The sequence below is a fragment of the Acomys russatus genome, chromosome 17, assembly GCF_903995435.1.
Source record: "Acomys russatus chromosome 17, mAcoRus1.1, whole genome shotgun sequence".
In the NCBI taxonomy this organism is placed as follows: Eukaryota; Metazoa; Chordata; class Mammalia; order Rodentia; family Muridae; genus Acomys; species Acomys russatus.
This window is the reverse complement of record NC_067153.1, coordinates 1,440,127-1,565,081: the sequence shown is the minus strand read 5'-3', so window position 1 is coordinate 1,565,081 and position 124,955 is coordinate 1,440,127. Positions and strand designations below refer to the sequence as shown.

The 124,955-nt window shown below is 45.9% G+C and overlaps 1 protein-coding gene across 1 annotated transcript; it reads right to left on the bottom strand.

Moving 5' to 3' along the window:
- Positions 1-28,382: 28,382 nt before the first annotated feature.
- On the bottom strand, positions 28,383-79,857 carry Laptm4b (lysosomal protein transmembrane 4 beta). Its single transcript, XM_051159458.1, has 7 exons — positions 79,652-79,857; positions 57,798-57,909; positions 44,993-45,066; positions 44,403-44,525; positions 42,484-42,582; positions 40,269-40,364; positions 28,383-29,417 (listed from the first exon to the last, which is right to left on the bottom strand). The coding sequence occupies exons 1-7, from the start codon at positions 79,748-79,750 to the stop codon at positions 29,337-29,339; spliced, it is 684 nt and encodes a 227-aa protein (XP_051015415.1). The 5' UTR covers positions 79,751-79,857; the 3' UTR covers positions 28,383-29,336.
- Positions 79,858-124,955: the final 45,098 nt, after the last annotated feature.

The following is a 124,955-nucleotide window of genomic DNA, read 5'->3' as shown; positions in this document are numbered from 1 at the left end:
AGGCTTTGAAAATACTGTGATTGAATTCTTACAGTAAATGCAAACAAGTACTTTGCCTAAAGTCATGTGGCTCATCAGGGATTCTTTCATTATAGATAACTCTCGTCCTATTTTTTCCCCATTTAAATAGTTTACAGTCCTCTAGTTGGACTGGCCGCATCTTATAGCTTTAGCTCCCAGATTCCTTCCAAGGAGAAAAAGGAAGAGAACTTAGACTATCTTACCTTTTTCTTTTCTTTCTTAAAAATTATTTTATTGTATGTTCATGGGTGGCTTGCCACCCTCAGTCCCACAGTGGTAGTGTATGCTTTTAATCCCAGCACTCAGGAGACAGAGGCAGGCAGGTCTCTGTGAGTTCGAGGCTAGCCTGGTCTACACAGTGAGTTCAAGATAGCCAAGGCTACACAAAGAAACCCTGTCTCAAAAAAACAAAAACTAAAAGCCAAAAGAAAGAAAAAAAAAAGAGAGAGAGAAGAAAAAAGATCTCAAAACACACACACACACAAAAATCATAAACACAGTCACAGACAGAATTGAATTTTTATGATTATCTTGTACGTACGTACGTATGTATGTATGTACGTATGTATGTATGTTATATGTATGTATGTATGTATGTACGTATGTACGTATGTATGTATGTATGTTATATGTATGTATGTTACGTATGTATGTATGTACGTACGTATGTATGTATGTATGTTATATGTGTGTATGTATGTACGTATGTATGTATGTTATATGTATGTATGTATGTTATATGTATGTATGTATGTTATATGTGTGTATGTATGTTATATGTATGTATGTTATATGTATGTACGTATGTATGTTATATGTATGTGTGTATGTTATATGTATTTATGGGGTAGTATAATAACAATCTGATACATAATCTACAACAAAATTAGCATACTAGGGATTTGTATCTCCTTAAACTATTTTATAATAACTTGTTATAATTTCATCATTCCCGCTCCCCTTTCCTCTCTCCAATCTTCTCCTATGAACTGCCTTTGCTCTCGGTCAAATTCATGGCCTCTTTTCTTTAATTGAAATACAACTCACCCAGTCTGTATGTTACCTGTATGTACATGATCTTGAGGCTGACCACTTGATATTGGTGTGTGTGTGTGTGTGTGTGTGTGTGTGTGTGTGTGTGTGTGTGTGTTACAAGTGCTGCACTCATTTGTGCTCAATCCGGATCTCTCACTGAATCTGAAGGGGGTTGTTAAGGCTGCAGTACCCTCCTGTCTCTGCCTCCCAGTGCTGAGATTGCAGACGCTCGTTGCTAGGGCTGGCTTTACTCATATTCTGAAGATCTGAGCTCAGGTCTTCAAGCTTGCTCAGCAGACACATGACCCTCTAAGACATCGCCCTGTCTCCTGACTTACTATATGTATATACATATATATGTAAATTATATATATAATAGCATCTTATCCTTATTTCCACACTGAAAAAAGCTTTCTTACTTCAGAATTATCCGTTGTGTTCTGAATGCTGCCTAACATGTCTGCACTTATGCACTTTTTTTAAAAAAAGTTTTTGTTCGTTCTTTGTGAACTTCACATCATGTACCCCAATCCCACTCATCTCTCTCCCCTCAAACCCACCCCACACCCCTGCAATCTCAACACCCCACCATCTTGTTGAGAAAGCAAGCGAGTCCCACGGTACACTCTTTTGTCCATACTTCCTTGCTTACAAATGTTCATTGCAGTGACTTGTTGGTCTGGTACAGGCCTCTGGTGTTGTTTTAAAAGAATGAAAAGTCCCAGTCATTCAATATTACTAATAAGACTCAGGAGCCAGGTGCTGCAGTGAAAACCTGCTAGCTCAGATAGGCAGAGAAAGCACCCAGCTGACCTTCCTACTCAGCTCATGTCTGAAAGAAAAAAGCCCAAAAAGCTCACTAGCTCAGCTGACAGCCCAGAAGGAAAAGGCCAAAAAACCAAAAAACAAAATAACAATAACAAAAACAACAACCCAAGGCAAAGGCTTGCTAGCTCAAAGCTTTAAAAGGCCCCCTTTTTTTTTCTTCATGCTACCTTAAATTTCCTTCAACTCAAAATCCTTCCTACTCTTTAATCCCTGTCAGCCAGCTTCTTGCTCTGCCTCTTGACCTAGGGTTAACTTTATTAAATCCTGTGTACAGAAAGTTCTTGGATTAAAGGTGTGTGTTAGGGCTCAAGCACACCAAAAGACAGGTCTTTACAGTTTACAGTCTCAGAGTTCACAACGAGATCAAATACCCTACCACACTCTGGCTCCTGCTACACTGTCAACACTGGAACCTCACTGGGACTTCTCTCAGAGATCCTGCTTTTGCCCTGTGTCATGGAGATCCTGCAGTTTTGGATCCATAGGACCAGGCCCTTCATGTGTCCAAGTAGTTCATCGATGGGGTACATGTTGGTGTGGGCCAATTCAAAGCCCTGGATCTGGGCATGAGAGGTATCTGCTCAGCCCACCAGCTCTCCCGCTGTCTTACCCTAGGGGCTGGCACCAGCAAAACCCACAACCAGTGCCATCTCTACCCCAATTCCTAGACCAGGTACAGAGCCTCCAGTGTGCCACAGCAGGTGAGGGGCAGGACAGCTCTCCTGCTCTCATGACCAACCCAGGCCAGTTCTGGCACCTGTGGTAGATGGCAGGGAGGAAGGGTGGTGAAGGGCATCTCTCCCTAGACCACGGTGGTGAAGAGCAGACAAGTTTAGGGCCAGCTCTCTCATGCTCACAACCTAGGAGCCGGCTTATCTGGGCCCCACGATCAGGGTTAGCTCTACTGTGTTGCCCAGGTGAGGGTGCTTAAAGAGTGCTTAAAGAGTGTTTTCATTTTCAAGCCACTATCACCAAGCAAAAGGTGCTGAAGAGGAGGAAAGGATAGAAAGTTAACTGGGTAGGTTACTTGCCTCTCTTTGCCTCAGCCTCCTCATCTTTAAATTGAGATAACAATAGACACTGATGTATAAACTAAACCAGTTTGCACACATATGTGTACTCTCTCTCACACACACACACACACACACACACACACACACACACACACACACATGGATCAGGCACATGGTACATAATAAGTACTGAGTAAGTGCTAGCTATTTTTTGTTCCTTTTTTTTTTTTTTTTTTTTTTACTTTATTTATTTATTGGGGGGAGACACATGCACATGCCACAGTATGCACATGCAACTCAGTTCTCTCCTTCCACAATGTGGAGTCTAGGTGTCAGATTCAAGGACAAGTACCTCTACTGGGCCATCTCGCCAGCCCTATTTGGTTTTTGTTTTGTTTTGTTTTGTTTTGTTTTTTGCTTATCATTCTGCACTCAAGCCAATCAATAGAAACTATACCTTAAGTTTGTCATGGTGAGCCATTTCAATAGCATGAACCCAGCTCATACGTTTACTTACAAAACTGTACAGAAGTTCGTAATTTGTAAAAGTCTTTCTACATTATTTATTGTATGTATTGTATGTATTGTATGTGTGTGTATGCACATACGTGATACACTTGTACTACAGCGTGCACATGAAACTCAGAGGGCAACTTGCAAAACTTGGTTCTCTCCGTCTACCATGCAGATTGTAGGGATCAAACTCAGGTTGTCCCGCTTGGCAAGAGGCAACATTACCCACTGAGCTATCTCACCAGCCCCAAATCCACAATTTTCAAATATATGTATCTGGAAGTATTTGAAGTTTCCTTATTTCAAAAGGAAATGGCATGGTAAGCCACAAACTTGTAGAAAATATTTATAAATATGTATGATAAATTATTTGTATAGTTAATATAAAGGATGTATGTCCTTTTCTTTGGGGGGAGGGTTTCAAGACAGGGTCTCTCTGTGTAGCTTTAACTGTCCTGGACTTGCTGTGTAGACCAGGCTGGCCTGGAACTCACAGAGATCCACCTGCCTCTGCCTCTCAAGTGCTAAGCTGAAAGGTGTGTGCCACCACTGCCCAGTGAACAACTACTTTAAAATGTGCAAAGGTTTGAAAGCCACACCATCAAGGATGATAACTGGAGGACAAACATGAAAAGATGTCCAACACGCTTAATCATTAGGGAAAGACAGATGAAGGCACCACGAGGTACCACAGCAAACCCACTGGGACAGCCCAACGGAGTAGAGCTGAGGAGATGCGAGGAAATTGGAACTCTCATGCTTTGTTGGTAAGGATGCAGTGGTGTGTCACTTTGAAACACAATCGCCAGATTCTCATGAAGTTATACCTCACCAAATAACACAGCACAAGATGACCCACGGTCTCCATTTACCCATGATTTTAGCACCAAAAGTTCCATCCATACCCTAAGAAACCCTTTGACCCTAAGAAAATAAAATGAATTGTCCAGATCCTCGATGCTTACTAAGAGGCCAAGAACATACATCCACATGATAACTATTTCTCAGATGCTTATGGAAGCTGTATTTTTAAAAATTTTTTATTATTAATTTATTTTTGTTACATCTCAATGGTAATGTGAAATGTATGTCCTACATATATTATCTTTTTTTTTCTTTTTTTTAAATTTATTTGACTTTATTTTATGTGCATTGGTATGGGGGCAAGGGTGTCAGATCCTTTGGAACTGGAATTACAGACAGTTGTGAGCTGCCATGTGGGTGCTGGGAATTGAACCGAGGTCCTCTGGAAGAGCAGACAGTGCTCTTAACCACTGAGCCATCTCTCCAGCCCCGGAAGCTGTATTTTTAAAAGCTGAACACCGCAAACAATCCAGTGATTATCAGCTGATGACTGGGAAATGCATTATGGTACATCCACACAATGGACTCCTACTGATCTGCTAGGTGAATCTCAGAACAACAGCAGATGAAAGCAACAGACACGAGAAGATTATGTTCTGAATTCTCTGGTTGTCCAATAAAGGGCAAAACCCACATGGCAAAAGCAGAAAGCATATCCATGGTTCTAGGGGCTTGTGGGAAATTAATGGATTCTATTGCACGTTAAACTTTAAAAAGCTATTAAATTTTCTTTTTAATGGCAACAAAGTTGAGCTGGAGGAAGAAAGGGAATGTTGTGGAACACTGTCTCCTGGGCATGGCATGGCCATAGCATGTGTGAGCTCTCAGCAGCCGTGGCTCCATGCTGCTGGGTGGGCCTGCTAGTATTTCCCCACAGCAGGGACACAAGCTCCCAGACATGTCCCTCCCTGGGGAGGGAGCTAAGGTTTGCTAGGAGAGGGAGAGACATATTCTTGAGTGGTGTAGCCATTGTAAGCCGCCCACATTCCTGTAAACAACATTGGAACACATACACGTGGGGGGCGGTGCATCACACAAAGACATGCAAGCCAGTGAGTGGATCAGGAGATATGAGTGTTTGCTTCTCAAACCTGGGGGTCTGTTTGGAAAGAACTGCCTCTGCAAGGTTGTCCTCCATCTCCATGTGAACCACATTATGAAAGTGGAAGAGGGATGAGTCGGGAAGAGGAAGGGGTTAAGTAGGAGCAGAAGAACAAGAAAGGGTAAAGGGGACAAATATGGTCCAAATGCATTGGGTATGCATCTGGAAAGCCATAATGAAACCCACTACTATACATAACTAATACATGCCCATTAAAATAGAAAAGATACTATATAAATGCATAATAATGGTAATATTAATACCCAACAGTATGAACTTTTTACATACCAATAAGCTGATGCGTGTCCTCAGGTCAATGGTGCCTTCTTGGTTTGGCATTTACAGCTGTTGGTTGGCATCTGAGTGGAAAATGAGGCAGCTTTTGAGGGCAGCCCTTTCCACCCTGGGCAAATGAGGAGAACTTTTGTTTGAGAAGTAGAGGTTCATTCATTCTGAGCAGCCTCCAGTAAAGCATCGGGGGGGGGGGGCACAGAAAGAATATTTTGAAATAATCCAAGCACTTTGACTTTTGTTTTAGCCGTTTTTTCTCCTTTCCATGAGACAACGAGTTCTTTCATGTAGCTTTACCAAGGGGCTGGGGCAGAGAAAGGACACTGCCCGAACAGCTAGGCTTCTTCTCTCTCTCTCTCTCTCTCTCTCTCTCTCTCCCCCTCTCAGATTTATTTATTATTTATACAGTATTCTACCCACATATGTGCCTGCCCACCACAAGAAGGTACCAGATCTCATTACAGGTGGTTGTGAGCCAGCACGTGGTTGCTGGGAATCGAACTCGGGACCTTTGGAAGAACAGATGGTGCTCTTAACCTCTGAGCCATCTCTCCAGCCCAAGCTAGGCTTCTTCTAAGCATTGTCCTTCTGACTCACCAAGTGAGCAGGACCACTCCAGAGACTGGTGTGCTGTGGGTCTTGAGCTGAGAGATCATGTGACTTCAACTGTGTGTCATAACTCCCTGGGCTTTAATTAACCATCAGCAAGAGGCATGGTGTGAAAAGTGCCAAAGGTTTGTAGAACCCTGCTACCCTGAAAAGGTCTACAAGCAATATTAGCCCCATTCACATAAGAAAAAAAAGTGGAGGGTTGGAGAGATGGCTCAGGGGGTGAAGGCATTTTCTGCCAAAACTGATAGTCTGAGTTCTATCCCTAAGACCCACCTAGTAGAAGGGGAACAACTTCCACAAGTTGTCCTCTGACCTCCACATGTGTACTAACATACATTCGTATACACAAATACATGTTATATATTTTTAACATAATTAAGAAATAAGTGGGCTGGGCGTGTGCCTGTAATCCAGCACTGAGGAGACAGAAGCAGGTGGATCTTTCTGTGAATTCGAGGCCAGCCTGATCCACAAAGCAAGTCCAGGACAGCCAGGGCTGTTACACAGAGAAACCCTGCCTCAAAAAAACCAAAGAAGAGGAAGAAGAAGAAGAGGAGGAGGAAGAGGAGGAGAACGAGGAGGAAGAGGAGGAGGAGGAAGAGGAGGAGGAGGAGGAGAAGGAGAGGAGGAAGGAGGAGGAGGAAGGAGGAAAAAAGTTGGAAGGGCATTGGTGTTGATTTAGTGTCTATATCAGGCCAGGCAGAGAACCAAGTATTTTGCAAACTGTCTCATTTGATCCCCACCATCAGCCTACAAAGCAGGTAAGATGTTACTTTTGTGGGTGGAACCCTCCAAGGCCCCAGAGCCAGTTAGCTGGCAAAATCATGAAGACTCTACCCCTGCCACCTCTCGGGCAGTCAGAGAGAGACAGAGGGACATCAGGTCAGCAGCTGTGTCTGTCACAGACATCTGTCAGCATATATCAATACTTGCCTCTGTGCATACACAGATAAGTAGACCACGCTGAGAATGAACCTCAGAGGCAGGCCCCTCCCATCCTTCCACTTATTGTCAGAACTGCCATCTCCTGCATGGCCAGCAAATGGGATGCCAACGTGTGCTAGGACATAAAGACACCAGCGGTACTTTAGACTCTGGCTATTATTGAGTTGACATGACATGACTGTTTGTGACTTCTAACCAGAGGTGAAGATTTGCTGCCAACTCAGCTTGTCCAGACAGGAGCCCATCTTCTCCCACTCAAGCCCTTTCATGGTCAAGATGACCCCTTGGCTTAGCTGTCCACACCTAGACCTAAACTGCAAACCAGTTTCCACCTGTCCTCTGCATCCTGACTGCATTCAGGAACACACAGACTTCACTTTCTTCTCTCGGCTTCCCTCCTGGTTCTAGTTGCTTCCACGGCTGTAGCCAGTTTTGCAGCGCAGGCCTTTCACAGCCAGGCTCTCCCAGGTGTTGCTGAAGTGCCCTCTCTACAGCTCCTTCAGCTGTGTGAAGTTTGTCACTGGCGTCACTGAACAGATGTTACACTCAGGCCCCTCCGTGAGTGACCACTGGCCATCCCTCCAGTGTGGATGTCCCCACATTTATCTAAGGCCCCCGACTGGAGCCTGGAAAGCTCAAATTGTTTCACAGTGGGTGCTCTTGCCCACGCTGGCCTATGGCCTCCAACGTCTACATTCTATAGTAATCAAGATGGTATTCAACCCTCCGTGTTTGACTCATATGTCACCCAGACAGTAAATTCTTATAATAAAGTGTCAGTTGTCACAGATCCATATTGAAAACATTTTAAATTGTAAAACATTGTATGAATTTAGAAATAATGCTTCTTGATAAAAAAAAAATGTTCTGCAAAACAAAGTTCTCTGTTGCTTCATGAAATGATGTTTTTGAATGTTACTTGCCTCTCTCACACAGACCATGTATTAACACTGAAGATGCCTTCTGAGGCTTTTGGCATCTTCACTTCTAGGTTGTTTGAGACACGGCCAGTTTTGAATCCATATACTATACGCCACTAGAATTGGGGCGGGGGGTTGGTTTTGTTGTTGTTTTCAAGACAGGGTATCTCTGTGTAGCTTTGGCTGTCCTGGACTTGCTTTGTACACCAGGTTGGCCTTGAACTCACAGAGATCTGCCTGCCCCTGGCTCCCTGAGTACTGGATTACAGGCATGAGCCACCTGTGCCTGGCACCTGTAGGTGCTATTTTTTAACCTCTATTTTATTCGGGGTTCCTTAAGCCTCTACCTCCCTTCCAACTCCCCAGCCCTAACTAGGAGAGAAGGAAGGTTAAAGAGGACCTTTTTAGACCTAGTTCCAGCTGGTTAGGGTCCTTGAGTTCTTCTCAGTTTACCTGTCAGAATATCTAGCAGTCCAGCAACGGCAAACAGCAAACACAGAAGGACGAACAAGCAGCTTTCTTTCTCCTCCATCCATCTCCTTAAAGCCCCTTCCTTGCTCTGGTTCTAATATTTATACTGACCCAGAGTCCTCAGAATCCCACTAACTCCAGCTAGCATAGACCACGCCCCACACAAGGCTGTCACCCGCTGTGGATAAACTAAGGCAGCCCCACATCCCACATTTGGGATTAAACCAAAAACATGTTTGCATAACAGAATTTTTAAAGAAACCAAAACTTGCCAGGTGGGGTGACACACGCCTTTAATTCCAGCAGCACTTGCAGAGGCAGGTAGATCACTGTTGAGTTCAAGGCCAGCCTGGTCTACAAATTGAGTCCAGGACACCCAAGGCTACACAGAGAAGCCCAGTCTCGGAAAAAAAAAGAAAAGAAACCAAAACTTCCACTGGAAATTTTATCCCAGGCCAACAGTCCCAATTTATAGACCACATGGACAGTCAGATTGTCACTACGTTCTGACAGTATGAGTGAAAGCATACATTCATGCTCTACGCCACGTGGCTATGCATTGTGTTGCTCTTTTAAAATTTCCCTTAAGGGGCCAACAGATAGCTCAGAAGCTAAGAGCACTTGTTTGCTTTTCCAGAGGACCAAAGCTTAGTTCCCAGAACTTATTTTTTTGTTTGTTTGTTTGTTTATTATGTATACAGTACTCTGTCTGCATGTATACCTGCGGGCCAGAAGAAGGAATTAGATCACATTATAGATGGTTGCTGGGAATTGAACTCAGGACCTCCCTCCCTCCCCCCTCCTTCTCTCCCTCCCTCCCCCTTTCTCTCCAGCATTGACCCGCCATTGCAGACCCATTACATCCACAGAGTGTCTTCAGCTGTGCTTGATGGAGCTATGACAAGTGAGTTATTGGGTAGGCTATCACCCTTTCAAAATAAGTGTGAACACAACTTAAACAGCCCTTAACAGGTGAGCAGATAAACTGCAACACAGTGAGATAGTCTGTGGCAGTAGGAACAAATCACTGCTTTGTAAACAGCATGATACATAACAGGAATGATAAATTATCAGCATAATAATGAAAAATATAAGATACAAAAATTAATCTACAAGCATAGAAATCAGTATGGTGGCTACATGAGAGGACTGACACACAAAATGGGTGTGAAAGGGGATTTAGGTGCTGGGATTAGTCTGTTGATGAATCGGATTGTTGCTTATACACATGTCCACACCCAGCGGCTTCCTTGATTTGTGCAGTCTCCTATATGTTAGCATCATAAAAAGTTTAATCCTACACACTGACCTTTGTTGACAGAGGTACCTTCAGAAGCTGGGTAATGATCCACTTGAACTCAAGAAAGAGCTCCTGGGGTACAGCCCCGGCAGGTGGTTACACTGTTCACTATGCGCAGCTCTGCAACCCAAGCCGTGTCTATCTTTTTATACACCTATTTATCCATTTACTTATCTTGCAGTGCTCGGGATCAAAGCTGTGGATTCAGCTCAGCTGGCAAAGCACCAGCGTGTTGTGAGGCCCGGAGTCCAACCCCTAGCATCACAATAAATAAGAAAATGCTGGGAACTGAACCCTGGTCCTTGCACACACTAGGCAAGCATTCCCCTGTAAGCTACAGCCCCAGGTAAGCATTCGGTGCTGAGCACTGAACAGAGCCGCCAAAATTGAAACCAAAATTTGGAGAATGAGTCACAGGGTCCTCTGCCCTTGAGCATCTTCTAGAAGGAAATGGTTAGTGAGAACAAGGCTGCACACACTACTGGCCACCCCCCAGAGCACCTTCTCAAGCCCCATGTAGGGAGAGTAATAGCTTCCTAAAGGTGTCCCCGTCCTCAAGGAGACTAAGGACGGGAATTAAGATAACCTTTAAAAAAATTTAAAACAGAGAGATGGCAGATGTGGTGGAAAACACTCCAAGAATGTCTGCACTCCGGAGGCTGCATTAGGAGAATAATGAGCTCAGAGCCAGCTTTCGATACACAGCGAGACCCTGTTTCAATAACAAAATGATGATGATGATGATGATGATGATGATGATGATGAAGGCTCACTGGTATGAGCTCTTGCTGAGGATCCAGGCTCAGTTCCCAGCACCCACACAGAAGTTCACAGCACCTGTCACTCCAGTCCCAGGGGATTTGATGTGATCTTCTGGCCTGTGAGGACACCATGTATGAACTATACTTACATAGCCGCAGGCAAACATTTGTACACATTAAATAACAATAAATAAATGCTGAGAAAATATGGGGAAGGGGTTGGAGAGATGGCTCAGTGGTTAAGAAAACTGGCTGCTTTTCCAAAGGACCTGGGTTCAAATCTCAGAATCCACATGCCAGCTCACAACTGTCTGTAATTCCAGTACCACAGGATTTGACACCTTCACACAGATGTACATGGAGGCAGAACACCAATGTAAATAAAAAAGTTTAAAAAATGAAAACAAAGTCTGAAGACAACCCTGACTATCCAGGTAACCCCTACATAACCACAAGGGTCCTCAACAATAGAAGCAGAAGAGAGAAGGCAGCAGGTGGGGGAGGGAAATGTCCTCCAGTCCTGAGCACAGTGGATTTCACCCAGTGAGAGTCATTCAGAACTCAGAGCTCCGTGACGGAAAGCGAGTACATTTGAGTTGGTTTGAGCTATTACATTTACAGTGAGTTGTTATGTGGGACACTCATACAGACACATCTGGGAGCCTTGGGAAAGTTGAAGACCACTTGCTGAGCATTTTCTTAACAGAAGCCTTGCCCTGTATGAGGATGCGTGTCTTCTATTTCACTAGACATGGAGGAGGACCAGGTGCTGGAAATTTCTAGACTGAAACAGTCACTTAATGCTGCTGTTGGGGAAACAGCCTGTCTTAATGGCCCAGAATCAAAAGCTGTGGTTGGTTTAAAAAAAAAAAAAAAAAATACAAAGCCAGGCGGTGGTGGCGCATGCCTTTAATCCCAGCACTCGGGAGGCAGAGGCAGGCGGATTGCTCTAAGTTTGAGGCCAGCCTGGTCTACAAAGTTAGTCCAGGACGGCCAAGGCTACACGAAGAAACCAAAAAAAATACAAGAACAGATGTAGCAACTTCTGGTCTGAGTTTGCAAAAGCCCAAAAGGTCCTTAACTGGTATGGGCGGTTCACGGTTTTGAGATGGTGGAATGAGCCTCCATTTTCCTCATGGACTCAAGGTAACTACAAGGATCTGAGTGACAGATGGAGGGTGGTGAAATGGGAGGGGTAGATGAAAAGAGGAGGGGAGAGACCGACTGGGGAGGAGAGAGACTGAGTCAGAGAGGTTGGAAGGTGCTGATCCTGGCTTTGAAGGTACCAGGAGTCAAAAAATGCAGTCAGTTTTAGAAGTCAGAAAACAGGAGGAGCCATTTTCCCTGGAGCCAACAGAAAGAATGTGGCCTGCTAACACCTTCATTTAGCCCCTGCTGAGCTCCAGGGCTGCAGGCTCACACGCTGGAGTAAAACCATAACATGTGTGGTGATTTGCAGCAGCAGCCACGGGGCTCTCACAGTGGCCTTACATGGCAGTGGTATTCCAGTGGGCATACCCACAGCTAGACAGCGGCTTCTCTGCCAGTGCTCTTAGAACTTTGAACCTGCTCAATCACTGGTTTTTATGTGTAGCTATTGTGGGAAAAATTTTGTTTCAACCTAGAGTACTAGACAGAGCTACAGTAACTACATTTGATGCTCAGTCCTATGACAGTATCCCTCCTGTTTGATGAATGATCTAACCAGGGCCACGGCACTGATAGGTATAGACAGTGAGCACCGAGAATGTGCTCAAAGCTAGGCCCAACATTGAGCATTCTACGCATACAAACTAGGTCAGTTCCGCCAGCAATCCTGCTCCTTATTTACAAATGAGGAGACTGAGGCGCAAGTCACTTTTTTTGTTTGTTTGTTCTTTGTTTTGTTTTTCGAGATAGTAGCCTTGCCTGTCCTGGACTCACTCTGTAGACCAGGCTGGCCTTGAACTCACAACAATCCGCCTGCCTCCACCTCTGAGTGCTGGGATTAAAGGCGTGTGCCACCACGGCCTGGTCCAAGTCTCAAAGTCCCTTCAGATGTCAAGAACTGTGCTTTGAGTTGTACACTTGCTTTCCCTCATGTGTCCAGGTCACCGTCATTGTCACTACTGACAATAGCTGAGGGCCCAGCCTTGTCACTGAGCCCTGCCTTCACCGTGGCCACTGTCTGCCTGCTGAGCTGTGTTGCAGAACTCAAAGGTGACCTAATGGGCTGGAGCTCCAAGGGCTCATCCGCTCTTGCAAGAGCACACAGCACTGTTTCCTAGCAACACTATGTGCACCGCTCTCCGGGGTGGCAGGCATTCCCAGTGCCTTGTGCGTCATCCCCATGTTCACATTAGACAAGGAAGGGAATCCCGCTTACTTTCCCCCAGAGAGCTGTGTCTCCCAGGAAAGGAGGCTGGTGCACTGTACAGAGCCAACAAACAAGCAAATGCCAGGGGAACTCCTGGAGAGGCCCCTGCTGGCCTGGCTGGTCTCACCTCTCTGTGGAGTGCTACCAGTCCCAGCACCTCCCTGCTCACTGCTCACTCAGCTTTCCCTGAGACCAGGCTCTCTCCCTCTCTCCTTCCCATGCCCAAATCTCTGTGCCTACTTTTACTTACCAATAAGAGTTGCTTCTAGGCAATTTTTCTTTTCAGACTCTCCAGTGGCTCATATTCCTTCCTTGCCTTTCAAGGAGCAACGTCGCTTTGCTTTCTCTAAAATCCTGAGCCTCGTTTCAAATGTCTTTTCTTCCCTTCCTTTATTATTTATTTATTTATTTATTTATTTTGTGAGAAAGGGTCTCGTGTAGTCTGGGTTGGCTTTGGACTTCTATAATCAAGGATGGCCTTGAACTTGTGATCCTCATGCCTCTCTACATTTCAAGTGCTAGGATTATAGGCATGTACCACCATGCCCAGCTTTCTTAGCTAATCAGAGTTTGGGTCCTGCCAATTGTCCAAGGTGTCTCAGATCTCAATTATGCCATGATAGCTCCAGCAATGAACCTCAGACCTGGTGGCTCCTGGTCATCTGGGTCTGAACTCCTGAAGCCAGGGTCTCCAGAGCCTGGGTTTATAGAAAAGAGCAGCCTGCTGGCTTTGGAGCCTGAATTCTATCAACTAGAGCAAACATGGGAACAGAAGGAAAGTCGAATGTGAAAACCTGAAGGAATTTGCCTTCTTCAGTCGGCTTCCTAAGAGAACAAAGCTCAGAGGCTTAGAGGAAACCTTCCCAGCGCAAACCCACCTTGGTGTCTTGACTGGCTTTGTGAAACTATCCCTTCGAAAGCAGGCAGGGAGAACGGTGCCAGCATGGACTTTGGCCCAAAAGCTCCATTACCACATATAAATACCTGCCATCTAAGCGCACCCCCTCAAGAGGCTTTTCCCTAGAATTTGGCGAGGGTGGATTTAGTACCCACGTAGATTCCTTCCTTTTTCTGGAAAGGTGGGTGGTAGGGCTCACTAGCTGTAGGAGACTTCTAGAACTACGCTCTGGACTTCTGTCAAATCTCATTTAACCTGTGAGCATTGTAATTCCTGCCAGATGGATGAGGAAACTGAGGCACAGAGTTGTTGGTTACCTTCAAGTACTCCAGCATGTAAACTTGGCAGCTGGAGTTTGAATGGGGCCAGCTGATTACCAACCTCTATCCCTACCCCAGCCTTGATGCCTCTTCATTGTCCATACCTCAAATGCACTCTGCAGATGCACTGTGGGGATGCCACAGTTATAACTGTGGGTTTTTTAGGGTGATGGAAGTATATCCCTGAGGAGAGTCTCTCCCAGGACACCTACCCTTGGAGACCTTAACCACATATTTTTCTGTCCTCTCTCCAAACTGTCCTCCAGGTTTCCAGCAACTAACACAAAATGCCCTCTTCCGCAATACAAGGAATTCGGGGCTGTTAAAGAGAACGCAAAGGAAATCGAGAGGACGCCGGATACCAGTCTACAAGGGGATTCTGAGTTATTTTTCTACCTGGTAGATAGGCCTGTCACTGCAAACCAGCTCAACAAGTCCCCATCCCCTGGTCATTGTGGAGCGGGTCTGAGTGTCCCTGCGGCGCAGCACAGCGCCCCCGCGGGGCACTCAGGGACTGTTGCCATGCCGTACCCTGCGTCCCGCGCCTGGCCCAGCGTGGCGGGACTTCTCCCGGCCGAGGGGACTCGGCTGCGGCGCCTCCCTCTCCCAGTCTCCCTGGGGAGACAGCGGCTCCCTTAGAGCGGAGCTGAGTGTGAGTCTGTCGGTCAGTGGGTTGCCTGTCTGCGCCCGGGGCAGCGCGCCGCGCTCACCTGCAGGCACCGCCACCGGCGCTGGGGAATCGAGGCAAAGGCGCAGCCGCGGAGGTCGGTGTCCGTCGTCTGGCGCGTCGCCCCGCCGAGGACCGCGGAGTTCCTTGGGCACCGCTCCCGGGGCGCGACGAAGAAGCCCGTGCTAACGCCGTGTCCTGAGCCGCTGCCCTCAAGTCCCATCCCAGAGCGCTCCTCGCGCTCGCTGGCTGCCTGCGAGGCTCCGGGCAAGGGCGGCGCGGGGAGGCGGTACCGCGCGAGGGTGGGGAGCAGGCGGGCGGAAGGAGGGGTGTCCTCTTTGGGGATGGGAAAGGCGGGGAGAGAAGGAGGACAGAGCTGCCCCACCCTTCAGGTCCCCAGCTCGGGACCCTAGCCACGCTCTCTGCCTGCTGCCAATCTCTCCCTGTACATCCCCAGACCGGGTGGGATTGGATGGGTCCTCCAGAGGTAGGAACAACTGGAAGCTTTAGTTGGTTGTCGGCCCTAGAAGTGGGTGAGATGCAGTGAGGGTTTCCTGTTAACAGGAGACATAGCAGGAGTCCTATAACCTGAATTAGGGATCGTTTTCTGAAGGAGGCATCTATTGACCACGAAGATGAAAAAAGAAAGAAGTGAGAATTGAGATGACTGATGGTAAGAGCCAGGGGCTGTCTTGGCAGTCTAGGACTGCCCTACTAGTGCCAATTCGTATTAACAGTATCCACTGGCCCTGGACCAGCCCCCAGGGTGAGGAAGGAGATTAGGATGCCAACATGAAGAGGCAAGATTCCTCCCCTGAAAGAGTAGCGTCTAGTTCAGACAAGACTTAAGAAATTATGAGCAAGACATCTGTAACTTTGTTAAGTGAGGAAAACCTTACCTGAGAGAATGGCCCTGCTTGGAGAGACAGAGAAAGCAAGCCTGCTCAGTAGCAGGAACAGAGCCGACTCTAACTACATCTGGGATGACAGGAATCCACAGGTCAGAACATGTCCCAATAAAAACCCTAATTCTGGGGTTGGAGAGATAGCTCAGCAGTTAAGAGCACTGGCTGTTCTTCCTGAGGACCCAGGTTCAACTCCCAGCACCCACATGACATCTCACAGCTGTCTGTAACTCCAGTTCCAGGAGATCCAACACCCTCACCCAAAAAGAAAAAACAGACATGCAGGGAAAACACCAATTCACATAAAAAAGAGTAAGTAAATAATTAAAAAAGAATGAAAAATAAACAAACCCTAATTCTCTTGCCCAGCTACTAAGCCAATACACCTCATCCATGTTTTAACAGACCATCAAGGAGAATCAGAGCTAACTAGTTTCAAACCCTAGAATACACTCATGTGCAAGACTTATTACTCCAAAAACCTCCAGGGTTAATTAAAACCTCAGCCCTGGCCATTGGTGCACACCTTTAGTCCCAGCACCCAGAAGATAAAGGCAAATGTGTCTCTGTGCGTTTGAGGGCAGTCTGGTCTACATGGTGAGTTCCAGGCCAGCTAGGGTGACATAGTGAGGCAGTCAAAACCAAAAAATAAACAAACCCATAAAAGAAGGGGTTAACACATTCTGGCCTCACTGACAAGACATAGCCAGGGCCCCATAACTAGTCCTTACCTGAACTCTGGACCACAGGATGCTGCTGGCTGCCTGCACTGCTCAGAATCTTTTTCCTTTGGATGGGGGTCATAAAACAGAGCAAAGTCTTCAGGAAACGTTAAGTCTTGAATCTAGCCCAAGGTACAGCCAGTGAAAATCCCATGGAGTTGGGAAAGCCAAGTTACAAGCTATGGAAACTTATACTTAACATTTGCATCTCTATTCCAAGACACCCATAGGATCCAGTAATTTACCAGGAAAACACTAGCTATCTGGGAGTCCTTCCAATTTTTTTTTTAAAAGAAGGCTGTGATTTAATACTGATCTCCATTATCCAGTTAGTGCCGGCTAAGATGGGTGTCCCCCAAGGGGTCCAGTGGGGATTTTACAGAACAGGAAATCTTGGGGTGGGGGTTAAGAAACAAGGCTGAGGACAAGGCAAATGGTCAAATGAGTTAATCTACCTTGTGGGGTGCTCTTCAGGCCTGCCCCCCAAAAGTGAGCCAAATGCAAGTCCAGTATCCTGATATACAAAGTTAGAACAAGGATTTACCTCTCTGGGGCTGTAGCAAGAATTGTGGTGTCTTTAAATCCCAGATATTTTATGTGAATATATTTTTGTTATGATCCCTGGTGTGGAATATGGGGCTGCTTCGGATTGTCCACAGTAGCAAACTACAATGTGTCTTGTGCTCTGGCAGGGGTGTGATTTTTGCCAGCTGCACATAGTGTCATCCTGAGAATTCTTGAGAGGGTATAAATGGGAGAATGTAAGAGGGCTTGTGGAGACTGTCCCCACCTTCCCAAGCCACTGCTGCCCCTCCGCTGCTGCCCCCTCCGCTGCTGCCCCTTCCCCTGATGTCCCCTCCGCTGCTGCCCTCTCCATTGCTGCCCCTCTGCTGCTGCCCCCTGCTATTGTGTTTCCTATTGCTGGATTGCTAGTTTGCTATTGCTGGATTGCTGGATATTCTGATGAAGAAGATTGGACTTTCCCCTAGGACCCTGATCAGCAGGAAGTAGTCTAAAGAGTTCTACACCTCCTTTCCCCTCTAATCTCCTTTCTCACCTACCTAGTGTTGGGGGACTGGAAGGGGATTGGGGTGGAGAAGGGTGGTAAAGTAGCCCAAAAATGTATGTCTATGTGGTACCTTGTGTATAGAGGATAAATGCAAATTGATGACAAGGGCTGTTGGAGGAAACAGGGCTGAAGTCAGCCTGGTCTACAGAGTGAGTTCCAGGACAACCGAGGTTACACAGAGAAACCCTGTCTCGAAAAAACAATAAGAAAAAAGAAGCCACGGAAAAATCATTTCTGCCTAGTCTCTGCTTCAATTCCTGCCTCCAGGTTCCTGTCTCGGCTTCCCTCAATGGACTGGGATCCTGGTTATGTAAGTAAATAACCCTTTCCTCCTGAAGTTCCTTTTGATTAGTGTTTTATTGCAGCAATATAAAGCAAGCTGGCATAAGGTCTATTTGGGATTGGCAGTGTGTGTGTGTGTGTGTGTGTGTGTGTGTGTGTGTAGTTTCACAAAGACCTCAAACTTATGAAGGACCTCAAATGTGGACTGTTTTCAAGATTTTTTTATGTGTATATTTTGTTTTGTTTTGAAGGATTGCATTTTAATTTTTCATTATGTCTGTATGTACACGTGTGAGCATGCGTTTGTGCAGTACATTGGATCCCTGAAGCTGAGGCTATGGACACATGCAACCTCCCCAGCATCGGCATTAGAAACCAAACTCTGGTCCTCTGCGAGAGCAGCATGAAATCTTGAGCTATGAGCCATCATCTCTCCAGCTCCCATGGAGTCAGCTGTTTTTATGTGGTCCCGGGGATGAAAGCAAGCCTTTTCTTCCTTACAAGACTTGCTCTGTGCCGTGCTTGGAAGGGACTTGTCAGCTTTACCCTGGAGATTAGAGCTTGTGGTGTTTGTGGAAACAGTCAGCTGAGACAAGAGGGAGCAGAGGGGTCTTTAAGCACTGGACTTGGCGTGTGTGGAAGCATCTCTTGGTGTGTGTGGAAGCATCTCTTGGAAACAGATTGCTGTATTTTCACTCAAACTTACAAGGAACTGTCATGAAGTGGTCTATGACAAGAAGCCAGCAATCTAGTCTCTGTGACACTCAGTCACCTATCTTTTCTCACAGACATTACCGAGTCTCTGTCTGCTCTGGCTGTCTGGTGTTAAATCAGGCTGTGAGCTACTCGAGCAGTGAGTCTGTCCATCTGTCCTGTAAGGTCTCTAGCACTGGCAGAGCCCAAGTAGCAGCTGTGAGGACTTTTCCACTTCTTCCTTTGCCCACGAAAGCAACTGTAACATGGTTAGTGCCAGACTCCAACAGAAGAAGAAACACTACAAATAGTTAATGGAAAGAATGCGATAGCCTGCTGAGAGCCACACTACATTGGAAGATGGAGAAAAACATCTCATGTGCAATAAAGCAAACAATTTCATTGACAGTGAAGTCTCCAAGAAGCAATAGAAGATGCAATGACCACATTTTTGAAGAGTTTAAAAGAGTTTTGGGTTTTTAAAAAGATTTATTTAGGGGCTGAAGAGATGGCTCAGAGGTTAAGAACACTGCCTGTTCTTCCAAAGGTCCTGAGTTCAGTTCCCACAACCATCTATAATGAGATCTGGTGCCTTCTTCTGGTGTGCAGGTGTACATGTAGGCACAACATTGTATACATAATAAGTACATATTTACACATACACACACACACACACACACACCACAGACCACAGAAGAGGGTTTTGGATCTCCTGGAGTGACAGAGAGTCATGAGCCACCATGTGGATGCTGGTAACAGAACTGCAGTCTTCTGCAAGAGCAGCCAGTGCTCACACCTGCTGAACTCTCTCTCATGCTCCAGCTGAAAGAGTTTTTCTATTTGTGTTTAGTTGTTTTTTCTTAGGGCAAAGCTTCGACAAGAGCACAGTCTTCTGATCAGGCTTAACGAGGAGATACCAAGCAGTAGTCCACCACAGGGGAGAAAACTTGTCAGGACAATGTTTAAATATGATGCGACCCATCAACAGGCTGAAGGACAAAGGCCACACAACTTCCTCCACAGAAGCAGAAAACACACCCAAGGGGGGAAAACACCCCACAAGTGAGAAACAGAGAGGGACTTCCTTGATGTAATAAAGGTTATCCACAAAATGCTGTGACCAACATGGTGCTTGACAGTGGGAGACTGGAAGCGTTCAAGGACTGGGAGCAAGATACTTCCACTCAGGGAAGAAAAAGAGCAAAGCCATTTCCATTGCAGAGGCAGACCACTAAGTAGAAATGCTAAGGCACAGACTACAGAGCCATCAGGATGAACGCGAATTTACCAAGGCTTCAGATACAAGATCAGTGATCTCAAACGGTGCTAGGTATTGAACTCAGGGCCCTGCGAACGCAGCAATGCTCCAGCCCTGAGCTGTAAGCCCAGACCATCTGTGGGTGCAGATGTCTGTTCAAGAACACAGGTGACCCCACACGTGGGACTTCACTTGAGTCTGGAGTGCCAGGAAGTGTGTACACAGGCAGTTGAGCTGCGTGTTCTGTTGAGAATGGCCCCTGAACACCTAAGGTCCCAGGGTTTAGATTTAGTTACTGCTTTCATGTTCCAGTGACAGGGAAAGGGAGATGGCCCTGGAGAGGCTTGCTTAGAAGTTTCCTATTCGGACAGGCACAAATTAAGTTCACATGAAAGGGACATGATCACAAGAATAGTAAGAGCTGGTTGGCTTTTTTGGTGGGGTTTTCCCCCTCAAATTTAAGCAGAGTATTAGCTAGGCTCTCATCTCAGCAGCCCTTTCATCTTTCTTCACAGATCAATCCCTTTCTTACTAGGTTAATGTTCTTTCCCTATAAACTTTATGCTTCTCTTCTGAAGGGCAACACATGCACACGCACGCACGCACGCACAGGCACACACACACACACTGCAAACATTCTTCCAGTTCTGACTTGGTGGGTCTGTCTGAGGGACCCTTCCCTTAGAATGCTTCCTAGGAATGCATTTCCTGTGAAGTGGGCTCCTCTTCGAGAATTTCCCTCTGCAATTCTACCTCCACTGAGTTGTGAAGGATCTGTGGTGATCACTGGGAGTGGGACTACAGCTGGCTTTAATTTTTCTCATGTGCTGGTAAATACTTTTTCAGGTCCTTCTAATTTGCTAGATGTGTGCCTGGCATTGACAAAAAACAAACAAACAAAAAAACAACAACAAAAACAAAACAGCAACCAAGGCAACAAGGCATACTCAGCTAGGGATCACAGACAAGATAGGGATCCTGGAAGTGTTAATGAGGATCTTTTTTAAAAAATGCCTCCCACATCAGTACTCATAAAACTTTTTTTCTTTTTTCTGAGACAGTTTTTCTGTGTAGCCTTGGCTGTCTTGGAAGTCACTTTGTAGACCAGGCTGGCCTCAAACTCACAGAGATCCACCTGCGTCTGCGTCTCAAGTGCTTGGGATTAAAGGCATGTGTCACTCACTATGCCTAGCCCTACAAACTCATTTTCTTTCTTTGTTTCTGTCTTTTTTTTTTTTTTTTTTTTTTTTTAGTGTGTGTGTGTGTGTGTGTGTGTGCAGCATTCTAAATAAAAAGAAGTCACTTACTTTTCTTTCTTCCCTTCTTTCTTTTCATTTTTTTATTCTTGCCTCATATATTAATTACATAGCAACCTAACTTTCCCCTCCCTCTACTCTTTCCAGTTCCCTCCCCCCTTCCCAGATCCATTCTTCTCCCATTCCCCTAAAACAAACAAAGGTCTCCAAAGGATAACAACCAGACATGGCATAACAAGTTACACTAAGTCTAGGTACAAACCCTCATATCAAGGCTGGATGAGGCAACCCAGTGTGAGGAAAAGGGTCCCAAGAGCAGGCAAAAGAATCAGAGACAGGCATCACTCCGTTAGGAAGCCCACAACATCAAGCTACACAACCCTAACATATATGCAGATGACCTAGCTCAGACTTATGTAGGGTCCATGATTGTCACTTCAGTCTCTGTAGTGCCCTATGAGCCCTGCTTAATTGATTCTGTGGGCCATGTTCTCACGGCTTCCTCTTCTGGGGCGGGGGGTCCCCTGCTGCTGCTTAATGTCTGTCTGTGGCTCTCTGCATCTGCTCTCATCAGATGCTGGATGCTTCTCTGATGACAATTGGGCTAAGCTGTATAGCAGTGTATCATCAGTAAATGTCTCATTGATTTTTTTTTTTTCAGTCACATTTGGTTCTATCCCAGGTCTCTGGGCTGTCTAGCCTTAGGTTCCTTTTCCTGTAGGCAGTGACAGGGGTAGGCTCCCTCTTGTGGTATGGGCCTCAAGTTGGACCAGTCACTGGTTGGCCTCTCCCACAAGTTCTATACCATTACCCCAGCATGCCTTGCCGACAGAAGAGATTGTAGGTGGAAGTTTTTGTGGCTGGTGTCCCAGACCTACTGCTGGAAACCTTGTCTGGTTACAGAAGATGGCTGGCTCAGGCTCCATATGCCCAATTATTAGTCTGCACTAGCAACCTCATAGATTCCAAGGAGTTTCCACCACCTTAGGTTTCTACCTTTCCCAAAAAATGCCCAATTCCAGTCTCTCCTAATACTCTCTCCCTCCACCACCTGTTACCATCCCCGACCTGACCCCATCCACCCTTGACCATTCACCCTTTATTTCCCCTTTCCAGGGCCAGAGCCATGTGTCCCCACCTTGTTACTTAGTCTCCCTTGGGTCTGTGGACTGTACCATGATTATCCTTTACTTAACAGCTAGTGTCCACTTACAAAGCGAGTACATAACTGTGGGAAGGATTAAGCTTTGTCACAGGTGGGAGCAGTCTTGGCAGGCTTTACCCTTGGGGCACCCCATCAATACCTTGTGACAGACTGAGTGGAGCCATCCTGGGTCTGGAATTCAGGAAGCAGACCTGGGAACCCCACCTGGACTATTGTCTTTCTAATGGACCCTCACCAGGAGAAGGAGCCGGTCCTTCCCACGTGACTGAAGGAGTTGGGGAAGAGAGAATAACAAAGTCGACTGCAGGGAGAGCGTGCAGGGGCAGTGGACGAGCTGGACCAGCACGCAGGCCAGAGAGACCCCGAAGGACCTGTCCCGAGGAACGGCTACCGGAAGGTTCACTCTTTTGTCCCTTTAACCTTTTTCCTTCTTGTATAAGCTAGTTGGGTTGCATAATAAAGTTTAATTGCTAAGAAACAGAGTCAACACATAACATATTTGTCTTTCTGGATCTGGGTTACCTCACTCAGGATGATTTTTTTCTAGTCCCATCCACTCGCTTGCAAATTTCACAGTGCCATTTTAACAGCTAAGTAATATTTCATTGTGTAGATGTACCATATTTTCTTTATCCAATCTTCGGTTGAGGGACATCTAGGTTGTTTCCAGTTTCTGGCTATTATGAATAAAGCTACTATGAACAACTGAGCAAGTGTCCATGCAGTAGGATGAGAGTCCTTTGGGTATTTATACCCGAGTGTTATAGCTGGGTCTTGAGGTAGAGCTAGATCAATTCCCAATATTCTGAGGAACCACCACATTGGTTTCCATAGTGGCTGTACTAGTTTGCATTCCACATCCTTGCCAGCATGTGCTGTCAGCTGCTTTTTATCTTAGCCATTGTGACAGCTGTAAAATGGGATCTCAAGAGTTTTGATTTGCATTCCCCGATGGCTAAGGATTTTCAACATTTCTTAAGTGTTCTCAGTCACTTGAGATTAAAGGAAGCCACTTTCAAGGTGGGACCCAACAAATGAGTTATTGGTTGTATTTCTATTTAATTTTATTAAAATCCAGGGCTGGGGCTGGAGAGATGGCTCAGAGGTCAAGAGCACTGGCTGATTTTACAAAGGTCTTGAGCTCAATTCCCAGCAACCACATGATGGCTCACAAACATCCATAATGAGATCTAGTGCCCTCTTCTGGCCTGCAGGAGTTACATGCAGGTAGAACACTGTATACGTAAAAATAAATAAATATATAAAAATAAAATCCAGAGCCACCTAAATAGCTCAGTAGGTATAGATGTTTACCATCAATACTGATACCCCAAGTCCAACCCCCTAGCTCCATATGGTCAAAAGAATTGACTTCCAAAAATAGTCCTCTGACCTCCACTCATGCACTGCAGCAGGCATGCATGTGCTAAAGATTTAATGTAGATACCTGCACGATAATTTAAGTGTCTAAAGAGGCCATGCAGGATCTCCTGGAGCTGGAGTTACAGGCAACATGGGTGCTTGTCGGCTTCCCTGCTGGGATGGAAAAGTACATCCCACCCAGGAACCACACAGCTCTGACGTGGGACAGTGTCCCAATGGAAGGGTAGCCTGGATCTTGGAAGCCTAGAAACTAAACAGCTCTGAGAGGAGGCCTCCTCAGCAGAGGTGCTGCAGCTCCCAGGGGAGGGTGTCCCAGCCTAGCTCAGGAGTTCAGAAGCCTCAGCTCAGCTCCACTTTTTCTTTTTAAATTTTTTTAAACTTTTAATTTGTCTACTTTATCTCGATTATAGCCCCATGCCTCACCAATCCCACCCTCCCTCCCCACCCCCTCCCCGATACCCTCCCCCTCCCTCCCCCTCCCTCCCCCTCCCTCCCCTAGTCCTCAGGAAAGGGAACCCTCCTCCCTTAACATCTCCACTTTAGTTTCTTCATTGCCTTTTGGCTTCTTCTGATGACTGTAGAAAGAATATTCCTTCTATAATATTTAACTCAGTTAATTATTGTGTCAGCAGTTTTCTTTAACCAGCTAGTTCCCCAATGATTGACACAGAGATGCTATGGTTTATTAAAGCTGTAGGTATTACATGGAAAGCCAATCGGTGGCTTCTGCTCCATCAGTCTCTTCCCGGCCACACACGCTCATAGTCCATCTCCTTCCCCTCCTCCTGCCACCTCTTCTGCTCCCTCCCCTCCCTTCCCCTCCTCCTGCCACCTCTTCTGCTCCCTCCCCTCCCCTCCCCTCCTCCTGCCACCTCTTCTGCTCCCTCCCCTCCCTTCCCCTCCTCCTGCCACCTCTTCTGCTGCCTCCCCTCCCCTCCCAGTCTTTGGCCCTTGTGTCTACCCCAAGCCCAGGAACCTAAAACTACCTCTCTTCTGCCCTTACTAACCAATCAGGGATAACTGGGGAACACTTCTTATTATCACATGGTGACAGGAGATAGTTCAGTATTCATAACAACGCCCATGGCAGGGAGGCAACCAGATCTCGAGGCACCGAAATCAGCATGTGAAAATAGTGCACAAGACTCTCCTCCAAGAGATGAGTCACACCAGGCAGCAAACCTCATAGAAGAGACTTATAGGAAGGGGCCAGTGTGTGGAGCGATGAACCCAGGTTGGCTGCTCCTGCTCCGGGAAGACAGCAGGGAACTGAGTAGACACAGGCTTTGTATAGGATTTCTTAGGGGGTGGAGCTTTCCAGGGCAGAGCTTTCCAGGGTTATTAGTGGGATTTCAGGTCCTGAGTTTGGGGAGTTTAGAGATCTGTGGGTTTCTGTGGAAAGATGAAGGATCCTATTGAGGGGCTGGACATGACCTTTGTGAGTTACAGAGGCTGGAGACAGTAAAAGGTCTAGGAGAGGGGGCCTGGCCACTTTTCTGCCTTGAGGGTTTACAAAGTTTACAAAGGGAGTCCTCTTCAGGGAAGCCTTTCCCTGCTGCTTGAGTCTGCATGAATGGCTGAAGGAGTCTGGAGAGGAGACGGCGACATGCCACGGTGGACAGCTCATGGCGGCAGGTTAAAGTGTGTGTGCGCGCACACACGCGCACATGAGTGCGCACCTTGTAAAGAAGGCAGCACACTGAGGCAGGAAAAAAGGTGAAGACAGTGGACAGCTCATGTGGTAGCATTTCCCAGTGGACACTGACTGTCATTTTGACTGCTCCTGTGGCATCGGGAGAGGTGCACCACTTAGGGGCTATATGCAGTGCTAGTTTGAACTCTGATCTTCTGCAAGATCAGTTCAGGTTTTTAACCTGAGTCACATCTCCAGGTAGACACACAATACAGTTTTCAAACGTAACAAAACCCATGAATACACCATGTTTCCTGATGCTCCAAACACTTGATTTTTAAGAATTAATATTGAAGATGACAAACTGTAGGTGGAGCCCAGCTGGAGGTCTTTGGGTTACAATGAGGCTTTTACCTCTTTATTCTGCTATGCCGGAGTGTTGCTTTGCCACAGGCCCAAATGATCCTATACCACCAAATCATGAGCCAGGGCAAACCTTGTAGCAGTTGATCTCCGTCTTTGTTAACGCTGAATGAACGCCGGTTCCTACGCTAATGACTTTCCTATAAAACATGCAGAAGCGCACACTATGTGGCACAGAGCCCACTGCGCTGTCAAAGCCAAAACCCTCTCCCTGAGCAGCAGCTGCTCTTGCTAACTGGGGTCCTCTAATGGGTCTAGAGGGCTCAAGTGACAGTCCCTCTACTGTGCTGGTTCTCTCATCTGCAGAAGGCAGGCAAGGGCTGCTGGGGAGACGGGTGGGGACCTTGGCTGGCTGCCACGCACCATGAGCCATTTAGCAGAGAACTTGGCCATTGTGCAGAACCACTTTAAGTGAATTCCATGGGTGTGGAGACATCCCTGCAATGCCTTTTTCCTTCCCTTGTAGAACACTTACGTATGAGCTGCCAAGACCCATTTCGCACAGCCAGAGGCACTATTTTTGGTTGTTGTTAGGGCTGGAGGCAGGGAGCCCTGAAATGGCTTTGCCTAGCTGTCAGTTCCCCAGGGGCTGCCCTTTCAGGACCTTGGCAAAGATACCTGCCTTCTCTACTCCGAAGCCTAGGCCTGCTTATGGGCCTGCAGCATGACAATGCAGTATTAAGCTAGCTTCCACAATGGCTACAAAAAGTAACACATCTTAAGAAAAAAAAAAAAAGTAAATAGATGTTTCTCATAGTCTCTATTTTGAAGCTTGGTCTGCACAGCAGGATTTTCCCCCCTTCAAATGGTGAATTTTTCAAATGCAGTAGCTCTCTATGGAGAAAATCACTTTATGGCAACAGCCATGAAGATGGTCTACGAACATTATTACTAAGAACTATTGTTATTAAGGGTGGAGAGACAAATTATATGGGATGTGGTTTGGTCAGGTAGTCAAACTAAACAAATATTGGAGAAAAGAGCATTTCTTTAAAAAAAAAAAAAAGGTGGGTGTGTTTTGACTTGAGGACTGCGGACGGGTGGACATGGACAGACTCTGGGAGGCGCTGCAGTGTCGGGGGTAATAGCAGAAGGTGGTGTGCATTAAGCCTCTCCTGGCTTGTCCTCCTAGGAAGAGCTGGTTCTAAGGAAAACTGTTTCTGAAGTGGACAAACCACAGCTTACCTTCCCTGTAACCTGGAATTCCTGTCTCTCAGGCTGCACAAGCCCAGTCCCATTTGTGAACATCAAGGGGTTGAATTAGAAGTTGAGAACTTGAAGACTTGAGGGTGAAGAAGAAAAACCTGAAGGATTTCCACGCAGTAGTCACAGTACAGGAAGCATCCAAGTAAGGGCTCTTCCTGTTCCGGGATATCAGGAAGCGGCATCAGTAAGTAACCCACATCCCTTTCCAACAGCCTCCAAGCGTGCATCTCCATTTGACTATGTGCCATTTGCAAAAATTATTATGCAAAGAGATGAAAGATCTTGGAGGGGAGCAAACACACAGCTGTGCCTGCTTTGTGTGACCTCCATGGAGATCAAACTACTTGATACAGGTCCTTTCTACTCCAAAGAAGGTGTAATGTGTCTGACTTGGTGTGGATCTTACAGACACAAAGCTTCAAGGGACAGAATTTCTCAGGGTGAATTCAGAGTTCTGATGAAAACAAAAGACTCAGCAGCTAAGGATGATTCTCACGGACAGAACACTGCCCCTCATCTTCCATGTTACCTTCCCTGCATCTTACGCTTCTTCGGTTACTGTGACAAAATACCCACAAAAGCAATGTCAGGAAGGCGTTATACTCACTCCCATCTTAGCAGGAAAGGTGAGGCAGCAGGAAGCTGAGGAAACTGTCCAACTATGCTCACCACTCACAACACAGAAGCAACGCTCAGTGTTCAACTAGCGTGCATTCTCCACTGGGCACAGACAGGGCTTGCTGCCCAGAGAATGGTCCTTCCCACTTGGATTACCTAGAGGCCCCCTGCCCAGGTGAGTCGAAGTCCAGTCGAGCTGACTGCTCCAGCGTCACATCTTAGGGCACAGGAATATCTTAGCTGCTCATTGAAAGTGCTTGGCACTCAGGAGGCTGAGGCAGGCGGATCTCCGAGTTGGAGGTCAGCCTGGTCTATACAGTGAACTTAAGGACAGGCAGGGGTACAGAGAAACCCAGTCTCGAAAAAAACAAATACGCGCGCGCGCGCGCGCGCGCACACACACACGCACACACACACACACACACACACACACACACTGGGATTTAGCTCGGTGGTAGAGCACTTGCCTAGCAAGCACAAAGCCCTGGGTTTGGTCCTCAGCTCTGGTAAAAAAAAAAAAAAAAAATGCCACAAGTGTTGGTGACCAAGTGTGGTGAAACATGCCTACATCCTCTGCGTTAGGAGCTAAAGCCAAAAGATCATGAAAACCCTGAGCTGGAGCCCACCTACATGGGCCACATAGCAAGCCCCCTGCCAAGCGTTTAGAAAGCAAAACCTCATCTCACAAACAAGTGGGTTTGGGTACTACAGACAGAGCGGTCACGTACACACCACCGCTGAAGAGCCAGTGACTTGGACACAGCGTGCTGTTGGTCCATCACACCTCTGACGTATTAGAAACATCCGTGTGGCCCTATGAGGACAGTCAGCACACAGTCACCAGGGCCAAGGTTTTCTTGGATGCAGACAAACTTTAATTGCAAAGCCTCTGTGTACAGCACATTCAGCAATGAACAAACAGGAGAGCTGCTCACTTCAGAGATATGAACATCAACATCTTTTTCAATTCAGACATATAGAGCATTCCACGGGGGACTGATCCTCACCTTTCTCAAGACCGCTTGACATTTTAATAAATGATTAGGCATACTTAGACTCTCAAAGCAGGATGTACCTGGCAAGGAAAATGGGTGAACACCTTTCCCGATACTTCTAGGCAAACACACCTGAGTGGTTCTACTTGACAAAGTAAGAGATTTGCTGGGGCAAGACACTAAGCAAACCAGGCCCCCCTAAGACGCGGGGAGACCTATCACCCCACAGCCCAAAACACCCACCCTGAGCAGCAGGTTCCTGCCCTCACTGTTCCCTATTACCTCATGGTCTTTATTTAGCACAAAGAAATTCCTTGGCAAGCAAATTCACAATATCACTGAATTTGGGGATAGTCGGAAAATTTTTATATCATGTATGTAAGGGCTCCTAAAGACCTAATTAGAACAATTAACATTATTGCATTAGGGTTTGTCCTATATACTGGCACGGTTTAAAGATAATCTAATTTTGATTCTATACTTCAAAACAGACAGTGGGAATGGAGAAAAAAAAAGTATGACTGTCTACGCTTTGGGACCAGGCAAGTACAAACCAGACTTGGGAACTCCTTCTATAGTTTTGAGAGAGGCTAGAAGAATGCATTACACTCCACCCCTACCAAATAATCCCACAGCCTCACTACTGCTCTGGTGCGCTAGCTACAGGGAATAGTTCAAACAACAGGCTTCAACCTAACACCTAAATTGTAAGATGTGGTATTTAAACAACAAACAGGCTCAAAGAGCTCATCTTGGAAGGGAACAATCACAGAAGGATCATTTAGGCAGCTGCAGGCTCACACGGCTACTCTCAGGCAGACACATAGGGTGGCGGGGGCTCCTTGGCAGTGCCAGTCACAGCAGTGGCGTCATCATACGGAGGCAAGAGCACCTGGAAAAGAGAGCACAGAGTCAGCATTTTAAAAGCAGGCACCGCAAGCCGGGCCTGGTGGCGCACAGCTTTAATCTCAACACTTGGGAGCAGAGGCAGGTGGATCTGTGTGAGTTCAAGGCCAGCCTAGTCTACAAAGGGAGTCCAGGACAGCCAAGGCTACACAGAGAAACCTTGTCTCGAAAAACAAAAACAAAAAAGCAGGCATCACGCACCTGAAATCCCAGCACTCTAGGAGGCAGAGAGCCAGGAGGATCTCTGTGGGTTCAAGGCCAGGCTGGTCTACAAAGCACAGCAAAACCATCTCAAAAAAAAAAACCAAAACAATAAAAAAAAAAAAAAAAGAAAAGCAGGATCCACTCCCTGGTGCTGAGGCTGAGCTTCAAACTAAACACTCCCGCAGTTAAACTCTTCCACAACCGTTATGCAGTCCCACTTCTACATTTAACTACAGGCTTTGAAACCTTAAAGAAGCAGCTGTTGCCTGACTTCTGCAGCCTCTGCTACCCCTGCCCTTCCTACATGTGCCTGCACAGCCTGGGGGTGAAGTGGTCTCCCAGGTGTGTGTAGGCATGAGCGCAGGTACTAGGTCAACTCTAGAAACCACACCCTGCTATGGTGAGTACTGTAACCAATCAAGCTTGGCTGAGCTCACATTTTTATCGCCATATCCTTGGGCAAATTATGTAGTCTTGGCTTTTACATCTGTAAAACCTGAAGACCATAGGCCTAGAAAGTACCTAATCCTCTGCTCAGCATGACTCAGAGAAGGTTACAAATGGCTGGAGAGGAACAAACAAGACAGACTCTGCTTACATTCAAGCATAAACCAGGACTGCCTGTGGTCATTTGCTGCATGGAAAGAGAAATAGCGGATGCAGTCATACTGTGTGTTTTCTATTCTAGTGAAGTGTGCCTGTCCCACACACTCCTGGAAGAACGCTGAAAGCTCCATTTTCTGTCACACCCCATTCTCCTTACCTCACACACAGCACTCCCAACCCCTCTCTAACTTAACATTTCTCTTTTCCACTTGTAACTCCCATAGGCTGCAGCTATTACCTCACCCAAGAGTGGGGCCTAGTATCCACTTGACGCTGTCTCCTAAGTTCCCCCGGTGAGGAAGTCAAGTAAGGCAGATGCCGTGTGGGTTGTTTTGACTCAGCAGAAGTCAGAAGCCACAGTAATGGGAATAGAGAAGGTTGAATGAATTATTTATGAGGGAGTGGCACAATGAGGGCTTGATTCAGAAGGTGTGGCTGGACTGCGTGGTGGGCAGCAAGTTTCTCTGGTGGAACAGGGAGGGGCTCATCTGTGAGCTCTAGAATGGCAAAGCTGTCCTGCCCAGATGCTTCTCCAGTCTATCCAAGAAACAGACACCTTCAGGGAAAGCCTGACACTGCCAGGTGCTGCTGCTACTGCTGCTGTCCCTACTTACTACTCAGACTCGGGGACCCTGCCACAAGATCTACGCATGCTGCACACACTTTCTTTCCTATGGTGAGCTCACAGGCAAGCAAGGCCTGGCAAGACCAGCTACAATCAAATTAACTAGCAACGTGGAGCTACAATGTAGCGAGGCGCCTGACACCACATCCCACAAGCAGCTGCTCCTGTCAGCTCTGTGCTGTTTCCTCAAGGGTCAGTTAATGTTGTCCCTGTGTCCTAAAGACTCTACAAATCACTCAAGGGACAGGAGCGCCTGAGATGCACTTGGGTCCAGAAGATTTCTCCAAGGCCCGGAGGCATCTGCAGGGCCCTCCCACAAAGGAAACAGCCACTCCTCTTTCTAGCTGACAAACCCACGCCGAGCACCACATCACTCACATCAGCAACACAAACCCCAGAGCACACTGTGCTGTCTGTTGAGGAGCATGCGGCTTAGGAGGCAGGCAAAACATGAAGACCAAGGACAAGGGACAAAGCCAGTGCAGACAGGACACCAAGAAAAGCCTCCCCCAAAGCAGGAAAGCAATGACTAGACATTAGAGAGAACACTTCTCATGAAAAGATGAGTATACACTTGGGGTAAGGTGAAAGGAGGCAGGGCCGTGGAGCCATTTCTGGGAAGTGCAAGGGGCTGGCCACTGTCTATGGCAGGACACAGTTGGGAAGACTGGCAAGGTTCTGTACATGTGGCTGTGGCGTGCGTGAGTGTGTATGTGTGTGTGTGTGTGTGCGTGCTCGTGTGCACGTCAACAAGGGTCAGCAGTGAAGGCATGTGGTTCCAGGAACACTAGCTGTGGAGAAATCTTAGAACACAGTGGGGCTGCCAAAGAAACAGAAGCAGCCGGCACATCCAGCTCTGTTTCTTTCCTTTCTCAAGTTGAATTTCTCCACAATGTTCACAACCTGAGCACAAAATTTTCTTTCAGGGGAGGCCCAGGTTCTGTCAGAATAAGACTTTCACACTTTGGTATTCTCAATATTCATTAAACCAGCCTGCACTGCAGTTTCACTGTGAATCGGCATCTCAACACTTTTCTCTTAAATACTCTGCTGACTTCCCCTTGTAATCTGAAGTCTGGAGGCCTGAAGACTCTCTTCCTCCACTGAGCTGGTGACACCCTGCTTTGCTGTTCAATGCTAGCTGTGAAATACTCTTGACATGACAGCTCTTGTTATCAGAATACTTTCGAAAGCTCTCCAGATGGAATTAGTTTAAATTCTCAAACATTCAGCGTCATCTTCTTATCTAAATGATGCTGAACCTGGTCCTGACTGGAGACAGGATGGTGATGTAACAACCACCATTCTGTTCCTCGTAAGTTCTGTTATCACTGAGGATGCAGCCATGTTCCTTTCGTCTGAAGTACTTGGACATTAAGAGAAATGACTCTCACGTGATTAACACAAAATTTGCCAGATAGGACGTCATGGCATAGTAGATGAAAATTAGTCTATTTTGACATTTTTTATTACTCAGCATTTAGTTACTTTTTAAAAATTAACCATTCACAATGAATGACCAAAACAAAGAACATGCCCTACTTCAATGTAAAGATGCCTTTACCACACAGAAGTTACTGGCTGAGTGCCAGAATGTGCAAGCACACACACAACTGTGGGCTGTTCTCCATGTGGCCCAACACACTCTACACACATGCAGACACCCATTTTCCTCCATGCAGCCGCCCCGGGGAAAGCGGGCTCAGTTAGTGTAAAGTGCTTGCCCATGGTGGGTGGGCAGAGAAGACACCAAATGCCAGCCTTTGGCCTCTACATACACACATGTGTACACACACAAACACCATACAGATAACAAACTCGCAGCAGTGAGGCAATTTCACCTCACGAGAACATCGTGGATGTTACTTACATAACAACATGGCTACATCATCACCCAAGCAATAGAGTTATGTGGCCACCGTGGAATATGCATTTTGTAGTAGACTGAAACACCGTTGTCCAGTACCTACCTATATACTGGTAAAACTACACAATTGTTTAGACACTAGGGTTGAACTTGAACTATAGTATTTAAACTCAGTCAGTAAAGGCTTATCTGGAACTCTGCCATTGCAGGGCATTGTGTATAAGCTACACATGATTTCAGATTCTCCGAAAAGTATCACAACATGTTAAAATACATGTTAATTATCAACAGACACAACCTAGCTACCTAAGAGCCAATTGGCCAGATGATAGCGGCCTACAGGCATGTGGGGGGGGGGCACCATCTTAATCTGGGGTACTTTCCTTTCCTAGGTAAGATGTCCAAACTTTGACCCGGTAAGTGGGGCACTTGCCTGAGTCTCCGACTGAAGAACAAGCCTCAGCTGACAGAGAAGCGACCTTCAGCATGAGGATGAACAATGGGGACTGAGCATGGGCAGTCTAGACACTGAGCAAAGCAACTGGGAAGGGACACACACACACACACACACACACACACACACACACACACACACACGCACACACTGAGGACATTCCCTTCTGGGCTGTATGCAGCCCAATGGCTGGCCCCTTGGCACAGCGACTCAGCAAGCCGCCGAGGACAGGTACACAAGGCTGTACCTCAATGCCCGCCTCTAAGCACCCCCAGAGGAGAAAAACTGAGCTCTTTTGGGGAATGTATTCACAACAGAATTCAAATTGATTTCAAAAGTTCCCACTAGTAAAATGCAAAGGCTAGAAACATTAAAATAACATAGCAACTTGAACTGAAAATAAAAATGGATCTCAGGCATTTAAAACATTCCTTTTAAATACAGAGAAACCAGGAGGGCACGTGAGCTAATACCATAGTAACCACGTGGGAGGCAGCTCAGCCACTTCCTCCCCAGCCTGAATGTGCTACGCCACCTACTGTAAACATCTCTTCCAATCTTGCCTGGGCCACAGTGTCACGCAGGAAATGAGAGCTGCCCACATTATTTGTCCCCAGCTTCCTTATCATGCCCTAATGGGAAGGGAGAAATACCTCTAGGAACGCCACCAATCCCCACCAAAAAAAGAAAAACCAGTGGTTACAACTCAGCTCGTGTCTATGAGCTTTGCTTCCTTCCTCACACCCACAGCACACATTTCTGTATTGAACTTTGAAATATCATAAACCTTTCTTGTTATTATACTGCATATGACAATTTTAATGATAATAAAGGTATTTTGCCCTTGTGGATACACCCTCATTGAACCAAACCTTTCACAATGGAGCTGGAAGCCTTGTTATTAAAAGCAATGCTGCAGAAAATGTCACAATGAAACCCATTACTTATGAACATCCACAAATAAATAAGCAAATTCTAGTAACAGAAAAGTGACAAATGTGGACCTCCTTTTACAACTGCTGTAAGGCTGAGTTAATCTGTAGTCCCCAAGCAGCAAGCACTGTCAAAGCTGCGCCCCTACTTCCTTCCCCCCAACCTGCACTGGTAAGACAAGGCTGCAGGAGCTGTCAAAGCAGTGACCCCTCCTAAGTGAGAGACCATCACAGGAGTTGTCCAGGATGGTGGTCTCCCCCAGCAAAGGCACCTTAGCCAAGGCCGCATGCACCTGGGGAGGCCCTCCCATCCTAACCCATGGTCTGATCCAGGGAAAAGGGGGTGGAAAATGCCACCAATCCCTGAGCTCCAAGCTCAGGACTTGAAACCCCATTAATCCTCACTCTAGAAACATCTGTCCTGTAAAGTTCAGACCCCCTAAAAAATCCTGTAAGCCCTGCCCTGTGAGCAGGAGCAGCCAACCGGAATTCGCCCCTCAACACCCTGGACCCGCCCAATAAATTTATTTCATGAGATTTGTTTTTTCATAGGAAAAAGCCAAGAAGCAATGAAGAGAAGCAGCGAAGAAGTGGGGTGGGGCTGAGGCTCCTGAGCTCCTCAGCTCGGCTGGGGGTGCCCTCCCCTGGGAGCTGCAAGGCCTCTGCTGAGGAGGCCTCCTCTCAGAGCTGCACAGCTCCTGGGCCTCATGTCTCAGGCTACCCTTGCATTAGGGAACCCTTCTCCCCCAGAGCTTCTACACCCTAGAATATTCTTTCATCTGAGCAAGGCCAACACAATCTATATAGAGAGCACATTTGGCACACAGCCTGGCAGACTGCAACCCCTACATGTGGCATCTGGTGACATAATTGCAGAACAAGGTTGTGTGACACATAGGAGACGCACACCCTTGACAGCTGGTCACACTTACTTACATGGCAGAGAACATCCAGTACCAAGGGCGCTGAATCAGGAGACTTTGCGCAGTTGTCTTATGTTTTCAGTAAGTGACTTAAGCATCCGTAAGTATCCTGTCCCTATCTCCCATCACCACCAACTCTCATTTCCCTTCCTACAGCTCTCTGAATCCTTCCCCCTCTCCCTCTCCCTGCTATTTTCCTCCCCCTCTTGAACTTCTGTTTGGGAATTAGCCTCCCAGATGCACCCTTAGCTCAGCTCAGTCTCTGGTCTATACCAACCTCTCACAGTGCTGAGGGGTGGGGATGGGGACCAAACAGTTCACACAAGCTACTTAGTGAGGAGTCACTTAAAATGTGCTCCAGAATTAATATCTCCTTTTACAGTACAGTACTTTGTAGACCTGAAGCTTCAAAACTAGCAAATGACAGGGCATGGTTCTTGGACCACACCTGAAGACGCTCACTGCTTCCCAGACCCTTGGTTCTTGAATCTGGCTAAAACATCTGAAGCTTACTCCAACTGCCCTGGAAGGAAGGGCTTCCTCAAAATTGTCCAGCAAGTTAGTTTTGACTTTCCTGCCAGACCTGCAGGATGAAGATTTGGTTGTGTTTTGTTTATGTGGCTGACTGCCTAGTTCCTTTGGGAACCTCAAGACCCAACTAAAGATGTTTCTTGAAAAAGATTGGGGGTGGGGGGTGGGAGTAAACCATCAGGAACTGCGCAGTTACTGAAAGTCACTGAGACTACTGTAAATGTCACTGCAACTGCTAAGTTCTTCGGAGCATTCTGATGGCCAAAGGTCAACTACCTTCAGTATGTCAGGTAATCTACTGGGAAATGGCTACCAGGGAGATGGCTTGACCCTCGGCTGAAGCGGTTGTTGTTTTGGTTTGTTTGCTTTTGTTTTTCTGAGACAGCATTTTCCTGTGTAACAGAGCTCTGGCTGTCCTAGACTCATTTTGTAACCCAGGTTGGCCTTGAACTCACAGTGACTGCCTGCCTCTGCCTCCCCGGGGCTGGGATTAAAGGTGTGTGCCACCACATTGAGCTCCTTTTTGTTTTGTTCTGCTTTTTTGCTTTTTGTTTTTTTGGGGGTCTTTTTGGTTCTTGTTGTTGTTGTTGTTGTTGTTTTTTCTTTTTGTTTTTAAGACAGGGTTTCTTTGTAGGCTTGGCTGTCCTGGGCTCATTTTGTAGACCAGGCTGGACGCGAACTCAGAGATCCAACTGCTTCTGCCTCCCAAGTGCTGGAATAACATGTGCGCCATTGCACCCAGCTTAACTGTATTTTTAAAGCAGATTCAAAAGAAAGCCTTATATAGAAAAACAGTTTTGGGAGTCAAAGCAATAAACTTTGATTTGAATTAGCATGTACAACATGGAATAGCATAAGAGAGTACATGAAGTTTACATTTTCCCTTTAAATTGTTAAGAACTTTCCACTCCTATCATAACCAAGACCATAATGCTTTGATCTGGAATCAGAATTTCATATACCATTTTAGCTAAGTATTAATCTCACTGATTAAAGAGCTCTAATCCCACAGTAATTGGGTTTCATACTTTGCGTTTGGCAAAATGCTAGGACCAGTGTTTTGGGATTATTAGTCAAACAAAGCTGCACAGATTAAGTTTCCAAAAACTTCCATTTGCTAGTGTTCACTATGAAACACATACTTTATAATGTACATATTTATCATTTTAATGTGTTTTTCCCCTCCAGTGAGCACAACTTCATGGCATTAGAAAGCAAATGTGATGTTACATAATGTATCGGCCATGTGAATTTTCCACCAGGGGCTCTGAGAGAGAGAGAGTGTGTGTATCTCCCTCGGGCACCAACAGTGCTGGGGCCAGGCAGCTGCAGTGACGCAAAGGGGCACCTTGGGATATTTTAAACTCAAGGGAAACAGAACCACCCTTCCTACACACTGCGCAGGCTGCTGCCAAGCTATGCATACATGACTATGTCATGCAGTGAAGAGCTGGGTATCTATTCTCATGGCCCTAGTGAGTCACTCAGCCCTCAAGGCATTGTGTTTGGGACACTCTGCCTCAGGCATTGCCATCATGGCCTGGCTAGGAATGCCCTGGGAGCGACATCCAGGACATCTTCCCCCTGAGCAGAATTTGTAAAAGCATGAATCTGTGTACTGTCCTAGAAAAGGAAAGGAGGCATGTTTACTTTCTAACAAGAGCCCCAGTATCTTTCCATAAAGGTCAACATGAATTTACTTAGCCTGGGAGAAGAGCCATCTGGCCCAGTCCTTAATAGGAAGTGAAAACCAGGCATGACATGTTATTATGTTGATGTGGATGCCGAACACTGATATGGGCAAAGGAGAGACTTATGTTGTTATGTGCCATGAAAAACTAGATCACTCCAACCTTCTAGAAAGTCTCTAAGGCCTTTTTTTTTTTTTTTTTTTTTTAAGATTTCTTATGTATGCAGTGTTTTGTCTGCATGTACACCTGCAGGCCAGAAGAGGGCACTGGGTCTCATAGATGGTTGTGAGCCACCATGTGGTTGCTGGGAATTGAACTTAGGACCTTTGGAAGAGAGGCAATGCTCTTAACCTCTGAGCCATCTCTTCAGCCGACATTTGGCTTCTAAATTACAACGCTGACATTAACCTCCTAGCTCCTGCCAAAACAATCTTACTTAGAGTACTCCTATTCTCAAGGTCCACATTATGGTCTCCAGATTATCATTTCTCCACCAAAAAAGCCCCTGGCTCTTTGAAGAAATGGCAGATCACGTATCTGGCGTAGAAAAGATAGGTGCCTATGTTATGGTAGAGAATAAGAACATCCAAGAGGTGCTGACGAGGCTCCAACTGAGCCAAGCTAGGAGAAGCCACGGTGCAGCCTCTGAGAGCAGCGAATGGCACGCCTCAGGGCAAGACCGCTTGGAGAATCCTGCCCACTTGGCCCTGTGGAGGCCTGCTGTGTTCATCCTGCAGAGGCAGGAGTTCAAGCCCTTCTAGCTTTCACTATGTTTACTCTATGGTAATCCTTAGTTTTGCTGTTTCTCAGCTGTGACTGCAACTGAGGTTACTGGAAACAAATGCCACTCGGGTGAATCTTTGATATTTTTCTACAGTTTCTATAAGGAACAGTCCATCACAGAAAACGCTCCTCCGGTTGCCCCTGAATAAGTCATTCTGAATAAGCAGGAGGGGCTAAGGCTAATGGTTCTTTCTTACTTAACTGTGATAAAAAAAAGGAGATAACTTTAGCTCAACAATTTAGGAGATAGTTTCCTAAAAGATGACATTAGAAACTTACAGAACATATAAGGAAGAAATAAAGGGCATAAAAAGTCAGACATCTCTCCAAAGTCAAATAACCAACAAAGGAATCTAAGTTTCCCTATCCCCTCAGAGGCACAAGTACAAGAAGAAGCTGTCAGTAAGCACAGGAACTTGGCCCCAACAGTTAGCCATTAGGTGCTAAGCATCACTATTCTGAGAATGTGTAAAGAACAAGATTACAGACACTGTTCACATAAAAGTGATATGTAAATCATGAAACTACACCTCAAAAATATCATCCTACCTAGGCTATCGGCTGACTACCAAAATATAAAAACAACATAATGGGTGTTTTGTTTTCACTTTTTTCTTCTTCAGTTTTTCAAGACAGCATTTCTCTGTGTAGCCCTGGCTGTTCTGGACTCACTTTGTAGACCAGGCTGGCCTTGAACTCACAGCGATCCTCCTGCCTCTGCCTCCTGAGTGCTGGGATCACAGGTGTGTGCCACTGCACCTGACTACAACATACTGTTAAAAGACTAATCACGGAGCTTAAGTATCTTTCATTTCTGGAACCGCATGTCTGCTGCCTGCCAGAGCATATACAAGGAAGATGTGCCTGGCTAGATATAATCATTTGGTTTACAATATAAAACTTATGCGTAGATATGAAGTGAACGCTAATTCATACTTAAGATACCACAAAAAGGATAAATGTCAATGATTCCTGGGAAATGATTAAAGAGAAAAGAATTGAAATTGCTCATGCTTGAATGCATTAGAGGGTGTACAAATAAACACGGCCCGAGCTATGTGGGGCCATTTGTTTGAAAGGCGCCGTCAGTAGTCAGACTCCTCACTTCCTTGACTCCACGCATCTGCCCTACAGCCCAGAACTCAACTGGAGCTGGACTGAGGAAGCATCAGTCCTATGAACTGTGTGTGATGTCTTAGTTTAGAGAAAGCATCTGTTTTCCCTTTCTAAAGATACAGAATAGAAGTTTTATTTAGGATTATTTAAACAATTTATTAAAATGCATGTAATTTCAGCAGGATCTCCCCAGTTCTTTGCTGTGTGCTGTTTGGATGTTTTGTATGTATGTGCACTGATGCTTTGGCTGCCGCATGGCTGGTGCCTATGGAGAGCACGAAGTCAGATCAACTGGGACTGTAGTCACAGGTGGTTGTGAGGCACCATGTGGTGCTGGGAACTGAGGCTAGGTCCTCTGGAATAGCAGCTCTCAACTGCTGTGCTGTTGTTTGGTTTAGTTCTTAGGTCCAGTTAGTCTCTATGTCGTGGTTTGGCTGTGACATGACCTAGGACCCACCCCCACCATCAAGCCTGGTCCCCACATAATGGGTCAATCACTGAAACAACTGACCCATGGATGAAGCTACTGATGAGTTAATAATCTGATGGCATTAGTGAGGTTTGCTTACAGGGAAGTGGGGCACTGGGGCGGCCCTTGGGGATCTTCTCCACTGTGCTCTTTGCTTCTTCAGAGCAGAGTCTTCAACTACTGGGTCAGCAGCCATGACACTCTATCTCACCACAAGCCCATGGTAATGGAACAAGTCTAGTCACATGACACAAATGTCCAAAAGTTGCCCACTTCCCTCTCCTTCTAAGTAATTTCTTTTAGGTATCTGTCACACTGACTCAAAAACCCCAACCCTACACAACCTGGTATACTCTGTAGACCAAACCTGTCTAGGCTGGGTTGTGGGCGCACACCTTTAATACCAGCACTCGGGAGGCAGAGGCAGGTGGTCCTCTGTGAATGAGGCTAGCCTGGTCTACAGAGGAAGTTCTAGGACAGCCAGGGCTACAGCGAGGAACTTTATCTCAAAAAGCAAAAACAAAACAAAACAAAGCATGTGTCTCAGACACAGCAGGAGGCAGCAAACACTGAAAGAACATTGGGTACCATCACACAGTGGCGGGAAGGTCTCACCTTTGGCGACATCACACTTACCGTGGTATCATTGCTGGTAACATAAACCAGAACATCAGAGGAGTTCCTGCCATTGATGTATCGGTAGCAGCTCCAGACACAGCTGATCAAGTAGCCCTGTAAGTAACAGTCATTGGACTTTTCCAATTTTCAAAGGCGTGAAACAATACAAAGTCATCATACATATGTTAATGTTACTGAACCTAAGGAATTTAAAGTTGCAAGAGTTGGGTATAGTAGCTTTCTGGCATGGGATGCACTAGCCCAGCCTTGTTCTATCACAGTACACCAGAGGCCGGTACTGATACTGGGGTGGTGGTGGGGTTAGAGATGGGAAAGGATCACCCCAGATATAGGCAGTTAAAAAAACAATGGCTACAAACATTGGTCAAGTTTATTAAACTATTTATTAATGTACTACTTATTCTTCGGCAAGACGTAAGCCAAACTTGCTGTGTAGCCCAGAGGTTTTTGGTCTTTGTTTTTTTTGGGCCAGGATTTCTCTGTGTCACTCTACCTGTCCTAGACTCACTCTGTAGACCAGGCTGGCCTCGAACTCACAGTGATCCACCTGCCTCTGCCTCCCCATTGCTGGCATTAAAGGCGTGCGCCACCACGCCTGGCTTTAATCCCAGCAGAATTTAAGCCTTTAAACACTTTTAAACGTTTTAGACAATGTAGTATGTGCAGCCCTGGAGTGTTGTGTAAGTTCTGGATTATATGTAAACATGTTTCTGTCTGATTGCTAGGTGTGGAATATGGAGGCTGCCTCCTGAGAGGGCAAGTGATCCCTGTCATCTGGGAACTGCCTCGTGTGGGAATTTGCCAGTGAGAATAAATGCCAGACCCAGAGAGAGAGAGAGAGATTGGAGGCTCTGAGAAGGAAGAAGGCTGCTGGTGCTTCCCCCTGCTGCTCCTGGTTGCTGTTGATGCAGTTTGAGATCTCCTGAAACGAAGATTGGACTTGCCTCAAGGAACCCAACAACCCTGAACAGCAGGAAGCAGCTAAGGAAAACTAGGCACCCCGTCCCCCTAACCTTCTTTCTCTCCTACCTGGAGTTGAGCTGTTGGAAGGGATCTGGGTGGAAAAGGGAGAGAGAGATATAAGGAACCCAAAATAAAAACAGATTTTAAAAGGTGGGTGCAGTGGTGCATGCCTATAATCCCAGCACTTGGGAGGTAGAGGCAGAAGAATCGATGTGAATTCAAGGCCAGCCAGGTCTACAAAGCCAGTCCAGGACAGCCAAGGCTACTACACAGAGAGACCTTGTCTCAAAAACAAACAAACAAAAACCCACACAAACAAAACAATAATTAATTTTAAAGTGCACCAACACTAGAACTACACCTCTGTAAGTACACTAAAAACACTAACATGCATTTCCTTTAACATTTACTTATTTAGTGTGTACGTGTATATGTGCATATGACACTGTACACGTGAACAGAGGACAACTTTTGAGAGCCAGTATGCTCATTCCACTACGTGGGTTCTGGTACCTGAGCTCAGATCAGTTCACCAGCCTTGGTGGTAAGGACCTTTACCCACTAAGTCACCTTATCAGGCCATACATTAAATGATTGAATTCTGTGACATGGGTTGTATCTAAATTGAAACTGCGTATTTGTTATGTTTATTCAAATATTTGCGCTGGGCATGGTGCTGTACGCCTTTAATTCCAGCACTCGGGAGGCAGAGGCAGGCGGATCACTGTGAGTTCGAGGCCAGCCTGGTCTACAAAATGAGTCCAGCATAGTCCAGGCTACACAGAGAAACCCTGTCTTTAAAAAAAAAAAATCAAATACTTGCATCTATCTTGTGATACTAACTTTTAAAGTATACAGAACATGGTAATGCATGTTGCAACACACACAAAATGAAATCTATAACCTTTATTTGTTCCCAAATAAATTTTGTTGTTTTTGTATGTTATGTGTATGGATATTCTGCCTGTCTGTATATCCATCCATGCATATGTGCCACAGACATCAGAAGAAGAGTGTCAGATCCCCTGGAATTGGAGTTATGGATGATTGTGAGCCACTATGTGGACGCTGGCAAATACTCATAACCCCTGAGTCACCTCTCCTTGAATGGCCTGTAGAATTCAGGTTAGTATTTCTCTCTCACGCAGACAGACTATACTACTGTTAGGAAACCAAGAGGTAATGAACTAATTATTTTGTTTATCTATGAATTTAATATTTAGTCCATAAGGAGAATATCCGTGCTTACCTTAAGTGTCAAAATAATGCTGATAAACAGAAGAATGATAAGGACCAAACACGTAGGATTCACCGACATTATATCATCTCTGTAGGGAAAGCTGGGAGGCTGTGAGGGAAAGGGGCCTCATTAGCAAACTGCATCCACCTTTCAAGCTGTATCCCACAGAGGCGCACGTGAGAGCAGGTGGTGGTATGTAGGACAGACACACAGCACTCCTGCCTAAACCCAGGGACAGCAGCAGACAGTGGTCCCTCCACCGCACCCTGGGAGTCCGCCATCAGTGTGTGGTCTTTGTACAGTTCTGGAGTTTTGGTTGGGCAATGTTTTCTTGATTTTCTTCAAGTTCTGGATACTCTAAAGGACGAGGAGGAGAACCAACCGAAATGGCTGCTGGCGGCACATCTTTCTAGACAGGGGATTCTTGTACACGTCTGTTGTAGTTTGTAAACAATGATATGGATTATCAGGGTTTACTTTTGTTTTTTCAATTCACACATCTACAGAAAGACATGCACACTATTTTAACTGTGTTTTACAGGACTCTAGCTTAGACTCACCTGCAGCCTTCTCACTTCTCTCACCCACTGCACTTCCATTTGTCAGCAGTAGCCATCAGAGGAATGCCAACATTCCTTTCATTGATGATAATGTACAGGATTTGCTACTACAGCTCAGATGGATCTGGTTTGCCCCAGCTGACTGCGGACTCCTCCTTCTCCCTCACCTTTCTAGGTGCTGGGACTATAGGCGTGTGCCACCTTGTCCAGCTCAGAATGACCATTAAACAGCTTCTGTGCTGGGACTAGTGACAGGTCAGAGCATTGTGGTCACCAAGACAACAAGCTTCTCTCTTCTCAACTCCTCCCTCCCTCCCTTGTCGGCTATCCTTCCCACTAGACCATCAGTTCTGAAGGTCACATCCTCACCTCTCATCCTAGAAGAACCCTGGTCCTTACCCTGAGACCAGAGACCACTACAAAGGCTCCACAAAGTGAGCACATTTCGTAGAGGCTTTATTCCAAGAGAGCAGGGCACAGGCTGAGGTAGGAGGCCAAGCTGGGCAGTAAGACCAGGTCTCAAAATGAAACTCTAAAATAAGAGAAGGCTGTAGCTCAGTAGTGAAGTGCTTGTCTAGCATGTGGTAGGCCCTGGGTTTAATCCCTAATAGCACATTTTTTTAAAGTAATAATAAAATTATAGAGAACCTTCAAGAGTGAACATCTTAGGGGGATGATGGGGTCACATGCCTTTAATCTCAGCACAGGAAGCAGATCTCTGAGTTCAAGGCCAACCTGGTCTACAGAATGAGTTCCAGGTCAGTCAGGGCTACACAGTAAAACCTTGTCTCAACACGCACGCACGCACGCACGCACACACGCACGCACACACGCACACATCTTGCCATTTAAACAATTTGAATGAATTTGCATTTTCAGACACAATCACAATTTTAAAAACCAAAGGTTAAAAAATATTCCACTTGATGCTGTTAGAAGTTCCTTAACACCCAGCCACCAACACTTACTCACATGTTCATAAAGGACTTCAGAGGAATCTAGGGAAGTCAGTCTGAAAACTACTCCACAGTAGCATTTCCTGTCTCCCACAAGCCACCAGAGGCACGATAGCATCCCCTGCTGATACCTGAGCAAACTCTCCCAGGGGTTCTTGGTAGACACAGGAAATGCCCTTGATTGCCCTCTGTGTCTTATCTCCTGTGGGTTCCAGGAGGTTATGATGGTTACAGCGTCCCAAAAGCACCCTAAGTAAATCAGAGCCCCTACCTCTCAGAGAACACCCAACCATCTCACCAGATACTCGGGTGCAAGTTTAAGATGTCCTCAGTGTGTGTGCCCTTTGTTAATGCTGTCCTTTCCTCAGTCAGGTCCCCCGGGGCAAGAGGCAGAGAGCGGAGGTCCACCTACCAGCCGCTGGACGTACTCCTGAATGGAGTTTGGATAGACCAGCACAGTGATCGCAACCAAAGTATTCAGGGCAAAGTCAAAGATCTGGTAGCAGAAGAAGGGGATGATCCAGGCAGCACGTTGCTGAGCACAGAAAGGAGAATGTTAATGTAACAAAACACGAGTCCAGTATGAAGGGACCTGGGGAGCCAGCAGTCACTGACGAGGCCATGATGGTAACTGCTGTGCCAAGCTGAAACAGTCAACAAAACTATCAAGGGTTCATGATAATGCTAGTTGTAATGGTTTTCCTGGCACCGTGAGGTATTAGCGAGAGTTCTGAAGACTCTTGCAGAAGACTGTGAGTATGCTTATACAGTGGCTCTCACTGTGGAGGCAGAACACCACTTTCACAGGGGTCGCCTAAGACCATGGGAAAGACAGCAATTTACACTACGATTCATAACAGTAGCAAAATCGCAGTTATCAAGCAGCAACGAGAATTATTTGATGGCTGAGGGTCACCACAACATGAACTGTATTAAAGGGCGCAGCATTAGGAGGGTCGGGAAGCACTCTTCTAGTGGAAGGGCCTCACTGCAGCCACTCACCTTGTATGCTCCGTAAGTAGCCATGGCACATATCAAGATCATGAGGAGAGAGACTGAAATAGCGATGCACACATCTGGCAAAAGATGGGGGAGGGGGTGCACAATTAGATCCACTATTGAACATGCCGAATTTCTCTTCATCTTGTTCATAAACCAGTTATAGGAGAAAACTCTATGCCCCATCAACCAGAGCTAACAAGTGCCCAGACGATGTTCTCACTAGATTCTAAATGACTCCATGATTGCCAAAGGGCAGAGACACTGCTTACAGACACCAAACCTGGCTTCCTGGTGCACTAACAATAATCATCCTATAGACACAGGGGTCTATTCTAAAGCTCTTCATCACTCCGCTGTCTATCTCCCCCAGCCAGTATCACACAGCATTGACTGTGTCTGCAGCTTCCGCCATTTTTCATATGATCAAAATTCCCACTTTAATGACAGGTCTCAGGCAAAAGCCACCTCTAAGGAAAGCTTTCCCGAGCATCCCCACTTATGTAACCCCCATCCTCCCAGTGACCACACCCATCCTCATGTGGAATGATTTTTATAGCATGCATCAGTATTAATCTTATTCTGAGTGTTACTGGTGATGGCTGGTTTCTCTCCAGGTGAAAAGACACTGTACTCTTGGCTCCCAGCACCATGTAGGTGAGGAATGCCCCTCTAGCAGCAACGCATGAACACTGGCACCTAGAGGGAGAAATTCTGTAGGATGAACACATGCTCCAGTCTTCCAGACTCAGTCCAGAGAGTATGAAAATATCTCATTAATGACATTCATACTGATTACAATAATTACAATTAATGTTGCTTTGTTGTTGTTGTTGTTGCTTTTCATAACATGGCCACTAGAAAATGACACATTCACATACTCTGATGGATCTGGAGTGAAGCCTGTGTCATAAGGTACTAGCTGAGCACTTAGGAAGCCGTGTCCTTAGCTGCTGATGCCTGCTGCTGACAGGGCACTGAAGCAGTGTCTGCACTCGGCCGTTTCAGAAGTGTTTTGCTCTTCCTGGCTGAGAGAGGTGTTCTTCTTACTGAACAGAATATAAGCAAAATGAGAGCTTGGGCTTGCAGGACATTCTAACAGCAAAAGGCTGGGCTGTGGTTAATTCTATCGCAGTAGTTAGTCTTGATCACCAATTTGACTGGATGGAGAAGGGTATAGATTAGTCAAACACATTTCTGTGGTGTCCATGAGAGTGTTTCTGGAATGCTAAATAAGAGGGAAGGCCCCACATAGGCTGAGGTCCCCAAAAGAAAAACAGGAGAAAGGCCCTTTAAAGCACGTACTTGGTCTCCACCCCTTCTGAGTTGCCCATAATGGACTAAATGCCTTGAACTGTGAGGATGGGGGAAAGGAAGGGAGGGAGAGAAATTTTCTATATATTTAATAGGGAAAAAATAATTTTATGAAAACCAGGCCATTATAGGATTCTCTGTGACTATTTCAAAGATCTTCAGAGAGATAGGTAATAAATATACAAATAAATGTTATTCAATACGTGAAAATATTAATATGTCCACACAAAGAACTTTAAAGACTGTGTGTCTCCCTATGGGGAAGTACACTCCAGAACAGACCTTGACAAGAGTCACAGTTTCAAACTTCCTGATTTATATCTTTACCAAAGAACATAAACCATCCCCAAATCTAAAAGGTATAAATAAAAGCCATGAAATGAGTATACTATCGTCACTCATAAAAAGTGAGAGGTGAGGACATTTTGGAAGTCCTAGTTCCATTCATGGCTCTACCAGCTATTCTAAACAAACAGGCCACATTCCAAATACACAAAGATAGAAATGAGTACTACCTCTAGTCACCCAGGCATCGCCAAACCACAGAAGTAATGCAGTACACATGGTAAGCAGAGGTTACTCTGCGGAATTAAAGGACCTTCCTTCCTAGGACTCAGAGGACAGCTCAGGGGTGGAGGGGGGCGGTGGAGCCCTGGGTTCAGTCCCTAGCACAGTAAGTCAACAGCTAGTTGACACTAGTAGCGGGATTTTAGGACGCCATGACTATAACCTCTCTACCACCCACCGCGGCCTCAGAGCACCATGGCATCACCACGCATCCTGGACTAAATTCCTGCTTCAATACCCAGCTCCACTTTGAAAAGGGCCCTAAGGGCTACAGCACAGATCCAAGAGACACAATTAGGAAATATTCCCTGAACTCAGTCGCTCGCTGACCAGACAGGCACAGGAAAGCTGCTTGCAATGCGCGTGTCAGACCAGCTAGTTCGGCTCCCCTCACCTGAGGCTGCCAGCTCACTTGGTCAACCTAACTGATTCATTGTTCAGTCAGGCCCATTTACAGCTCCATCTTCCCGGGCTTCTGGCAACATCGCCCGCACCACAGCACATGAAAACCAACAGCATCCATCATCACCAAGCGCAGGAAACTACTTCCAGTTGAGCTCCCAGAACAAAACGCAGAGCCCTCAACCCCCCCCCCCCACCTCACCCCCCCCCCCCCCGTGAAGAACAGAAAAGCCTGGCCCTGAAGACTCAGGAAGCACAAGCAGTAAGATAACTAATTTTATTTCCCTAAGATCAAGAGCCAAAGGCTCAGAATCTGTTGATTTTCATAATTTCTCAGTGAAAGATAAATTTCACCCCAACAAGGGCTTTTGTAACTTCTGGCTTTAGGCTTAAATCCAATGATTATTTAACAAATACTGGTGAGTTTAACCTAGTTCATGAGAAGCTGCAAAAACTAACCAGATGTTATCTTTGCTCTGAAGCCGATAATTAGCTATTATGAATGTTAAAAGAGAGGAATTCTGGGAAAAATAAGGGCAACCCAGAGGAAAGGATTATTAAAGAGCTTAAAACGCTAACATTGGGTTCTTCTCATAATTTTAAAATGATGTAACTCGGCCCCATAAAGCCCACTCTTCCACTAGCATGTGAGAGCTAACGGCCCTAGCATGTTCATAAAGCTACGCAACCATTTCCACCCTTCCCCAAACACTCTCCAGTACCCACCAGCACTCGTGCCCCACTCCACTCATCCACCTTCCATCCCTCGGGACCCAACTTACTACTCTGCTTCACACATGTGGACTGTGGGGGCCACCCTTAGTGGCTCTTGGCTTAAAACATAGGCAATCCCACCTTGCCTGTAGGCTCCATTTTCTACACCTCCGCTTGGCACGAAGCAAGCTGAGGGTCAGCCCCTGAGGGTCAGCCTGAGGCCACACCACCTGGTCCTGGGAAGCCGCTTGTTTGCCTTATCTCTGCAGCTGCACTCCTCAGAACTCACCTCCCTGTCCTTGAAGTTTCTACTACTGAGATAGATAGCAGAACATCTTCAATAGGTCCTAGGAACCCGCTTGCTTATCACCTCTGCAGCTACATTCTCTCAGAACTTCCTTCCTTATCTTGAAGTTTTTACTACCTGGCTAGAGAGCAGAATAGCTGCCATTAGGTTTCCATAGCAACCTTGCCCTTGCCCCTCTGAGACTCTATAAAAAACCCTGTGAAATTTTTCAACAAACAAGGTTTGATCAGAATCCAGACTTGCCTCCCGTTTCTTGTGTGTCTCCTGTCCTATCCACTCACACCCTCTTCCCAGGTTCTGTCTGAAAACCCCGCAGGCCGGGGCAGTGAACCCCAGAGTCCACAGGCAGGAGCCCAGGCACTTGTATGCAAGGTCTTACTATTTAGTCCCAGTTGGCCTGAAACTCACGCTCCTGCTACCTCAACCTCCCCAAGTATGGGATTACAGGCCTGTATCACATGCCCGGCTCTGCATTCCCTCTGTTTGTCTGTCCAGACAGGGTTTCTCTATGTTAGCCTTGGCTGTCCTAGACTCGCTTTGTAGACAAGGTTGGCCTCGAACTCACAGCGATCTGCCTGCCTCTGCCTCCTCAGTACTGGGATTATTAAAGGCATGAACCACCACACCGGGCTCTGCATTCCCTCTTAACCCTCAACAAGTATCTGGATAATTTTCTTTGATATAGAAAACTTGAAAAAGCAAATCTATGCCATAAATATACTGTATCATGAATAGAACTCCTTCAAAATTAAACAACAGGCAGATTAGAGCCATGTGTATGTGTAGCAAACCTGCAAAGAAAGTAAACTAATGATAAAGCCTAAGGGGGGAGGCTCACCGGGAGGCTCACTAAAGCTCCAGGTCAGCCTGGGCACAAGAGTGGGAACCCACTCAAAAACAGAGCAAGAAGCAAGCCAAGACAGGAGACACTCCACACAGCGTTACCAAGTGCACACTCGATAGTCTGATAGGTCTGGGGGAACGTGGACCTGGCACCGCACCTGGGTATGCACTCCCTGCTATTCTGGAGGCTCACACAGGAGGCTGTCTGCCAATGTTGAGACCTGCCTGGGTCACTTACCAGCAACAACCTGATTCCCCACAAAACAAGCAAAAACAAAGGGGCTGGGGCTAGACAGTGCTGTGATAGCGTTTTCCTAGTATGTGCCGCCCGGTGCTGGCCCTGGGGTCAACCTCCACCCCGTCATCGAAATAAATGCATAGACAGACAGACAGACAGACAGACAGACAGACAATGGATGATGATGGATGCATGGGGAAAATAACAAAAGCAAAAACCCTACCTTACACTGAGTCTGCAAACGTTTTACAAAGTAACATTCAAACCTCAAAAACGTTACATTGCAATCAGCAACAACATCAAAATATGTCAACAAGGCCTCGGTGCCACTAATGTGGAACCATGTTAGAGACCCTAGCTACTCTAGTTCCCAAGCAGATGTTGGCAAACCTGAGAGTACAAAGCCCTCAAGGATTCTACAGGTTCCACGCATGGCAAGAGTTCAATCAACGCACACCAAGGGCTGGTGGGGGCAACACACCTTTAATCCCAGCACTCAGGAGGCAGAAGCAAGCGAGCCTCTGAGTCTGAGGCCAACCTGGTCCACAGAGCGAGCTGCACAATGGGTAGGATTACACAGAAAAACCCTGTCTCAGAAACAAGTAAAAAAAGTTCAAGACATGCGTCAGAAGTTCACAAAGGCACATACAGCCATACCTGGCTTTTCAGTATCTCTTAGTATTCTTGTGAGCAAAGTAGAGAGGTGGGCTCCAGTCCAGGTGTGGAGTTGGTGACACATGGACACAGCTGTTCCTGCAGGAGCTCCACAGCCACAATCCACCCTCCCCTGCTGCTCTCAGCCCATGCAGACCTGTGTGTCCCGGATGCCTTTCTGTTGCTGTGATGGGATGCCGTGACCAAAAGCAGGTGCGGAGAAGGCTCGGTTTTGGCTTATACTTACATCTAGGCCACAGTTCATTAGCAAAGCAAGTCAGGGCAGGAACTTAAACTGGAAACTTACAACCACACTTAACTAGCTTTTTCTTATACAGCCCAAGACCAGCATCCAAGAAACAATGCCACGCACAGTGGTCCGGACCCTCCTACACCAATTAATAACCAAGACAATGGGGCTGGAGGTTAAGAACACCATGTGTTCTTCCTAAAGGTCCTGAGTTCAAATCCCAGCAACCACATGGTGGCTCACAACCACCTATAGTGAGATTTGGTACCCTCTTCTGGCCTACAGCATACATGTAGGCAGAATGCTATATAAATAATAAATAAATCTTTAAAAAAAAAAAAACCAACCAAGACAATCTCCTACGTGTGTGCGTGCCCACAGGCCAGCCTGAGCTGGGCAATCCCTCAGGTCAGACTCCCTTCTCAAGTGACTACTGTGTCAAGCTGACGAAAAGCTGACACTTGCTAATAGGGCTCCTCCGCCTTGTTCCCTTGGCCAAGCAGCAAAGACCACACTGCCCCTTACAGGGGTGAAGACACTAGGCCAAAGTTACTCGTCTGTCAGTCAAGGAATGGTTAACTTCAGTCCAGAAAATACCAGGCTCTCTTCAGCCTAAGGCAGCAAGGTTATTCTGTCTCAAGTCACAAGGTATCCAGTAACCCCATGTCTATCTACAGCCATTTATTTGGGTAGGGGGTTAATGGTTCCTAGAAAATAAACATCTACCCATTTATCTTTCAAAACCAAAAGAAGACGTATGCCTTTAGTCTCAGCACTGGGGTGGGGAGTGGAAGAGGGGAGAAAGAAGGAAGAAGCAGGAGGGTCTGAGTTCCAGACAACCAAGGCTAAGCAGAGAAGCCTCACCTCAAATAACAACAGCAACAACAACAAAACCAAAAGGAATTAATCAAAGGGCTGGAGAGATGACTCAGCGGCTAAGAGCATTGGCTGCTCTTCTAGAGGTCATGAGTTCAATTCCCAGCAACCACATGGTGGTTCACAACCATCTATGATGTGATCTGATGCCCTCTTCTGGCCTGCAGGTGTGCGTGCAGGCAGAGCACTGTATACATAATAAGTATATCACTCCCCCCTTTTTAATATTTATGTATTTATTATGTATACAGCACCCTGCCTGCAGGCCAGAAGAGGGCAGCAGATGTCATTATGGATGGTTGTGAGCCACTATGTGGTTGCTGGGAATTTAACTCAGGGCCTTTGGAAGAGCAGTCAGCAGAAGCTGCTTTTAACCTCTGATCCATCTCTCCAGCCCCCTAAATAAACCCTTTAAAAAAAAAGTTACCCAAAACTTAGTCAGGATGCGGAGCATGCCAACTACTGAACAATGTGACTTAAAAGGTGCATAGATAAGTGGATTCAGGCTGAGATTCCAATCCATTCATTTCCTCGCTGCCAGCTTTTTAATATGAAAAATTTACAAATTGAAAATATCTGATTAATATTTCTTTAATAGAAATATCTAAAGGCTAGATATTTTTATTTTGTTTTATTTATTTATGTATTTATTTATTTATTTATTTATTTATTTATTTATTTTGAGATATGGTTTCTCTGTGTATCCTTTGTCCTAGACTTGCTTTGTAGACCAGGCTGGCCTCAAACTCATAGAGATCCGCCTGCCTCTGCCTCCCAGAGTGCTGGGATTACAGCAGTGTGCCCCTGCGCCTAGCTTAAAAGCTGAATATTAAAGTGAGGAAAATTCCTTTATTTTCTTTGTCCCAGTGGATTCCCCAATAAAGAGTAATTCCCCTGTTTTGATCATCATCTACCAGATCATCTGAGAAAAATTAGTACACGGCAAAGAGATAATCCATGCTCGGTCAGTCGAGCCAAAATCTGCAGTAACATAGTTACCTGCACTCAGAGACAGCAACACGAGTAGGGTTACACCTCAGAGGGCTTGATTTCCACAACTGCCTAAAGCCATGCGTGGTGGTGCATACCTGCAGCAGGAGAATCAGGCATTCAAGTTTATCCTAGGCTACACAGAGAACTCAAGGTCACTGTTGGCTACAGAAGATGCCACCCCATAGATTGCGTGTATGTGTCTGTGTGTATATGCAAAGATTCTTTCTTAAAAAGGATTTGTGTGTGTTGGTGTTTTGTGTGCATGTAAGGTATGAGTACCACATGTGGACAGAGGCCACATGTGCCCACAGAGGCCAGGAAAGGGCATCAAATCCTCTGGAACTAGAGTTACGTATGGTTATAAGCCGCCACGTATGAGCCGGGAGCCAAACCCAGATGCTCTGTAAGAGCAACAAGTACTTTTAACCTAGGCCATCTCTCCAGTGCCAAAACAGCTCTATTAACTCACAGAATTTCTTTTCTTCTTTCTTTCTTTCTTTCTTTATTGTTTTGTTTTTTGAGACAGGGTTTCTCTGTGTAGCCTTGGCTTTCCTGGACTCACTTTGTAGACCAGGCTGGCCCAGAACCCACAATGACCTGCCTGCCTCTGCCTCCCTGAGTGCTGGGAACTCAGAATTTTCCATCATAATTATGCAACTGACTGAACCAAATCTATTTAATTTTATCTATACATAGGTTAAATAATTAAAAGTCTCTGACCTACATATTTATTGTCCCACCCTACCTTTGTAGTACTGAGGGCCAAACCAGAGTCTCATGCATACCCAGGCAAGTACTGTGCCAGTGAGCTTTGTTCTCAGCCAGGCTCTGATGCGCCAATCTTGCTGCCTCAGCCTTCTGAGTAGCGATGACTACAGATCTGAAGCCACAGGCCCAGCTGACCTACCAGCTTATTTTAAAAAGGAGATCAAAACATACTGAAAATAAACATTAAGAGGAAACAAGTTTGTAAAAAAGATTCAAATGAATACCTACTCTCCTATTCCTTTTTATCCATGTAATAATAAATCATTAATCTATCTATCTAGGTTCTACCACCACCACCAGGCTGCTGCCATCACTGCCACTCTCACCAGTTCAGACAGCGTTTCTCTGTGTAGCCCTGGCTGTCCTGAAACGCACTCTATAGACCATGCTGACTCAGAAATCTGCCTGCCTCTGTCTCCCGAGTGTCCCAGATGTGCCACTTTTGCCTGGCTTAAATAATTCTTTCAAGTTTGTGCTGTGGAACACGTAAAAAACCTCAAACTCAGGACTTCACAAAATAATTACCAGGCAGTGATGGTGCACGCCTTTAATCCCAGCACTTGGGAGGCAGAGGCAGGAGGATCACTGTGAGTTCCAGGCCAGCCTGGTCTACAAAGCAAGTCGAGGACACAGAGAAACCCTGTCTCAAAGAAACAAAAACAAATTATTATTTCAGTCTTAAGTACTAGCAAGTCTGTCAGGCTTGTCAGACAGTGTTTGCCCAGCGTGGCGCTGACAAGTGGAAGGTGTATAGAGTTACCATGCACCCAAGGGAACCACAATGCTGTCACTTAAAATTTCCTACCCTCAAGTACCTTAGAGACTCCTACAACGAAAAGCAGTGAGAAGAAATCTATCTTTAGAGGTCAGATCCTGTCAGGCTGGGCATGGAGACATACACGTTATGCTCTGGAAGCAGAAAGAGGCAGGCAGATCTCTGTGAGCTCCAGGCCAGCCAGAGCTACAGTGAGACCATTTCAAAACAAAACTAAACTTACAAACCAACAAAAAGGAACTGTAAAAAAATTCGACTTGAGACCGGTGCAGTGGCGCATGCCTGTGATTCCAGCACTCAGGAGGAGGAAGCAGGCGGGGTTGTGTCCCTGACTTCATCATCAGCTTGTCGCCCTCTGGCTTCTGCTTCTGACCTCTTAAGATTCTGAGCCCTTGGTTGATCAATGGAATCGAATTGAAGACCCAGAAATAAATCCATACACATATGGATACTTGATTTTTGACAAAGAAGCCAAATCTATTCAATGGAAAAAGGATAGCATCTTCAACAAATGATGCTGGTTTAGCTGGATGTCTACATGTAGAAAAACGCAATTAGACTGTTATTACCATGCACAAAACTCAAGTCTAAGTGGATTAAAGACCTCAACATAAAACCAGATCCACTAAATCTGTTGGAAGAAAAAGTGGGAAAGAGCCTGGAACTTATGAGCACAGGAGACAACTTCCTGAACAGAACACCAACAGCCCAGGCTCTAAGGTCAACAATTAATAAATGGGACCTCATGACACTGAAAAGCTTCTGTAAGGCAAAGGACACTGTCAACAGAACAAAGTGACAGCCTATAGACTGGGAAAAGATCTTCACCAAGCCTACATCTGACAAAGGTCTAATACCCAAAATATATAAAGAACTCAAGAAATTAAACACCACCAAACCAAATAATCCAATTAAGAAATGGGGCTCAGGGCCAGGCATGGTGGTGCACGCCTTTAATCTCAGCACTTGGGAGGCAGAGGCAAGCTGATTGCTGTGAGTTTGAAGCCAGCCTGGTCTACAAAGTGAGTTCAGGATAGCCAAGGCCACACAGAGAAACCCTGTCTCGAAAAACCAGAAAGAAAGAAAGAAAGAAAGAAAGAAAGAAAGAAAGAAAGAAAGAAAGAAAGAGGGCTCAGAATTAGTGAATTCTCAACAGAGAAATATCGAGTGGCTGAGAAACATTTAAAAGAAATGCTCAACGTCTTTAGTCATCAGAGAAATGCAAATCAAAACAACTCTGAGATTCCATCTTACCCCAATTGAATGGCTAAGATCAAAAACTCAAGTGACACCACATGCTGGTGAGAATGTGGAGAAAGAGGAACACTCCTTCATTGCTGGTGGGAGCTCAAACTTGTACAACCACTGTGGAAATCAATCTGTCACTTTCTCAGAAAACTGGAACTAGGGCTACCTCAAGACCCAGCTATTCCACTCCTTGCAATATACCCAAAAGATGCTCCACCACACAACAAGGACATAATACTCAACCATGTTCATAGCAGCCTTATTCATAATAGCCAGAATCTGGAAACAACCTAAATGTCCCTCAGTCGAAGAATGGATAAAGAAACTGTGGTACATTTACACTATGGGATACTACTCGGCTATTAAAAACAAGGAAAATTTGAAATTTGCAGGCAAATGGATAGAACTAGAAATGATCATCCCGAGTGAGATAACCCAGACCCAGAAAGATACACATGGTATATACTCACTTATAACTGGATATTAACCTAACACGGATGTCCTCTGAATCTTCACTCAGCGGTGATTGGGACAGATGCTGGGACTCGCTATTGGACTCCAAGTGAGAGTGGTATAAAAGAATGAAGAGATAGAAGGACCCAGAGGGTCCTAGAAACCCACAAGAAGAACATCATGACGGGCGGATCTGGACCCAGGGGTTCTGCTCAAACTACTGTACCAACCAAGAACAACATAGGCAGTAAACATTGAACCCCTACTCAGATCTAGCCAATGGACAGGACATTCTCCACAACTGTGTGGTGAGCGGGGACTGACTCTGACATGAACTCTGGTGCTCCATACTTGACCACTTCCCCTTGGTGGGGAGACCTGGTGGCACTCAGAGAAAGAATAGGAAGGCTACCAAGATGAGAATTGATAGGCTGTGACCATATGGTGGGGGAGGAGGTCCCCTTCTGTCACAGACCTAGGGGAGGGGAGTAGGGTGAAAGAGAGAGGGAGGAATGGGAAGATACAAGTGAGGGGATAACAATCAGGATGTATTCTGAATAAAATAAATAAATAAATAAATAAATAAATAAATAAATAAATAAATAAATAAAAGACCAGGAAAAAGAAGTCTGAGCCCTTTAGAGCTCTATTCTCAGACTACTTCCTCCTCCCCCTCCCCCAAACAGGTAACTCTCATTCTCCACTCAATAGCCAAGGGCTCTTTCCTTGCAACATGCAGCAGCCATATGTTTACTTAAACACTCATTTTTTAAATGTATTTATTATTATGTATACAGTGCTCTGCCTGCATATACACCCACAGGCCAGAGGAGGGCATCAGATCACATTATAGATGGTTGTGAGCCACCATGTGATTGCTGGGAATTGAACTCTGGACCTCTGGAAGAGCAGTGAGTGCCCTTAACTGCTGAGCCATCTCTCCACCCCCTACTTAAACACTCTTAACTTGTTTCACTGTGCAGACAAAATTCACACAACTTGGGGCTGGGGACATGGCTCAGCAGTTAAGAAGAGCATCTTCCAAATGATCTAGGCCTGATTCCAAGAACTCACAACAGTTCCAGGGAATCTGATTTCCTCCTCTGGCCTCCATGCACTTGTGGTCCACAGATACACATGCTCGCAGAACAACTATACATTAATGATAATAATAGTAGTAGTAGTAGCAGCAGCAGTAACCCACAACACTCACCACTCCTTTAATCCCTTGTTTCTCAAACCAGAATCCTTGCAGCTTGAGCCAATTTCCCCTATCATTTTGCCTTCCAGCCAAACTTTCTTTTATTTTTTTTAAAGATTTTATTTATTTATTTATTTATTTTTATGTATATGAGAGCTCTATTTGCATGTACACTTGTGTGCCAGAAGGGGGCATCAAATCACGTTATAGATGGTTGTGAACCACCATGTGGTTGGCTAGGAGTTGGACTCAGGACCTCTGGAAGAGCAGACAGTGCTCTTAAGCACTGAGCCATCTTTCCAGCCCCTCAGCCATGCTTTCTTAAACTCATATAAAGTTCTACAGCAATTGACAGTAAATCAATTTACACAGCCTGCTGTTTGAGGTCATGCATTGCACTGCCTCTCACTCAGCCAAGACCCAATAGGAATAAGTGTATAAGGTCTGTGCAGCAGGCACGGAGCTGGCTGTTCATCCCCACCCACCCCAGGCCTGATTCATTTCTGGGGGAAGGCTCCAATCTTACCAACCACCAGCAACAACCATCTCCCGGAAGGAAGACAACTCCTGGAGGTGCCAGGATAGCCAGAGAGATACATATTCCTTTTTTTGTATATTTTCTCGATCTCTCTCGCGTGCATGCGCACTCTGTCTCTCTCTCTCTCTTTTTTTTTTTTTTTTATTTTGAGACAGGGTTTCTTTATGCACCCTTGGCTGTCCTGGAATCGCTTTGTAGACCAGGCTGGACGCGAACTCAGTGATCCGCCTGCCTCTGCCTCCTGAGTGCTGGGATTAAAGGCATGCACCACTACAACAGGCTCCAACGTGGCATAGTAGGACACTCGTCAACTCAGCACTTGGGAAGGCATGAAGGTCAGGAGGCTCAAGGTCCCCATTGGACAAACCTGAACCATATGTAATACACTAATACATGAGACTCTGCCTCATAAAAATGGGGAGAAAGGGCAGCATATAAGACGTGGGAATTGAGGGTCTGATGCTCATTAGGAACAGAGGCAGAGCATGCACAGCATTTGAAGTATTTGATGATTTGATTTGCAGTGATGGAAAGAAAGAAAATAAAGTTAAAATAGCAGCTCAAATAGGCCCTTGAATCAATATTTGTAATTTAACAGAAGACAGTCAGACTCCTTGTCCCGAGAAATCCCAAAATATCACCAGCTGCTGTTATCTGACATACTTACTGGCATCATCCATGACCTCAAATTCCCCTCCTAGTTCAGAGTCTGAAAAGTGATACTGATTGAGATCTGCCAGGGCACTCAGCAGGATCAGCAGGACCACAGCGTTGATGATCTGCAGGAAGAAGAAAGGGACGTATGACACCCAGGCCACGGCACTTCACATCTGCAGCTGGGGGAGTGTGCAAGGTGAGGTGGCTCAGTGGATAAAAGCATTCATCAAACCTGATGATATCAATCCCCAAAAACCACATGGTGATTCAACTCTCCCAAGTTCTACTCTGGCCTTCATATGTACACACACACACACACACACACACACACACACACACACACACGCATGTAAACACACAAACGAGTAATTTCATTTTTTGGAGGGCAGTGTTGTGTGCCTATAATGGCAGTACTGGGGAGCAAAAATGGAGAGTGGGGGATGGGGTAGGCAGGTCCATGATACTTACTGGCGGGCCAATCTAGCCAAATTAGTGCGTTTCAGGTTCAGTTTTTGGATTTGGTTTTGGTTTTGAGACAGGGTTTCTCTGTGTAGCCTTGGCTGTCCTGGACTTGAGCTCACAGCGATCCACCTGCCTCTGCCTCCCGAGTGCTGGGATTAAAGGCGTGTGCCACCACCGCCTGGCTCAGTGACAGGTTTCATCTCACAAAAGAAGGTAAAGAATAAGCAAGGTAAGACACTCAGTGTCAACTTTAACCCCCACATATGTGTACATGCACACTGGGTAAATATCCTAACACACATCACAGACAGATACACACACACACATATGCCAGGAACAGAGAAAAGCACTAATACCTTACCCCAGTCAGACTTCTGCTGAGGACAGTGCCCACCAAACCCAACACATCCACGTGGAAATGCCCTTAACCAACGTCTCCCACTTCTACTCATCCTTTCCTGTATCTTAAAAGTACCATGTATTGTGAGTTAAGGGGACAACATTCAGATGCAGTGTCAGCATCAAGCACTTTATATGTGGGTTCCAAGCCCTACAAAATCTCTCAAGTTAGAGCAATGCAAACAACCCCCGTTGTAAGAAAACTGAGATGCAAAGTTAAAACACTGGCCAGACAAGGTAGCATGTATCTTTAATCCCAGCACTCGGGAGGCAGAGGCAGGCGGATCGCTGTGAGTTCGAGGCCAGCCTGGTCTACAAAATGAGTCCAGGATGGCCAAGGCTACACAGAGAAACCCTGTCTCGAAAAACCAAAAAAAAAAAAAAGAGTCAAGGCAGTTCACAAGACACCTAACAGTATGGTAACTGCAAACATGAACAATTGAAGTGATCCATGAGGTAGTTAGAGACAACCACAAGTAGGGGGGGGGAAGGGGAGGGGGTGGCACATGACTTTAATCCCAGCAGGGAGGCCGAGGATGCAGATCCACATATAGAACTACAGAAAGGAGTTCCAGGACAGCCAGAGCTACACAGCGAAACCTTGTCTCCAACACACACACACACACACATACACACACACACACACACACACACTAAAATATAATCACCAGACCAAGATTAGGCCAAAATTTATTAATTTATTGCATATAGTATTCTTGCTGCATACATGCCTACACGCCAGAAAAGGGCACCAGATCTCATTATAAATGGTTATGAGCCACTATGTAGTTGCTGGGAATTGAACTCAGGACCTCTAAAAGAGCAGCCAGTGCTCTTAGCTGCTGAGCCATCTCTCTAGCCTCCCCTTTTAAATTGATTTACTTTTGTTATGTGCATTGGTATTTTGTTTGCAACTATATCTGCTTGAGGGTGTCAGATCTTGGAGTTACAGATAGTTGTGAGCTGCCATGTTGGTGCTGGGAACTGAACCTGGGTCCTTTGGAAGAACAGCCAGTATACTTAACCCCTGAACCATCTCCCCATCCCCAGGTACAGCATTTTTTAAAAGACAAAAACCACAGATACATCAATGTTGAAGGGGGTTGGAGTAAGCTTGCAACATTGTCTCTTTGCAGAGCTTAGCAGTATTTTCCAGACACCACATAAGTATTTCTGGTTTACACTTCCTCTAGTTATTTTGGTTTTGTTTTAGCTTGCGCACAACATGAATTGAGCTCTGTCCAGGCAGACACCAGGGTGAGTGACTGAACATGGCGGACTGTTTGCTAGATGGTAGAGAGTCCTGAAGGCCAGGACAGGATCCAGGGCTTTCTTCTAAAGTGTTCATTCGTAAGACAGGGTGTGACATGGTCACAGCCGCTCATTTAGGAGACCCTCCCTGGAGCCTTTCACTCAGAGTAGGTTTAGCGGCCTTAAGTCTCACATCTCTGTGAGACTGCCACCCCCGAGTTATCTGCATTATCTGCTGTGGTCTTGGGTGCTAGGTGTGGCAGAGGTAGGGTGAATGCCACAGTCCCAGAATCCTTAGAGACGAGACGTAAAGATAAAGGCAAAGAAAGCCAGGAGGCCTGACTCCAAGCCTTGGTGAGGTGATCCAGCTGATACAAGTCCCTGCATGAGGTCATGTCAGGTGCTCCTGCTGCCAGCTGCCCCACCCGGCATCTAACCCTCCCCTAATTCAGCTCTGGCATTTCTGTGCTCCGCCCTTGGCCTCTAACTCGTGTTTTCACGGCAGCTCTTTGGTTTGGTGTGTCCTCCCATCTCCCCAGTATGCTTTACTGCTTTTACAATTACATTTATCCCAAACCTTGACCCCTGAGGCCTTCTCTGTCCCAGGCTCAGTCCAGGCAATGCAGCCTCCTCCAAGAGGCCTGTACTTGGTGCAGTAATTCAGATCCGATCATGGTTGGGGTTGGTGAGGTGGCTCAGCAGGTAGAGAGGTACTTGTATCAGAAACTGATGACATGAATTGGTCCCTGGCAGGAAACAACTGACATCTGAGTTGTCCTTTGACAGGTATACTTACATACATACCCCCACAAATTTTGGGGGGCGGAGATAAGGTCTTACTGTGCAGCCCAGGCTGGCCTGGAACTCACAAAAATCCACTAGCCTCCTTAGTATTATTCTTAAAGTGGTAAGCTTCTTGCACATCTAAATGACTGTTGGCAATACCAACAAAAAAGAAAGTCACACACAACTCTCACCTCAAAGGGCTAAGGTAAAGTTTATTCTGGAGTCAAATATGAATGACTATGACCTGAAAACACAGACTTGAGTTACTCCAAAGTCCATCTTCCAGCACACACACACGCTCCCCCCACACACACTCCCGCCACACACACACAGAGTCAATCAAGACACTTCCACATACATTGTGAAAAATCAGGTAGGTGGACACAGAACACTGGGGAGGATCAGAAACAAGCCTAGGATGCTGTCAACATTCTCAGCCTTTGGCTGGTGGGAGCCTGGGGTGTGTTTGTACACTGCAAAGTACTACCTACTAGTCAGAGATGCCAGGTCACACACAGAGGCTGGTAATAAGCAGCTATGGAGGAGCCCAAGTCGGCTCTGGACCTACAACATTCCAGCCACCCCACATCCCCGAGGTCGTAGGCAGTCAGTCAGCCAGGCTCCGCAGGTCGTGGGAGGTGCAGTTCTTTCCAGCTCTCCTTCACACGACTCACCCTGAGTGGTGAGATCTTCCTAACACTCTGATTTGCCTTTTCTATATTACTACAAAATCCTCAACAGCTGGATGGGAATTAGGTACGAAAAGGAGTGTCCTCGAGGACTTGGGTCAGTACAAAGAGGTGGGGTTACACCTCATCATGCCCACTGCTAAATACGGTCAGACGGAAGACGTCAAATACAAGCTCAAGCACTGCGCACACTGGATAAGACTTTCCTGAAAGAGAAGACAGAAGACAGAGAAGGAGCACTCTCCATAGCAGCACAAAGATACGCCAGGCGCAGGCTACATAATGACCACAGCTCATCTCAATCAAAAGGCCGAGCAGGCACACCCAGGCTCTTTCAGTCAGCCTGCTTGCATTCGGCCGTATCTATTTCAGTGAGGTGGGAACCAAATGTTCCTGTGCTGTCAACACTTTTTTTTCTTGTTCTTAATGAATATTTCCACATGCAAGTAAATTAAACTCATGTCCAATTACTTAAGTGGTGTGTTACTTTCTCCAGAGAAGCAAAGTGCTTTCAGCCTTAAATCATGTGTCAGATCGCCAACAAACGGGCAGGAGCTCCCAGAACTGTCCGCAGCTTTTCATCTACTGTCTTTTGGGCCTCCTGGCTGCTGAACTTAGTTCCCTTCTCCCCTTTCCTTTCCCTTCCCCCATCTCCTCCCGCAGCTCAGGGGCATGCCCACTCTGCACTCTCCCAGATGTCCCTGCCTCTCTCTGACTATGCCTCCCTTTTATCCACAACACACTTTCTCTTCCACCACTAAAAAACTGCCAGGCCTCTCAGCGGCACTCAGTGAAGCTGAGTGCGGTGCTGCCATGGCCTATGACCCCAGCTCTGTGGAGGTAGAAGCAGGTGGATTTCTCTGTATGTACTCTCTACAGAGTGAGCTCCAGGCCAGCGAGCTACATAGTGAGACTCAGACTTGTCTTGGGAGAAAGGGGACAAGAACCTCAATAAAGAACCCTAAGAGAGAGCCGGGCAGTGGTGGTGCACGCCTTTAATCCCAGCATTCGGGAGGCAGAGGCAGGTGGATTGATGCCAGCCTGGTCTACAAAGTGAGTCCAGGACAGCCAAGGCTACACAGAGAAACCCTGTCTCAGAAAACCTAAAAAAAAAGAAAGAAAGAAAGAAAAGTAAGACATAAGACCCTCCAAGCCTAGAAAGATAGCATCAACAAGTCTGAAATTCAGAGACTTGAGTCTAAAGAGAGCCAATATTGACATCTACAATAAGGAAATTTTGAAAAAGAATGGATATTCATATTCAATAACACAAAAAGTACAATAAAATGCTAACAACAAGAAACAGCAATGCCTGGTGACACACACCTGTATTCCAGCATTTGGGAGGCAGAAGCAGGTGGATCTCTGAGTTCGAGGCTGGCCTGGTCTACAGTGTTCCAGGACAACCAGAGCTGCATAGACCTGATCTCAGAAAAGCAAGGAGAGAGAAGGCAAATGAACACGGTACAATCTTAAATAAAAGCTGCAATATAAAATGCTAAATGATTTTTAAATGTTTTTACATGTATTATTTAATTTAGGGGGCACACAACACAGCATGCATGATGTAGCAGAACTAGGACAATTTTGGGGACCTGCTACTCTCGGTCTACTATGTGTGTTCTGTGGCTCAAACTCAGGGTTAGGGTGGAGAAGGGCGGAAGAAGGTAGAACCCACAAAGCCGCAAACGCTGGCTAGAGGCTAGAGAGACGGCTCAGCAATTAAGAGCATCTGCTAATCTTGTAGAGTACCTGAATTTGGTTCCCACATCTACACAGCAGCTCATGATCATCTGTAATATTCCAGGAAACCCAAAGCCCTCTTCTAGACACTAGGGAGGGAGGGAGGGAGGGAGGGAGGGAGGGAAGGAGGGAGAGAGGGAGGGAGGGAAAAGAAATGTAACACAAATACGCTTTAAAAAATAATTTATTTACTTTTATGTGCATTAGTGTGAAGGTGTCAGATTCCTTGGAATTGGAGTTACAGACAGGTATGAGCTGCCATATGGGTACTGGGAATTGAACCTGGGTCCTTTGGAAGAGCAGACAAGTGCTCTCTTAACCACTGAGCCATCTCTCCAGCCCCACAAATACACTTTTTAAATTAACATCCTCACATGGTCTTTGTTACGTTGAAATAAGTTTCTGATATTTGTGACTTCAATTCAAACAACTATACTTTAGTTTATGGATAAAACTTAGATTTACAAAACCCGGTTCATTTTACTGTGTTTTTCTGCTGCCAACTGAGTGCTATGACAACTGAGACGTGATTGTTGCCCCTACGGCTGCTCACTCCAGTGGAGAACACAAATGACCAGCCAAATAAAACAGAATAAGTGTGCATTGTAACATTCAATAACGCACCGTTCAACTGCACAGACATTCTCGGCAGTGCATGTATGCCGGAAAATCAGCAAGTATCTCATGTCCAGCTGGATGTTCCATTCAGAGTGAAAGTGAATTAAGCGCTCAGCAGCAAGGGACACATGTCACTCAAGGACTTCCCAGGTAGAGATGACACACTAGCACGGTAAGGAACAAGCAGCCTTGGAAATCCTGACAGTATCAGACTACCGGACGAAAGAACTGGTGGTAGTGGTGGTGTCTTTAATCCCAGCACTCGGGAAGCAGAGTCAGGCAAATCTCTAACTTTGCGGCCAGCCAGGTCGACAGAAGGGGTTCCCGGGACAACAGGAGGGGGGATGGGGGGACCAGGGGGAGGAGTAGATGACCACAGATAGACTGATTCCCAGAACACAAATACAACCGAGGCTCGCTGGTGTTTCTGTGAATTGGATAATAAGAGGAGGTAAAGTTTAAGTTTCTGAAGCTATAAATCAAAGGACATACCTGACCAGAGTTATGAATGAGGATGAGTTAAATTAACCCACTATCCAGCTGCGAGAACATGGATGGGTCAGGTTAAGATGGGGAAACCATCCCGTGGTAGACTGTACTGGAAACATAGCAGCCAAAAGGCAACAGAATTACATGTTCAAAAGCTAGAAGGAAGGAGAGGAGGTAGATGTCTACCTTTAAGGTTTCTTACTTAGAGTTGTGGTTTCTGCAGGCTGGGCTGGCCTTGAACCCATTCATGTACCTGAAGATGACCTTAAGCTCTTGATGCTCTGTGGTCCACCCAAGTGCTAGGCCACAGCGTACACCACTGTACCTAGCTGAGAATGCCACCGCTAGTCTCCTTTCTCCCTCTCCTGCCCCCCCCCATAAAATTGAAACACTGAATGAATTTGCCACTAAAATCCTGTAGACAAAAACTCATAAACTAAGCACATACTGTAACCATAAAGCTACATATGGTCTCCACTGAGAATCTTTGGCCTTTTGATCACAGAGAAGCCACCACGCCTTGTTCCCCATACCTCATCCAGTTCTGTATGAGGTAGCAGGCTCAGAGTGCTTTCCTGGGGAGTGTGCCAGCCAGCCACTAGCCACTGTCAGTCAGTGCAAAACCCAAGCCAGCCTGCCGAAGCAGCGGAAGCAACCCCAACCAATTTCTTTGAATGGACCTGGTTGAGCTCTGGTCATCATTCAAAATGCAGGATCAACGGGATATGATAGTACATACCTTTAAAAGAAAAAGAGAGGCCGGGCATGGTGCACACCTTTAATCTCAAACAGATTTCTGCAAATTAGAGGCTAGCCTGGTCTACAAAGAACAGCCAGGGCTGTTACACAGAGCAACCAACAGAACTAAATATGAGTTGGGGGAGGAGTGACTGCACGGTCCTGACTATGGGTAGCACGGCATGCAACTGAGGCTGAGCGGCCTGAGAGGGGAGCATTGGTGGAGGAGATTCTGACAGCGTCCTTTGTGCTATGGGTAGTGAGACAGGCAACAAAGGTGGAACTATCAGGATTAGAAGTGTGTGAGAGGAATCCTGGATGACAGTCTTCATCTGCGTGCCATGCCTGATGAGTGGGGTCTGTCCATGAATAATACAGAGATGTCCTGTAAAAGTTCAGAGCTAGGGCCCAATGGTCACGTCTCTTGCCAGGCAGTGGCCTGGACGCAGCTTTGTGTGGTTAGAAATGCCCAAGGCTGAGGTGGTGGCCAAGCGGGAACTTGTTTGTGTAGAGGGGCAGTTGCAACAAGAAAGGGAGACGCTGCTAGCATCCTCCATGCTAACTTCTGATATGACAAGTAACTCAGACAAGCAGCGAACCAGCCTGTCTCACCCTGGCTTGTGAGGCTGCGAGACATGGGAGCCCATGGGGTCAGCCTGACTGCTGTGGAGGCAGAAGAGCTAATGGAACTTCCGATCCCAACGCTGGGGGTGGGGCAGAGGAAGAAAGATCTCTAGAGTTCAAAGCTGGTCTACTACATAGCCAGTTCTAAGTCAGCTAAGGTAATTTATTGCCTAAAAAAAAAAAGTGACGGAAGGAAAGGGAAAAAAAAATTTTTTTTTTTTGTTTTTGGGGTTTGTTTGTTTTGAAACAGGGTTTTTCTGGGTAACAAGCCCTGGCTGTCCTGGACTCGCTTTGTACACCAGGCTGGCCTTGATCTCAGAGATCTGCCTGCCTCTGCCTCCCAACATGCTGGGATTAAAGGTTTGCGCCACCACCAGTGAGGTATGATGGCACATGTCTGTAATCCCAATACTTGGGAAGTGGAGACAGGAGGATCAGGAATCCAAGGGTGCATAGCAAGTCTGAAAACCACCTGGGCTATCTTAAAATAAGTAATTTCCAGAAAGCACAGGCTAGTAACTGAAAAGCCCAAGTGGTGGGAACAGGCTCCCTTGCTGCAGGTTCTCAGTAAGAGCACTCCTGGGGTTTCTAATTATCACGCCTGCTGGTTGCTCACCCAACTAGGTGCTAAGACTAAAAATGCCACCTGCCTTGGTCATGGGAGAGAAATCACATAGAAACTAGACTGGATGAAGCCATGAAGGCTCCTGGGATAGGACTGTCATCAATGGTCTCACTCAGGTGTGGACCCTGATGCAGTAGAGGTAGAAACTTCCTGTGTCTGGAGGGTCATAGGGCCTCACACAGAAGCCCCGGACACTGTCCTAATTGAACATGATGCCCATCAGCTATTTTTAAATAACTTATTATGCACAAAGATCAGGGCTGCTTTCAGCCTTGGTCAGAAGCTTCTTTTTGCAGTGGTCTTCTGCATCATCTTCCCAAAGCCCCAAGGAGAGGAAAGAACATAAAAGCCAGAGGAAGACGGGAGCAGTGTAGTCCAGGAGAGATGCCTAATGCACACTCTTTTAAAAATACTGCCTTTTTTATTTTTAAATCGTTATGTATGTAGATCTGGTGCTGTGGAGGCCAGAGGCATTGGGTTCCCCAGCGCTGGAGTTACAGGTCGTTGTGAGCTGGGCACTGAACTAGGGTCCTCTGTAAAAGCAGCATCCCCACTTACTCTTTCCATCTCTCCAGCCCAGCTATTGCAAGTCGGGGCCTGTCAACACCCTGTGGTGAAGGGAAGTGTTCATGAGACCCTACCCCTTCCTGAAGAGTTACAGGCAGCTTATGGTAGATGGGAAAGAAGAACATTTTGTTTAGTGGTATAGCTACTGGGAAGGTGTCTATTTTCCTGTAAAGAAACTATATTCCTGGAAACAACCTTATGAAACTCATGATGGGTGTCCCTGTGCCCCCCCCACACACATACACCCTTCACTAATTTTTTTGTCTCTTTAGCTCTTTGGGCTTTCCCCCTGGGTTTACTAGCCCACTCCTATCCCCATAGTGCTTTTCCTACATTAACTATTTTTGAGACAGGGTCTCACTATGTTGCCTTGGCTGTCCTGGAACTCAGTATATAGTTCAGGCTGGCTCAGCTCAGAGATCCTGTCTCTGCCTCCTGAGAGCTGGGAATAAAGGCTTGTAGGACCTTTCCCTTTTTAAAATCAACTGCCTCTACCTCCGTTACTAAACATTTGTCCTTGGTGCAATCCTGCCTTGGCATACAAGAGTCTGGGAGCAAATGCCCTCTGAGCTCAGACCCAAAGCCAGCAAAACTGAGTGTCTTTTTTCTTTCCCTCTCTTTTCTGAATATCAGCCAAGTCTCAGCATGCTTACCCTGACACTCAGGGCTTTCTCAGCTCTCTGACCTTCCTCCTGACAACTGTGCTGTTTGTTATCTTTATCTCAAAGCTAACAGCCCTACTGTGTGAGCACATCACAAATGTGTGGAGATCAGAGACTGGAGCTGGGGATCTTCCTCAGTGCTCTCCATCTTGTTTCCTAGGATTTCTCTTTTAAGTATGTGTATGTGTGCATTTAGGTATGTGCACATGGGTCCGAAGGTACCAGAAAATGCCAGAAGGCATAGCATCCCTGGATCTGGAGTTCCCTGGCTATGTTCAACATGGTGCTGAGACATAAACTCAACTCCCCTTCCTAAAACTGCTGAACCAACTCTCCAGCTCCCGCTTTAAACTGGGGGTGGGGGACAGCAAGGTGGCTCATGGATGAAGTGCCTGCAGCCAGGCCTGACAACCCAGGCTCTAACCCCAGAACCCACAGGGTCGTAGAACCAACCTCTGCCGGTTCTCCAAAGTAAGCACACAATAATAAAACCTGCCACTCTCCCTAGTGGCTTGGTCATAGTTCAGTTTGACTATTAAGATGCAAATCAGAAGTGTGAAGAGAATGTGGTCTTGCCTTGGTCTGGACCCAGGGTGAAGGCAGACTCTGCATGCTATCCGACTGAGGCTTTGTTTGTCTCTACAGACCGATAAACATCTGTGATAAGACTCAGAGGAGCCACTTCGGCACAGGATTAAGACAGTGGCCAGCAACTGCGGCTGGGCTACTGCATTGCAATATGACCATCGATGGGAGGAGGGAACCAACAGGAAGATGGGAGGATTCAGTGCTCGTGGTTCAGTGCTCAGGTGGTGCGGCTACTTCTGTCAGAAAGACAGATCTGCAAGACTCCTGATAATTACGCTAGCGGAATTGCCCCATGGAACTCATATCCAGAGGGCAGAAGGTTTCCTTCTCTTTCTCCTCCTTTCCTCCTATTTAGGGTAGTCGGGTTTAAAGGGAGGTACTTTCCTTAAATAAATTCATAATAAAGTAGAATTGTTAAGGAATCAAAGCCAACACAGAAGGCTAGCTGGCTAGCAGGAACCTCCACATGGTCCTAAAACACTGGAGTTGCTGTCCTCCAGGTCAGTGATAAGGCAGCAGCACCACACCTCTGTCTGAGGAGCTCCTTGAGTTTAAGGGACCTTGTCAGGCCAAACTAGGATTCGTGACAGACAGACAGACAAATATATATATATATATATATATATATATATATATATATATATATATATATATATATTTTTATTTTTATTATTTTTTTTTTTTTTAAAGACAAGTTTTCTCTGTGTGGCCTTGGCTGTTCTGGACTCTTTGATCCGCCTGTGTCTGCCTCCCAAGTACTGGGATTAGCACCACCGCCCGGCTAAAGATATTTTAATATAAATTAAAGCTCAAGGGTTAAGAAAGATGCTCAAGAAGACAAGACCTGAGAATATGAGCGGGCTTCTCAAAGGAAACATAGGGTGCTCCCAACTGGGCTAAGGCATTAATCATCTTACTATTCATCGCCTTGTGTGGCTCTCAGGTTACATCTCAAAATGTTGCTTGGAAACCTCTCTTCTCCCCTTTTCTCTTTGATAAGTGGGGATGTCCTGGATGTAATTACAGTCTGATAAAGGCTTAAACTAGGAGCCTTTGTACAAGGAGATGCATATACAGCACGTTCTTATCAAATGAGCTTCTCCAAGACTAGAGAACTGTAGGTTTGGTACTGAAATTCCTGCTTCTCTCCGGGCAAGAGGCTTTTCTTCTTTTCAAGTCTTGCAGATTCCCCCTTCCCTCTCTCTCCACCGTTCAGCTGGACAGAACCACATATGACAGTGAGCATCTCCAAACACACACGAGATAAAGGAAGGGTCCTCCGCAGGTTAGGATGCTGGTCCAGCCATGCAGCTCTGGGCCAGATGGCAGCAGGTTCACCTACACCAGGCAGAGGGTGAAACAAGGGTGGTAGGGGAGACTCCACAAAAGCAAACAGGCCTGGGGCGGCTCTGGGCCTGCTTGACCTTTTGACCAAGCACAAGAACAAGCTGGACCACCCAAAGCGTTCGAGAAACAAAATGGAGCCCTTAGCAAAGGCCACACAGGAGGCAGACTTTTGCTCTCCTGGGATGGAGAATTTTAGTCCTGGGAATTTGTGAACTCGTTTGTAAATTAGACTCACCAGGCTGCCCTGATGAAGAGCAGTTTTAAGAGCTGAAACCAGCATTATAGTTAATGTCCTCTAAAAGGAAAGGCGTGCGTGGGCTGGCTGAGGGCAGGGGAATTCATCTCGGCCACGGCTCTTTTCCACTGTACTGGTAAGTGCTGTGCTGGTTTCATATTGCAGGGGTTCACCAGGGGTGAAATCTGGCATTCAATTTCAGGGCACAGATAAGAAGCTATCTGCAGAAAGGCTGAGGGTGAGCACTAGTGCAAGGCTAATTGTGATGGAGTCCATCTGGCATGGACTAATTTTAAATGGGGACCTGAGTGTGGGGAGCCCTACCAGAAACACTGTGCTGGAAATGAAAATGGCTCACACCGAGAGCCCTGACTCCCAGCTCTGGCAGAGGCCTACAATGGAAGCTACACGTGCTGTTTGCTGGTTTTATTTTGTCTTTTTCTATAAACTATAACATCACCAAGGGCTGGATGGAGTGAGAATGTTTTCCTTCCCTGTTTTGGCCCAAGCTGCAAATAAATTCATTCTCTGTACTTTTGTTTGTTTTGCTTTTGTTTTTGTTTTGTGAGACAGGCATTCTCTATATTTTTAAATATTAATTTTAGTGCACGTGGGGGGAGGGGAGAACAATGTCTTTAATCTTAGAACTCAGGAGGCAGAGGCAGGCAGATCTTAGTGAGTTCAAGGCCAGCCTGATCTACAGAGTTCAAAGATAGCCAAGGTTACACAGAGAAACTGAAAAAAAAAAACTAAATAAATAGAAATTAGTTAACTTTAGTTAATTTTAAATGTAAAAGCATTTTGCCTGGTACCCATGGAGACCAGAAGAGGGTGCCACATCCTCTGGAACTAGAGTTAGAGTGGTGAGCCATTGTGTGGGTGCTGGGAATGGAAGCTGGGCCCTTTGGAAGAGCAGCCAGTCTTTTAACTGTTACTTTATGAAGGTGAGCAACTTGGGGGATGGAAGCAGGAGACCATCTCTTAAAAGGACAGTACTAGTGGGCCGGCTAATGGGAGACCAACCGATCGCCTGTGCGTCTCCCTTTGGCTATCAAACAGGGGGCCCCAAACAATGTACATCTGCTGAGAAACGTCATGTTGGGTGAGGGTGGGGAAAAGCTGAAGCCTGGCACCAGACAGATGAGGTACTTACCTAGCACAAGAGATCTGAGTTCTGACATCTTGTGAGACCACCTTTCAGGGCGGACTACAGGTAACAGGTCAATGCCAGGCAGGGCCACACCTCATCAAGGCTGCATAGCTACATCACTCTCTACTTAAAGCTAAGCATCATGTCAGTATCCCAAACACCCTGCCTTTGTTTGTCCCTCTTCCTGACGTAGACATGTCGAAGGGCCTCTAGCCGACCGGAGGATGGCAAACACAGCTCTGGCAGGCCCTGCCCTGTCCCCCTTACCACACACCACTAGATCACATCCCTAAAGCTGGCCACTAAGGTCCACTTCTTCCTCTGGAGGCTGACTACCACAGTAAGTCCAGCAATCAAAGTCCCCTTTAGCTGCTCTCATATACCTAATCCAAACAAACCAACTCTTCCTAACACGGGGGTGTAGGTGGGGAGTGGGATGAGGGTGGGAGGGTGAGGGTGTTCCCCTTTATAAACTGCCATTTGCCTATGGGCGCTGTCTGTCTCCAGCCTATGCAAAGGCAGTCTTTTGTCCCTCTCCCTATTTATTTCCCTCTTCTTCCTCGATCTATATCCCGTCTTTGTCTCTTATCCCCTGTCCTTTTGTCCCTCTTGAGCTGAGAACTTGGTCACACTGAATAAATCCCTTCTCTACTTCCTCTTTAATTGGTGGTCAAGCCTGGTGTATTAGGACTACCAGCACCCAGGATTTGATCCTAATAGTTTGGCCTTGTCAGTGTGGACCCAAAGCCATGCCTTATAGTGGAGGGAGGCTCCTTCCCTTCCCGCCCAAAGCACCTCCATTTTCCCCAGCACCAGGCCCTCTGCTGAGAGCATCACAGACACTGGCTCCTTGCCACAAGCCATTGCTTCACCACACCTGCACCACAGAACCAACGAGCCATATCATCCTGCCTGCCAAAAGTCTTAAAATGTCAACTGTACTTTTATTAACAATTTAAAACTACAGCAAGCCATTGCTCGGAACCAATTCCCATACGGTGTCCAAGAGACCATGTTAAAGATCAAGCCAAGTCCCTGGCGCTGAAGCTCAGTTCACCCAACTGAGGTAGGGCTGGCTGCTTGGGTGACATTCTGAGCAAACGGGGAGGTAACAGCAAATCCCACAGCCAGGCTTCAGCCGGCATAATAATAGCTTTCTCCACCTTAATCTGTAGACAAAAAGTAACATGATGCTGACCGGTTATTTTCCTGTTGTTCCATCTCCCAGTCCCAACCTATAAGGGGCGTTAACTCCGAAATGATCTTTTTAAAGTTATTTTTGCTTTCTGCAGCTTTTCTATGAAACCTCTGCAACACTCCACTTTACAGAATGAAGCGCTGTCTGGTTCTGTGAGCAAAACCAAGGTCAGGTGGGGTTTGTCCAGCAGAAGGCAGTTACTTGTCAAGCCTGCCCACCTGAGTGGGATGAGAATGACGCCCCAATGATGTCATATTCCACATGTACCCCACAACCCACACACGCGCGCACGCGCGCACGCACACACACACACACACACACACACACACACACACACACAAAATAAGTAAGCTTTTTTTTTAATCTATAAACAGGGCTGGAGGTGTTTTCATGGTTCAGAGCACAGGCTGCTCTTCGAGAGGACACGCGTTCAATTCCCAGTATCCACATGGTGGCTTACAACCTACAGCTCCGTGGGCTCCACAACCTCTTCTGGCCTCTACAAGCACTGAACACACGGGGGCACAGGCACACACGCAGGCAAAACATAAAACAGGAACTTTTCAAAAACTAATGAAATTAGAATGCATAAACAAGATGGTTTAATTGTTTTGTTACTGTGAACATTTCTTTGACCTGTCCATTCTCTCTGATGGGGCAGCGTCCTGGAAAGGGCCAACTGCAATGAGCAATGTTAACACTAGAAGTTGCCCTTTAGCATTTATATTTTACTTAGAAAATAAACCTTAAAGTTGTTTGGTTTTTTTTTTTAATATGTTTAACTGGAATTGGAATTGCATACACCTTGTGGATACTGAGACCCAAACCCAGATCCCCTAAAAATGCTCTTAACAGCTGAGCCATCCATCTCTCCAGCCTCCTCTCCAGCTCTTCCTAAGTTGTTTTCTGTTTGATTTGGTTTTGGTTTTGAGGCAGGGTTTCTCTGTGAAGCCTTTGGCTGTCCTAGATTCACTTTGTAGACCAGGCTGGCCTTGAACTCACAGAGATCCACTTCTCTCTGAATGCCAGAATTACAGGCATGTGCCACCGCTCCCCTACCCCTACCCCCACTTCTCAAATTCTTTTTTTTTTTTTTTTTTAAGATTTATTTATTATGTATACAGGGTTCTGCCTGCTAGCCAGAAGAGGGCACCAGATCTCATTAAAGATGGTTGACAGCCACCATGTGGTTTCTGGGAATTGAACTCAGGACCTCTGGAAGAGCTCTTAACCTCTGAGCCATCTCTCCAGGCCCTTCTCCTCAAATTCTTAAGGGGGACCATCATGTAATCTTTGCTTAATTTGTATTTCCTTCAAATAAAATCAGTTCAAATAGAATCAGTTCAAGCAACAGGAGGTAGGTGGATCTCTGTGAGTTCGAGGCCAGCCTGGTCTACCGAATGAGTTCTAGGACAGACAGGGCTACACAGAGTAATCTTGGTGTAGGGTGCACAGGGGTGGGGGAGAGTTCATAGCTCTTCAACAATTTCTAGAGTTCAGGCTTCTGAAAGACAAGGAAGCATGCAGACTGTGAATGAAGTTGCTAGGGCTCAGGCGTCACTCACTCCCCAGCATCACCACTTTATGAACAATAAAATGGGTCTGCATACCTGTAATTTAAGCATGTGGAAGGCGGAAGCAGAATCAGGACTTCCAGGCCAGCCTGAGGTACAGGACATCTGCCTCAAAAAACTGCTGCTGAGGACACACCTCGGCAGCTAAAAGAACCTGCTGCTCCTTCAGAAGACTGAAGTCCAGTTCCCAGCACCCATGCACATATAACCGCGCGCACGCACGCACGCGGGAAGAAGAGAGGTGGATGGAAGTGAGAATTCTGGCCTCTTCCTACACGATGAGATTGAGTGTTGACAAAACAATCTCACTATGTACCCAGCAATCCTCCTGCCTCAGCCTCTGTTAGAATTACAGGTGTGTGCCACCATGTGGAATAAAGTTAAACATAACATACTTTGCAATGTTAAACCCGATATTGTTATATATGCTCAAAAGGGTCACAGAAACTCGATGCTAGCAAACAGCTCTGATGGCAACCTTGTATTTTTGTCCAACTTGTCTTTAAAATATCCTTATGAGGGCTGGAGAAACGGCTGCTCTTGTAGAGGACCTGGGTTCAATTACCAGCGCCCACATGGTGGCTCACAACTTCTTACAATGTAGCTTCAGGGGACCAGACCCTTCTAGCCTCTGCAGGCAGACACGCATGGGATCAGACATGCATGCACAGTAAGCATGCAAAAACCTTTTTTTCCTAAACGTTCTAATGGGAAACTACTCATAGTGGGGAATACACACACACACACACACACACACACACACACACACACACACAGTTAGATAAAGCTGTGCCTTAAATATCATTAAACTCACCAACTTGTTGTTGTCTCACGACAACAATAAAAACACCCTATATGCATGCTTATATACATATTATCGTCAGCGCTCATAACTCTTCAATGGTTCCCTTACTAACTAGAAAATAAAAACCCAGGCTCCTCAGCATACTATTTCAATCTTCTACAGAGAAGACCCTAGACAATAAATAAGAACTTTACAGTGGCAGGAGTTAGACCATGTATTGCCCTGGACTTACTGGCAGTCAGATAGTGACAGCTGGCAAGAAACTATTAATCTTCCCCTACTCAGACCTAGCCAAGGGACAGGACATTCTCCACAGTCTTGTGGAAAGCGGGGACTGGCTCTGACATGAACTCTGGTGCCCCATATTTGATGACATCCCCTTGGTGGGGAGGCCTGGTGGCACTCAGAAAAAGGACGGCTACCAAGATGAGACTTGATAGGCTGTGACCATACGATGGGGGAGGAGGTCCCTTTCTGTCACAGACCTAGGGGAGGGGAACAGGGTGTAACAGGAAGGAAGGGAAGAACGGGAGGATACAAGAGGATAAAACTTTAGATGTAATCTGAATAATTTTTTAAAATTTATTTTAAAAAAAGAAACTATTAATCTCAAATGAATACACTGCTACCTATCAAGCCTGACTCCATTGCTTTTACAAAACATGGTAGCTGGGTGTAGCCATGCCTTTTTGATCCCACCACTCAGGAGGAAGAGACAGGTGATCTCTGAGTTAGAAGCCAGACTGATTTACAGTGCAAGTTCCAGGACAGCCAGGGCTACACAGAGAAGCCCTGCCTCAAAATAAACAAAATAGTAATATAAAATAAAGTGAAATAAAAATAAAAGTAAAGCACGTGGGTGGCAGAGGTGGGCAGATCTCTTGAGTTTGAGGCCACCCTGGTCTACAAAGCGAGTCCAGGACAGCCAGGACTACAAGAGAAACCTTGTCTTGAAAAACCAGAAATTAAAAAATAATAAAAGCAAAAGAGGGACCTGACAGCCCGTTAAAGCAGTTTCACTGGCCAGGTGCGGTGGTACAAGCCTCTAATGCTAGCACTTGGGAGGCAGAGGCAGATGGATCACTGTGAGTTTGAGACCAACCTAGTCCAGGACAGCCATGGTAGCCTCAAAAAAATCAAAACAAAACAAGCAGTTTCACTGTCCTAGGAGCAGACAAAAAGAATCAGCAGACTTGAAACATAGGTTGCCCAGGTCTTCAAAGTGAAGTACACAGTTAATTTGAACCAGGTGGCAAAAGCCGCTAAGTCCAGCTATTCTGACCTTTCACAGCCTATAAGCGATACACTGCCAACTGTTAGGATTCTGCTTCAGTCTGCTTGTGATGTCATTGCCTACCTGTGATGTCACGGGGGCGTGGCCCAGCCCAGGGCTATACAAAAGAACAAACCCTCTCCCTTTCTCCCTCTCCCTCCTCTTCCTTTGTCTCTCTCTCTCTCTGGGGTACCCCTCCCCCATCCCCCCCCCCATGCTGATTTAATAAACCTTAAATAATCTAAGATCTGGCACTTGGTATTATCTTATCATTTTCTTACACTAAACATAAAACCGGGGGTGGAGAGATGGCTCAGAGGTTAAGAGCACTGTCTGTTCTTCCAAAGGTCCTGAGTTCAATTCCCAGCAACCACATGGTGGCTCACAACCATCCACAATGAGATCTGGGCCCTCTTCTGGTGTGCAGGCACATATGCAGGCAGAGTACTGTATAAATAATAAATCTTAAAAAAAAAAAAAAAAAAAAAAAGCCAGGCGTGCAGGCGCACACCTTTGATTACTCGGAAGGCAGAGACAGGTGGATCACTGTGAGTTCAAGGCCAGCCTGGTCTACAAAGTGAGTCTAAGACAGCCAAGGCTACAACAGAGAATCTCTGTCTTGAAAAACCAAACCAAACCAAAACAAAACACAGACACACACACAAAAAAAAACAAACACATAAAACCAACTACCCTATGAATATAATCTAGATGAAAAAGGTACAACTTGCAACTGTCAAGGCCATTTGTATTTAAAAGTATATCTAGGACGACTCAGCAGTGTAGAGCACGTTCTGCTCTTTCTCACACTGGACGGGTGCAGAGTCCTCAGCACCCTCACTGAGCGGTTCACAGCAGCCTCGGGGCTTCCAACACTCTTCTGTCCCCCAGGGGCACCTGCACACATGGCACAGATACTTACTCATAAATTAAAAAGGACAATCTGGAAGAGGAGGGGTGAAGAGACACTAACTATTTAAGACAGATCACTCACCGTATTACAGCAGTAACGTGAGAGCTAATCAGAGCACAACTAAGAGAAATGGTGTTTCTGTGTAAGAATCAGACAGAAAAATCAACAGGACACGGAGCTGTAATAAAAGAGATTTACGTGTCAGAAATAGATGGGATTGGCACAATGGCTCTGTGGTTAAGAGCACTTGCTGCTTTTAGAGAAAACTAGGGCTGGGCTCCTAGGGCCCACCACAGGTCACAACTATCCAGTGTCAGGGGACCCGTAACAGAACAAAACAGGTAGAACCAACCCCTGTGGAAAACTGGCTAGCACTGGGAAAGTCAAACATGCTCCACCCAATGAACAACCCTTCCACTAAGAGATGCCTATCCAAGAGAAATGCAAATGTATGTCTAAAACAAAATCGTGCTTAAGGATGGTCAGAGCAGCTGAATATACACATGCACACACACACACACACACACACACATATATATATATATATATATATATATATATATTTTTTTTTTTTTTTTTTTTTTTTTTTTTTACCTCAAAGTAGAAACAGCTCGATCTCTGGCAAATGAACAAGATGTGGTGTATTCAGACTAAAACCCCACTCAACAGCCAAGCATAAACCATTCATACACTCCAACACCAGGAAGCTAAAAGTTATGCTAAGTGAAAGGAAGAAATACAGGTGTATACAGTGAGCTACTGTCTGTGAAGTGGCCCGCTCCCCTGTGGTGACAGACTGAATAGGAACAGAAGGAAAAGGCAGACTTGCTAGGATTTCAGAACCTTCTCTGCGGTGAGTTAGCTAGCCAGGCATACACCGTTGTCACCCAACTGTACAAGTAACCACTGAACCCCACAGCACGTGAATAGTGATCTAATAAAGAGAAAACTAGCAGCTGAATCAATGTTTTGCTCCTGAAATCCTGACAACAGTCCAGGCAAAAACACGTTTTAAAGGCTTAATGAAAACAAGACTACCTTCCACTTGAGCTCTTAGCCTCCATTTCCACCCCTTAAACAGGAATGGGAAATTTAGTTCACCAGGAATATTTAAATTTAATTCACCTAGCACAGCATGTATGACCTGGTTAGTAAACAGCAGAGCTAAGAAACAGCAATTGAAAATTCCGCAGTAGCCGGGTGGTGGTGGCCCAGGCCTTTAACCCCAGCACTCGGGAGGCAGAGGCAGGCGGATCGCTGTGAGTTGGAGGCCAGCCTGGTCTACAAAGGCAGTCCAGGACATCGAAGGCTACACAGAGAAGCCCTGTCTCAAAAAAACCAAAACAAACAAACAAAAAAAGCGAAAATTCCGCAGTAAAGAATTACTTTATTTGACTCAGTCTGCAGTAAACTCTCATTTGAAGATTCACCCACTTCTTTCCAGAAAACTGAGAGGTAGTAGAGTGCGGAGGGGAGGGAGGTTAAAGCAAGGAGGCACCTTGTTTTTCCTTAGGCCTGAGACACCAACCGGCTTAGCCTTTTAAAAAGGAAATCAAGGTTTTAGATAATCAAATTATATCTAAAGCAATAGAACAGATTTTCAATTGTCTAGTGAAATAAAAAAGATTTTTGTATAAACAAGGTTTCGATTTAACGTTGGTTTCCTGTCTGCTTGGAAGCTATCTTGCAAAAGGCTAAACTCCAAACCCATAGACCCCACAAAACGCAGGCTCCTATGGGAGCCGAGGGGTGCGAGTGCGGAGAAGTCTGCTTTTATCACACCAACACAGCCTGGCTGGATGGCTGCCAACAACGGCTCAGGCATATTTCTCTCTCCTGTGTAGTACATACATCTGCCTAATGCAATGCCCTAGATTTTTACAAATTACCTCCACTGAAGGAAGCCCTTGCAAGCCTGCAGATTTGAACACTTCCAAGAAGGACTTCTGTAGACAACTGTCTGACCACGGGTTACAGACACTACTTGAGGATGTTTGCTACACTCCAACTATGATTTTAAATTTCTGTCAATTCCCTGTCTTTGAGAAGTCAGGGTTGAGCCAATACACTAATGTTCAATCTGCATTCACACTGCATAGCCCGAACCCACATACACCAACGATCTGTTGGAAAGCTTTCAAGGCTAAAAATTTCTATTATGGACCCAACTAAAGGAAACTTGAGACTATAAATAGCACAGTAACGTCACACGGGAGGGAATGCATTGTTTAAAATGGCACAAAGCAGTTTACAATTTGATAATGTATGTTATTTTTTAAAACTATAAAATATTAAATATGAGCCAGCAACAACAAAGAAGGCAACTCGTGCTGAGGGAGCTAAGAATGCGTCTCTCCAAAGTTTTATATGCCACTTTAACTAGCACTTTTTAAGACATTTGTCTCGCAGCGTTATTCACTACCACGTAGCTCAGATCTAACTGCTAAAAACGAGCTCACAAAATCCAAAATGCAGAGGAATCCTACTCAGGGTTGGTGCAATCCAGCACTGCCAACCACCAAGCAAGGGCAGTGCCCCAGGGCAAGAACCCATCAGGCTCCTTCAATGCCCAAGAGAATTACTGTTTGTTTTCTACACAAATGAGACCTTAATTAAAAGCGCCAACCTGAAGGCCATTTTTTTAAAACTGCATTTGCCCGCCGTGCCCGTTTAAAGGGATCACCTGTCCACGGGCAGGAACCTGAGTGGGTGTAAGAAGGTTTCTCCAGGCCAACAGGAATGCAGTCACACTAGGGTGCCTTCCTGGTGTAAGGGCTTTAATGTGGCACTTGCGGGAAAACCCACTCTCAAAGAGCCACAAGAACTTCCCAACCGTTTCTGCTGGGACCGGTTCTCACGAGGGCGAACGCTCTGCAGCCGTGGTGCCGCACCGGGGCGGACATGCCTGTCCCGCACGCGCAGGGCCCTCGTGCCGGCTCCCCGCCCCGCCCCTGCAGCCCGGCTCTCCCCGAGAATTAACTTTCTAATAATACAACTTTAGGCGGATAATCGCGGGCGGCCCTCAGGCCGAAGCCGACCTGGGAGCGACTTAGCTGCGCAGGGTGAGGGGCGCGCGTGGGGCCCAGGCCCCCGGGGCCCCTCGTCCCTCGCCCCCTCGCCTTGCTCACCAGGTTCCAGACGCCCAGCAGGATGGTGCCGGTGCGGACATGGCAGCACAGGCAGCAGCTGTGGGAGTAGAACCGCGTCCAGGGCGCGACCATCTTCATCGCTCCGGAGGTCAAACAAGTTTGCGAGAGCGTCGTCCACTTCGTCCCGGGCTCTCCTAGCCCGGTCGGCTGCTCCTGCCCGTCTCCGCCGCTCCGACGCCCGGCCCGCGGCTCCGCACTGCCCGGAGAGCTTGGAGTGGCGGCTGCGCGGGGACACGGGAGCTCGGAGACCTCGGGGACGCGAGGGGGAGGGTCGGGGAGGGGAGGAGAGGGCAGGCCGTGGGTCACGTGACCAGCTCGGGCTCGTGACGTCACCGCCGGCTCCAGCAAGCTGCTGGCACTCAGATCGCTGCGCAAATAAATGGATGGTTTCTGGACCCTCTGGGAGGCTCCAGAGTTTTCCTCCGGAAGTGGGTGCCCCTTTGCTCGGGATTCAGAGTCATTCCAGCTGTGTTTGCCTCGCGCCTAGCTTGCAGATAATCCGTGGGTGTTTGTATTAGGACCGTAGTTATCTTGCAAACTGGAGGAAGGAAACTGCATGGTAGGATTCCAGTCAACTGCGGTACTTTGAACCACTGCGGAACCCGCTGAGAGCTATTTGCCTCGGCTTCCCAGCTCAATTACTTTGGTAGCAATCTTTTCCCAGAAAATAGGATGTGCGTCAAAGGCATCACTGTGCTTCGGTAGCGTTTTTAATAATGACTGAAGCTCTAAAGAAATAATCAAATCATCATCAAACCAATTACTGCCAGGAGGTCTTTGCAAGACACAAGACACAGCGTTGAGAAAGCCCAGAGGACTACGAGGGGGGAGCGGAGAGGAGGGGGCCCTTCCAGCTGCAGCTGGTGTTTTGTCTTGAAGGCTCGCATCCGAGGTTTAGCTCTGACTTCCACCCTGATAGCTAAGAATTTCGGATAAATTAGATTAGAATTCTGTGTGAAAGTTGGGTTTTTTTGTTGTTGTTGTTTTTTGGGTTTTTCCCCCCATTTGGAAGTTTTATTTTCAGGTTTGGAACAAGAAATAAAATGGGTTCAATTTAAATTTAAGTACATGTCAAATAAGATGACCAATGACGTTAGGTGGGCCTGCTTCACTGCAAGAGTGGTTAGTTTCACGAAGACATATACCTACCACATTCTTGTGTAGTTTAAACTTGGTTTCTGTCCCCAGATATACCACGGACCTTGAACAGAGACAAAACATAATATTGTAGGAGGAATTGGGAAATCTCAGTATTTGTTTCTTTTCCTCCTAACGTTAGAGGTAGTTTACTCTTTGGGATCCTGTACTGTGTGGGCTGGGGCTTTTCCTCTCATGCCGAGAGGCTCAGAGTTCCATCCTTGAGGTTGCAAAAAAATAGAAAAACCTGGTGTATAATTATGTCCACAGCCACTTACGACTAGACAAGCACTGGGGCTCAAAAGGGGGTGGAAATATAGGACGAGGAATACTGCATTCAAAGACACTGAAAAATTCACACTTCTAGAAGATTACTATAGTTACCTCCCTCTCCTTTTCTCACTAGAACTTGAGATTTATTATGTAAATGACACATTGATTCAAGTGAACTTTATATTTCAGAAAATTTACTATTGAAGATATGAAGTCAGAGTTGCCAAATTGCTAATTGCTATAGTTTGTTTTGGTTTTTTGTTGTTGTTGTTGTTTTTCTTTTTCTTTGGGCTTTTGAGACAGGGTTTCTCTGTATATCCTTGGCTGTCTTGGACTCTCTTTGTACACCAGGCTGGTGTCGAACTCACAGAGATTTGCCTGTCTCTTTCTCCCTACCTCCTCTGCCTTACCCTACCCTCCCACGCCCCAGTGCTGGGATCAAAGGTGTTCCCACCATGCCATCTTTTTTTTTTTATTAATTTAATCATATTACATCTCGATTGTTAGCCCTTCCCCTGTTTCCTCCCATTCTTCCCTCCCTCCCATTTCTCCCCTTCTCCCCTCCCCTATGTCTGTGACTGAGGGAGACCTCCTCCCCCTATATATGCTCTCAGAATATCAAGTCTCTTCTTGGTAACTAGCTATCCTTCCTCTGAGTGCCACCAGGTCTCCCCATCCGGGGGACATGGTCAGAAAAGGGGTACCAGAGTTCATGTGAGAGTCAGATCTCACTCTCTACTCAACGGTGGAGAATATCATGTTCGTCGGCTAGGTCTTGGTAGGAGTTCGAAGCTTACTACCTATATTCTCCTTGGCTGGTGCCTTAGTTTGAGGAGGACCCCAGGATCCAGATCTGCCTGTCATAAAGTTCTTCTTGTAGGTTTCCAGGACCCTGTGGGTCCTACTATTTCCTCTTTCTTCCATGCTACTCTTGCCTAAAGTCTCAATCGGATATCCTCTCCTCTGACCCACTTTCTTGGTAAGTAAAGATTTTCATGGTACGTATCCCTTGGACTAGTGTTTTGATATAAGTGAGTATATACCGTTTGTCTCTTTTTGCTCCTGGGTGAACTCACTCATTATGATAATTTCTAGATCAATCCACTTGTCCACAAATTTTGGGAATTCCTCCTTTTTAATAGCTGAGTACTATTCCATCGTGTAAATATACCACAGTTTCTTAGTCCATTCTTCTACTGAGGGACACTTAGGCTGTTTCCATGTTCTGGCTATTATGTATAGAGCAGCTATGAACATGGTTGAGCATATATCCCTGTTATGTGGTAGGGCATTTTCTGGCCCACCATGCCATCTTGCTGTAGATTTTTAAATGTGCACAGGGAAGCTTGTCAAACCAACAGCTGCAGTGTCATTGGAATGATCTTACGGGAACACAATAGAAGATTGGCCAAAAAACAAGGACTGAGACAGGCATGGTGGCACACACCTTTAATCCCAACACTCAGGAGGTTAGAGGCCAAGGCAAGTGGATCTCTGTGAGTTCAAGTCCATCCTGGTCTTCATGGTGACTTCCAGGACAGCCAGGGCTATGTAGAGAGACACCTCCACCCCCATCTCCACAAACAAGCAAACAAGAACAACAAAAAGAATTGAGGCTCCCCCAGGAACTTAGAGCCAGGTTACTCACTTTTAGGGGTTTTGTTTGTTGTTTTGTGTTTGTTTGTTTGTTTGTTTGTTTATGACAGGGTTTCTCTGTGTAACAGAACCCTGGATGTCCTGGACTCACTTTGTAGACCAGGCTGGCCTCGAACTTAGACACCCACCCACCTCTGCCTGTGCTGAAATTAAAGACATGTGCCGCCACTCCTGGCCACTTTTAGTTTTCCTTTGGGGCTTTTTGAGTTAGGGTCTCGCTCTGTAACCCTGACTGGCCTGGAACTCACTCTGTAGACAGTCAGACTCTGCCTTCCAAGTGCAGGAGGATGCAGTCTTTAGCTGGACTACTACTTGAGGTGCTGCAGTTACTTGAGAAAGCGGCTTTGTTTTCATCCCTAAAGCCTCAGGGCACAACTGTCCCTTCCTGTTAGAGCGTGGCTAGCAGCTTCCACAGTTGAGTCTACTCTTCCATCCCTCACTGTCTCGATGCTATCATGTTTAGGCCATTTAGGCACTTCTCTCTTTAGGATTTTAGGACTGTGACTTCTTTGTCTCCCAAATCCTTTCCTTTATGCCCCTTCTCTGATTTTTTTTTTTTTTTTTTTTTTAAGACAGGGTCTGGCTATGCAGCCCAGTCTAGGTCTCCTGCCTCAAACTCTCAAAGAGAGCTAAGATTATTAGCATGTACTGCTACTATTCAAATCTCCCTATTATTAATTACTTTCAACCCATGTGCTAGAAATCTAGATGACACTGTTACTTTGTTTTGTTTTGTTTTAATAATTTATTTTTATTTTATGTGCATTGGTGTTTGCCTGCATGTATGTCTGTGTGAGGGTGTCAGATCTTGAAGTTACAGACAGTTGTGAGCTGCCATGTAGGTGCTGGGAATTGAACTCTGGTCCTTTGGAAGAAAAGCCTGTGCTCTTAACCACTGAGTCATCTTTCCAGCCCTGACACTGTTAATTTGTATACCTACTCCGAGAGGCATGAAAATGTGGAAGGCCACATAGATTTGGAGCACTGTCATCTCATCTGGTGGTGCAAGCCCCTGATGCTAGTCAGAATATAGGCAGGCTCAATAACATTACAGGTGAAAACAGTCCCCACTAGGAACAGACCAGTTCAGTTACAGTAAAACTGCATAGAGAAGGCTGGAGAGATGGCTCAGAGGTTAAGAGCGCTGTCTGCTCTTCCAAAGGTCCTGAGTTCAATCCCCAGCAACTACATGGTGGCTCACAACCATCTATAATGAGATCTGGTGACCTTTCCTGGCATCCATGTGTACATGCAGGCAAAACACTGTATACTTAATAAATAAGTAAATCTTTAAGAAAAACAACAACAACAGCAACAACAAAATTGCTAATATTTTAGCCAGGCCTGGTGGCATATGCCTTTAACCCCAGTACTCAGGAGATAAAGGTAGGCACATCTCTGTGAGTTCTAGGCCAGCCTGGTCTACAAAGCAAGTTCAGGACAGCCAGGACTACAAAATAAACCCTGTCTTGAAAAACAATAAAGCAAAACAAAAAGCAAACAAACAAAAAAACGCATAGAGATATTGCCTCTACCTGCACTTGTGTGGGGCAAATAGAGCAAGAGAGGTGAAGGTGTTGACAGAGCCAGTTTTCTGAGCTAGGGAAGGTTCACAGCAGCTAGCTGCCCCTGACCTGGACAAGGATCTACCCTAAGAGAGAGCTCAGGACCACTCCAAAGGCTGCCAACTCAGAGAGCTGCCATTTCTTCCTGGGAAAGAAGAGAAGGGTACAGAGGAATGTTAATTCAGAACAAGGCTGTTCCAGCAAGTGATCACATCCAACAATCTTCTAGCTCTGTGTGATCCAGGTGGCACCCAAACACACCTCTAATCCAGGAGACAGAGGCAAGCAGATCTGAGTTCAAGGCCAGCCTGGTATAAAACAAGTATCCGGTAAAGAAAAGCTTAGGTCCAGGTGTGGTGGTACCCACCTTTAATCCCAAATGAAGGTAAAGTTAGTTTGTAGAAGGAAGCACCCATGTTTGAAGTAATGTCTAATTGACAGAAAACGTAATAAATCAGAGAAGATTTGACAGAATAGGATATGCCCAGCTATCATGAGAAGAGTGAGGAAATGGAAGCTACTTAAGAAGTAGTTTTATAGAAAGAGGAGGCAGTTTTTACCAGGACAGTTTAGAGAGACGGTTGCAGAGAGAGAGAACTCAGAAGAAGATGGAACAGGACAGAAAATTAGGCAAACCCAGAAGATTAGGGCAGATTGCTAAATTACTTTGAGGCAAGGCAGAGCAATTCAGGGGCCAAGAGAGAAGCCAGATTGACTAAGTTATTTGGGAGATAAGTTGAACCAGCCAGCCCAGAGCTCAGAAAGAACAAGTAAGGGTACATTCATTAAACAGCTAGTCTCAGAGGCTGAAAACATTCTAGGAGGCTAGGAGTTTCCAGGACGAGGCCTAGTTTAACAGAAAGAGGCAGTATGCCTCCCAGATAGCAACTGAACCAGGAGACTAGAAGTTACTTTTATTACAAGAGAGGCAGAGACAGAAGAGAGCTGAAGAAGTGGGTCTGTGCTTCAGAGTAGATACTGCTCTTGCAAAGGACCTTAGTTCAGTTCCCAGCACCCTAACCGAGCAAAGCAACTCCATTTTGCTTAAAACTTCCATTTCTGGGCTGGGTGTGGTGGCACATACCTTTAATCCCAGCACTCAGGAGGCAGAGGCAGGTGGAATCTCTGTGAGTTCAAGGCTAGCCTGGTCTACAAAGTGAGCCTAGGATAGATAAGGTTACACAGAGAAACCTCGTCTCAGGAAAAAAATAATTTTAAAACCCTTCTATTTCTGTATTTGCATGACCTACTCCTGAACTCCGGATCTAGGAAAACCCATAGAAGATACACTTGGCACAGAACTATAGAATAACCAATCATCTGGAAAATGGGAAAGTAATAAAAGTCCGGACGTTCCTCCAAATCTCCCAAAAAGTTATTCCTTTGAAGTTAACTGTCTGTGGTTTGGCACAGGACTCATACCAGACTAGTACCAATCAGCTTAAAGGGCAATGTTCCCCCACAAATGTCATCCAATCATACACTGTAACCCATTTCTTTGTCTAAAACTAAAACTTTCTAAGTTCCGGCCTCCCATTCCCAGTCCACTGCATTTGTGAGGGAGGGAGTCTCTGCACGGGCTTGAATAAATAACCCTCATGCATTTGCATCACAAATGGCTCCTGAGTGGTCTTTGGGGACGTTGAGATCTGGGTATAACAACCCTAACTGGTCAGCTCACAAACACGGGTAACCGAGGCTCCACAGTGATCCAATGCCTCTGACGTCTGAGGACACCTGAACACACACACAGACACACACACACACACACACACATAAATATAAATTCTTTAAAACATGTAGTGCCTCCCCAGTGTGTGTTAAAAAAGGAATCCATGGCCTGTGCTTGGAATGTGCTTGCAAATGAGTTCTGCCTCCTCCTGTAACCATAGTTTTTAGGGCAAAAGTTTGGAGTCCAGCAGCTGCATCGCTAGACTTAGCCCCTCACCCTAAGGTGATGGTGAAAAGCAGGGAGAAGAGCTTCATTCAAGATGGCCGCACTGGGACTAGAGACAAAGAGAGGGCTCCAGTGAGGCCTGCTGGTGTGCGCTTCAGATTTACACAGAGGGAAAAGTGGGGCATAGCTAAGCAGTTTTTGTTAAGGTGTGGTCTCCTAGTCATTGTCTCAGTTCTGGTCCCGGAAGTTGTCAGAAGAGGTTAAAATCTCTTATTGCAGAGGATCTGGGGTCAGTCCTCAGCACCCCCACCTGCTGTCTCACTGACAACAGCAACTCCAGCTCCAGAGGATCCAACGCCTTCTTCTGGCCTCTTGGCCACGTGGATGCGTGAAACCACTTAGAGAGAAGCAGGTCCACACATATAGAGAAAAATAATAAAAAAAATTAAAGACACAAAATGATGGCAGATTTCAGGCCCCTGGCCTTACTTTCCTGTAGGTCCAATTGAAGACTCAGGCTGCTGCTTATGAAAGGAAAAATTTTTAATTAGCATTAAAACAACCAGAACAGCAGAGCTCTCAGCTCTCTAACTCATAAGTGCAGGTCGGCAGGTACACTAGCCCAAGGTCCCAGATGATAAGTCACAAAGAATGCGGAGCTAGGAGACAAAGGCCTATTGAGTATTCCAGGGACTGCCTGGCTGTAAAAGATAGGGAGGGTACACAAGGACAAATTCCTGAGAGAAACAGGTACCGGGCATGGTCGAGTGAGTAATGAGCCAAGACCCCTCATCCGATCTTATGGTGTTTGCTTAATCCCCCCTTGAGGCCTGCACACAATGTTCCAGGCTTGAGTTTAACCAGATGTGTTGTTAGCTCAGATAAACATCTACCCTCGGGTTCCGAGAAAAACAGGAACCAAGGACTGTTCCCGTGTGATTAAGTCTGACCTTACCCCAGATCTGCCTACGCAATTTGCTGATGTTCAAATGTTTGAAACAACCAATCGTGTGTGGCCGCGCCAAAACTTCCCGCTCCCCCCCCCCACCTTTGTCCATATAAACCCCAAACCCCTGGGCTTCTGGGTCAACCCCTATGTCTCCTGCGTGAGATACGTGTCGACCTGGAGCTCCGCCAATAAACTGCCTCATGTGTTTACAGCAAGATGGTCGTTTGTGTGTTTTTTCGTGTGCGCCATCCCGAGGCTTGAGTGAGGATCTCCCTTCGGGGGTCTTTCATTTCGGGGCTCGTCCGGGATTTGCGCGACCACCCAAGACCCCCAACGACCCCTTGGAGGTAGGTCTGTTTGAGTTTTGTGTGTCTGAGTGTGGTGCTGCTGATTTTGTGTCTTGGTTTCAGTTTCTGGCAGCTGCCGCTGTGGGCCGTAAGGACCCAGCAGCTGCGAAGGCAGACCTGCTAGGGCCGCAGGCTGCAACTTTGGGGGATGCCCTAAGGGTGAAGGGGAGTCAGGACAGCCTGACTGCCTCTTTTCAGGATGAAGGAGACGAAGTGCTCCTTCTTGAGGGGAAGGTGCGGAAGCCTACCCCATCGGAACCTGCGTTCGGTTGGTTGTACAAGTCCAGACGCGGACGAGTGTGCTTGGATGTGATAGTGTCTTGTGTGCTTATATTGTTTTGTGCTTCTTGTTTTTTGAAATTGGACAGACTGTGACGACCCCTTTATCTTTGACTTTGGACCATTGGACGGACGTTAGGGCAGGAGGACATACTCTATCCGTAACAGTTAAAAAAGGACCCTAGCAGACCTTTTGCACCTCAGAATGGCTGACTTTCCATGGGGGCTGGCCACCTGAGGGGACTTTTGATTTACATGCTATTAGAGCTGTCAGAGCAGTTATTTTTCAGGAAGGATCAGGGTCGCATCCAGACCAACAGCCTTCCATCACTGTGTGGGAAGATTTGGCCCGTTACCCACCCCCGTGGGTCAAGCCCTTCATCCCACCTCTCCCATCAAGCTCCCGAGTCATGGCGGTGCGAGAAGGCGCCGCAGAAAAAAAATCAAAACCATGGCAGAGCGGAGGAAGTGAGCCCAGTGCACCACCGGAGCCCGTCCCTAAAATATATCCTGACATAGCAGAACCCCCTGAATGGCCCATGTCACTGCTCCCACCATATCCCCGAATTCCCCAGCCGGCAGCCCCGACCTCAGCCCTGCCCTCGGCTTCCGGGGTCACGGGTGATGGACCCTCGGCGGGCACTAGGAGGCGCCGTAGAGCAACCCCTGAGGGGCCTGAATCCACCGTGGCTCTGCCCCTTAGTGCTGTCCGGCTGGCCCCGACAGGCCAAAATGAGTTACAACTCCTACAGTATTGGCCTTTTTCTTCCTCCAATCTCTATAATTGGAAAACTAACCACCCACCTTTTTCAGAGAACCTTACGTGACTTACAGGTCTGATTGAGTCCCTGATGTTCTCCCACCAACCCACATGGGATGACTGTCAGCAGCTTCTGCAGGTTTTATTCACCACCGAGGAGAGAGAAAGAAATCTCCTCGAGGCTCGAAAGAATATCTGTGATGACGCTGAACACCCCGTCCAGACCCTGGCAAAATAGATGAAGGATTCCCCCTGACCCGTCCTCAGTGGGACTACAACACGACAGAAGGTAGGGAACGGCTGTCCATTTACCGCCGGGCTCTGGTGGCAGGTCTCAGAGGGGCCGCAAGGAGGCCCACCAATTTGGCGAAGGTAAGAGAAGTCATGCAGGGAGCAACCGAGCCCCCCTCGGTGTTTCTAGAGAGGCTCATGGAGGCTTACCAGAGATATACCCCTTTTGACCCTATGTCAGAGGGACAGCGAGCCTCCATAATCATGGCTTTCATTGGACAGTCAGCACCTGATATTAGAAAGAAACTACAGCGCATTAGCGCATTGAGAGATTGCAAGATTATACCGTCAGGGATGTGGTGAAGGAGGCTGAGAAAGTTTATCATAAAAAGGAGACAGAGGAAGTGAAACAGGAAAGAGAAAAAGAGAGATCTGAGGATGAGGAAAGAAAAAAGAGAGAGCCGAGGATGAGGAAAGAGAAAAGAGGGAGAGAGCTGAGAATGAGGAAAGAAAAAAAAGGCTGGAGAAGAATCTGACAAGAATACTGGCCACAGTGGTAGAAGAAGGAAGGTGTCAGGGAACAGGCAGGCCTAGGCAGACAGGGAACCTGGGCGACAACAGAAGGCAGGGGCCAAGGAGACTCAGAAAAGATTGAACACTGCCACCTGATCTCAAAGATGCCTTCTTCTGTCTGAGATTGCACCCTAACAGCCAATCCCTGCTTGCCTTTGAGTGGCAAGACCCCCAAAATGGAAGAACTGGACAGCTTATGTAGACGAGATTGCCCCAGGGGCTTAAAAACTCCCCCACCCTATTTGATGAAGCCCTATATCGGGACCTTGCCCCTTTCTGTGCTAATAATCCCCAGGTGACTCTTCTACAGTATGTAGATGACCTCCTATTGGCTGCAGAGACCTGTGAAGAATGCAAGCTTGGGACTCAGAAAATCCTGGCTGATTTAGGTGAGTTGGGGTATCGGGCTTCTGCCAAGAAGGCATAACTGTGCCGGACTGAAGTGACATATCTGGGATACAACATCTTGAAAGATGAACAATCGTGGCTCACAGAAGCCAGGAAACGGACAGTGAATCAGATCCCACCCCAACCACCCCTCGCCAGGTAAGAGACTTCCTGGGGACCGCGGGATTCTGCAGGCTTTGGATTCCCAGGTTCACCACTCTGGTAGCCCCATTATACCCTCTAACAAGAGAAAGGGGGGAGTTCACTTGGACTAAGAAACACCAATTGGCTTTTGAGACCCTCAAGAAGGCACTGCTACAATCCCCTGCCCTAGCACTGCCTGATCTGAACAAGCCTTTTACTCTGTATATCGACGAGCGGAAGGGGGCTGCCAGGGGGGTCCTCACCCAAACTCTAGGACCCTGAAAGCACCTAGTGGCCTATCTATCAAAAAAAAAAAAAAACTGGATCCTGTGGCCAGTGGGTGGCCCTCTTGTTTGCGGGCGATAACAGCAATGGCTGTATTGGTAAAAGATGCCGATAAGTTAACCGTGGGCCAAAATGTGATGGTGGTGGCCTCCCACACCCTCGAGAGCATTATCAGATAACCACCAGACCGTTAGATGACCCAGATGACCCACTACCAGAGTTTGTTGCTGACAGAGCGGGTGACCTTCGCTCCGCTGCTATTCTTAACCCCACCACCTTGCTACCCGAAGCTGGCGAGACCCCAGTACATCAATGTAAAGAGATACTAGCTGAAGAAACTGGGACTCAGTTAGACCTCACTGACCGGCCATGGCCTGGGGTAAAAACTTGGTTCACCGACGGAAGTAGCTTTGTGGTAGAAGGTAAGCGGAGGGCTGGGGCAGCGTTAGTGGATGGGAAGTCTGTCATTGTAAGGCTCTCTCTCTCAGCCAGCCTGGGAAAGTGACCCAGGAAAGCCTGGGAAAATGACCCAAAAAGAATTGAAGGCGAGCTCAGCTGCAGTTTCTGAGATCAAAGTGGCCAACCGAGATAAACAATTTCAACTAAGATAAACAATTTTCAGAAAAGTACCATCTGGACATTCTGGAAACTCCTCAACACCCTTCCCTGCCAAGAATAGCCCCCAAGACCAACGGCCCTGGCAATAGCCAATAACATTTAGACAAGCACCCCTAGCGACCACCAGAGCCAATTCTAACATAGGGCACATAGCCCCTCCTAACCTTTGCGGTTTTAGCCTTTAAAAAGTCTGTAACAGTGACTCGGGGTGCGCCTCCCTCGCTCCCGAGTGAGTGCTGAGGCCCTCTGATGCACATCAGCAATAAACCTTGTGCTTTTGCATCAACACTGTGGTCCTTGAGTGGTCTCTCGTGAGGACCCCCTACTACCTGAGTGGAATTTAGGGTCCAGCATTGTGGGGGCTCGTCCGAGACTCGGGGTTCTCCCTGAGTCCACACCGATCCACTTGTTGCAAGGTTTCAATGGCCCGGGCCCACCGACTCGACTGACTTCTGAGACTGTGAGTTACTCTCGCTTTGTTTGTACTCTCTTCGAGGGCTCCACGAGCGAGCTCTTCTTTTGTTTGTGCTCTGTGGGCGGCCGCGGGCTTCGCGAGCTTCCCTTTCTGTCTGTGAGAGCTCATGCGAGCTCTTTTCTGTCCGTTCCCTCTTCTGGTCGGCGAGCCACTTTCCGTGCCTCTGTAGCGCGCGCATGGAAAAAGGGCTCCTCCTGAGACTAGTCAAGATGAATGGATCCTGGAAAAGACTAGTAATCCTCTTAAGCTGCGTCTGGTCTGCATTGCCGAAACAACCCTAAGTCAGGACAACAATCCTCATGCCCCGATGCAACAGACTTGGGAGGAGATCAATAAAGAGGGGAACAAAACCAGGCTAGATAAAAGACAGAGGGACAGAAAAGCTCAACAAGGTATGTTTGAGTCTTGGCTCACCCGGTCCCCTGAATGACTACCCTATTTTCTGCTTTAGCTGGGCCAATATTGGTGATTTGTTTGATTTTAATTTTTGGCCCGTGTGTGGCAAATAGATTACTTGCTCTTATTAGAGATAGAATTAGTGTTGTTCAGCTGATGGTACTAAGACAACAATACCGATCAATAGGAGACCCCGACAGAGTATTAATCTTTTAGTCTAAAATAAAATAATACTTAAAATTAGAACAGATATTCTAAGATTAGAATTATCCAGTAGAAAAAAGAGGGAATGAAAGGGAAAATTTTTAATTAGCATTAAAACAACCAGAACAGCAGAGCTCTCAGCTCTCTAACTCATAAGTGCAGGTCGGCAGGTACACTAGCCCAAGGTCCCAGATGATAAGTCACAAAGAATGCGGAGCTAGGAGACAAAGGCCTATTGAGTATTCCAGGGACTGCCTGGCTGTAAAAGATAGGGAGGGTACACAAGGACAAATTCCTGAGAGAAACAGGTACCGGGCATGGTCGAGTGAGTAATGAGCCAAGACCCCTCATCCGATCTTATGGTGTTTGCTTAATCCCCCCTTGAGGCCTGCACACAATGTTCCAGGTTTGAGTTTAACCAGATGTGTTGTTAGCTCAGATAAACATCTACCCTCGGGTTCCGAGAAAAACAGGAACCAAGGACTGTTCCCGTGTGATTAAGTCTGACCTTACCCCAGATCTGCCTATGCAATTTGCTGATGTTCAAATGTTTGAAACAACCAATCGTGTGTGGCCACGCCAAAACTTCCCGCTCCCCCCCCCCACCTTTGTCCATATAAACCCCAAACCCCTGGGCTTCTGGGTCGACCCCTATGTCTCCTGCGTGAGATACGTGTCAACCCGGAGCTCCGCCAATAAACTGCCTCATGTGTTTACAGCAAGATGGTCGTTTGTGTGTTTTTGGGTGTGTGCCATCCCGAGGCTTGAGTGAGGATCTCCCTTTGGGGGTCTTTCACTTGCAGACCCAACACCCCCATTACCACCCTCCTCCTCCCCCTTTCTTTTAGACAACGTCTCATGAATTTCAGGCTGGCCTCAAACTCACTCACTATATCATCTTAAAGTCCTGATCGTCCTGCCTCTGTTGAGTTGGCATCTCCAGTTATCCCCTCCCCGCTATGATGAGCTAGATCCCCATTCCCTCTCTCCAACCCTGCCCCCTCTGAGGAAAGGCTCTGAATTCCTGGCATTCCTGAGGACTTCCCCAACCTCACACCTGGAGCCACCAGCTCCCCAAGTCCAGCATGTGGCAGACATGTAATTTTCCTTTGCCTACAATCCTTAAACTCCCCCACCCCATCCCCACCCCCACCCACCCCAGCTATAGTCTGGGTGCAAGTTCCTCCGGCCTTGTCCCCTGAGGCTGCTGAACTCACCCAGGAGCCCCAGTCTCTAAATAAACCTGCCCTTTTTATAATTGTAATCTGGCTTGGATTGCTTTATTTCATCAGCAGAGATAACCAAGTGCTGAGAATTCAAGGGGGTACAAACCGAAACTGGGCCTCATGAATCCCAGGCCTTTTTCCAACTGAGCTACAGCCTGGCAGGGAAAAGCGGCTCCAAATGCCTGCTTCACTTCCAGGTGAAACAAAAGAAAACGTTAGAGGTCTTCATGCAGCCTCCAAATAAACCAGGGCCCATTTTGTCATCTAATTATCAGGAGCTGAGTATGTTCTGAGACCAGAGCCGGAGCCACGTTCTTGTTAAGTTCCCACGCCCTGTAGGATAGGTTTCTGTTTCTGGTTAATAAGTTTCTGTTTCCTAAACCTCAAATGCCTTACAAAATATGTTTTTGAACCTATGCTGAACTGTGACTACTCCTTACTTCCCAAAGGATGTTTTTCAGGGATACTTTCATCTACACCTGTGACCCCCCACAGGGTGTATAGTCTTTCTTTTTCATTGTATCTTTCTAGCCGCCAATTACCTCACCCCTGTAAACGTCTTGCAGCTACTTGTGTGGGTTTTTTGTTTGCTTTGTTTTTCCATTAAACTTGTGGGCTTTTCCCATAAAAGGACCTTAAAAAGCTGGCCGGGGGGGTGCTCTCTCAAATCCAGACAGGGTGAGACAGGAGACTGGCCAGTGCCCATTCCCTTCAAAAATAAAGCTTGCTTTAATTTGTCACTTGTGGAAGTGGTCTTTCTCTCATAGGGGAAACAGTCCTTGGAGTTGAATTTGGCTGCCACATTCAAAGCAAGAGGTAGCCACTAACATCAAGGGGTGCGTGTGTGTGTGTGTGTGTGTGTGTGTGTGTGTGTGTGTGTGTGTTTTGAATACAGCATGCCTTGAAAGTCCACATCAACGCACTAAGGAGATGGTGGCAGGTTTCCCTGAGGTGCTGAAGTTACTGGTCAGAACCTGGTGTCTAGCAGCTCTAACAAGCTACACGTAGCCATCAGTCTTTGATAGGACAATTAAACAGACTGACACTAGTTGAAAAAAAAGATTTATTCAATATGGCTACATTGGGAAGAGGGCTAAAGGGGCCCAACGGCAACCCCAAATCCATCTTTGCAGGCCTGACATGTAGATGGCAAATGAGGTATGTATAAACAGGCAAGGTGTGGCCTCCCCCAGCATTGTCTCTGCTCCAGACTTTCTTGCAAAGTAGTCTGACAAGTTGTATGAAATCTCTCTCAAGAAGACAACTTCCTCCTCTGGCTGGCACTAGTTTCAAGCCTCTTCCTTCCCCCAGCATGAGATTCCTGGGGAAATTCCAATTTGAAAGGGAGCATGATTTCAATAGTCTGGTTGCCTAAAGAAGAGACACAGCGTCTCTTTAGAATGCCTTAATTCCTGCCAGGACAGCTACGATGATGGTGACGTTCAGACCTGTAGGTTAAGTTGCAATTGGTCTGCGGAAAAGGCAAAAGACCTCCACAGGCTGGACCAGGATGGAAGCAGGATACGACCTGCCAGCTGCAGCTGGCAAACCTACAAACTGTAAAAGAAAAACACTTAACAGTTGTCAGGTTTGAAAGGAAAAGGGTGCAAAGTTGAAAGAGAAGGATTCCTGTAGCCCCTGTGGCCAGGAGACGAACGCTCTGCGGGAGGAAAGAAGGCTGTGTGTGCTGCTCAACAGGACTTGGTAGATGGTGATAACTCTCAGACTTCAGGAGTCTGAACACAGTAGTTTATTTTAGGCATATTTAATCACAGCACAATTTGGCGAAAAATTTCCTGGTGATAATTAAACTCAATCCCGTGCACACAATAAGGCTTAAAATGTGATTAGAGTGAAACATGTGCCATCTACTATAAAGACGGGGTCTATAGATGGACTACATGTGATACCTTGCACAAAGGTAAGTTCTATATGTTAGCATACGTGTGTTTCCACTGGTCTGACCGCAAGGACCGAGCAATTGCTTCAGTCATAACCTGCTACCACCATCACGTGTTACAGGCCTGGCACTCCAGCGCTTGCTCTCTCTCTCTCTCTCTCTCTCTCTCTCTCTCTCTCTCTTTCTCTGGGTGTGGGTGTGTGGGTGTGTCCTCAGCACCTGCCTCTGCTCCCCCTTTCTCTGTCCCTATGCCCCTGCTCCCATTTGTCTGCCTGTCTACGTGTCCATTTGACTAACTTGACCCCTTCTCCGGTTCTCAGTCCTCTCCCTTCACATCAGGTCTGCTATTGCGTGGCGTAATTGCTCAGGGGCAAACCTCGGCACAGGCCCGCCAAAGGCACCCCCTCACCACACTATATTTCATAACTGTTAGCATACTGCCCCAGTCTGCCTAGCAACCTATATGTCATTACCTCCCTGCCGGCCTATGCTTGGCCCCTAGTGCTGTCCCCTCCCCTACTGGCTGAGCTGATCTGGAGCAGCTGGAGAAGATGCTAACTCACTGCTGCATGGCTTGCCTGGTTAGAGCCAGGTGGGAACAGAGATTGCACCCCATGGGGCACTCTCAGGGCGGTCAGGTATGCGCACTGTGTGATTTGACCCCAAATTCCTCCTTAAAATATTCTTCCACATGGCCTGCCCACCTGCTGGCCAGGGAAGAACAGGGGGTGGAGTCAGCATCCTCCACCCTGACAGGCTCCAGATCTCCTGATTGTCTGTGCCCTTCCATAGTGATGTCACAGTACTGTGGCAACAGCGCTCGCTGAATCCAGGGCTGAGGATTTACCAACTCTTTTTTTTTTTTTTTGGTTTTTCGAGACAGGGTTTCTCTGTGTAGCCTTGGCCATCCTGGACTCACTTTGTAGACCAGGCTGGCCTCGAACTCACAGCGATCCACCTGCCTCTGCCTCCCTAGTGCTGGGATTAAAGGCGTGCGCCACCACGCCCGGCTGATTTACCAACTCTTAAAAATAAAAATCATCGCGCTGAGAGATGCCTCAGAAATTAAGAGCACTGACTGCTCTTCCAGAGGTCCTGAGTTCAATTCCAGCAACCACATGGTGGCTCACGACTATCTATAATGAGATTTAATGCCCTCTTCTGTCGTTCATGAAAGCAGAGCATTGTATATGTAATAAATAAATAACTTTAAAAAAAAAAAAGTCATCTCTGATTTCTTTTTCTGCTCTCAAAAAAAAAAAAAAAAAAAAAAAAAGAAAGAAAGAAAGAAAAGAAAAAAGAAACCTTAAAATTACACTGTAAACTCTTATCTAAGGATTTATGATTTCCTTATTGAGTATAATGTTTAGAATCTAAATTCAAACTCTCATTTAGATCATATGACATAAAATTTCTTTTACTTATTTTTTTTGGTTTTGAGACAGGGTTTCTCTGGGTATCCTTGGCTGTCCTAGACTCGCTTTGTAGACCAGGCTGGCCTCAAACTCACAGAGATCCACCTGCCTCTGCCTCCTGAGTGCTGGAATTAAAGGTGTGCGCCACCATGCCCAGCCAACATAAAATTTCTTAATCAGCTCAAGCTTGTCAGAGATCTGCTGAATATGGCATTTAACATGTGTAAATTTACTATTAAAACAAACAAACAAACCAACGAACCAAAGAACAACAACAAACAAAACAAAACAGAGATTTCCAGATCCCAATAGTTGATCCCCAACGTCTCAGAAGGTTTGGGCACAACAGCAGATGACTTCAAAGCTAGATTGTGGTATGCTGACCACTAGGCAAGACTGCCCCCACTGTCTTGCTCTCAGGCCCAGCCTGAAATGTGGACAAACTAGACACCCACAGAGTCATTGTCTCATGTTGCTGAAAGGGAGATGAGGTCAGTCTCTCCCGTGTTCTTCCACAGAAACAATCTCTCATCCTCTGTGCCTGATGGCCAGACTGTCCCTTCCCATGGTGCCACAGGATCATAGGACAGCTGTCTAAACTGGTCACCTCTGTCACTTTTATTCATACATAGATTCCTTTAGGTTACAATTTATCCTTTTCAGGTCTCTGGTCACACTGACAACTAAGCTGATGTTAGCTTGATAGTTAGAAAGCAGACAATTAGCTCCTTAGCCCAAAGTAATCTGCCATTTTAGTTCATTGGTCAACTCATTAGCTAGTTAAAACTACTAGACACTAGATCTCTTCATTTAAAAGGCAAATAGGTTTGCCTTACTCACAGACCTCAGGTTAAAGATAGACTGGTCTCAGGTAAACCCTTTACCAATCTTTTAGCTAAAGGACAGTGACTGCTCACAGCAATTTTACCTATATCTTAAAGCTTCCAAGAAGATGTTTTATGAATGCTAAGAGGTTTAAGATGGCGTTTTAAGGTTGGTAAAGGGACGTTATGAAGGTCAGAGGATCTAAAAGGATGTTTCATTTCTTGTTGCTATGCTATTGTTGTATTAGCTGTTCAGAATGTTAACACTGATCAATGGAGCTCTGATTTATCAATCTAACTATGGTAGAACATTTCACTATGTATTCCTCTATCATAGTTCCAAACTCAATATTTTGAATTTTCTTTGGTTTGTCTTTTAAATATAGACTTAAAATGTTTCTCATCGTGCTTGAATGATATACATCCTGTCTTCTGGACAGACATCTTTCATGATGTGCACGGACGCTGAAAACTAAGATCCAGTGAGGTTTTGCCTTCTGCTCTACAGGAGGTTCCTGTCCTCCCCATGTTACTGTTCCACAGATGTTGGAAAGATCCGTAAGCTCACCTCGAAAAGTATTCATATTTTTAACCCAAAAGTTTTCCCCCAAGCTGCTGCTATGCTATGACACAAAATGTATGTCTACTGCTTTTTTCTACAACGTGTTTTTCACTGCAAATTGCAAACAACGGTGATGCTAACATGCCTTAAATGTATCCTTTTGCAAACTTAAAAGGGTTCTTGTAAACTACAGAATATCCGCCTCTCAGGCCAGATTGGAACCCAGATAAGTACTGCCAATCATCAACAGCCTAAGTTTCCCACCTAGCACCTATGTCGGAAGGTGGGATTCCTCCCCTCTTCCCTGGTTTGGGGACTCCTTTAACTACCTGATTGCTATGTCCTTGCACCCAACACCTACTAATTGCTGTGAGTGCTTAGTCTTCCCCTATGACTGCCATAAATGCTTCCTGCTGTTCTTGCCAACCTACATCTAAGCCCTCCATCTATGTTGGGGACAGTAGGTCATATGGCCAGTGGTCCAGCCATCTTGTCAGAGCATGCACCTTTAGGCTTCCATTTCTCCAGCCGTCTGTCATTTATTTACCAGAAACCAGCTGACCCTGTCGTGGTTCGGCAGTTAGGCTAAAGATGAGATTAAGATGGAGCCACTCTGTTATGGCTTATCAGTTAGACTAGATGAAGATAGAGCAAATTCTATCGGTGCGGCAGAACGTTATGACCCTGCCTGGAATTCCCTGTGTCTTGAGATAGCCTGCAGCTAGGTATCCATAGCAACCCTCACTTACGCAAATACCCATGCCCCTGTGCCTATAAAAACCCTGTGAAATTTTTCAATAAACGGAGCTTGATCAGAATCCAGACTTGCCCTCATTTCTTTGTGTCTCCTGTGCCCCCCACTTGTCTGCCCCCTCCACAGGTACCCATTGATGACTCCTCGGACCGGGACACGTCTAGAACCTTCTCCCTTGGGTGAGATCTCTCTCTACCAGCACTGTTCCATCTCCCTCCCTTCCTGTATGCATTTGAAACCCTAGTGCTAAGTAACAGCATCTGCCCTTGGGCCATGTCCTTCGTCTCTGACCAGCAGCTGACAAGCTGCTGGAACAGTCTGTACCAATCTTACTAAACCTTGCTCATGGATGACTTGACAGGTCACCGACTTCTACTCTTCCCATGAGAACAGTCCATTTGCCATCCCTTCAGGCCTCCCTCTAGGACGCCTTCTAGAGAATTTCAAATCCCTACACCCACACAAAGGACTGCTAAGCCCACCTGCCTCTGTGGCCAAACCTGGACAGATCCAAAACAAGACCTTTTAATTATTGCCAGCAATCGGGTAAAGTGGAAGGAAGCTCCATACGTTCAAACCTTTTCTCTTCTTTGTTCTCACAAAAATTTCAAATATACGCCTAAGGTAAAATGAAAAGAAGCTCCCGACATTCAAGCTTTTCTCTTCTTTCTTCCAAAACTTTCATGTCTGCTCGCTTTCCCAAGAATTTCAGATGTACAATTAAAGGGAATTTTCTCCCTAACCTATTAACTTTGTCTTCCACCCACATATATGTTCCAGTATCCTGCCAGACTGCCTACATCCAGGACATCGTCAAAGCAGCTACTCACAGATGCTCCAGTCCAACCTCACAGATCATGTCAGCTGGACCTGCATTGTCCTCCTGGCTGCAGACCCTGGACAGCAAATACAACAGTCTGCTCTTGCTGGAGTTGGCCAACATTTCAGCCTTTTAACCCCCTTTTGCCACCCCATTGTCAGCAGGAAGAAGTCAAAGACATTGATTTCTTCATCCCTTATGCATTTGTTATCAACAAAAAGCTGCAATGGTGTGCTTCAGACCCAGGGCAAATAGCTCCAGTTTCTCCCAGCACTCCTCAGTCCCTATCTGCTGCAGGACATGGCTGACATACCCTGCCCTCTATCCTGAACTTTTCAAGACCGTTGGCATACTTTTAAACAACTATTTTTATTTTAGGTTCCTTAAAGCTGTTTCTCCCTATTCCACCTAGCCCCTTCCAACACCCCAACACCAGGGAGGAGAGAAAGAAGGTTAGTGGGGAGAAAGGGCATAGTTTTCCTTAGCTCCTTCCTGATGGTTAGGGTCATTTCCTTGGGTTCCTTGGGGCAAGTCCAATTCTTGTTTCAGGATATCTCCGACATCTTGCCGCACTGCATCAACATCAACCAGGAGCAGCAGGGGGAACACCAGCAGCCTTCTTCTCGGGGAGCCTCCAGTCTTTCTCTCTCTCTGGGCCTGGCTTTTATCCTAACAAAGCCCCTGGCCCCGCATGAGGTAGTTCACAGCTGACAAACATCACGGAGGCAACTATCAGCTGTGGACAAACTGGGACAGCCCCCATATCCCACACCTGAAATTAAAACAAAAATTTCCACAACATTGGACAAAGCTATTCCTTCCCCTTTACCGTATAACCTAAACATTTCATTGCTTGCTTTTTTTCTTTTCTCTCTCCCTCTCTGTCTTTTCCCCCTTACATGGCAATCAAAAGCTGCTTCCAGTGAACCTACATTTATATACTTTAACCAACCTTACATGAAAAGCAATCCAACATCCTCATTCTTTTTTTAATTATAGGAAAAAGGAGGAATGTTAGCATACTGCCCCAGTCTGCCTAGCAACCTATGACATCATTACCTACCTGCCCCTGCTCAGGAGTACATAAGAGGCCATCTCTTTCTCTCACCTCTTTCTCTTCTCCTGCTGTCTCTACTTTTCTCTTCCTCTCTCTCTCTCTTTCTCTCTAGGGTGCTCCCCTTCTTCCTCCCCCCATGCTCACATAATAAACTTATCCATATCATATCTGTTGTATGGTTCATTTTTCATATTTTAAAATAACACTATAGCTTGACAAGATCACAGTAAGTGTCTGGGGGAGGAGCTGGTATAGTTCGAGCCTTTTGGGCAGATAAAGGTTATACATCCCTGTTTGAGAAACAACCCTGTCTTGGTGGGGAGACGGGCACACAGAGGAAGGGGAAGCAGGCTATCTGGATGAGACCTGATAGGCTGTGGTCATATGGTGGGGGAGGAGGTTCCATTCTGTCAGATGTCTAGGGGAGGGAATAGGGTGAAAGAGGGAGGGAGGGTGGGAACAGTGAGGGGATAACAATCCAGATTAAATCTGAATAAATTATATAAAAAAGAAAGAAACAAAGGACAACCCTATGTTTTTAACATTCCAAGTTCCCACGGCACTTGAGCACAAGGACCTCCAGAAACCCTTTTCATGTCATGGTACCCTGAGCTGAGTCATCTGGAGTATCTTTTCTGAGAAAAGGAGAAGACTGAAAAAAATGACGGAAGTCTCATAAATATACAATGCTGCAAACTTAAGGTACATACTAGAAAGGCAGAGAGAACCTGGTTAAAAGAAAACTAGAGAAACTTGGCGTAGTACTGCACACCTTTAATCCTCACATTCTGGGAGTCAGAGGGAGGCAGAGCAGAGCTCTGTGAGTTCAAGGCCAGCCTGGTTAACATAGTACGTTCCAAGACAGCCAGAGCTACATAGTGAAACAAGCAAACAAACAAAAACCACCTCCAACAACAACAATACTAGAGAGCAGTGATGGCACACACCTTTAATCCCAGCACTTGGGAGGCAGAGGTAGGCAGATCGCTGTGAGTTCAAAGCCAGCCTGCTCTACATAGTTCCAGGACAGCCAGGGCTACATGGTGAGAGCCTGTCTCCAAACAAAACAACAAAAATTTCAACATGGTCACCACAGAGCTTAGGACTTTCCTGGGGGAGGATCCTGGTGCAAGTGCGCATCTCAGCATGTCATGCACACAGGAAGCTGGCCTGAAGAGAGGCCTGAAATTAAAAATGAAACTAAACAAAAAGAACATTACTGAAAGCTGTTTCTTGTTTCAGTTAGGTAAGAAAGATGTGTCCCATGGAGCTTGTGGCAGAAGCCATTTTGTAGGAGTGTGTGGGAGAAAATAAGTAGTATGCCAGATGACTCATCAAAGAATCTGATCTTGTCCAAGTCAGGGTTGGGACTGTGAGGACAGAATGTGGGGCTGGCTCCGGCCCTGAACTGCAGCCAAGGTAGAAGTCAAGAACCGGATTGATGTGCTTTCACAGGCCTTTGTGATTAATCACAGTGTCATTAAAGCAGACATTGGGGTTTGGTCAGGCCTAGACTGCAGGCTGGGAGACATAGTACATGAGATGCACTCACAGCCTCCAGGAAATAAAAAACAATGAAAGAGATGGGCAGATGGAGTCATTAGTGGCAGATTATGTGACCAACAATCAAACAACAGATCCTGATTAATAGGGATATTAATATGGCACTCTCACAGTCCGTCAATGTTTAAATATTTGGACTGCAGTCAAATACATTTGTACTGGTCAGAGTCCAGTTAGGAAAATAGAAAGCATTTTGGACATTTCAGGCAGCAAAATGTAATATAGGGACTTGGGCTGCTATGGTAAAATGCTGTACAAAGGCCATCTTACCCACACTTGACACCCTCACAGAGAATGCTCAGTTCTCCCTCACAGTTTGCTCAATCCCTTCGCCAACTGCACTTCTTATCAGGCTCTCATGCTGCAAAAGTTAACAACAACAAGGTCAGAGTTGTCAACACTATACAAAAGATCAGGAGCGAATGACCGCTTCTCTCTTGGGTACAGAGAATTATTAAAAAATTCCCCAAGTCCCCAGCACTCGGGAGGCAGAGGCAAGCAGATCACTGTGAGTTCAAGGCCAGCCTGATCTACAAAGCCAGTCCAGAACAGTCCAGGCTACACAGAGAGACCCTGTCTTGAAAAAAAAAAATCCCCAACTCTAGGAAGCTGTGGAACTTCATTTATTCTCTCAACTTTCTCCACAGAAGGCATCTCCTCTGCCCTGCACCACAGCACATCCTAGCACAAGGTGCTATCTGCTAGAGCTCTCCTACGGTACATCACAGAGTTCTTTCTACCCTTTATCTTACTGCATTGTGTCTTATCCGCAGAGGAGGCTTTTAGTGCAAAGGATGCAGCTGAGTGTTGAAACAGAACTACGGTTGGGTTCAGGTTGGAAAGGGAGAAAACTCACTTCAGAGGCAGAAGCTCAAAAATCAGCTTTATTTTTTCTGCATGGACAGGGAGAGGGCGGTGGGGAGCTGAACCGCATCCCAGAAAGGAGATTGTACGTACATTTTTAAAGGATGGGAACAGGATCAGGGTGGGGTCATATTTTGACACAAGGGGTTGAGCAAGGAAGTAAACGTGGGTGACTGGGTCTTTCCAGGTCACCTGATTTCAGCAATCTCCTTGGCAGTTGTGTCATCTCTTGGGGTTTGGCCTGGAATTTAGAATGATAGGGGAACAAAGGCGTGGGCAGCACACTTACAACCTGTGAGCCTTAGATAGATAATACACAACGGCAGCTTCCCTCCTTACTTCTTTCACTGGCTAACAGACAAACAGAAACACCTAAAGAAGCAGGACAAGAGGAGTCCAGGGCCTAGGAGTATGAACTCAGTTTTGATCCTGCCAGCAAGATGGAACTTGCTCCTGAGATGGTGGGGCCCAGAAAACTGTCCCCTAACACTACAAAAGCCAAAAGCAAGATTAATACAACGAGAGACTTTCCCAGAACTATGGATTTTGGTGGATTAGGCCTTTGTCTTCGTTTTAGCAGCTAGGCTATCTACATGCTGATTTTTAAAAAAATATTTATTTTTATGTATGAGTGCTCTATCTGCATATACACCTACATATCAGAAGAGGGCATCAGATCACTTTACAGATGGCTGTGAGCCACCATGTGGTTGCTGGGAATTGAACTCAGGACCTCTGGAAGAGCAGACAGTGCACTTAACCACTGAGCCATCTCTCCAGCCCTGCATGCTGAGTTTTACAGTCTGAGTGGTACTTTTTGAGACCAAAACAGAAATAATATACCTTGAAAATTAATGGCCTATAGCAAATCAGGAGAGGATAGGTGGGACTTCCAGGCACAGATGGGAACTATCAGGAAAGAATCAGGCGCGGGGGAGTCACCAGGCTGCTGCAGAGGAGGAAACAGGTGCCAGCAGTGAGGACAGTGAGAAGCAGGGTGCAGATTAATGAACATGGCTTTGTTTACGTTATATGGCCTAGTTGAAAACAAGCCTAAGCTAAAGCCTAGCTTTCACATTAATAAAAGGTCTCTGTGTCATTGCTTGGGCAGCTGGTGAGTCGAGAAGGTCTGGAGATATCCTACTGCTGTGATTATTGATTCAATGACAGGGTAAAAACATGCTTAATGCCTGATACAAAGTACAGCAAATGATGGATTTGAAAATGATTAACATTTTATAACACCTGCTAGTGTATATTTGCACGTAGCCTGGGAGTACAGGTGTGAGCCAAGACACCCGCTCTAGCACCTATGTGCTAATGAACAAAAAGTAATGGCTGCTGAGAGACATTGGACTATAGAAAAATCTGCTGTGGCCGGGCGTGGTGGTGCACATGCCTTTAATCCCAGCATTCGGGAGGCAGAGGCAGGTGGACTGCTGTGAGTTCGAGGCCAGCCTGGTCTACAAAATGAGTCCAGAACAGCCAAGGCTACACAGAGAAACCTGTCTTGAAAAACCAAAAAAAAAAAAAAAAAAAAAAATAAAAATAAAAAAAAAATAATAAAAAAAAAAAAAATAATAATAATAATAATGAAAGAAAGAAAGAAAAGAAAAATCTGCTGAAATAGAACAACCTGTCTATTTCAAGGACATCCTAGCCTCAGAATGGAGAGCATGAAATGCATTATGGTGGGATAGAGGTTTTGTGTATGTTCATACAGGAAAGGAGAAATTGTGGGTTTCCATCAAAACTGATACTAGTAGTTGTACAGAATATTAACTAATTTTAGAAATAAGCTTCATTTAGCTTCCTGAATGTGTTTCCAGGTTTGAGTCTGAAGCAAGTAACTAGGAACAAAGTTTGTGTGCCTTGGATGTACTTAAATAATGCTCATCAACCTTTCTGAGATCTGCTGAAAATGGCATTTAAAATGCCTAGGTTTTCTTTTCTTTTCTTTAAAAATTTGGTGGCAGCCGTGGTGGTAGTGAACATTGTGGCAGTGTTCTGCCTGCATGTAACACCTGCAGGCCAGAAGAGGACACCAGATCCCATTATAGATGGTTGTGAGCTACCATGTTGCTGGGAATTGAACTCAGGACCTTTGGAAGAGCATCAGTGTTCTTAACCTCTGAGCCATTTCTCCAGCCTCCCATGTTTAGGCTTTCTTACTACTCCAAGAAAGTTTCCAAGAAGATGGTGCCCCCCACCCACCCCCAAAGATGAATCCACCTGGATTGTATAACACCAAACACTGGGAAAAAATGTTCCATGTTTCTTCTGCTGCCTGGTTCTGCTAAAACAATGGACCTTTGAGTTGATTGTTATGTTCTGCCTAGTCAGTATTGCACTAAGCTGACGACCACCACCCAAAGGCCAGTTTCTGAGTACAGACTGCTTAGGACATTCAGATTGCTGAGTTTGTGTGAGACTAATGTTAGCATACAGGCGTTCTGTCTCTAGGTTGCTTAGCAACCTCTGATGTTATTATTTGCTGCCATCAGGTGTGTGTGCTACAGCTGCACCACAGATGTAAAGGATCAACCTGTCACTGGGCTCTCTCTCTCTGTTTCTGTCTGTCTCTGTCTGTCTGTCTGTCTCTCTCTCACTTTCACTTCCTTGGCTTCCCTCTGTCTGTCTCCCTAAAAGGTGCCACCCCACTCTCTCTGTCTGTCTCTGTCTTTCTCTACTCTCATGGCCCACTCAGACCCTAAATCCTCTTCCCTTCCCCCAAATAAATCTATCCATAGCAGATCCATTGCATCTCTCTATTTTTAATGATAACATTGGTGCTGTAGACCAGGAGGGCAATATCGCTGCTTTTGTACACTGGGACCCCCACCCACCGCCACACACAAGATTTGCTTTCTCTCCACTCTATTCTCAACCCACTGACACTCTATGACCAATTGCTCATGAGTGCAATCCATCCACACAGGTAAGCAAACACCTGCTTTGTCTTGTTCTGCCCATGGTCCCTTGAGGCACGCAGCCCAGCTTACCCCTGATCTGAGCTGTGGAAACGCAATCTACAGCCACCGGCCAGTACTTTGGCTGCAGCCGCATGCACCCCTGCAAGGCCGGGCCCCTGTGCAAATAGTTTTGGGTATCTGTCTGTATATTTGATACTAAATTTTGGTTTTGTTTGTTTGTTTGTTTTTGTTTTTTGTGGGTTTTTTGTTTTTGTTTGTTTTTTATTTATTTATTTATTTTGGTTTTTTTTTTTGAGACAGGGTCTCTCTGCGTAGTCTTGGCTGTCCTGGACTCACTTTGTAGACCAGGCTGGCCTCAAACTCACAGTGATCCACCTGCCTCTGCCTCCCAAGTGCTGGGATTAAAGGCCTGCGCCAAGACTCCCAGCTACTAAATCTATTTAGAGATTCTCCCATGTGACTCTGGCTCTAGTTTCTAGACATGGACCCCACTTGCTGCTGCTAACTCCTCCTCCACTTCCAGAAGCTGCCCTCTGCACGCACAGCTCCAGGTCCCTCCTACCCCCTTCCCACTCTACCCTACCCTCATGAGTGGTTTAGGCATACAGACCTTTTAAAAATCCAAAAAGATACTGCTCTCCAAGGCTGCTGTGCTCCCCCACACCTGCTGGGAGCCAGGAATTGGAGGCACAATGGCTTCTTCCTGTCTGTAGTTGGTGCTCTGGTTCTTTGAACTTTCCAGATGAACTATTTCTTCTTTTGGGGTGGGAGTTTTCAAAGCTCTTTCTCTTTCTCTTTCTTTGGGTTAAGGGCTATTGTTTACTAATCTTTTTAAAAAATAATTTATTTACTTTTATTGTATGTGCATTGGTGTTTTGCCTGCATGTGTGTTTGTGTGAGGCTATCAGATCTTGGAGTTACAGACAGTTGTGAGCTGCCATGTGTATGCTGGGAATTGAACCCGGGTCCTTTGGAAGAGCAGTCAGTACTCTTAACTGCTGAGCCATCTCTCCAGCCCCTTTGCTTACTTATCTTTACTTCATTGGACTACACAGAGGCTCCTTATAGTCTGCCAACTTGCCCAGAAGTTCCTGGCCCTGAGTTGATCTGTTTCATGACTTGGTCTCCTTTTCTCTATGCAGTCCTTGCTGTCCTGTCTCGTCCACAGCCTCCCCCATCCTGTCCTGTCCTTCCCAACCCCAGTGCTGGGATCAGAGCATGCACTGCCAAACCTAGCCAGACTCAGATTTTTATACAGAGCTGTGTTTGGAATTCCTGGCAGATCGGAATCCTGCTGGGCCTGCCTCCCTTTCTCCTTCAGAGCTGGCTTAGTTCTGTTCACTTTACAGTAAGTACTCCATAAATCTCAGCTGAGCCACAGGTGAAACAAGGGGAACAGAGTGGGTGGTTTCAAGTGTCCTCATTATCGGTCCAATTTCCTGCTTTTAAAATGTCACTTGGTCACTCTTCCCTTTAAGTTTTATAGATCCAAAGAAATGAATCATGGAGTAATAAGCACTGGTTATACATTTCAACTATCTTTCCAGGAACATTCTCCATCGTTTTCCTTTGACTTTGGGTAACTGTAGACATGTATACAGAACGCCTGGCAGTGGTGGTGCACACTTTAGTGCCAGCACTTGGGAGGCAGAAGCAGGCAGATCTGTAAATTCCAGGCCAGCCTGGTCTACAGAGTGAGTTCCAGGACTGCCATGGCTTACCCAGAGAAATGTCTCAAAAAACAAAACAACAAGTAAACCAAACCAAAAATGTATGCCGAAGAGGTTTCCAGAAGTAGCTGAGCCACACAGCATCACATGATGCCACTGTTCCTGAGTCCAAAGCCTTAGCCTCGAAGATGTAGTGTGGCATGGAAGACTATCTGCCACCGTGATTACTGCACAAATGTTTCAAGAATTTTAATTCCCTAAGTGTGTTTCCTAAGAAACAGAATTGCTTTTCTAGTTATTCATTGAAGTGAAAATATTTTTCTAGACTTAAATCATATATACATTGATCTTTCCTCAGCTCTCTTGCTTTTCTAATGCTGGTTTTGATGAGTATGAGTTGAAATGTGTGCAGGTCTGAGATGGCTCAAACAGATGCTTGTGGATTGTAAGACTGAGACCTCTAAAGAGATCTCTAGTCTATTCCGGAGTCCCCACTAAGAGACGGAGTCTGTTGTCAATGCAAATGCATAGGAATAGGAATTTATTGAGCCATCCTGACGGGGTCTGTCCAGATCTTTCAAGCTGCAGACCCCGAGAAGCAGAGGCATGGGCCTCTTATAAGTTTTAGACAAAGAAATGAGTTTTACAGTATGTGATTGGTTGGCATTTGGACAGAAAAGCTGGAAGCAGGGAGTTATAAGTCTTGGCGTTTCATGGTTGGATAATGGGTGGAAGGGCAAGTTAAGTTAACCTATGGAAAAGATTGGTTGAAGCAGTCACAAGGGGTGTTTAGGAACTTTTTTAGTTGGGGAAGGGTAGTGGAAATTTTAAATACAGCTGGTTGTCCTTGAGTCCAGCTGGACTCTGAGCACAGACTGAGGCCTTGAGTCAAGTTGGACGCTTCAAGGTTTTTTCTGTCCCTGCCACACACACACACAGTGATCTGATATCTGTCTGTCCTTGGTTCAAGCTGGACCCTCTAGAAATTTACATGCTTTGGTCTTAATGGGGGTCTTTAAGGGAGGACTGGGTAGGCTGACTTTTACATTTTCCCAGACTTTGGCCTTAGTGGGGGTCCTTAAGGGGGCTGGTTCCTTCAGTTTCTACAGAGTGCAAGATGAAATGAGTTTCCTAGACACAGGGCCATTCTGTTCAACCAGAGTCAGTACACTGAGGGCGGAGCACTGATATCAAACTGATTTTCTCCAGAAGTGTCCTTTTCTGTTCCTTAAAGACATTCTGGAAGGATGTGGAGAGGACAGGGGAGCACCAGCAGGAATGAGCTAGACTTAGAATGTGAAGGAAAAAGCAAGTATAACGCAGGGGATCTGAATTGGAGGAAATGTACTAGGTTGCAGATTTAGGATGGGGTAATCATTACGCAGCATTTGCTACAGGAGAATTAAGTAGATCCTAGTCTATTTGTGTGGTTATCTGGGTATAAAAGTGGTTAAGAAATAACCCCTGATTTATTTATTTATTTATTTTTTGGTTTTTCGAGACAGGGTTTCTCTGTGTAGCCTTGGCCATCCTGGACTCACTTTGTAGACCAGGCTGGCCTCGAACTCACAGCGATCTGCCTGCCTCTGCCTCCCGAGTGCTGGGATTAAAGGCGTGTGTCTACTAAGTAGAATATCATTCAACAACAGGGTCTCTCACTGTGACCCAAGGCTCACTGAGTAAGCTGCACTGGCTGGCCAGTGAACCCAAGATCATACAGCTCCATCTCCTGTGATAGGGCTACACGTGTGCGCCACCACCCTGTAGGGCTACACGTGTGCGCCACCACACTCAGCTTTTTGGGTGGACTCTTAAGGTTCTCATGCTTGCAAGACAAACACTTTCCTAAGGATCTTTCCCAGCCTCATATGTTTTAAAGTATTCTAAAACATATGGAACGTTGGGATGTTTCATGAATAAATATATACTTTGAGAATTAAAAAGAAAAAAAAAGAGAGAGATCCTGGAAGATAACATCAGTTCCCTGTCATCTTCAGTTTCAAACTCCAGCTTAACCTCATTCCTCAGTCTCCCCTGGGCGTGGCTAGGCTATCCTTAGGGATCTGTGGTGTGTGAGGACAACCTGTTAGAAGAGTCCTTCCTTCCCTTGAGGGCTTTTTCTGTCTTGGAGAGCATAATAATGAGTTTTATGTATCAATTGGGCTGTGGTAAGCACTTGTTTGGGCAGAGATCAGTCTTAGAATGGGGTATGGTAGCAGCACATGCCCATAATCCCAGCCCTGGGGAGGTAGAAGCAGGAGAATTAGAGCTTCAAGGTCATCCTCAGCTACATACCAGGCTCAGGCGGCTGGGGCTACATCAGACCCCGTCATACAGGCACATACATACACACGCGCGCGCACACAGTCCGGAACAGTCAAACCAACCTCCACAGTCTAGATGTTTCTGTGAAGGTATTTTCCATGTATCATTAACAGTCGAGTCAACAGCCAAGAGAAGCAGATCACCTGCCTCAGAGAGTGCAGGTGTTAGCAATCGGCTGAAGTACCTCAAAGGTAAGCCTGATGACTCAGGAGAGCAAGGCTTCTTTTCTTTCTCTAGACTGCAGCGTTGATTCCTGCTTGCTGGCCTATCTCCTGATTTCAGAGTTACCAGTCTCCATCATTACATTGACTCCCAACTCACCTCTGTAGCCTCAGTGCTTTTACAGTGAAAACCAGAGGCAGGAGAGCCTCCCAAAACCTGTGGGCCAGTGGACAGAGTTGCCCAGCATGGTAGTAAATAGCAAAAGACCCTGTCGCAACAAGATGAAAGACAAAGAGCTACACCCAACCTTGACCTCTGACCTCCTCAGGCAAGTTGCGCACAAACACACACTCATACATGAATACTCACACACAAACTGGCGCACACGCATATCATACACACTATACACATGCACACATAAGATGCCATCCTATGTTTTATGTGGTTATAGTGTATGTAAATTCTAGATTAGGGCTGGAGAGGTGGCTCAGCAGGTAAAGACACTTGTCTCCAAGGCTGACTACCTGAGTTCAGTTCCTGAGAGCCACTGGTAGAAGGAGAGAACTGACTCCTGAAAATTGTCCTCTACAAAGCAAGTCCCGGACAGCCAAGGCTGCACAGAGAAACCTTGTCTTAAAAAAAAAAAAAAAAAAAAAAAAGAAAAAGAGAAAAAAAAAAAAAAAAAAAAAAAAAAAAGAAAAAGAAAATTGTCCTCAGATCTGCACCCTTGTGCCCCCTCACCAGCAAATAAATACATAAATAAATAAATAATAAGTGAATCATTGTTGGTAAGTAAAATTTTTCAAAAATTGGATCACACACACTATTACACAGTAACTATTTAAAGGCTGTAATAGGGAGCATTAGAAATAGTCAGAACTGACTATAATTGGGACTGTTAATGTCTTCAAGTGCCTGCCCTATAATTCTGTTCTTATCTACTGCATGAAGGTAATGTCTTGATCAAGCACTCTCTTCAAAAAGACTACGATCAGAGAACAATTCTCACTACTGCCAGGTCTTTGCCTTCTATGCCTTAATCATTGGTTTATTTAATTTTTTTTCTTTTTGTTTTAAATTTAAAAATTTCACTTTTCATCCTTATCTTAGTCAGTGTTCTATTGCTGTGAAGAGACACCATGACCATGGCAACTCTTATAAGAAAAAGTATTTAATTGAGGCTGGCTTACATGTTCAGAGATTTAGTTCATTATCACCAGAGTGTGAAACATGGCAGCACACAAGGGGACATGTGCTGGAGAAGGAGCTGAGAGTTCTCCAACTGGATCGGCAGGCAGCAAGGAGAAAAAAACAAAAAACCAAAAACCACAGGGACTAACTAGGGCTTTTGAGATCCTAATGCACACCTGCAGAGATGTACTTCCTCCAACAAGGCCACACCTCCTAATCCCACTCAAGTAGTGTCACTCCCTGATGACCAAACATTCAAATCAATGAATGAGCCTATGGGGACTATTCTCATTCAAGCCAATCCATTCCTATTAAAACTAATAGTGTAGGAGCTGGAGAGATGGCTCAGAGGTTAAAAGCACTGGCTGTTCTTCCTAAGGTCCTGAGTTCAATTCCCAGCATGTGGTTACATGGTGGCTCACGACCATATATAACGTGATATGATGCTGTCTTCTGGCCTGCTGGCTCACATGCAGGCAGAAAACTGTATGAATGATAAATAAATAAATCTTAAAAAAAAAAAAAAAAACTAATACTGTAATAATTAAAACTTACCCTTCTCAGTCAGATATGGGGGCACATGCCTTTAATCCTAGCACTTGGGAGGTAGAGGCAGGTGGTCTCTTCAGTTTGAGGACAGCCTGGTCTACATAGCTAGTTCCAAGACAGTCAAGGCTACAGAGAGGAATATTGTCACAAAACAACAACAAAAACAAACCAAAAACCTCCAACCAACCAACCAACATAAAAAAACCAAACCAAACCAAACCAAACCAAGAGAAAATAACCCCCACATATCCTCAGAGTTGGAAAGATGGCTCATGGACCATCTGTTAAGAGCATACCCTGCTTTTGCAGAGGACCCAAGTTTGTTTCTAGTACTCATGCCAACCAGTTTCAGGAGTTCAATGCCTGTTGGTCTCCTCAGGCATCTGCACTCACACATGCACAGAAACAGACACAAAAACAAACTTTAAAACGAAAGATAATTTTTAAAAAAGATTTATTTATTTATTATGTATACAGGATTCTGCCTGCACACCAGAAGAGAGCACAGAACTCATTATAGGTGATTGTGAGCCACTATGTGGTTGCTGGGAATTGAACTCGTGACCTTTGGAAGAGCAGTCAGTGCTCTTAACCTCTGAGCCATCTCTCCAGCGCCAAAAGATAATTTTAAAGGAAGAATTTATCTTTTTTCCATCTTCCTAAATCAATATACATTCTTCTATATAGTTCTTACTATCCCTTTCTTATTATTCTTAAAGTAAGCATACAATATAATGGCTTTCATTATATTTTCTCTCCTTCTCCGCCCGCCCCCCTTGGGTTTTTGGAGATAGGGTTTCTCTGTGTAGTCTTGGCTCCTGGACTCACTTTGTAGACCAGGCTGCCCTTGAACTCACAGTGATCCACCTGCCTCTGCCTCCCAAGTGCTGGGATTAAAGGCGTGCACCACCATGCCCAGCTTCATTATGTTCATTATGACATTTTCATACATGCATACTATGTACTTTGTATATTTGCCTTCAAATATACAAATAATTTTTTTAAAGGGTTTTCGAGACAGGGTTTCTCTGTTTAACAGTCTTGGCTGTCCTGGACTCACTTTTGTAGACCAGGCTGGCCTCGAACTCACAGCGATCCACCTGCCTCTGCCTCCCGAGTACTGGGATTAAAGGCGTGCCCCACCACGCCCGGCTTTCATACAAATACTCTTTTCCCTTCTAGTTTCATTTTTTTTTTCCTTAAAGAGTTTCCCTTCCATTTTCACCTCCCTTGCTGTCTCTCTCTCATAGACACACATACACACATATACACACGTGTGTATATACATATATGTGTGCATGTATGTGTACACACATACTGTTGGAAGCATAGCATGAAGACCCTTGTACCCACAGATCTCCAGAGAAACCAGGGATGTTAAGTACACAGGGTTGTCTTTCCAATAAGAAAGATGAAAAACCTGTTCTCCCACCCAGAAGGCTGACCATTGGAAATGATTAGCTGCCTGGTGACCTGTGTTTTCTTTTGGGCCAGGCCATATCAAGCTCCTACAACCAGGACCAGAGGTGACTGATAGCCTAAATGGCCTCTATATGACTAGCCTCTGGCTTGGTCCTTAAGCTAGTACAGGTAGCCTTTCTCTAGAACCCTTCTATTCACTACTCTGAACTGAGTTTCTATGTAATTGTCTCTCTGTGCACCAGGGATTGTATTACACTGGGCTTAAATACACTGGGCATAAACTGCCTGTTATGAGACTCCCGGAAATCTGATACAGGTCAACAAAGTCAATCTACTCCAGGTTTTCATTCTAATATCTTCCTGCAGCTCTCTTCTCTGTATAACACCTGCAAGGATCCCCTCAACGTAGCCCCCTCCCCTGCCCCCCTCCCCCTACCCCTCTTCGGCCCTGACAGATTTCTCTACACATCCCTGGCTGTCCTGGAACTCATATTGTAAACCTAGCTGGCCTTCAACTTAGAGATCCTCCTGCCTTTTCCTCCTGAGTGCTGGGATTAAAGGTAGGCACCACCACTGCCCAACCCAATATTGATTTTTGTTTTGTTTTGTTTTTTGTTTTTCCTAGACAGGGTTTCTCTGTGTAGCCTTGGCTGTCCTGGACTCACTTTGTAGACCAGGCTGGCCTCGAACTCACGGCGATCCGACTGCCTCTGCCTCCCGAGTGCTGGGATTAAAGGTATACACCACCACTGCCCAACCCAATATTGATTTCTTTTTCTTTTCCTACTTTCTTTTTTTAAAAATATATTTTATTAATTTATTCATATTATATCTCAATTGTTATCCCATCTCTTGTATCCTCCTTCCCTCCCTCCCATTTTCCCCTTACTCCCCTCCCCTATGACTGTAACTGAGGGGGACTTCCTCCCCCTGTATATGCTCATAGGGTATCAAGTCTCTTCTTGGTATTGCCTGTTTTTTTTTGTTTTGTTTTTGTTTTTTATGCTATCTCTATTTTTTTTTAATTTTTTATTAATTTATTCTTGTTACATCTCAATGGTTATCCCATCCCTTGTATCCTCCCATTCTTCCCTCCCTCCCATTTCCCCCTTATTCCCCTCCCCTATGACTGTTCCTGAGGGGGATTTCCTCCCACTGTATATGCTCATAGGGTATCAAGTCTCTTCTTGGCTACCTGCTGTCCTTCCTCTGAGTGCCACCAGGTCTCCCCCTCCAGGGGGCATGGTCAAATATGAGGCACCAGAGTATGTGAGAAAAGTCATATCCCACTCTCCACTCAACTGTGGAGCATGTTCTGCCCATTGGCTAGATCTGGGTAGGGGTTTACCAATATTAATTTCTTAAGATTTACTTTTATTCTATGTGTATGAATGTTTTGCCTGCGTATCTCTATGTGCACTGTAGTAGTTCTGCATTCCCCAGAAACACCCAGGCACCACTGGGCATTATGCCAAAAGTCTGCACCTCTCCACTGGAATGTCTGAGCGCTGTCAGTCTCTGAGGTAGAAAAGGATGAAGCTCAGGGTCCCAAGTTCCACTTCCCTCAGAAAGGTCAGGCTCTGGGTGGGTAAGGTTAAGCATGGAACAAGGTCTGTGCTACAGGAATTGCAGTTTAGCTGGAGATGCAGGAGAAAAAAACAATCTCTCCACAGCAAAGTGCTATGGCTGGAGTTGGACTGCTGGTACCAGACGGCAGCAGAAGCCCGATCTAATTCAGGCGAACAGAATGGCTGCTTTGGGAACAGCCAACAGCTCACTACTGCCAATGGGCCCTGCGGTGAGTGGCGATCTGGGCAAGCTTCTACAGCAGTGACAGCCTGGCCGGAAGTCAAGTTTGGGGGTCTAGCAATGAATTCTTCAGGGAGAAGAGGAGCCCATCTTTCTCCAGTCTTACAGCTCAGAGTGAAACAGCCATTCTCGGTTAGTCTTCAGTGAAGATGGTGTGCATGCTCTATTTCACATGAAACAGGGACTTACAAGCCTTGGGCAGTGGGGAGGGGCTTTGGGTGTGAATGTGTTTCATTGGCTGGGACTAGGATGCGGGCAATGCTTTATTTGCATGAGGGAAAGATAACAGGTGACAAACTCACTTGAGGGCTTATGTCACTTGCTCCTGAGGCAGGAAATAGGGAGAAAGCTTTGTCCCATACTTTTTGTTCTCAGGATGAGACTTTAAATCTCAAGTTCGAGATTTCCAGGTTTTGAACATGCTCCATCTAACTCGGTCCACAAACTCACACACTGTGTTTATACCTGGTTCTCTGTAAAAATAGCAAGTGCTTTTAATGGCTGAGGCATCCCTCCAGCCCCTTAAATACTGATTTTAATTGGATTGCTTACAAGAATTTAGGATTTAAAATAAAAGTCAACAGCATTCTTTCACCATGAAAAATACTGCTTACTTTAAAAATAAAAAAAGAGCCGGGCGTGGTGGCACATGCCTTTAATCCCAGCACTTGGGAGGCAGAGGCAGGAGGATCGCTGTGAGTTCGAGGCCAGCCTGGTCTACAAGTTGAGTCTAGGACAGCCAAGGCTACACAGAGAGACCCTGTCTCAAGAACAAAAACAAAACAAAAAAAAACATAAAAAAAAAAAAAAAAAAGCTGGGTGTGGTGGTGCATACCTGTAATCCCAGCACTCAGGGAGACAGAGGCAGGAGGATCGCTGTGAGCTCGAGGCCAGCATGGTCTACAAGTTGAGTCTAGGACAGCCAAGGCTACACAGAGAGACCCTGTCTCAAAGAACCAAAAAAAAAAAAAAAAAAAAAAAAAAAAAAAAAAAAAAAAAAAAAACAAAACAACATAAAAGTAAAAATAAATAAATAAAATAAAAATAAAAAAGAAGCTGGGTGTGGTGGTGCATACCTGTAATCCCAGCACTCAGGAGGCAGAGGCAAGGCAGATCCCAGTGTGTCAGTGTGGATCACTGCCACCACTTTCCGGCTCCACCCCACTTACCACAGTGCCCATCTGCGAAGACAAGAGGCTGGGTGTTTTCAAAGTAGCCATTCTGTCCTCCTAAACCAAACCAGCTCCTGCCTCAGCCTCTGGGTTTCAGAGCTCCAAGTCTCCGTTATCAGCTGTTCTCGAAGCAGCCACTGACTTGCTACCTGGCCTGGTGGTGGCAGCCCAGCTAATAGAATGGCAACACTCATTGTGAAGAGCCTCCAGCTGAACGGGAGATCTTCTGGCACACCCTTCTCAGTCTGGACACCGTTCCTGGGAGAGTAGGAACCTCTGACCCTGGGCTTTACCGCTTTTCACCTGGAAGCTGGGCCTTCTCATGGGAGAAGCTCACACTTCTGGCCGGGCGGCACCCAGGCCTCCTTCACACATATGTGAGGATTAGAGTACAACTTGTGGGACCATCTACTATGTGGGTTCTAGAGACTGAACTCAGGCCATTAGACTTGGTGCCAAGGACCCAATGAACACGCCCGCATAACCCCTTTTCTCTCTTGACACAAGGTATTGATATGTGGTCCGGATTTGCCTAGAACTCTCTATCTTCTGAGAGCTGAGGTTACAGGTGTGTAATATTACAGCCCCAGTTTTCCATTTATATAACATTATTGAAATATCAAAATATGGGGCTGGAGAGATGGCTTAGAGGTTAAGGGAACTGGCTGCTCTTCCAAAGATCCTGAGTTTAATTCCCAGCAACCACATAATGGTTTGTAATCATCTATAATGAGATCTGGTGCCTTCTTCTGGCATGCAGGCATACATGCAGGCAGAACACTGTATACATAATAAAAAAAAATCTTTAAAAAAAGAAAAAAGAGGGAACCTCATTTGGTCTTTATTAAAAAAGAAAGAAATGTTGGGTGTGTTGGTGTACACCTTTAACCCCATGATTCAGGAGGCAGAGGCAGGTGGATCTCTGTGAGTTTGCAGCCAGTCTGGTCTACAAAGTGAGTCCAGGACAGCCAAGGCTACAAGAGAGAATCCCTGTCTTGAAAGAAAGAAAGAAAGAAAGAAAGAAAGAAAGAAAGAAAGAAAGAAAGAAAGAAAGAAAGGCAGGCCAAAAGTTGGAGAGCAGAGCACATGCGAGCCACGGATAAGGAAGGGGCTGGGAAAGTGAGTCTGGTTCTGGAGAGCAGCATGTGTTCTGTGAACTGTTCGGCGACCTGTCTGCGCGGCTGTGTATGTGGCTTCCCACGTGACCAAGTCACGAAGCAGTGGGCACCCAAAGCCTGGGAGATGCTTCAGCTGATCAGACATGTACTTTGCAAGCGGGAGGACTTGAGTTTTGTCCCTGGAGCCCGTGCATTGCATGGTGGCATGAGCTGCAATCTCATCACTTAGCAGAAGAGACAGAGAGATCCCTGGAGCTCTCTGGCCAGCTGGCCTAGTTTAATAGGTGACTTGCAGGCCAATGAGAGGCTGTGTCTCACAGTAGGTGAGGCTGGTTGTTCTCAGGGTCCTTACACCAATGTACCCCTCCCCACATGAATATGCACATACATAAAATACAAACCTAAGTGATCTGAAACCAGCAAAATTCCGTCAGTACCAACTTCCTATGTCATTGCTTGACATAGTTTTGCATGATTTACCGTTAAGGAAATTGGGTGAAAGATTCTGTATTATTTCCTACAACCGCACATAAATCTAATGATTTCAAAAGAGATACTTTAATTAAAAACATTGCTTTTAGGAAAAAGTATTAAAAGGTAAACAATTTTTGAAACTCCACTTAATAGCAGGAAAAATAGTTTCCAATGTATGCTTGGGGGATGCATATATTACAAACCTGTTCTCAAGAAAACAATTTGGGAGCTGGGAGGAAAGTGTGGCTCAGAGGTTAAGAGTGCTTGATGCTTCTGCTGAAGACGAAAATTCAGTTCTCAGCACCCACGGCAGGCGACTCGCAACCATCTGTTTGGCTTCAGCTCTTGGGACATCCTTTGTCCTCTCTTACTTCCTAAACACCTACACATAATATGTATGCCTATAAGCACACACGTACACAAGCGCGCACGCACACACATACACAGACATAAATAAAAAAATGAAATAACTATTTAAAAATAATAAAACATGATGTCAGTGAAGTGGCACATGCCTTTAATCCTAGCACTCAGGGAGGCAGAGGCAGGAGGATCTCTGTGAGTTTGAGGTCAGCCTGATCTACAACATGAGTTCAAGACAACCAATGCTACATAGAGAAACCCTGTCTTGAAAAACCATAACAACAACAACAACTACTACTACTACTATTACTAGTGATGATGATGATGAAGCCCTGTCTTGAAAAATGATGATGATGATGACGACAAGTTAGGGGTGCTAACTGATCTTCCAGAGGTCCACAGTTTGACTTCCAGCACATAACGGTGCCTCACAACCATCTGTATTTCCATGTTGCAGGGATCTGATGCCCTCTTCCGGCTCCTCAGGTACCAGGCATGCACCAAGTGTGCAAACATAAATGCAGGCAAAGCACAAAAACACATTCAATTAAAAAAAAATAAATAAAAAAATAAAAAGAGAAAGAAGGAAGGCAGAGAGGGAGCGCAAGGTTCCTGTACAGCAACAGTCCCAGGAAAGAGGACCCTTCGGCAGCAGGACATGTGGCAGATACTATAGTGCAGTGGGCTGAGGGGTAGGAGCTGGTCAGTCCAAGTGGCCAACCAGGTGCTCAGGCACCTCCTCGGTAGTCAAGGACAGACTTAGGGGACTTTCCTCACAAGCTCCTGAGCATAAAGCAGAGCTCTCTTCTGACATTTTTGGTCTCTAGCAAGGACATTCTCAGAACAGATGCTTTGGGGCTCCTGTCCTTTTGGCCCGGTATCTACCACCCATTCTCACCCAGAAGACACTGTGTGTGTGCACCAGCTCACATCTACAAAGTTTAGGATGATGAGGTGATGAGGTTAGGGGAGGATTCCAAAAGTAGATAGTATTTACACTGGATCTTGGTGCAGCTGTCTGTGTGGCTCTTTGTGTTTAGCTTGTTAGATTAGATAGGTGCCTGCAGTATTAGGCAGCAGGGATAAAGGAAGAAGTCCTATGGCTGTGCTAGCTTGGAGTTAGATTTGAGTGTTCTAGAAAGAGTGGATGGCTACACAGTCAGAGAAAGGGCCCAATGTGGGAGCAGTGGGAGGTGGCAGTATAAAGCAAAGCGGAGTGAGTTTGTAAAGGCAGTCCACGGAAAGTTTAGGCAGGCAAAGGACAGGCCCTTCTTCTTGCATTCAATCACACATCCTGGTGGTCTGAAGATGTCAGATGTCTTTCTGCAGCTGTACAGAACACTGAATGTACGATAATTTGTTTGATTTTGGATATTGGATGTTGGATATTTGAAGTATTTCTAGTCTTTGGTACAAGGTTTTGCTATGTAGCCCAGGATGGAGTGGAATTACTATGCCAACCAGGCTGGCTTCAAACTCAGTAGTGATCCTCCTGCCTCCTGAATTCTGAAGTTACAGGCATGAGCCACCATATCCAGCTCAGTCTCATGAGAGCTATAAATAAAATGTACTGTTTTCTCTATCAAAGGGTTAAACAAGACACAAGAAGTTCCATGCTGAAAGCAATTTGTAAAGATGACCTCTGGCAAAATTCCCACATCCAGTCAGCATTTTTCCAAGCTTAAAATGTGCATTAAAGGTTGTTCTCTGTGCTCTAGGTTGCTCCGGCTTTGTAATATCTTGATAAGCTCTGCTTATCAGCTATGTTGCTTTAAGTTAACCAAACACGTAAGAATGAGAACTGAGGGCTGGAGAGATGGCTCAGAGGTTGAGAGCACTGGCTATTCTTCCAAATGTCCTGAGTTCAATTCCTGGCAACATAGTGAGGTACCTCTTTTGGCATGCAGGCAGAATACTGTAAAAATAATAAATACATAAATAAGTAAAATAAAAAATGAGAGCTGAACTCTGACCACTCAGAGTGAGACACAGGACTCCTCTGTGTTGGAGCCCCTCTCGAGGGGTGGCATTTCTTGCATGGTTAAGCATCCTTGTGTACAAGCAAAACTTTTTGGTTTTCCAACAGTACTTTGGATTATGTGACCATGTTCTTGAGATTACAGCACTATTTTTATAATATTTCACTGCTAAGTACAATGCCTTATGCATAAGACATGCCATATTTTATAAGAGTTTCTTCTAGACCTAGTGGATCCTATGGTGGCCTTTTCAGTGTCCAGCCTAGAATCCCCACTTCCCACCTCCCTGCCTTTACAGTAATTTTTACAAGCGAGGATAAAGAATTCTTTCTCCCTCCTTGAATGAAAAAAAGAAATAGAAAGGAAATGAAATGATATGACCGCTGCTAGGTATGGAGGAGGAGAAAGTTTATTATAGACATGTGGAAGAGCACAGCCAGAGGCGGACACATCTGGGAGAGCCCTGAGAGGAGATCCACCTGCCTCTGCCTCGCAAGTTCCGGGTTTAAAGGCATGCATCATCACCACCTAAGATTTTGATCTTTAGCTATACTTACACCCAAGTAGGAGGATTTCTGTGAGCTCAAGGCTAGCTTGCTCTACAAAGTGAGTCCAGGACAGCCAGGGCTCTGTTACACAGAGAAACCCTGTCTCAAAAAACAAAACAACAACAACAACAACAAATAAATAAATAAAAAGGAGGGAGGCTGGAAAGATGGCTCAGTGGCTAGGAAAACGGGTTGCTCTTGCAGAAGACCTTGGTTTGATTTCTATTACCACATGCTGGTCAACAATCCATAATGGCTATTCTAGGAGATCTGATGTCCTTTTCTGGCCTTTGTGAGAGCCAGACATGCATATGGTACACATATGCAGGCAAAAGTTACATATATAAAAGTAAATTGACGGAGTAATCTTTCTATGCACCGTGTGAAGATTGTCTTCATATATTCAAATGTTGGTTTGTGTACTGGCATCGAGCTGAGCACTGATTGGATTTTGGTATTGTTATTTTTATGGATCATCACCTGCCTTAGTATTTTGTAAATATACACATTCCCACTCTCTGATTGGCTTAATAAAGAGCAGATAGCCAATATCTAGACAAGAAAGGAAAGGTGGGACTTCCAGACCGAGACAGGGCTCTGTGAGAAGAATCAGGCACAGGGATTTGCCAATGTGACAGGAAGTGGATGGAGGAGCAGCTGCAGGGACTGAGAGGTAATGGGCCCGGGCTGGACAGAGGGCAGGGATAGTGGGTGTTAATTTGTATGAGCTGAGAGTCTGGCCAGCTATATGGCCGAAGCTTTCATAAATATTAAGTCTGTGTCATTATTCAGAGCTGGAAAGTCCTAGAAAGTCCTGCAGTAGTAAATAAATCTTTTTGTTTTGTTTTGTTTTTCAAGACAGGGTTTCTTGGAGTAGCCTGGCTGTCCTGGACTCACTTTGTAGACCAGGCTGACCTGGAACTCACAGATACGCCTGCCTCTGCTTCCTCGAGTACTGGGATTACAGGGATGTGCCACCACGCCCGGCTAATCTTTTTTAAATAAAACTTTTAACTTACATTTTGATTTTTTGAGAAGAGGTTTCTCTATGTAGTCCTGACTGTCCTGATTTTATCTGTAGACCAAGTTGGTCTGGAACTCAGATCTGTCTGCCTCTGCCTCTTAGTCCTGGAATTGAAGTTGTGGGGTCACCTCACCCTGCTTACAAGTAAATAGTTTTTGTTTTTGGTTTTGTTTTTAATTTTGAGACAGAGTTTCCTGTGTAGCTTTGCCTGTCCTGGATTCACTTTGTAGACCAGGCTTTAAAGACCTTGACCTCACAGTGATCAGCCTGCCTCTGCCTCCCGAGTGCTAGGATTAAAGGCGTGTGCCACCACACCTGGCTTTAAGATTTTATTTTAATAAAGAACATAGACTGTTATGTATTCATTTAACCTGTTTTTGGGCATGTATGCACATAGGTGAACATATGGAGGCCAGAGATCCACAAGGCTCTTCTTTCATTGCTTTTCACCTTATTTTTTGACAGATTCTCACTGACCTGGCACTTGCTGTTTTACTTAGATTGAAGGTCAGCAAGTCCCAGAGGCTTTTGCCTTCCTTGGGGTTGGGATTACAGTCACAAGGTCTTGTGGCCAGCTATGAAATGGATTTGGACTCAAATGTTCAATGCTTTTGTAGCAATCACTTTACACACTGAGCCGTCTTCCCAATCTCTTCTCTTCTCCCTCACCACCCCCTCTAATGCATTTCTCACCCTTTCAAATGCAACATATAGGATGTCTTTGAACACACGACCCTCCTACCTCCAGCTGCCAAATGCTGGGATTACAGGTGTACCACCATACCCATTAGTATTATATTTGAGGGGAATAGAGATGCTCACCAGTTAAAAGTGCTTGCTGCTCTTCCAGAGGACCCAAGTCTGGGAAGCAATCACAAAGGGTACCTCACAGCTGCAGAAGATCTGTTGTGTTCTTCTGGCTCCTGAGGTTACCTGTATACACATGCCAAATACACATACACACACATATAAATACAAAGTATTATGTTTTGAGTGGGTGTTAAGAAAAGAAAGCAAAACACAAATGTGTGTGTGTGATGTCAGAAATTAGAACAAGAGAAAAACAAAGACTCATAAGAGAGAAATACAGATAGATACAAAGAAACAGCACAGCAGAGAAAAGCAGAAAATAACTGTAGTACTGTCCCAACGTGCAGAGGGTCCATGTTGGAACCCAGGCAAAGAATCTGGCTTCCAGGGATTTGCCTTTGTTGTCTATGTTTTTCTACCTGGTGATGTGCCACCTGTAGTTTCCTGTTTGAAAAGTACCACTCAGGGCCTGGAGCAGAGGAAAAAATGCTTATAGTCAAAGCGCCCCCTTGTGGTGTTCTCATGTTTATTTTAAATGTTATTTTATTATTATATTTATTTATTTATTTTTGTTTTTTTGAGACAGGGTTTCTGTGTAGCTTTGGCTGTCCTGGACTCACCTTGTAGACCAGGCTGGCCTTGAACTAACAGCAATCTGCCTGCCTCTCGAGTGCTGGGATTAAAGCATGTGCCATCATGCCCGGCACATTATTTTAAACATTGACTTTTAAGTGTGTATGTGTTGGGTATGTACACATGAGTTCAGGTTCCTGTGGATCCAAGAGGCATTCGATCTCCAGAGCTGGAGTTGTAGGTGGTTATGAGCAGCTTATCCTGGGTGCTGGGAACTGAATCCAGGTTCTCTGCAAGAGCAGCGTGAACTCTAGCCACTGAGCCATGTCTTCAATCTGGATTCCTTATCATCTCTTAACCTGCCCTGTCATTTCACATGACAGATACAGGGGCTGGGGGGTTGGGGTGGGGGCTCACCAGCAAGGCCATTTGTTGTCAGATATGCTCCTCCACGACTTCCTCTTCATTTGCTACCAGTAACCTGCCACTCGGGGATTAAAAAAAAAAAGATTGTTAGAGTAGGGAGGGAGAGGGAGAGAAGCGAGCACCAGCCTGGGCTACAGGAAATGTTGCTTCAAAATGCCTTGCCTGGTAAATCTTCAGGTCATTGGATCATGTGGAGCTGGAGTCACAGCAAGCTGTGGGCTTCCTTTTCTGGGAACTGAAGGCCAGTCTTCTGAAAGAGATGTGCGTGCCCTTAACCGCCCAGCTGGCACTCCAGCGCCCTCCTTGGGGTGTGAAACGGGTTTTGTCGCTCAGGGTTTACACTAAAGCCCAGTGATGGGAGGGAGTCTCCCCCTCTTGCAGCAAGTACAGTTCTAGTGTCTCTTAAGAGAGCACAGACACGGTGCCTCTTACAGCACCGCTGCCTGCTTTTTGTCTTGGTCTCATTCTACAGTTACCTACCTGCCTATGTACCTACCTATCTGGGTTTATAAATACACTGAGTTTATTATGTGCAAGTTCATGGGTTGCCTGGGTGTGTGTGAAATTTTGTGAACTCAACTTCCCATCGCTCCCATGTTTATGGGGGAAGAGAACTCAGAACCTTGTGCTTGTTACACTGAGAATTTTGACTTAAGGAGTGACAAGTACACATTGTATGGGAAAAAGCCTGTTCCAGGTCTGTCTCTTTCTCTATATATGTATGTATATATGTGTGTACACACACACACACACACAAACACACACTTTTTCATCTCTCCAATCAGTGAAAGATGTCATTTGTTTTTGACATTGTTTGCTGTGGTTTACATTTTTTGGGTGGGGGGAGGGGGCCATGTCATATTTTAATTTTTCTGTAGCTAAGTTGTATCTGTGTATCTGGCTTTTAGAAGTTACATCTAAGCCTGATCTACAAAGAGAGTTCAAGATGGCCAGGGCTACATAGAGAAACCCTGTCTCGAAAAGCAAAACAAAACAAAAAGTTACATTTGGGTTTTGGGTCACAGAACATATTCCCTATTCCCACAATATACAAAAATTTATGCTTTTGCTCTTGTAGAGGATTAAGTCTTGTTCACAGCACTCACATGGCAGCTTATAATCATCTGCAACTCCAATTCCAGAGGATCTGATGCCGTCCTCTGACCTTCTTGGGTAGCAGGAATACACATGGTAGCACACACATATACTCATAAACATAAAAAAATTTAAAGCTATACACACTTCTTTTGTCTGTCAAGACAAGGTTTCTCTGCAATAGCCCTGGCTGTCCTGGCCTCTCTCCAGACCAGGACGGCCTTGAACTCAGAGATCCACCTGCCTCTGCCTCTTGAGTGTGGGATTAAAGGTGTGTGCCACCTCACCCAGCATGCTGTATACTTTTATTTGTGTGTGTTTGTGTGTGTACATACCACAGCTCCAAGGTAGAGGTCAAAGGACAACTTTCAGACTGTTCTCTATTTCTACTGTGTGGGTCTGGGGATGGAATTCAGGCTGTGCCTATCTCCCTGAATCCACACTCTCCTTTACTATTTTCAGTTTGATTTTTAAAAATT

Bases quoted from the DNA above. Each gene is read 5' to 3' on its own strand.
- Laptm4b (XM_051159458.1), bottom strand. From the start codon at position 79,750: ATGAAGATGGTCGCGCCCTGGACGCGGTTCTACTCCCACAGCTGCTGC. The intron at 44,526-44,992 runs GTGAGTGGCTGC...TTCTGTGCTCAG, and splicing joins CTACTTACGGAGCATACAAG to CAACGTGCTGCCTGGATCAT. The intron at 40,365-42,483 runs GTAAGCACGGAT...TGTTACTTACAG, and splicing joins GCATTATTTTGACACTTAAG to GGCTACTTGATCAGCTGTGT.